At 28.9% G+C, this 144179-nt stretch overlaps 6 protein-coding genes and 2 long non-coding RNA genes across 12 annotated transcripts; 3 read left to right on the top strand and 5 right to left on the bottom strand.

The window, feature by feature from the left end:
• Positions 1-50266: 50266 nt before the first annotated feature.
• On the bottom strand, positions 50267-50708 carry LOC142236596 (uncharacterized). The gene is made up of 2 exons (XR_012722105.1): positions 50538-50708; positions 50267-50480 (listed from the first exon to the last, which is right to left on the bottom strand). It is a non-coding gene; the product is annotated as an uncharacterized LOC142236596 (long non-coding RNA).
• Positions 50709-51115: 407 nt separating this feature from the next.
• Positions 51116-67788, top strand: LOC142237132 (piRNA biogenesis protein EXD1). Of its 4 annotated transcripts, none has more exons than XM_075308483.1 (3): positions 51116-51221; positions 61090-61936; positions 62003-67788. In XM_075308483.1, exons 2-3 carry the CDS (start codon positions 61103-61105, stop codon positions 62306-62308), a joined length of 1140 nt encoding a protein of 379 aa, XP_075164598.1. In that variant the 5' UTR covers positions 51116-51221; positions 61090-61102; the 3' UTR covers positions 62309-67788. The 4 variants fall into 4 exon arrangements, with proteins under 4 accessions (XP_075164598.1, XP_075164600.1, XP_075164599.1 ...); XM_075308485.1 differs by lacking the exon at positions 51116-51221 and adding an exon at positions 57635-57731; XM_075308484.1 differs by lacking the exon at positions 51116-51221 and adding an exon at positions 57641-57741.
• A 3624-nt stretch (positions 67789-71412) lies between these two features.
• LOC142237131 (uncharacterized) lies at positions 71413-72928 on the bottom strand. The gene is made up of 3 exons (XM_075308482.1): positions 72724-72928; positions 72334-72644; positions 71413-72266 (listed from the first exon to the last, which is right to left on the bottom strand). The coding sequence occupies exons 1-3, from the start codon at positions 72847-72849 to the stop codon at positions 72149-72151; spliced, it is 555 nt and encodes a 184-aa protein (XP_075164597.1). The 5' UTR covers positions 72850-72928; the 3' UTR covers positions 71413-72148.
• Positions 72929-73403: 475 nt separating this feature from the next.
• LOC142237130 (uncharacterized) lies at positions 73404-74483 on the top strand. Its single transcript, XR_012722357.1, has 2 exons — positions 73404-73694; positions 73954-74483. It is a non-coding gene; the product is annotated as an uncharacterized LOC142237130 (long non-coding RNA).
• A 676-nt stretch (positions 74484-75159) lies between these two features.
• On the bottom strand, positions 75160-78575 carry Rpn1 (regulatory particle non-ATPase 1). The gene is made up of 4 exons (XM_075308481.1): positions 78422-78575; positions 77236-78350; positions 76352-77179; positions 75160-76284 (listed from the first exon to the last, which is right to left on the bottom strand). The coding sequence occupies exons 2-4, from the start codon at positions 78310-78312 to the stop codon at positions 75454-75456; spliced, it is 2736 nt and encodes a 911-aa protein (XP_075164596.1). The 5' UTR covers positions 78313-78350; positions 78422-78575; the 3' UTR covers positions 75160-75453.
• Positions 78576-80210: 1635 nt separating this feature from the next.
• gig (TSC complex subunit tuberin) lies at positions 80211-129771 on the top strand. 2 transcript variants are annotated; one of them, XM_075308478.1, is made up of 16 exons: positions 80211-80390; positions 80444-80826; positions 80888-81030; positions 81093-81267; positions 116929-117135; positions 117989-118139; positions 118298-119031; positions 120814-121090; positions 121163-121588; positions 121684-121883; positions 121967-122253; positions 124313-126419; positions 128839-128982; positions 129049-129219; positions 129295-129390; positions 129522-129771. In XM_075308478.1, the coding sequence occupies exons 1-16, from the start codon at positions 80318-80320 to the stop codon at positions 129636-129638; spliced, it is 5691 nt and encodes a 1896-aa protein (XP_075164593.1). In that variant the 5' UTR covers positions 80211-80317; the 3' UTR covers positions 129639-129771. The 2 variants fall into 2 exon arrangements, with proteins under 2 accessions (XP_075164593.1, XP_075164592.1); XM_075308477.1 differs by having other exon boundaries at positions 80441-80826.
• Positions 93270-99340, bottom strand: obst-J (obstructor-J). Its single transcript, XM_075308479.1, has 2 exons — positions 99072-99340; positions 93270-94325 (listed from the first exon to the last, which is right to left on the bottom strand). The coding sequence occupies exons 1-2, from the start codon at positions 99165-99167 to the stop codon at positions 93477-93479; spliced, it is 945 nt and encodes a 314-aa protein (XP_075164594.1). The 5' UTR covers positions 99168-99340; the 3' UTR covers positions 93270-93476.
• On the bottom strand, positions 114160-115917 carry LOC142237128 (ketohexokinase-like). The gene is made up of 2 exons (XM_075308480.1): positions 115633-115917; positions 114160-115550 (listed from the first exon to the last, which is right to left on the bottom strand). The coding sequence occupies exon 2, from the start codon at positions 115548-115550 to the stop codon at positions 114606-114608; it is 945 nt and encodes a 314-aa protein (XP_075164595.1). The 5' UTR covers positions 115633-115917; the 3' UTR covers positions 114160-114605.
• Positions 129772-144179: the final 14408 nt, after the last annotated feature.

Raw genomic sequence — 144179 nt, 5'->3', positions numbered from 1 at the left:
ATATATATATATATTATATATATATATATATATATATATATATATATATATATATATATATATATATATATATATGTATTATATATATATATATATATATATATATATATATATATATATATATATATATATATATATATATATATATATATATATATATATATATATATATATATATATATATATATATATATATATATATATATATATATATATATATATATATTATATATATACATATATATATATATATATATATATATATATATATATATATATATATATATATATATATATATATATATATATATATATAATATATATATATATATATATAATATATATATATATATATATATATATATATATATATATATATATATATATATATATATATATATATATATATATTATATATATATATTTTTATATATATTTATATATATATATATATATATATATATATAAATTATATTATTATATATATATATATATATATATATATATATATATATATATATATATATATATATATATATATATATATATATATATATATTATATATATATATATATATATATATATATATATATATATATATATATATATATATATATATATATATATATATGTATATATATATTTCGCCCGATATGCACTAATATGGACCCAGCAGCCAGAGTTTTATACCGATTTGCTTAAAATTTTTTACAAACATAACACTTAGTCCTATAGTAAAGTGTGCAAAATTTGATTGAAATCGGTTCAGATTTAGATATAGCTCCCATATATATCTTTTCGCCCGATATGGACATATACGGCCCCAGAAGCCAGATTTTTGGCCGAATTTGGTTGAAATTTTGCACTAGGAGTACAGTTAGTAGTATAGTCAAGTGTGCAAAATTTGATTGAAATCGGTTCAGATTTGGATATAGCTCCCATATATATCTTTCGCCCGATATGGAGTAATATGGTCCTAAAAACCAGAGTTTTGGCCCAATTTGGTTGAAATTTTGCACATGGAGTAGATTTACCATTGTAACTATGCGTGCCAATTTGATTGAAATCGATTCAGATTTAGATATAGCTCCCATATATATCTTTCGCCCGATATGCACTTATATGAACCCAGAAGCCAGAGTTTTATCCCGATTAGCTTGAAATTTTGCACAAGGAGTACAATTGGTAGTATAGTCATGTATGTCAAATTTGATTGAAATCGGTTCAGATTTTGATATAGCTTCCATATATATTTTTCGCCCGATATGGACTTATATGGCCCCAGAGGCCAGAGTTTTGGCCCAATTTGGTTGAAATTTTGCACTAGGAGTACAATTAGTAATATAGTCATGTGTGCCAAATTTGATTGAAATCGGTTCAGATTTAGATATAGCTCCCATATATATGTTTTTCTGATTTCAACAAAAATGGTCAAAATACCAACATTTCCCTTGATAAATCGCCACTGCTTAGTCGAAAAGTTGTAAAAATGACTGTAATTTTCCTAAACTTCTAATACGCATATATCGAGCGATAAATCATAAATAAACTTTTGCCAAGTTTCCTTAAAATTGCTTCAAATTTAAATGTTTCCCATATTTTTTTACTAAAATTGTGTTCCAACCTAGTGCATTAGCCAACTTAAATTTTGAATCTATAGATTTTGTAAAAGTCTATCAAATTCTGTCCAAATCGAGTGATATTTAAATGTATGTATTTGGGACAAACCTTTATATATAGCACCCAACACGTTTGACGGATGTGATATGGTATCGAAAATTTAGATCTACAAAGTGGTGCAGGGTATAATATAGTCGGCCCCGCCCGACTTTAGACTTTCCTTACTTGTTTTTTTATAGAAAATTTTGTCAAGATTTTTTTCTATAGAAATAAAATTTTGACAAAATTTTCCATAAAAATAAAATTTTGACAACATTTTTTGTAGAAATAAAACGTTTACAATTTTTTTATAGAAATCAATTTTGACAAAATTTTCGGTAGAAATAAAATTTTGACAAAAATTTAAAAATCAAATTAAGGTATGTCCTAAAATTTTCACTACCATTGCAAATGCTGATCAGGCAAATGACTATGGTCAATGTAATAAAATTCACCGAAAGTAAAATATTTCAAATAACCTTCAACTTCTTTGAATAGCTCTAAAGGGACGAAGCAGCATCATAACCATGCAATCAATATCGATTATTTTTAATTTTATTCCATACGAATTGCAATGTATATGTACTCTGGAGGACATATCTCCATAAAAATTCCAACTTTTAATTGGCCTATATTGGTACCAGGTTCCTCAAGGTATTGGTCAAATAAACGAAATCCATATGCATTGAGTTTGAACAATGAATATACATAACATAAATTCAATCGCCATTAAGAATTTCATAGCCGTTACTGAAAATTGAAACTGGCATATGTATGCAGCAATGAAACAGCATCATATCCTTGTGTTATCTTTCGTTTACCATGAATATCAGGAGTTAGAATGATGTTGCTCTGGAAACTTTAGATTCACTATGGATTTGGAGAAGGTAAACCTAAATGAATATCATTGTATTGTTCCTAAGAGAAACGAAGCAGCGTAGGAAGAAATCTAAATCAAGTATATACGGCTGAAAGATCGCCCAAGCCGAATTTTGTAAACCCTCCATTATGGATATCGTGCAAAGTTTTACTAAAGTCTGTCCACCATCTCAAAATATTATTCATTCGTTAGACCCATCACTACCATGTATTTTTTCCAGAGTATTGTGTCCTCTTATGATTCCTATTACTGGCTCCCTCTCTTCCCCCTCCTGTCTTTGCACTGTCACTAGAATTCCAGAGTTTCTACATGTCTTACACTTGTCATATTGCTCAATACTCCTCCATCCTCTACTGAAGTTTCAATAGATGAACTTTTTATCTTTTTAACCATTTTCGATAAATGTGAAAATATGTATCCATTTGTTATGTGCTCCCATCTCGATTACTTTTCATTTTATTCATCCTACTTAACACTACTACATTTCACTAACAATCGTTTGTATTACGGATATTTTATTTCAAGTGCATTTTATCTCTACGAGAACATGAAAGAGATCTGGATGGGAAAGAGCAAAAAAAAACAAACCCATCAAATTGATTTAACGGAAAAATTTTTCTACATTTTCGTTGAAACAGAACCTCTAAAATATGTATGAATCAATATAAGGCGGGTACTTACTTAATACAAACGCACGAATACACTCACACACACGCAGAAGTATGGTGCATAGGTACAACAAAGATAAATTTAATACAAGTGCTTCCCACACTTATTTTATTCCAGTTTCATAAATTTGCGGTAATATTTTTTGATGATAGGATATTTGAAAAGAGAAATTGCTATGTAATAAAGGTATTTTCTTAGCTTAAAATATAATACATTTATTTATGACGGTAAAAGTAAGGAAAAAAGTAAAAAAGGAATAAAGAACCGGGCTTTCTATAGAATTTTGACAAAATTTCCTATAGAAATAAAATTTTGTGAAAAAATTCTACGACTAAAATTGTGATAAAATCTTCTCTAGGAATAAAATTTTGGCAACATTTTCTCTTGGAAAAAAATATTGACAAATTTTTTTCTAAGAATAAAATTTTGAATCCATTTTCTCTAGGACTACAAGTTGACAAAATTTTCTCTAGGACTAAATTTTTTTCCAAGTATAAAATTTTGGCTAAATTTTCTGTAAGAGTTAAATTTAGACAAAATTTTCTGTAATAGTTACATTTTGACAAAATTTTCTAAAGCAATAAAATTTTGACAAAATTTTCTATAGAAATAAAATTTTGAAAAAATATTCTATAGAAATAAAATTTGATTATTAATTTTGTTCGGCTTGAGGTCATAGAAACAATCGATTATTGGTTTGTTTTAATATTTATTTCCAATATTTCGGTTAGTGCCACTAACCATCTTCTGGGATTTAGTATCTACATAAAATACAAAAATTAAATTACATTTAATGTTCACAAAAAACACAATTGTTATTGAAAATATATTTTATCGAAAAATAACTAACTTGAGTTCTTGTGCTGCTGTTTGTTTCGCAATTCACCGTACACTAAACTTCGTTTGTGTCGATGCTTGTTTATAATATGTCGATACATTCTGGCGCATTCTTCCGTGTCTTTTTTGAAATTCATTCTTTTGTCAGGAGAGAGATCTATTATATTGAGCATCTCAAGAGTGTATCTTCGTCTATGATTATTCTCTTGAGCAAGTATCTCGACGTCTGTAAAGTTGGGCTTGTGTCCTGTTGTTGTATAGGGAGCTGCCAGTGCTGTTTTTTGTTCTACCGACTTGTCTGTAGCTTTATGGTCTGATTTATGCGACGAAAGTCTTGTCTTACGTTTAGTCATTGTAGTGCCAACATATGCCATTGGACATATGTTGGACTTGTCCCCATTACATTTAATTTTGTATACTATATTACTCTTGTCCTCACTCTTTATTTTTGACTTTGTATTGCTGAATAATTCTTTTACTGTTCTTGACGTCCGTGATGCAATTTGAATTTTATCCTTGTTATATATGTCCGATTTTAAAAAACGTTCTGAGAAACCCTCTATGTATGTCATGGGCTTATAGGAGGAAATATTTGAAAGACAACAAAGATATTTTAATACTAAGTGCGGATAAAGGTGGAAAAACTATTGCTATGGACAGCAATGAATACAACTCAAAAATGCGTGCGATAATACATGACATGTGTAGTTACAAACGGTTAAAGATAGATCCAACATCGAAATTTCAAACAAAGAATAATAAATTAGCCGAACAAAATTAATAATCAGAATAATCATAAAATAGGTCAACATCACACAAAAATACGAAATAAAATTTTGACAAAATTTTCTTTAGGAATAAAATTTTGCAAAAATTTTCTATAGAAATGAAATTTTGAAACAAATCTCTAGGGGTAAAATTTTGACAAAATTTTCTCTAGGAGTAAAATTTTTTTCTAGATATAAAAATTTCACAAAAATTTTATGTAGAAATAAAAATTTGAAAAAAAAATTTTGTAGGAATAAAATTTTGACAAAAATTTCTATAGAAATAAAATTTTGACAAAATTTTCCATAGAAATACAATTTTCTATGGAAATAAAATTTTGACAAAATTTTCTCTAGAAATAAAATTTTGACAAAATTTTCTATAGGAATAAAATTTAAAAAAAAAATCTCTAGGAATAAAATTTTGACAAAAAATTTCTCTAGCGTAAAATTTGACAAACTTTTCTATAGAAATAAAGTTTTGACAACATTTTCTATAGAAATAAAATTTGCTATAGAAATAAGATTTTGACAAAATTTTCTCTCTAGGAATAAAATTTTGTTAAATTTTCTCCAAGAACAAAATTTTGACATAATTTTCTATAGAAATAAAATTTTGAAAAGAAAATTGACAAAATTTTTTTAGGGCTACAATTTTGACATTTTTTTTTCTAGGACTAAAATGTTAAAAAAATTTTCTCTAGAAATAAAATTTTGAAAACAAAAATCTCTAGGGCTAAATCTTTGACAAAATTTTCTAAAATATTGACAAAATTTCCTTAGAAATAAAATTTTGAAAAAAAACATTTTTGATAAAATCTTCGCTAGAACTAAAATTTTGACAAAATTTTCTCTAAGAATAAAATTTTGACACCATTTTCTCTAGGAATAAAATTTTAACAAGATCTTCTCAAGGACCAATATTTTGATAAAAATTTCTCTAGGACTAAAATGTTGACAAAATTTTCTCTAGGACTAAAATTTTTTCGAAGAATAAAATTTTGACAAAATTTCCTGTAAGAATTAAATTTACACAAAATTTTCTGTAATAGTTAAATTTTGACAAAAAAAAAAAGCAATAAAATTTTGACAAAATTTTCTATAAGTAATAAAATTATGAAAAAATATTCTATAGAAATAAAATTTTGACAAAATTTTCTTTAGGAATAAAATTTTGAAAAAATTTTCTATAGAAATGAAATTTTGAAACAAATCTCTAGGGGTAAAATTTTAACAAAATTTTCTCTAGGAGTAAAATTTTTTTCTATATATAAAAATTTCACAAAAAATTTATGTAGAAATAAAATTTTGAAAAAAATTTTATGTAGGAATAAAATTTTGACAAAATTTTCTCTAGGAGTAAAATTTTTTTCTATATATAAAAATTTCACAAAAATTTTATGTAGAAATAAAATTTTGAAAAAAATTTATGTAGGAATAAAATTTTGACAAAATTTTCCATAGAAATAAAATTTTCTATGGAAATAAAATTTTGACTTTTTCTATAGAAATAAAATGTTGACAAAATTTTCTCTAGAAATAAAATGTTGACAAATTTTTCTATAGAAATAAAATTTTGAAAAAAAAATCTCTAGGAATAAAATTTTGACAAAAAATTTCTCTAGCGTAAAATTTGACAAACTTTTCTATAGAAATAAAGTTTTGACAACATTTTCTATAGAAATAAAATTTGCTATAGAAATAAGATTTTGACAAAATTTTCTCTCTAGGAATAAAATTTTGTTAAATTTTCTCCAAGAACAAAATTTTGACATAATTTTCTATAGAAATAAAATTTTGGAAAAAAAATTGACTAAATTTTTTTAGGACTACAATTTTGACAATTTTTTTTCTAGGCCTAAAATATTAACAAAATTTTCTCTAGAAATAAAATTTTGACAAATTTTTCTATAGAAATAAAATTTTTAAAACAAATATCTCTAGGGCTAAATCTTTGACAAAATTTTCTAAAATATTGACAAAATTTCCTTAGAAATAAAATTAAAAAAAAAAAACATTTTTGATAAAATTTTCTCTAGGACTAAAATTTTGACAAAATTTTCTCTACGATTAATATTTTGCAAAAAATTATCTCTAGGAATAACATTTTGATAAAATTGCCTATAGAAATGAAATTTTGAAAAATTTGTCTTTAGAAGTAAAATTTTGATTAAAAATTTTCTTCAAATGTTGTTAGATTATTTTTGGCTCGGGTCGCAACCATGGCCATATTGCGCTTTGTTACTAATCGATTGTCTTCAAATTTAACACAAGATAATTTCTTATACTACCCTTTAAGTGCGCAGAATTTCATTGAATTCGGTTCAGATTTAGATATAACTCACATATATATGTGTCGGCCGATTTTCCCAAACTTGCCTATAGAATATATTATTTATTTCTATGGTACTACCAATAACTTTAAAAAAATCATCGAATTCGCTTCATATACATATGTATGTATATGGGTCACAAAATTATCAACATAATTTTTACAATACCCGCATGTATTTAAATTGAATATAGGCTAATACGTTTCAACACCTCATGGATTTTACAAATATCAGTCGTTTCTATTCAGATTTAGATAAATCTCTAATTAATACACTCCCCTAAATTTTTTTCACGATTTATCTCCCAAATTTATTTTTATCAATACCCCACAAATACTTATGGTTACTAATTCAGTAGAGTTGGTTAGAGGTATAATACTGACTTGTTTTTAAATTAATTTTATTTCATTTAATTTCGTTTCAAGTCCATTTCACTTATTTAATTTAATTCCATCGTTTACAGATGCTGTACTGTAGTGCGTATGATTGCCATGTTACCTCTTTCACTCCCAAAGAATTCATTATACGCCACCTAGAACCCAATCATTTGACTGCTTTTGCGTTTAACCAACAAATCATCGATATGGAAACGTTCTTAATGCGTTATTCAAATAAATGAAAGAGTAAATAACTCAGTGGGAAATTTATTTTTAAATATTCATTCGTCAATTGCTTAAGTCCTTTCGGCAATCCATGAGAATGTGCAATGCGTAGCAGGGAATAAATTGAAATCTTCTATTTCTGTTCATTTTCAATTATTTCATCTCTTTCTTAATGTTTATAAATATTTTAATTTGCCAGTATATTATTTTCATTTGAGTAAGAAAATTTTATATAATCTATTTGAGTACAAATGAGTACACAAATATCCAATTCAGAAGCCATTTAGCGATGTCCGTCTGTCTTGTCTTGTGCTCAAAGTACAACTCGTAATTTAAGCCCAATTGGCATATTTCTTGACGGATCGTCAAGAAACTTGGCAAACAATAATCATTGCTATGGAAGTGTTCTTCAACTAAAAGAAACAATGAATTACTTAGTGGGAATACAATGCGAAATAAGGAATTAAATTTTCCATTTCTGTTCATTTTCAAATATAAGTCTTCTTTGTCTTATTACTTATATATATTTTTTAATCTGGAGTTAAATTATTTCCATTTGAAAATAAAATTTATTGAATTTTGTTAGTCAAAAGAGTTTATAATAAAAGAGTTTACATGGTTTGAGCTATCAAGGACAAAAATTCAATGTGCAATAAAACTCAGAGCAGGCTCCTGAGCACGCTTGCCGCAGTTGGTAGAATTCTACCAAAAATTGTAGATTTCTTGAAGTTTTGGTAGATTTGGCAAAATATTCCTCTCCAACTTAGTACTTCCATTTTCTATAGAAATAAAATTTTGAGAAAATTTTCTATAGAAACAAAATTTTGAGAAAATTTTCTCATAAAATCAAATTTTTAAAAGAAATAAAATTTTGAGAAAATTTTCCTATAGAAATAAATTTTTGAAAACATTTTCTAAAGAAATAAAATTTTATGGAAAAATTCTATTGAAATTTTAAAATTTTGAGAAATTTTCTATAGAATAAAATTTTGACAAAATTTTCTATAGAAATAAAATTTTGACAATATAAAATTGGCAAAATATTCCTCTCCAAATAAGAGGTACGTCCATTTTCCATAGAAATAAAATTTTGAGGAAAAATTCAATTGAAATAAAATTTTGAAAAAATTTTATACAGAAATAAAATATATTTGTTTTTTTTTTTTTTCATTTCAGTTTAAAAACCATTGCGTAGACTAAACTACAAGAGTAGCTTTACCAACAGAGGAAAAGAATGTTTGTCAAATTTATTTGGGCAAAGCTCTATAGACTGCAAGATGGTTGGATGGACGCACGTTTCGGAATAACCACATTCTTCATCAGCATCCTCTACTTGCAGCAAAACTATCAACCAATTATCAGAACAAATTCTGGAAGTTCAAAGTGAACCACACTTGAACCTTGCGAAAAAAAGGTTTCTGATACTCAGATTTTGCTGAAATAAATCGTTGTACAAACATTTATCTTTTCCTTTGCCAATTTCAAATCATCGATTTGAGTGCAGTTGGCTGGGTTTATTTAATTCATTCGTTTTGTTTTGTTATTGTTGGTTTGTACTTCAATCATATTTGTTTTGACAAAATCTTCTATAAATATAAAATTTTAAGAAAATTTTCTATGGAAATAAATTTTGAGAAAAATTCCTATAGAAATACAATTTGGGAAAAATTTTTATAGAAATAAAACTTTTACGAAATTTTTCTATAGGATAAAAGTTTTACAAAATTTTCTATAGAAATAAAATTTTTACAAAATTTTCTATAGAAATAAAATTTTTACAAAATTTTCTATAGAAATAAAATTTTTACAAAATTTTCCATAGAAATAAAATTTTGATAAAATTTTCTGCAGAAATAAAATATTGACAAAATTTTCTATAGAAATAAAATTTTGACAAAATTTTTTATAGAAATAAAATGTTGACAAAATTTTCTATAGAAATAAAATTTTGACAAAATTTTCTATAGAAATAAAATTTTGGCAAAATTTTCTATAGAAATAAAATTTTGACAAAATTTTCTATAGAAATAAAATTTTGACAAAATTTTTTATAGAAATAAAATTTTGACAAAATTTTTTATAGAAATAAAATTTTGACAAAATTTTTTATAGAAATAAAATTTTGACAAAATTTTCTATGGAAATAAAATTTTGACAACATTTTTTATAGAAATAAAATTTTGACAAAATTTTCCATAGAAATAAAATTTAGACAAAATTTTCTATAGATATAAAATTGGCAAAACATTCCTCTCCAAATAAGAGGTACGTGCATTTTCTATAGAAATAAAATTTTGAGGAAAAATTCAATTGAAATAAAATTTTGAGAAAAAATTCTATAGAAATAAAATTTTGAGAAAATTTTCTATAGAAATAAAATTTTGAAAAAGTTTTCTATAAACATGAAATTGATAAAATATTCCTCTGCACCTAAGAGAAACTTCAATTTTTACAGAAATACAATTTTGAGAAAAATTTATATAGAATTAAAATTTTGAGAAACTATTCTATAAAATAAAATTTTCTATGAAATAAAATTTTGAGAACATTTTCCATAGAAATAAAATTTTGAGAAAATTTTCTATAGAAATTTCATTATTGACAACATTTTTCTATAGAAATAAAATGTTGAGGAAATTTTCTATAGAAATAAGCTGTTGACAAATTTTTGTATAGAAATAAAATTTTCGGAAAATTTTCTATACATATGAAATTTTGATAAAATTGTCTATAGATAAATAATAATTTAGACAAAATGTTTTATAGAAATAAAATTTTGAGAAAAAATTCTATAGAAATAAATTTTTGAGAAAATTTCATATATAAATAAAATTGTTAGAAGATATTTAAAAAAACAAGTAAGGAAAGTCTAAAGTCGGGCGTGGCCGGCTATATTATACCCTGCGCCACTAGATCTAAATTTTCGATACCATATCACATCCGTTAAATATGTTGGGGCCTATATAAAAAGGTTTGTCCCAAATACATACATTTAAATATCACTCGATCTGGACAGAATTTGATAGACTTCTACAAAATCTATAGACTCAAAATTTAGATCGCCTAATGCACTAGGGTTAGTAAAAAATAAATATGGGAAATATTTAAATCTGAAGAAATTTAAAGGAAACTTCGTAAAAGTTTATTTATGATTTATCGCTCGATATATATGTATTAGAAGTTTAGGAAAATTAGAGTAATTTTTACAACTTTTCGACAAAGCAGTGACGATTTGACAAGGAAAATGTTTGTATTTTGACCATTTTTGTCGAAATCGGAAAAACATATATATGGGAGCCCTATCTAAATCTGAACCGATTTCAACCAAATTTGGTACGCATAGCAACAATGCTAATTCTACTCCCTGTGCAAAATTTCAACTAAATCGGAGTTAAAAATTGGCCTCTGTTGTCATATGAGTGTAAATCGGGCGAAAGCTATATATGGGAGATATATCTAAATCTGAACTGATTTCAAACAAATTTGGCACACTTGACTATACTACTAATTTTACTCCTGCTGCAAAATTTCAATCAAATTGGGGTAAAACTCTGGCTTCTGGGACCGTATTAGTCCATATCGGGCGATAGATATATATGGGAGCTATATCTAAATCTGAACCGATTTCAATAAAATTTGGCACACATGACTATACTACTGAGTGTTATGTTTGTACAAAATTTCAAGCACATCGGTATAAAACTCTGGCTGCTGGGTTCATATTAGTCCATATCGGGCGAAAGACATATATGGGAGCTATATCTAAATCTGAACCGATTTTTTCCAAAATCAATAGGGTTCTAATCTGACCCAAATTAGGAATATGTGCCAAATTTTAAGGCGTTTGGACTTAAATTGCGACCTAGACTTTGATCACAAAAATGTGTTCACAGACAGATGGACGGACGGACGGACGGACATGGTTATATTGACTCAGGGACCCACCCTGAGCATTATTGCCAAAGACACCATGTGTCTATCTCGTCTCCTTCTGGGTGTTACAAACATATGCACTAACTTATAATACCCTGTTCCACAGTGTGGCGCAGGGTATAAAAATATTGTAAAAAATTTCTATAAATTCAATATCTTTTAAAAATTTTGATTTTCGTACTAGATCATACTATCAATATTAACTGTGAGTAAGTTCTCCCTTAAGGTGAGTATTAAGTTCGAGTTTAGCCGCTAATTTTCACTAAAGTGAAAACTAAATCAGTAAAAAAGTCATAAAATTATACATATTTGTTGCAGATTTCATTATAACTTGATGGGGAATATCCCAAAGTAAATTTGCACAAAGTTTGTATTCATTAAAATGGATTACTAAAGAAAAGTAATCGTGAAAAAATGAGGATTTTAGCGGCTAAACTCGAACTTAATACCCACCTTTATTGTAAAAGTAGTAACTATCCTTTGTTGGTGCAAGCTAAAATCGTTATAACATTTAAAATTCGACACATTCAATGGATTTTTATACACCCAAAAAATTATCGCTAATAGGAAAGATATAAATATGTTATATTGCAAATATGTACTGAAATAAACTTCTAAAATAAAATAGTAAGGCATTTTATTTTCTTTCGAAGAAAAAAATATTTTCATACTAACGACAAAAATTTTATCAAAAACTTAAAAATTAAAATTTTTTAAATTTGGTAGATTTTTCGTAAAATATTCTTCAAAATTTGGTAGACTAGTTTTGGCACGAGTGGTCCATTTGTCTATTTGTTTGTAAACACATTTTTATACCCACCACCATAGAATGGTGACGGGGTAAAATAAGTTTGTCATTCCGTTTGTAACGCATCGAAATATCGATTTCCGACTATATAAAGTATATATATTCTTGATCAGGGAGAATTTCTAAGACGATATAAGCATGTCCGTCTGTCCGTCTGTCTGTCTGTCTGGCTGTCTGTTGTAATCACGCTACATCATTCAATAATGGAGCTATCGTCCTGAAATTTGGCACAGAATCGTCTTTTGTCTGCGCGCAGGTCAAGTTCGAAGATGGGCTATATCGGGCCATGTTTTGGTATAGCCCCCATATAAACCGACCTCCCGATTTAGGGTCTTTCGCTTATAGAAACCGTAGTTTTCATCCAATTTGCGCGAAATTGAAAATCTAGAGATATTTTGGGACCTTGAAGAGGTGTGCCAAAAATGGTGAGTGTCGGTCCATGTTTTGGTATAGCCCCCATATAAACCGACCTCCCGATTTGGGGTCTTTCGCTTATAGAAACCGTAGTTTTCATCCAATTTGCGCGAAATTGAAAATCTAGAGGTATTTTGGGACCTTGAAGAGGTGTGCCAAAAATGGTGAGTGTCGGTCCATGGTTTGGTATAGCCCCCATATAAACCGACCTCCCGATTTGGGGTCTTTCGCTTATAGAAACCGTAGTTTTCATCCAATTTGCCCGAAATTCAAAATCTAGAGATATTTTGGGACCTTGAAGAGGTGTGCCAAAAATGGTGAGTGTCGGTCCATGTTTTGGTATAGCCCCCATATAAACCGACCTCCCGATTTGGGGTCTTTCGCTTATAGAAACCGTAGTTTTCATCCAATTTGCGCGAAATTGAAAATCTAGAGGTATTTTGGAACCTTGAAGAGGTGTGCCAAAAATGGTGAGTGTCAGTGCATGTTTTGGTATAGCCCCCATATAGACCGATCTCCCGACTTTACTTCTTGGGCTTATAGAATCCGTAGTTTTTATCCAATTTGCCTCAATTTCAAATTCTAGAGGTATTTTAGAACCATCACAATCACAATGGACTGAATAGTCTAAGTGAGCCTGATACATCGGGCTGCCACCTAACCTAGAACCATAAAGAGGTGTGCCAAAAATGGTGAGTAGCGGTCCATGTTTTGGTATAGTCCCCATATAAACCGATCTCCCGATTTTTCTTTTTGGGCTTATAGAATTCGTAGTTTTTATCCAATTTGCCTGAAATTTAGAACTAAATCCAGAATCTGATATAGTCCTCATAGGTGAAATCTTTAAATTTATCATCGGGAAGTGTCCTCAAGTCCTCAAGCCCTCCTGAAATTTCAAAGGAAACCCTAATAATTGGTTCATGGTGGTGGGTATTTAAGATTCGGCCCGGCCGAACTTACTGCTGTATATACTTGTTGTAATCTCAGTCTAGATCGCAGTTCAAGTCCGGCCGTCTTCAAACTTGGCACAAGTATGTATTTGGGTCAGAATTGAACCCTATTTATTTGGAATGAAATCGGTTTAGATTTATATTTATCATCCATATATATCATTCGCCAGATTTAGACTCATATGATGACAGTAGGTCAAAATTTCAAATAATTACAGTTTTCTTTTCTGTACCGCCCAACTTAAAATCCAGAATCCCTTGAACCTTGGGAACATAGTAAATATTTTCACATATATGTAAGTGTCTATGTGTATGCACGGATGCAACATATTTTCGGAGGTCATTACAAAGTCCATTTCTTCTATTCTTTCAACAAACTTAATAACTTTTTAATATTAATAGGCAATTAAGCAATGAAACAAAAATTTCCATTGTCCAACAAAAATGGACCAACAATATTGGGGATGTAAATTTGCAATGACAAAGACCAAGAGAAAATTCACACACCCACACATACGTTTAGTCCATGACCCATGAGAATGTCGAAAATAAAATACAATATTGTGAACTAGGTTACAATTTGTTGTGAAAACAGTTGTTGTTAATGATGTTATACCCACAAAAACACTCACACACACATGTAAATGCAAAATAAAGTGATACATTTGTAGCAAACCAAAAAAAAACAGACCTTCTTTGGTACTACACATACAAATACTGAATTGAATATCATGGGTGTATAGGTGTGGTCAACACAATTAAAATTAAAACTATTAATTTCACAGTATGCTAAGTCCATTTAATATGTTTCCGATGATTTTCCTTATCATTCTTTACCATCAGGTGTTACATTCCATGGCAACACGTATCAGGACAAAATAATTGAATTGAAAGTACAAGCACGCATTGTGCATATATAAAGTGATCAACAAGGGTGATCCCATAACGAACATGGTGCGATATTGATGAAAGAGTTTCAGAAAAGCAGCTAATGATCGTGTATAATATTAAGGACTATTGTAACAAAATTTTTTGTAGGAATAAAATTGTGAAGAAATTTTCTATAAAACTCTATAAAATTTTGACAAGAAAATTTCCTAGGAATATTTTTTTCTAGGAATAAAATTTTGACAAAATTTTCTCTCGAAATCAATCTTTAATAAAATATTCTCTGGGAATAAAATTGTGACAACATTTTCTAAAATAATAAAATTTTGACAAAATTTTCTCTAGGAATAAAAGTTTAACAAAAATTTTTCTAGAAATACATTTTTGAAAAAATTTTCTGTAGAAATAATATTTTGACAATTTTTTTTCTAGAAATAAAATTTTGACAAAATTTCCTCTAGGAATAAAATTTTGATAAAACTCTTTAAAAATAAAATTTTAACAAAAATTTCTGTAGGAATAAAATGTTGAAGAAATTTTCTCTAGAAATAAATTTTTGACAAAATTTTCTCTAGAAATAAAATTTTGACAAAATTTTCTTTAGGAATAAAATGTTGACAAAATTTTCTTTAGGAATAAAACTTTGACAACATTTTCTGTAATAATAAGATGCTGATAAAAATCTAGAAATAAAATTTTGACATAATTTTCTATAGAAATAAACTTAGGAATAAAATTTTGACAAAATTTTCTCTCAAAATCAATCTTTAATAAAATATTCTCTGAGTATAAAATTGTGACAACATTTTCTAAAATAATACAATTTTGACAAAATTTTCTCAAGAAGTAACATTTTTAAAAAATTTCTGTAGAAATAAAATTTTGACAATTTTTTCTCTAGAAATAAAATTTTGACAAAATTTCCTCTAGGAATAAAATTTTGATAAAACTCTTTAAAAATAAAATTTTAACAAAAATTTTTGTAGAAATAAAATGTTGAAGAAATTTTCTCTAGAAATAAAATTTTGACAAAATTTTCTCTATGAATAACATTTTGACAAAAAAATTTCTCCAAGAAAAACATTTCGACAAAATATTCTCGAGGAATAAAAAAATATTCTATAGAAATAAAATTTTGACACATTTTTCTCTAGAAAAAAATTTTAACAAAATTCTATAAAATTTGACAAAAGTTTCTCTAGCAATATTTTATCAAAATTTTCTCTAGGAATAAAACTTTGACAAAAATAAATTTTTTCTACAATTAAAATTTGGACAAAATTTTCTCTACGAATAAAATTTTGAACAAATTTTCTCTAGGAATGAAATTTTGACAAAACCAATTCTCCAAGAAAAACATTTCGACAAAATATTCACGAGGAATAAAAAAATCTTCTATAGAAATAAAATTTTGACAAATTTTTCTCTAGGAATAAATTTTTGACAAAATTTTCTCTAGAAATAAAATTTTGACAAAATTTTCTTTAGGAATAAAATTTTTTCTTTAGGAATAAAATTTTGACAAAATTTTCTTTAGGAATAAAACTTTGACAACATTTTCTGTAATAATAAGATTCTGATAAAACTTTCTCTAGAAATAAAATGTTGACATAATTTTCTATAGAAATAAACTTTTGGTAAAATATTCTCTCGGAAAAAAAATCTGACAAAATTTTTTATAGTAATTAAATTTTGACAAAAATTTTCTCTAGATATAAGATTTTTACAAAACTTTCTCGAAAAATAAAATTTTGTTAAAATTTTCTCTGGAAATAAAATTTTTACTAAATATTCTCTAGGAATAAAATGTTGACAAAATTTCTCTAGAAATACAATTTTGACAAAATTTTCTCTAGGAATAAAATTTTAACATAATTTTCTCTAGGAATAAAATTTTGACAAAATTTTCTATAGAAATAAAAATTTGACCAACTTTTCTATAGAAATAAAATTTCGACAAAAATTTTCTCTAAGAATAAAATTTTGACAAAAATTTTTCCAGGAATAAAATTTTGACAAAATTTTTTCCAGGAATAAAATTTTGACAAAAGTTTCTCTAGGAAAAACATTTTGAATATTCTCTAGAAATAAAATTTTGCCAAAATCTTTATAATTATACAAGTTTTACAAAATATTCTCTAGGATTAAAATTTTGACAAATTTTCTCTATGAATAAAATTTTGACAAAATTTTCTCTAGGAATAAAATGTTGACAAAATATTCTCTAGGATTAAAATTTTGACAAATTTTCTCTAGGAAACACGTTTTGATAAAATATTCTCTAGGAATAAAATTTTGAGGAAGTTTCTCTAAAAATAAACAAGTATATACGGCCGTAAGTTCGGCCAGGCCGAATCTTATGTACCCTCCACCATGGATTGCGTAGAAACTTAAAGACTGTCACCCACAATCGAATTTCCGATGGCAAAGTATCTTAAAACTTCTAAACATCGTCTTCTAAATTGTAAGCTAGTCCATACGGGTCGATTAAATACGTTTATAATTCAGTTAGACAAAATTTTCTATAGAAATAAAATTTTGACAAAATTTTCTATAAAAATAAAATTTTGACAAAATTTTTTTATAGAAATAAAATTTTGACAAAATTTTATTATAGAAATAAAATTTTGGTAGATTATTTTTGGCGATTTGGACCAATTTTTGTGTGATTGGTCATCGGCTATATATAACTATAAATCCATATGGACCAAATTTTGCATGGCAATAAGCGGCCCTAACTAGCGCACAGTACCAAATTTCAACCGGATCGGATGAAATTTATTCCTCCAAGAGGCTCCGGAGGTCAAATCTAGGGATCGGTTTATATGGGGGCTATATATAATTATGGACCGATATAGACCAATTTTTGCATGGTTGTTAGAGACAATATACTAACAACACGTACCAAATTTCAACCGGATCTAATGAATTTTGCACCTTCAAGAGGCTCCGGAGGTCAAATCTGGGGATCGGTTTATATGGGGGCTATATATAATTATGGACCGATATAAACCAATTTTTGCTTGGTTGTTAGAGACAATATACTAACACCACGTACCAAATTTCAACCGGATCGGATGAATTTTGATCCTCCAAGAGGCTCCAGAGGTCAAATCTGGGGATCGGTTTATATGGGGGCTATATATAATTATGAACCGATATAGACCAATTTTTGCATGGTTGTTGGAGATCATATACTAACACCACGTACCAAATTTCAACCGCATCGGATGAATTTTGCTCCTCCAAGAGGCTCTGCAAGCCAAATCTGGGGATCGGTTTATATGGGGGCTATACGTAAAAGTGGTCCGATATGGCCCATTTGCAATACCATCCGACCTACATCAATAACAACTACTTGTGCCAAATTTCAAGTCGATAGCTTGTTTCGTTCAGAAGTTAGCTTGATTGGAACAGACGGACGGACGGACATGCTTAGATCGACTCAGAATTTCACCACGACCCAGAATATATATACTTTATGGGGTCTTAGGGCAATATTTCGATGTCTTACAAACGGAATGACAAAGTTAATATACCCCCATCCTATGGTGGAGGGTATAAAAAAAAATTCTCTAGAAATAAAATTTTGACAACAGTTCCTATAACAATGAGATTTTGCTAAAACTTTATCTAGAAATAAAATTTTGACAAAATTTTCTATAGAAATATAATTTTGGCAAAATTTAAAGTTCTATAAAATGTTGACAAAATTTTTCTAGGAATATTTTAACTAAATTTTCTCTAGGAATAAAATTTTAACAAAATTTAAAATTTTGACAAAATATTCCTTAGGAATAAAATTTTGATAAAAAATTCTCTAGGAATAAAATTTTAATAAAATAGACTCTAGGAATAAAATGTTGACAAAATTTTCTATAGAGAAGAAAATCTTCTACAGAAAAGGAACCATATCGTTCGAAAGATATAGATGGTTGCAAAATCTAAATCTGAACCGATTTCTACCAAAATCAATAGGGTCCAAGTGGATTGGGCGTTGACTTTGATTACAAAAATTTATTCACAAAGAGGCGGGCAAACGATCAGTCGAAAATTGCTAAATTTACTCAGCGTGCGGCCCTGTGCATTATTGCTAAAGACACCATATGTCTATCTCGCCTACTTCTGGGTGTTGCAAACACATGCACTAACTTATAATACCCTATTCTACAGAAGGTTTAGTGTATAAAAAGTTTGAAATAAGTGCTAGGTCTAATTTTGAGGGTTTCATATCATGGGTTTAATTTATTTTAATTCAAGAAACCTTTTTTTACTTTGAAGAATCTTTCAAACTTCGAATTTATAACCTGACATATATAGAGCTTAAATTTAAATCTAAAAATGTGTTTATTTTAATCAAATTACCAAACTTAATTAAGGGAAGGTCAAAATGTCTGGATCGAAGTAAACTTTATTTTTTAGTGTAGAGTTTCAATTGATATCTTTTCAAGGTGCAATTAAAACTTATTTACGAACTGCAATGCAATTCACCAATACCTCCGTCCTCATATAATTGGCTTTTAGTTTATACACAAAATTCATGCAAGTGCTATGCTCCACTGGAGTGAGTAAGTTACCCATTTCTACACCAAAATGTTATGACCGTAAATGTTCTCTAAAGTTGTTATTGATGTAGTTTGTTTGTGTGAATGTGTGTGTATGTGTGAGTGTAGTTCAAAAGTGAACTAATTGCGAGATATTTCAATTCACACAACAGCAACCATACCGGGGCACACAGTTATGTAGTCACAATTCCATGTGTGTAGTGAGAAATCGAGGTACAAGGCAAGGTACAAATGTGTATTTCATTAAGTGGGCCACTTTTGATTAAAGTCCATACCACACAGAGTCCTATACGAACATTAAGAGAAATTCCAAAGTTGGTAAAAGCCAACTATAAAATAGGCTATAGCAATGTCTACTTGAGATATACACTTTACATGAGGATAGTCCAATAAGTACTTAGCCTCAGAAAAAAGACAATTTACTATGGTCTAATTTTAGAAAATTAAATTTGTATAATCTTAAACACGAATTTCTTTTTTAAAAAAATTAAGGAAAGTCTAAAGTCGGGCGGCGCCGACTATATTATACTCGCTCCACTTAGTAAATCTATATTTTCGATACCATCTCAAATCCTTAAACTTTTTTGGGTGCCATATAATAAAGGTTTATGTTTCCATAAATATATGTATATTTTTAAATCTGAGCTGAATTTTCTCAAAATTTTATTCTATAGAAAATTTTGTCAAAATTTTACTCCATAGAAAATTTTTTCAATTTTTTTTTCTAAAGAAAATGTTGTCAAAATTTTTTTCTATAGAAAATTTTGTCAAAATTTTTTTCTATAGAAAATTTTGTCAAATTTTTTTCTATGGAAAATTTTATTTCTATTTAAAATTTTGTCAAAATTTTATTTCTATAGAATATTTTGTCAATATTTTACTTCTATAAAATATTTTGTCAATATTTTATTTCTATCGAAAAATTTGCTAAAGTGTTATTTCTAAAGAATTTTTTTTCAAAATTTTATTTCTATAGAAAATTTTGTCAAAATTTTATTTCCATAGAAAAACTTCTCAAAATTTTGATTTCTTTAGAATTTTTTGTCAAAATTTTATACCTATAGAATTTTTTGTCAAAATTTTATATCTATAGAAAATTTTGTCAAAATTTTATTTCTATAGAAAATTTTGGCAAAATTTTATTTCTATAGCAAATTTTGGCAAAATTTAGTTTTTATAGAAAATTTTGTGAAAATTTTATTTCTATTGAAAATATTGTCGAAATTGTATCTATAGAAAATTTTGTCGAAGTTTTATTTCTATAGAAAAATTTTTCAAAATTTTGTTAAAATAGAAAATTTTTCAAAATTTTGTTAGTATAGAAAATATTTCAAAATTTTCTATAGAAAATTCTGTCAAAAATTTTATTGACAACATTTCATTTCTATAGAAAATTTTGTCAAATTTTTTTTTTCTATGGAAATTTTTTCAAAATTTTATTTCTATTTAAAATTTTGTCAAAATTTTATTTCTATAGAATATTTTGTCAATATTTTATTTCTATCGAAAAAATTGCTAAAGTGTTATTTCTAAAGATTTTTTTTTTCAAAATTTTGCCAAAATTTTATTTCCATAGAAAAACTTCTCAAAATTTTATTTCTATAGAAATTTTTGTCAAAATTTTATTTCTATAGAAAATTTTGTCAATCTTTTTTGGGTGCCATATAATAAAGGTTTATGTTTCCATAAATATATGTATATTTTTAAATCTGAGCTGAAATTTCTCAAAATTTTATTCTATAGAAAATTTTGTCAAAATTTTACTCCATAGAAAATTTTTTCAATTTTTTTTTTAAGAAAATTTTGTCAAAATTTTTTTCTATAGAAAATTTTGTCAACATTTTTTTCTATAGAAAATTTTGTCAAATTTTTTTTCTATGGAAAATTTTATTTCTATTTAAAATTTTGTCAAAATTTTATTTCTATAGAATATTTTGTCAATATTTTACTTCTATAAAATATTTTGTCAATATTTTATTTCTATCGAAAAATTTGCTAAAGTGTTATTTCTAAAGAATTTTTTTTCAAAATTTTATTTCTATAGAAAATTTTGTCAAAATTTTATTTCCATAGAAAAACTTCTCAAAATTTTGATTTCTTTAGAATTTTTTGTCAAAATTTTATACCTATAGAATTTTTTGTCAAAATTTAATATCTATAGAAAATTTTGTCAAAATTTTATTTCTATAGAAAATTTTGTTAAAATTTTATTTCTATAGCAAATTTTGGCAAAATTTAGTTTTTATAGAAAATTTTGTGAAAATTTTATTTCTATAGAAAATCTTGTCGAAATTGTATCTATAGAAAATTTTGTCGAAGTTTTATTTCTATAGAAAAATTTTTCAAAATTTTGTTAAAATAGAACATTTTTCAAAATTTTGTTAGTATAGAAAATATTTCAAAATTTTCTATAGAAAATTCTGTCAAAAATTTTATTGACAACATTTCATTTCTATAGAAAATTTTGTCAATTTTTTTTTCTATGGAAATTTTTTCAAAATTTTATTTCTATTTAAAATTTTGTCAAAATTTTATTTCTATAGAATATTTTGTCAATATTTTATTTCTATCGAAAAAATTGCTAAAGTGTTATTTCTAAAGATTTTTTTTTCAAAATTTTGTCAAAATTTTATTTCCATAGAAAAACTTCTCAAAATTTTATTTCTATAGAAATTTTTGTCAAAATTTTATTTCTATAGAAAATTTTGTCAATCTTTTTTGGGTGCCATATAATAAAGGTTTATGTTTCCATAAATATATGTATATTTTTAAATCTGAGCTGAATTTCTCAAAATTTTATTCTATAGAAAATTTTGTCAAAATTTTACTCTATAGAAAATTTTGTCAATTTTTTTTTCTAAAGAAAATTTTGTCAAATTTTTTCTATAGAAAATTTTGTCAAAATTTTTTTTCTATAAAAAAGTTTGTCAAATTTTTTTTTTATGGAAAATTTTATTTCTATTTAAAATTTTGTCAAAATTTTATTTCTATAGGATATTTTATCAATATTTTACCTCTATAGAATATTTTGTCAATATTTTATTTCTATCGAAAAATTTGCTAAAGTGTTATTTCTAAAGAATTTTTTTTTTCAAAATGTTATTTCTATAGAAAATTTTGTCAAAATTTTATTTCCATAGAAAAACTTCTCAAACTTTTATTTCTATAGAATTTTTTGTCAAAATTTTATATCTTTAGAAAATTTTGTCAAAATTTTATTTCTATAGAAAATTTTGGCAAAATTTAGTTTTTATAGAAAATTTTGTGAAAATTTTATGTCTATAGAAAATTTTGTCGAAGTTTTATTTCTATAGAAAAAATTTTCAAAATTTTGTTAGTATAGAAAATTTTCAAAATTTTCTATAGAAAATTCTGTCAAAAATTTTATTGACAACATTTCATTTCTATAGAAAATTTTGTCAATTTTTTTTCTATGAAAATTTTTTCAAAATTTTATTTCCATTTAAAATTTTGTCAAAATTTTATTTCTATAGAATATTTTTTCAATATTTTATTTCTATCGAAAAATTTGCTAAAGTGTTATTTCTAAAGATTTTTTTTTTCAAAATTTTGTCAAAATTTTATTTCTATAGAAAAACTTCTCAAAATTTTATTTCTATAGAAATTTTTGTCAAAATTTTATATCAATAGAAAATTTTATCAAAATTTTATTTCTATAGAAAATTTTTTCAAATTTTTATTTCTATAGAAAATTGTGGCAAAATCTAGTTTTTATAGAAAATTTTGTGAAAATTTTATTTCTATAGAAAATTTTGTCGAAGTTTTATTTCTATAGAAAAATTTTTCAAAATTTTGTTAGTATAGAAAATTTTGTCAAAATGTTATTTCTATAGAAAGTTTTGTCAAAAATTTATTTCTATAGAAAATTCTAACAATTTTTTTTTTAAAGAAAATTTTATTTCTATAGAAAATATTCTCACAATTTAATTTCTATAATTTTAATTCTATAGATAATTTTGTTAAAGTGCTACTTCTATAGATAATTTTGTCAAAATTTTATTTCTGTAGAAGATTTTGTCACAATTTTTAACAAATTCAAAATTTTATTTCTATAGAAAATTTTGTTAAAACTTTATTTCTATTGAAATTTTCTTTTATTTCTCTAGAAGATTTGATCAATATTTCATTTCTATAGAAAATTTTGTTAAAGTGTTATTTTTGTAGAAATTTTGTCAAAATTTTATTTCTATAGAAAATTTTGTCAAAATTTTGTTTCTATAGAAATTTTTGTCAAAATTTTATTCCTGTGGAAAATTTTCTCAAAAAAAATTTTGTCAAAATTTAATTTCTATAGAAAATTTTGTTAAAACTTTATTTCTATAGAAAATTCTAACAATTTTTTTTTATAGAAAATTTTATTTCTATAGAAAATTTTCTCACAATTTAATTTCTATAATTTTAATTCTATAGATAATTTTGTTAAAGTGCTACTTCTATAGAAAATTTTGTCAAAATTTTATTTCTGTAGAAAATTTTGTCACAATTTTTAACAAATACAAAATTTTATTTCTATAGAAATTTTTGTTAAAAGTGTATTCCTATTGAAAATTTTCTTTAATTTCTCTAGAAGATTTGATCAATATTTCATTTCTATAGAAAATATTGTTAAAGTGTTATTTCTGTAGAAATTTTGTCAAAATTTTATTTCTATAGAAAATTTTGTCAACATTTTGTTTCTATAGAAAATTTTGTCAACATTTTGTTTCTATAGAAATTTTTGTCAAAATTTTATTTCTATAGAAAATTTTGTCAAAATTTTATTTCTATAGAAAATTTTGTTAAAGTGTTATTGCTATAGAAATTTTGTCAAAATTTTATTTTTATAGAAAATTTTGTCAAAATTTTATTTCTATAGAAAATTTTTTCAAAATTTTGTTAGTATAGAAAATTTTGTCAAAATGTTATTTCTATAGAAAATTTTTTCAAAATTTTATTGACAAAATTTCATTTCTATAGAAAATATTGTCAAAATTTTATTTCTGTGGAAAATTTTCTCAAAAGTTTATTTCTATAGAAAATGTTGTCAAAATTTTATTTCTATAGAACATTTTGTTAAAACTTTATTTCTATAGAAAATCTTCTCACAATTTAATTTCTATAATTTTAATTCTATAGATAATTTTGTTAAAGTGCTACTTCTATAGAAAATGTTGTCAAAATTTTATTTCTGTAGAAAATTTTGTCACAATTTTTAACAAATTCAAAACTTTATTTCTATAGAAAATTTTGTCACAATTTTTATTTCTATTGAAAATTTTCTTTTATTTCTCTAGAAGATTTGATCAATAATTCATTTCTATAGAAAATTTTGTTAAAGTGTCATTGCTATAGAAATGTTTGTCAAAATTTTATTTCTATAGAAAATTTTGTCAAAATTTTATTTCTATAGAAAATTTTGTCAAAATTTTGTTTCTATAGAAATTTTTGTCAAAATTTTATTCCTGTGGAAAATTTTCTCAAAAAATTTTTTTTGTGTAGAAAATTTTGTCAAAAATTAATTTCTATAGAAAATTTTGTTAAAACTTTATTTCTATAGAAAATTCTAACAATTTTTTTTTATAGAAAATTTTATTTCTATAGAAAATTTTCTCACAATTTAATTTCTATAATATTAATTCTATAGATAATTTTGTTAAAGTGCTACTTCTATAGAAAATTTTGTCAAAATTTTATTTCTGTAGAAAATTTTGTCACAATTTTTAACAATTACAAAATTTTATTTAATTTCTCTAGAAGATTTGATCAATATTTCATTTCTATAGAAAATATTGTTAAAGTGTTATTTCTGTAGAAATTTTGTCAAAATTTTATTTCTATAGAAAATTTTGTCAAAATTTTATTTCTATAGAAATTTTTGTCAAAATTTTATTTCTATAGAAAATTTTGTCAAAATTTTATTTCTATAGAAAATTTTGTCAAAATTTTATTTCTATAGAAAAACTTCTCAAAATTTTATTTCTATAGAAAATTTTGTCAAATTTTTATTTCTATAGAAAATTTTGTTAAAGTGTTATTGCTATAGAAATTTTGTCAAAATTTTATTTTTATAGAAAATTTTGTCAAAATTTTATTTCTATAGAAAAATTTTTCAAAATTTTGTTAGTATAGAAAATTTTTTCAAAATGTTATTTCTATAGAAATTTTTTTCAAAATTTTATTGACAAAATTTCATTTCTATAGAAAATATTGTCAAAATTTTATTTCTGTGGAAAATTTTCTCAAAAGTTTATTTCTATAGAAAATGTTGTCAAAATTTTATTTCTATAGAACATTTTGTTAAAACTTTATTTCTATAGAAAATCTTCTCACAATTTAATCTCTATAATTTTAATTCTATAGATAATTTTGTTAAAGTGCTACTTCTATAGAAAATGTTGTCAAAATTTTATTTATGTAGAAAATTTTGTCACAATTTTTAACAAATTCAAAATTTTATTTCTATAGAAAATTTTCTCACAATTTTTATTTCTATTGAAAATTTTCTTTTATTTCTCTAGAAGATTTGATCAATAATTCATTTCTATAGAAAATTTTGTTAAAGTGTCATTGCTATAGAAATTTTTGTAAAAATTTTATTTCTATAGAAAATTTTGTCAAAATTTTATTTCTATAGAAAATTTTGTCAAAATTTTGTTTCTATAGAAATTCTTGTCAAAATTTTATTTCTATAGAAAATTTTGTCAAATTTTTATTTCTATAGAAAATTTTGTCAAAATTTTATTTCTATAGAAAATTTTGTCAAAATTTTGTTTCTATAGAAATTCTTGTCAAAATTTTATTTCTATAGAAAATTTTGTCAAATTTTTATTTCTATAGAAAATTTTGTCAAAATTTTATTTCTATAGAAAATTTTGTCAAAATTTTGTTTCTATAGAAATTCTTGTCAAAATTTTATTTCTATAGAAAATTTTGTCAAATTTTCATTTCTATAGAAAATTTTCTCAAAATTTTATTTGTATAGAAAATTATTACAAAATTTTATTTCTATCGAAAATTTTGTGAAAATTTTATTTCTATCGAAAATTTTGTCAAAATTTTGTTTCTGTAGAAAATGTATGCACCTAAATACCTCTAGATTGTAAATTTCAGGAAAATCGGATACAACATGCGCACGACCCCAAATCGGTGTGTCGATTTGTGTGGTGGCTATATCAAAATCTGGACCCATCTCCGAATTTTACCTGCCTGCAGACAAAAGATGACTTTGTTTTCAGCCCGATACTTCATTATTGAAAACTGTAGCGTTATTACAACAGACAAATGGACGTAGGCGTAGAATTTCTTCCTGATCAAGAATATATATACACTTTATGGAGTCGGAAATCGAGATTTCGATGTGTTACAAACGGAATGACAAACTTATTATGTACCCACATCACCATTCTATGATGGTGGGTATAAAAATTGTGCCCACCAATTTGGACCTAAGGTACCACAGCCTGCAACCTATGTAGGATATAACAAACATGTACAGACACACTTACCACACACTGACGAACTCAAGTCTTCAAACAAATCAACATTTACCTCATACACACATACGCCCATACAACTTTACTAACTCGCCACTGGAAATGTGTTTATAGCAAACATATACAACTGAGAAATCAAATGAACTAGGTGAGTGAGTATAGCATACATTTAGGAGCCCATATGAGAGAGAGTGTGAATGAAAAATCGTTTTAATAGCATTGTTAGTAATTTTTTTTTTTGCACTTTGGGGTGCAAACCAAAATTGACAGACCTGTTTTCAACTTTAACCAATAAAATTTAACAACCTCATTTTTTGAGGTACTTTTCTTTGCTTGTCCAAACCACAAGTATACCAGCTCTTGTATACGAATAATGATCCATTTTGTTATATGTAGTAGTGGCACGTAGCACATTTGGATGAGACTGGTAATGAGACTAAGTTTTAGAAGACCACCTCTTATGCTTAGGGAATTTAAATCATAAAGAAACTTTTACTTATCTTAAGATATAGTGAGTAGCAATGTAATTTGTAAACAGAATTTAAGCTCTGATGTTTATACTGCATTCTCAGTCCAGGTCCCAGGACCGGTATTGTAGAAACTTGGGATCAACCCAAGAATTATGAAAGCAAAAATCCTTCAATTAGATCAAAGTTTTATTTAAAAAAATAAGGGTAGCTTAACCAACAGAGAGAAAGTTTTGTCAAAATTTAATTTTACAGAAAATTTTGTAATTTTTTTTTCTATAGAAAATTATGTCAAAATTTTATTTCTATAGAAATTTTTCTCAAAAGGTTATTTCTATAGAAAGTTTTGTCAAAATTTTATTTATTTTATTTATTTGGATTGTTGACCTGTGTTTAACTATATTTTTGGTTTTAGTCCAGCTCAAGGTCATTAATGAAAAAACTCCAGATGTTTTTTATTCGAGTTTTACTTTATTGAAACCAATATTTCGATTTGACATCGTCAATCTTCATCAGGGCCAGGTACTAAACAAATATATAACAAAAATATCACATTTTTATTTTTACATTACAAACATTTAAGTGTGTAATAATTACATTAAATAAAACAAGAGTGAAATTGCACTTTACTGTTTTATGACACCTTACTGACAATTTTGTCAAAATTATTTCTATAGAAAATTGACCAACATTTTATTTCTATTCAGAAATTTTCCAAAATGTTTTTTCTATAAAAAACACTTGTAGTTTAGTCAATGCATGGTTTTAAGCTGAAATCAAAACAACAAAATATAAAAAATTTTCTCAAAATTTTATTTCTATAGAAAATTTTGTCAAAATTTTATTTACATAGAAATTGTTGTCAAAATGTTATTTCTGTACAAAAATTTTAACAAAATTTTGTTTTATAGAGAATTTTTGTCAAAAATTTATTTCTATAGAAAATTTTGTCAAAAGTTTTTTTAAATAAAAAATTTTGTCAAAATTTGAATTCTATAAAATTTTGTCACAAATTTATTTCTAAGGAAAATTTTGTCAAAAAAAAATTTATAGAAAATATTGTCAAAAGTTTTTTCCCTAGAAATTTTGTGAAAAAAAAATTTTGTGAAAAAAAAATTTTGTGAAAAAAAAATTTTGTGTAATGAAAATTTTGTCCAAAGTTTTTTTTACATACTCGTAGAAAATTTTGTAAAAATTTTATTTCTATAGAATATTTTGTCAAACTTTTACTTCTATAGAAAATTTTGTCAAAATTTCATTTCTACGAGAAAAGAAAATTTTGTGAAAGTTTTTTTTTTATTTTTCAAAATTGTATTTCTATAGGAATAAAATTTTGTCAAAATTTTATTCCTATAGAAAATTTTGTCAAAATTATTTCTATAGAAAATTGACCAACATTTTATTTTTATTCAAAAATTTTCCAAAATTTTATTTCTATTCAGAAATTTTCCAAATTTTTTTTCTATAAAAAATTTTGTCAAAATTTTATTTCTATAAAAAACACTTGTAGTTTAGTCAAGGCATGGTTTTAAGCTGAAATCAAAAACAACAAAATATAAAAAATTTTCTCAAAATTTTATTTCTATAGAATATTTTATTTCTAAGAAAATTATATTCCTATAGAAAATTTTGTCAAAATTTTATTTACATAGAAATTGTTGTCAAAATTTTATTTCTGTACAAAAATTTTAACAAAATTTTATTTTTATAGAGAATTTTTGTCAAAATTTTATTTCTATAGAAAATTTTGTCAAAAATTTTTTTAAATAGAAAATTTTGATTTATTTTGTTTCTTATTCGATCTTTTTCTGTTTTAATAAAAATGCTTTATTTTGTCAAGCTTGAGATCTATTTTGTTTTTATTCTTTTCAATTCATCCGTCCTAATATTTCGCAATTTTCTCTGATGAAGCAATTCAAAGAAAATTGCGAAATATTAGGACGGATGAATTGAAAAGAATAAAAACAAAATATATCTCAAGCTTGACAAAATAAAGCATTTTTATTATAGAAAATTTTGTCAAAATTTTATTTCTATAGAAAATTTTGTCAGTTTTTTTTTATAGAAAATATTGTCAATTTGTTTTCCCTAGAAAGTGTCAAAATTTTATTTCTATAGAAAATTTTGTCAAATTTTTTGTGTAAAATAAATTTTGTCCAAAGTTTTTTTACATACTCGTAGAAAATTTTGTAAAAATTTTATTTCTATAGAAAATTCTGTCCAAATATTACTTCTATAGAAAATTTTGTCAAAATTTTATTTCTACGAGTATAGGAAATTTTGTGAACTTTTTTTTTATAGAATATTTTGTCAAAAATGTATTCCTGTAGAAAACGTTGTCAAAAATTTATTACTCGTTTTTAATTGATTTTTGGTCGATTTACTACAGAACATTTTGTCAAAATTTTATTTCAATAGAAATTATTTTCAAAATTTTATTTCTATAGAAAATTTTGTCAAAATTTTATTCCTATAGAAAATTTTGTCAAAAAATTTATTTCTATAGAAAATTTTGTCAAAAAATTTATTTCTATAGAAAATTTTGTCAACTTTTTATTTCTATAGAACAATATACCTTACTCGGTAATTATTACCACAACTCAAGTAATTCGATTGTGGATGACAGTCTTTAGTACATAAGATTCAGCCTGTCCGAACTTTCGGCTTTATTTACTTGGTTTTTATTGTTCAAGACAAAGTAGTGAAGGGTATAATATAGTTGGCCAGCCCAATTTTAAATTTTCCTTTACTTTCTTCTTTTTTATTTTTCTTTTTTATTGTAAACATAAATAATCAGCCCTAATTGAACTTTTTTCTCGGCTTTGAAACCCCTAACTAAAGTCACTTTAACATTAATATTTCGTAAAATGTTACTGAAGTTATAAAACTAAATTTCCATTTACAAGTTAACATCAACTTTCAATTAAATTATTTTAATTTTCATTTTTTTTTTTTTTGGGAATATAGCAAAAGTTTTTCTTTTCTTTCAGCCAACTAGAAATTAGGTATAGTGAAGAGAAAAATTGAATTTACTTTGGTAGTTAGTTTCATCTAAAAAGTGTTACGCCATAGCATTGTAATTAAATGCAAACCTCACAAAACACAAAAAAACTCTAAATGCATTACGGTACGAGGGAGAGCTAAAAAGTACAACCGAAACAGTGAACTCACCAAGAAAGAAACCAGTAAGGAAAGTCTAAAGTCGGGCGGGGCCGACTATATTATACCCTGCACCACTTTGTAGATCTAAATTTTCGATACCATATCACATCCGTCAAATGTGTTGGGGGCTATATATAAAGGTTTGTCCCAAATACATACATTTAAATATCACTCGATCTGGACAGAATTTGATAGACTCTACAAAATCTATAGACTTAAAATTTAAGTCGGCTAATGCACTAGGGTGGAACACAATGTTAGTAAAAGCCAGTAAGGAAAGTCTAAAGTCGGGCGGGGCCGACTATATTATACCCTGCATCACTTTGTAGATCTAAATTTTCGATACCATATCACATCCGTCAAATGTGTTTGGGGCTATATATAAAGGTTTGTCCCAAATACATACATTTAAATATCACTCGATCTGGAAGAATTTGATAGACTTCTACAAAATCTATAGACTCAAAATTTAAGTCGGCTAATGCACTAGGGTGGAACACAATGTTAGTAAAAAAAAATATGGGAAACATTTAAATCTGAAGCAATTTTAAGGAAACTTTGCAAAAGTTTATTTATGATTTATCGCTCGATATATATGTATTAGAAGTTTAGGAAAATTAGAGTCATTTTTACAACTTTGCGACTAAGCAGTGGCGATTTTACAAGGAAATTGTTGGTATTTTGACCATTTTTGTCGAAATCAGAAAAACATATATATGGGAGCTATATCTAAATCTGAACCGATTTCAACCAAATTTGGCACGCATAGCTACAATGCTAATTCTACTCCCTGTGCAAAATTTCAACTAAATCGGAGCAAAAAATTGGCCTCTGTGGTCATATGAGTGTAAATCGGGCGAAAGCTATATATGGGAGATATATCCAAATCTGAACCGATTTCAACCAAATTTGGCACGCATAGTTTCAATGCTAATTCTACTCACTGTGCAAAATTTCAACTAAATCGGAGTTAAAAATTGGCCTCTGTGGTCATATGAGTGTAAATCGGGCGAAAGCTATATATGGGAGATATATCCAAATCTGAACCGATGTCAACCAAATTTGGCACGCATAGTTACAATGCTAATTCTACTCCCTGTGCAAAATTTCAACCAAATCGGAGTTAAAAATTGGCCTCTTTGGGCAAATGAGTGTAAATCGGGCGAAAGCTATATATGAGAGCTATATCTAAATCTGAACCGATTTGGCTGGTATTTTGCAAGTTTTTCGAGACCCATAAAATATTCGGATGTACGGAATTTGAGGAAGATCGGTTGCTATACACGCCAATTATGACCAGATCGGCGAAAAATATATATGGCAGCTATATCTAAATCTGAACCGATTTTTTCCAAAATCAATAGGGATCGTCCTTGAGCCGAAACAGGACCCTATACCAAATTTTAGGACAATCGGACTAAAACTGCGAGCTGTACTTTGCACACAAAAATACATCAACAGACAGACAGACAGACAGACAGACGGACAGACAGACAGACGGACATCGCTAAATCGACTCAGAATTTAATTCTAAGCCGATCCGTATACTAAAAGGTTGGTCTATGATTACTCCTTCTTGGCGTCACATACAAATGCACAAACTTATTATACCCTGTACCACAGTAGTGGTGAAGGGTATAAAAATATGGGAAACATTTAAATCTGATGCAATTTTAAGGAAACTTTGCAAAAGTTTATTTATGATTTATCGCTCGATATATATGTATTAGAAGTTTAGGAAAATTAGAGTCATTTTTACAACTTTGCGACTAAGCAGTGGCGATTTTACAAGGAAATTGTTGGTATTTTGACCATTTTTGTCGAAATCAGAAAAACATATATATGGGAGCTATATCTAAATCTGAACCGATTTCAACCAAATTTGGCACGCATAGCTACAATGCTAATTCTACTCCCTGTGCAAAATTTCAACTAAATCGGAGCAAAAAATTGGCCTCTGTGGTCATATGAGTGTAAATCGGGCGAAAGCTATATATGGGAGATATATCCAAATCTGAACCGATTTCAACCAAATTTGGCACGCATAGTTTCAATGCTAATTCTACTCACTGTGCAAAATTTCAACTAAATCGGAGTTAAAAATTGGCCTCTGTGGTCATATGAGTGTAAATCGGGCGAAAGCTATATATGGGAGATATATCCAAATCTGAACCGATGTCAACCAAATTTGGCACGCATAGTTACAATGCTAATTCTACTCCCTGTGCAAAATTTCAACCAAATCGGAGTTAAAAATTGGCCTCTTTGGGCAAATGAGTGTAAATCGGGCGAAAGCTATATATGAGAGCTATATCTAAATCTGAACCGATTTGGCTGGTATTTTGCAAGTTTTTCGAGACCCATAAAATATTCGGATGTACGGAATTTGAGGAAGATCGGTTGCTATACACGCCAATTATGACCAGATCGGCGAAAAATATATATGGCAGCTATATCTAAATCTGAACCGATTTTTTCCAAAATCAATAGGGATCGTCCTTGAGCCGAAACAGGACCCTATACCAAATTTTAGGACAATCGGACTAAAACTGCGAGCTGTACTTTGCACACAAAAATACATCAACAGACAGACAGACAGACAGACAGACGGACAGACAGACAGACGGACATCGCTAAATCGACTCAGAATTTAATTCTAAGCCGATCCGTATACTAAAAGGTTGGTCTATGATTACTCCTTCTTGGCGTCACATACAAATGCACAAACTTATTATACCCTGTACCACAGTAGTGGTGAAGGGTATAAAAATATGGGAAACATTTAAATCTGAAGCAATTTTAAGGAAACTTTGCAAAAGTTTATTTATGATTTATCGCTCGATATATATGTATTAGAAGTTTAGGAAAATTAGAGTCATTTTTACAACTTTGCGACTAAGCAGTGGCGATTTTACAAGGAAATTGTTGGTATTTTGACCATTTTTGTCGAAATCAGAAAAACATATATATGGGAGCTATATCTAAATCTGAACCGATTTCAACCAAATTTGGCACGCATAGCTACAATGCTAATTCTACTCCCTGTGCAAAATTTCAACTAAATCGGAGCAAAAAATTGGCCTCTGTGGTCATATGTGTGTAAATCGGGCGAAAGCTATATATGGGAGATATATCCAAATCTGAACCGATTTCAAACAAATTTGGCACGCATAGTTTCAATGCTAATTCTACTCCCTGTGCAAAATTTCAACTAAATCGGAGTTAAAAATTGGCCTCTGTGGTCATATGAGTGTAAATCGGGCGAAAGCTATATATGGGAGATATATCCAAATCTGAACCGATGTCAACCAAATTTGGCACGCATAGTTACAATGCTAATTCTACTCCCTGTGCAAAATTTCAACCAAATCGGAGTTAAAAATTGGCCTCTGTGGTCATATGAGTGTAAATCGGGCGAAAGCTATATATGAGAGCTATATCTTAATCTGAACCGATTTGGCTGGTATTTTGCAAGTTTTTCGAGACCCATAAAATATTCTGATGTAGGGAATTTGAAGAAGATCGGTTGATATACACGCCAATTATGACCAGATCGGCGAAAAATATATATGGCAGCTATATCTAAATCTGAACCGATTTTTTCCAAAATCAATAGGGATCGTCCTTGAGCCGAAACAGGACCCTATACCAAATTTTAGGACAATCGGACTAAAACTGCGAGCTGTACTTTGCACACAAAAATACATCAACAGACAGACAGACAGACAGACAGACAGACAGACAGACAGACGGACAGACAGACGGACAGACAGACGGACAGACAGACGGACAGACAGACGGACAGACAGACGGACAGACGGACATCGCTAAATCGACTCAGAATTTAATTCTAAGCCGATCCGTATACTAAAAGGTTGGTCTATGATTACTCCTTCTTGGCGTTACATACAAATGCACAAACTTATTATACCCTGTACCACAGTAGTGGTGAAGGGTATAAATATGGGAAACATATAAATCTGAAGCAATTTTAAGGAAATTTCGCAAAAGTTTATTTATGATTTATCGCTCGATATATATGTATAAGAAGTTTAAGAAAATTAGGGTCATTTTTTCAACTATTCGACTAAGCAGTGGCGATTTTACAAGGAAAATGTTGGTATTTTGACAATTTTTGTCGAAATCAGAAAAACATATATATGGGAGCTATATCTAAATCTGAACCGATTTCAACCAAATTTGGCACGCATAGCAACAATGCTAATTCTACTCCCTGTGCAAAATTTCAACTAAATCGGAGCAAAAAATTTGCCTCTGTGGTCATATGAGTGTAAATCGGGCGAAAGCTATATATGGGAGCTATATCTAAATCTGAACCGATTCCAATCAAATTTGGCACGCATAGCAACAATGCTAATTCTACTCCCTGTGCAAAATTTCAACTAAATCGGAACAAAAAATTAGCCTCTGTGGTCATATGAGTGTAAATCGGGCGAAAGCTATATATGGGAGCTTTATCCAAATCTGAACCGATTTCCACCAAATTTGACACGCATAGCTATAATGCTAATTCTACTCCCTGTGCAAAATTTCATCTAAATCGGAGCAAAAAATTGGCCTCTGTGGACAAAGGAGTGTAAATCGGGCGAAAGCTATATATGGGAGCTATATCTAAATCTGAACCGATTTGGATGATATTTTGCAAGTTTTTCGAGACTCATAAAATATTGAGATGTACGGAATTTGAGGAAGATCGGTTGATATACACGCCAATTATGACCAGATCGGTGAAAAATATATATGGCAGCTATATCTAAATCTGAACCGATTTTTTCCAAAATCAATAGGAATCGTCTTTGAGCCGAAACAGGACCCCATACCAAATTTTAGGACAATCGGACTAAAACTGCGAGCTGTACTTTGCACACAAAAATACATCAACAGACAGACAGACAGACGGACAGACAGACAGACAGACGGACATCGCTAAATCGACTCAGAATTTAATTCTAAGACGATCGGTATACTAAACGATGGGTCTCAGACTTTTCCTTCTTGGCGTTACATACAAATGCACAAACTTATTATACCCTGTACCACAGTAGTGGTGAAGGGTATAAAAATAAGTTTTACAATGAATTTAAGGTTAAAACAATTAAATATGGTCGATTGATCGGTCAGGCCGAATCTTGTCACAGTTAGTAGAATTCTACCAAAAATGGTAATTCTTCTACTGTTTGGTAGATTGGTAGAATACTTGATGTTTTTTTAGATTTAACAAAATGTTCTATATAAATAAAATTTTGAAAAAAAATTTCTATAGAATTAAAATGTTGACAAAAATTTCTCAAAAAAATAAAATATTGAAAAATTTTTCTAAGTTAAAAAAATTTCGACAAAATTTTCTAAAGAAATAAAATTTAGACAAAAGTTTCTATAGAAATACAATTTTTAGAAAATGTTCTTTGTAAATAAAATTTTGAATAATATTCAATAGAAATAAAATAATGACAAAATTTTCTGCAGAAAAAAAATTTTGACAAACTTCTTCCAAGGAAAACAAAATTCAACAAAATTTTTGAAGTCAATAAAATTTTGACAAATTTTTCTATAGAAATAAAATTTTGACAAAGTTTTTATAGAAATGACATTTTTCTAAGAAAATAAAATTTTGACAAAAATTTCTAAGGAAATAAAATTTTTCCAAATTTTTCTAAAAAAATAAAATTTTTCCAAAATTTTCTAAGGAAATAAAATTTTGTCACAATTTTTTACGGCAATAAAGTTTTGACAAACATGTTTTAAAAAAATAAACTTTTGACAAAATTTTCTATAGAAATAAAATTTTGCCAAAATTTTCCATAGAAATAAAATTGTGCCAAGATTTTCTATAGAAATAAAATTAAATATAAAATTTTGACAAAATTTTCGATAGAAATAAATTTTAGAAAAAATGTTATACAGAAATAAAATTTTGACAAATATTTCAATAGAAATAAAATTTTGACAACATTTTCAATAGAAATAAAATTTTCTATAGAAATAAAAAGTTGACAAAATTTTCTATAGGACTAAAATTTTGATAAAATTTTCTATAGGACTAACATTTTGACAAAATTTTCTGTAGAAATAAAAAGTTGACAAAATTTTCTAGAGAAATAAAATTTTGACAAAAATTTCTATAGAAATAAAATTTTGACAAATTTGTCTATAGAAATAAAATTTTTACAAAGTTTTTATAGAAATAACATTTTTCTAAAAAAATAAAATGTTGACAAAAATTTCTAAAGAAATAAAATTTTTCCAAATTTTTCTAAGGAAATAAAATTTTCCAAAATTTTCTATGGAAATAAAATTTTGATAAACATATATTAAAGAAATAGACTTTTGACAAAATTTTCTATAGAAATAAAATTTTGCCAAAATTTTCCATAGAAATAAAATTTTGCTAAGATTTTCTATATAAATAAAATTTTGACAAAATTTTCGATAGAAATAAAAAGTTGACAAAATTTTGTATAGGACTAAAATTTTGATAAAATTTTCTATAGGACTAAAATTTTGACAAAATTTTCGATAGAAATAAAATTTTCATAAATATTTCTATACAGAAATAAAATTTCGACAAAATGTTCTATAGAAATAAAATTTTGACAAAATTTTCTATAGAAATAAAATTTTGACAAAACTTTTTATAGAAATAAAATTTTGACGAAATTTTCTATGGAAATAAAAAATTGACAAATATTTTTATACAGAAATAAAATTTTGACAAAATTGTCTATAGAAATAAAATTTTGACAAAGTTTTTATAGAAATAACATTTTTCTAAGAAAATAAAATGTTGATAAAAATTTCTAAGGAAATAAAATTTTTCCAAATTTTTCTAAGGAAATGAAATTTTCCAAAATTTTCTACGGAAATAAAATTTTGACAAACATATATTAAAGAAATAGACTTTTCACAAAATTTTCTATAGAAATAAAATTTTGCCAAAATTTTCCATAGAAATAAACTTTTGACAAAATTTTCTATAGAAATAAAATTTTGCCAAAATTTCCCATAGAAATAAAATTTTGCCAAGATTTTCTATAGAAATAAAATTTTGACAAAATTTTCGATAGAAATAAAATTTTGATAAAATTTTCTATATAAATAAAATTTTGATAAAATTTGCTATAGGACTAAAATTTTGACAAAATTGTCGATAGAAATAGAGTTTTGACAAATATTTTTATAAAGAAATAAAATTTCGACAAAATTTTCTATAGAAATAAAATTTTGACAAAATTTTCTATAGAAATAAAATTTCGACAAAATTTTCTATAGAAATAAAATTTTGACAAAATTTTTTATAGAAATAAAATTTTGACGAAATTTTCTATGGAAATAAAATTTTGACAACAATTTTTATAGAAATAAAATTTTGACAAAGTTTTTATAGAAATATTTTTTTTACAAAGTTTTCAGTTGAATTAAAATTTTGACAAAATTTTCTATAGAAATAAAATTTTGACAACTTTTGTATGGAATAAAATTTTGACAACATATTCTATGGCAATAAAATATTGACAAAATTTTCTTTGATCTAAATATATAATATATAGATTGCAAACATTTAATATTAAAGCAACGTTGTTTTAGATTTTTATGTCAAAAGACGCGTTCTACTTGAAAAATTAAATTATTTGTACTTGAGGAATAATATGAATTTCAAATTTTATGTATTATTTTAAAAAGTACAAACCATGTATTCTCATACCGCCTTCGTATTTGATACTTTTTCCCAATTCCAATGTCCAAGTAGAACACATCCATGGTCTTTGTTATGAGTTGAGGAAACAAGAAAATGAAACGTGACTGGTAACAGACTGATGACCTATACAAATGGTAAGAGAAAACCCATTTGCTTGAATATGTCACCAGTATTCCTATTGTATGGGGTGCGTAACGATTGCATGAAAATTCACAAGCATCTGTATTCACCTTTTTGTTAAAAATTTACCAGAATTTAAGAGAGAAAAATTTTCATACTCACATCTTTTTCACAACTATGAAAATTGTCAAACTAGAGATCTTAATTAGAGATTATGTCAAACTTAACGGGTGTGTCATATGGACGATTTCGAATGATCAATGAAAACAAGAGAGAGACAGAGAGAGTCAGTTTAATCCAGATGTTGATGCTGTTCTTAATTACTTTAGTAATTATGTTTACGTTCAAAAACTTTCTCTTTATGAGTGAAAACCTTTTCCTAAAGTGATCCTTTGAAAAAAATTTTACCACAAAACTACCAAACAAAAAAAATTATTTTGTAAAATTTTATTTCTATAGAAAATTTTGTCAAAATATTATTTCTATAGAAAATATTATCACAATTGTATTTCTATAGAAAATTTTGTCAAAATTTTATTTCTATAGAAAATTTTGTCAAAACTTTATTTCTATAAAAAATTTTGTCAAAATTTTATTTCTATAGAACATTTTGCCGAAATTTTATTTCTACAGAAGAAACGAAGAAAAAATTTATTTCTATAGAAAATTTTATCAAAATTTTATTTCTTTAGAAAATTGTGTCAAGATTTTATTTCAATAGAAAAATTTTGTTAAAATTTTATTTCCATAGAAAATTTTGTCAACATTTTATTTCTATAGAAAAATTTGTCAAAATTTTATGTCTATAGAACATTTAGTCAACATTTTATTTCTATAGAAAATGTTGTCAAAATTGTATTTCTATAGAACATTTTGTCAAATTTTTTTATACCCTAAACCACATAGTGGTCAGGGTATAATAAGTTTGATCGGCCAAAAAATGTGCCTACCAGAAATATTGATTTTAGACCCCATAAAATATATACCGATCGACTCAGAATCACCTCCTGGGTCGATCTAGCGCTTGGTGTCCGTCCGTCCGTCCGTCCGTCCGTCCGTCCGTCTGTCCATTTATTTGTTGTTCACAGGATTCCGGTCGCAATTATTAGCCGATTTTGATGAAATTTGGTACAGGGAGTTTTTTGGGCACAAGGACGAACGCTATTGAATTTGGAAGAAATCGGATCAAATTTAGATATAGCTTCCATATATATATATCGCCGGATTTCGACAAATGGGGTCACGTTGCGCGTTTTTCCAAACGGATCGTCACTAAATTTGGCAAAAGGTAATCTTTTCCAACGCCCTTCAAGTCTGCAAAATTTCATCCAAATCGGTTCAGATTTAGATATAGCTCTCATATATATGTATCGCCCGATTTTCCCAAATTTGGCCACAAAACCTTTATTTATCAACCGATCTTACTCAAAGTTGGCTAAATATAATCTTCTATAGCACTAACTATATGTACAAAAAACATCGAAATCGGTTCAGATTTAGCTATAGCTCCCATATATATGTACCGCCCGATTTTTCTAAATTTGGCCATAAAACTCTTATTTATCAACCGATCTTACCCGATTTTCCCAAATTTGGCCATAGAACCCTTATTTATTAACCGATCTTACTAAAAGTTGGCTAGATCCAGTCCTCTATAGTACTTACTATATGTGCAAAATTTCATCGAAATCTGTTGATATGTATATATAGCTCCCATATATGTATCACCCGATTTTGAAAAATTCGCCCCTAATAACCTTATATTTGACAATACAGTCCTCATTTCTTAACCGATATTACTCAAATCTTGCACAAGGTAACCTTTTGTGGTATTAATCAAACCCGCAAAATATTATGCAAATTGGTTCAGATTTAGATATAGCTTCCATATATATGCATCGCTCCATTTTCCCAAATTTGGCCATAGTACTCTTATTTATTAACCTATGTTACTCAAATTTCAAATTTTTATGTACTAGCCGATCATACTAATACGTACTTGTAGCTCTTACATAAGAATATTGCTCGATTTTTACACATTTGTATTTATTACCCACACTAATTTAACGATTTTCTCTTTTTAATAATGGGCTCAATATTAGTGGCATACTAACTCCGTAGGTGCAAGATCAACACAGCCAGTGTTGCTAGAAGTAGGGGAAATTCCCTATATGTAGGGACGTAGGGCCACAATGTAGGACATTTTCACTCAACACAATTTTTGTCAAAATATTATTTCTATAAAAAATTTTCTCAAAATTTTATCTCTGTGGAATTTTTTCTCAAAATTTTATTTCTAAATTTGGCTAAATGTAGTCTTCTATAGCACTAACTATATGTGCAAAAAATCATCGAAATCGGTTCAGATTTAGATATAGCTCCCATATATATGTATAGCCCGATTTTCCCAAATTTGGCCATAGAACCCTTATTTATTAACCGATCTTACTAAAAGTTGGCTAGATCCAGTCCTCTATAGTACTTACTATATGTGCAAAATTTCATCGAAATCTGTTGAGATGTATATATAGCTCCCATATATGTATCACCCGATTTTGAAAAATTCGCCCCTAATAACCTTATGTTTGACCGTACAGGCCTCATTTCTTAACTGATCTTATTCAAATCTTGCACAAGGTAACCTTTTGTGGTATTAATCAAACCCGCAAAATATTATGCAAATTGGTTCAGATTTAGATATAGCTTCCATATATATGCATCGCTCCATTTTCCCAAATTTGGCCATAGTACTCTTATTTATTAACCAATGTTACTCAAATTTCAAATTTTTATGTACTATTTATTACCCACACTAATTTAACGATTTTCTCTTTTTTAATAATGGGCTCAATATTAGTGGCATACTAACTCCGTAGGCGCAATATCAACACAGCCAGTGTTGCTAGAAGTAGGGGAAATTCCCTATATGTAGGGTTTTTCTAATAATTCACGTCTTGTAGGGACGTAGGGCCACAATGTAGGACATTTTCACTCAACACAATTTTTGTCAAAATATTATTTCTATAAAAAATTTTCTCAAAATTTTATCTCTGTGGAATTTTTTCTCAAAATTTTATTTCTAAAGATTTTATTGTCAAAATTTTATTTCTATAGAAAAATTTCTTACAAAAATTTATTTATAGAAACTTTTTCCAAATTTTTATTTTTATAGAGATTTAACAAAAAAAATACTATTTTTGGTAGAATTCTACCAACTGTGGCAACCGTGGTGGTAATACAAATTTATATTCTAAGTTATATACGTTGCATATACATGGTTTAAGATAATAAAGTACTTAGAACCATTTTTGTTTTGTAACATTTTTTAAATTTAACGAAAAATATAGTAGGGAAAATTGTTTGGGAATGTATGGGAAAGTAGGGAACTTTTTTTGTCCTTGTAGCGTAAACCGAACATTTTCCGTGGCAACATTGACTATCAGCTATAGTCAGATTGACACATAGCACCCATAGACATGTACCCCTTAATTTTCTTAAATATGTAATTGCGGTTTATCTCCCAGACCTATATGTTACCCAAAAATGCTTATGTTTACTAATTCTGTAATGGTGGTTTAGGGTATGATATAGTCGGCCCCGCCCGACTTTCTACTTTACTTACTTGTTTTCTATAGAAAATTTTGTCAAAATAGAAAATTTTTTAAAAATTTTATTTCTATAGAAAATTTTGTTAAAATATTATTTCTATAGAAAATTTTTTTCAAGATTTTATTTCTATAGAAAAATTTGTCAAAAATTTTATTTCTATATAAACTTTCGCGAAATTTTTAGGTATATATAGAAAATTTTGTCCAAATTTTATTTCTATAGAAAATTTTGTCAAAAATTTTATTTCTATATAAACTTTCGCGAAATTTTTAGATATATATAGAAAATTTTGTCCAAATTTTATTTCTATAGAAAAATTTGTCAAAAATTTTATTTCTATATAAACTTTCGCGAAATTTTTAGATATATATAGAAAATTTTGTCCAAATTTTATTTCTATAGACAATTTTGTTACGATTTTATTTCTAAAGAAAATTTGCGAAGTTCCCCATAGTTGTTGTATATTGCATTTATAGCCCTTCGACAAAATTACTTTGCTAGCTATCTACACCACCTGGTAATTTTTAGGGGATATCACGGATGGCCTCTTCGAACTTAAAATCTCTCTTCTAGTTTTTAATTAAGCTTAACATTTCTTTATGGCTTCACCTTCGTCCATAGTTCTTTTTGACTTTCTTCAGATTCATTATGAATCCTGTTATGCCTGTGCTGCACATCAGGCTCTCCTTTCATGAGAGTGACACTAATGAAGCAAGAAGCTACGTTTTGTCCTTTCAGCATTTTAGGAAAAAATATTTGCTGCAATCAAATCTTTCTTCTTTTTTTGCATTTAACTATGAATTATTTCAATTCAAGTAATGAAGGTGTTTCTGGAAAAAAAAAACCGATTCACGATTATGTCTCCCCATCACATCTTCCCAATGGGTAGGACCAGAAAAAAGTTTGTCAGCTTAAAATTAATTGTATGCGGAGTATTTCTTTTTTCCGTGTCATCGATGGTAAAGATGCTGGGGAGCATGTAAAAGAACCCAAGAGACATCGACTCAGGAGAAGAGACTACAAAAAATGTGCCATGTAACAAAATGTCAATTAAATTTTGCCATGATAAGTAAGCTCGCTCAGCTCAGTTGAGCATGGCGACAATGGAAAATGTTGCAAAAAACTTTACGTTATTTTTTGAAAATTATTCGCCTAATTGAGAGAAAAGTGTCTTGGCAAAAGAAATAATTTGAATACAAGAGCAAAAACTAAGAGAAAATAAATTTAAATTGCACTATACAATATACAAATTTGACAACATTTTCTATAGAAATAAAGTTTTGACAACATTTTCTATAGAAATAAAATGTTGACATTTTATAATGAAAAAAAATTTTGACAAAATTCTATATACAAAAAAAAACTTGACAAAATAGAAATAAAATTTTGCGAAAATTTTCTATAGAAATTAAATGTTTTAGAAAACTTTCTATAGTACAAAAATCTTAAGAAAATTTTCTATAGAAATAAAATTTTGACAAAATCTTCTTTAGAAATTTAGTTTTGAGAACATTTTCTATAGACATACAATTGTGACAAAATTTTCTATAGAAATAAAATTTTGACAAAATTTTCTATAGAAATGAAATTTTGGCAAAATTTTCTATAGACGTACAATTTTGACAACAATTTTCTATAGAAATAAAATTTTGGGAAATTTTCTATAGCGCAAAAAATTTTGAGAAAATTTTCTATAGAAATAAAATTTTGAGAACATTTTCTATAGAAATAAAATTTTGAAAAAAAAATTTTGCACATATGAAATATAGAAATAAAATTTTCTATAGAAATAAAATTTTGACAAAATTTTCGATGGAAATAAAATTTCGACAAAATTTTCTATAGAAATAAAATTTTTATAGAAATAACATTTTGACAAATTTTTCTATAGAAATAAAATTTTGATAAAATTTTCTATAGAAATAAAATTTTGAAAAAAAATTTACACATATGAAATATAGAAATAAAATTTTCTATAGAAATAAAATTTTGAAAAATTTTCTATAGAAATTAAATTTTTATAGAAATAACATTTTGCCAAATTTTTCTATAGAAATTAAATTTTTATAGAAATAACATTTTGACAAATTTTTCTATAGAAATAAAATTTTGATAAAATTTTCTAAAGAAATAAAATTTTGAGAACATTTTCTATAGAAATAAAATTTTGAAAAAAAAATTTTACACATATGAAATATAGAAATAAAATTTTCTATAGAAATAAAATATTGACAAAATTTTCTATAGAAATAAAATTTTGACAAAACTTTCTATAGAAATAAATTTTTCCATAGAAATAAAATTTTGACAAAATTTTCTATAGAAATTAAATTTTTATAGATATAACATTGTGACAAATTTTTCTATAGAAATAAAATTTTGATAAAATTTTCTATAGAAATAAAATTTTGACAAAGAATTCTATAGAAATAAAATTTTGAGAAAATTATCTATAGACATACAATTGTGACAAAATTTTCTATAGAAATAAAATTTTGAGAAAATTTTCTATAGAAATGAAATTTTGACAAAATTTTCTATAGACGTACAATTTTGACAACAATTTTCTATAGAAATAAAATTTTGACAAAATTTTCTATAGAAATAAAATTTTGACAAAATTTTCGATGGAAATAAAATTTCGACAAAATTTCCTATAGAAATAAAATTTTTATAGAAATAACATTTTGACAAATTTTTCTATAGAAATAAAATTTTGATAAAATTTTCTATAGAAATAAAATTTTGAAAAAAATTTACACATATGAAATATAGAAATAAAATTTTCTATCGAAATAAAATTTTGAAAAATTTTCTATAGAAATTAAATTTTTATAGAAATAACATTTTGCCAAATTTTTCTATAGAAATTAAATTTTTATAGAAATAACATTTTGACAAATTTTTCTATAGAAATAAAATTTTGATAAAATTTTCTAAGGAAATAAAATTTTGAGAACATTTTCTATAGAAATAAAATTTTGAAAAACAAATTTTACACATATGAAATATAGAAATAAAATTTTCTATAGAAATAAAATATTTACAAAATTTTCTATAGAAATAAAATTTTGACAAAACTTTCTATAGAAATAAATTATTCCATAGAAATAAAATTTTGACAAAATTTTTATAGAAATAAAATTTTGACAAAATTTTCTTTAGAAATTAAATTTTTATAGAAATAAAATTTTGACCAAATTTTCTATAGAAATTAAATTTTTATAGATATAACATTTTGACAAATTTTTCTATAGAAATACAATTTTGATAAAATTTTCTATAGAAATAAAATGTTGACAAAATTTTCTATAGAAATAAAATTTTGACAAAATTTTATATAGAAATAAAAATTTGACGAACAATTCTATAGAAATAAAATTTTGAGAAAATTTTCTGTAGAAATAAAATTTTGAGAAAATTTTCTATAGAAATAAAATTTTGAGAAAATTTTCTATAGAAATGAAATTTTGACAAAATTTTCTATAGACGTACAATTTTGACAACAATTTTCTATAGAAATAAAATTTTGACAAAATTTTCTATAGAAATAAAATTTTGACAAAACTTTCGATAGAAATAAAATGTTGACAAAAGTTTCTATAGAAATTAAATTTTTATAGAAATAACATTTTGACAAATTTTTCTATAGAAATAAAATTTTGATAAAATTTTCTATAGAAATTAAATTTTGAAAAAAAAATTTACACATATGAAATATAGAAATAAAATTTTCTATAGAAATAATATTTTGACAAAATTTTCTATAGAAATTAAATTTTTATGGAAATAAAAGTTTGACAAAATTTTCTATAGAAATTAAATTTTTATAGAAATAACATTTTGACAAATGTTTCTTTTGAAATAAAATTTTGACAAAATTTTCTATAGAAATAAAATTTTGACAAACAATTCTATAGAATTAACATTTTGACAAACAATTCTATAGAAATAAAATTTTGAGAAAATTTTCTATAGATACAAATTTTTATTTCTAAGACATTTTTGTCAACATTTTATTTCTATAAACTTTTTTTAATTTTATTTCTTTAGAAAATTTTGTCCAAATTTTATTTCTACAAATCACAAATTTTATGAATACCTCCAAGACCTCTTATGTTAAATTATTTACTTCATTACTCCACTTGTCGGTATTTACGATACACTACCGTTTCGTGTGGGTTCGAGTCTTTGCAACTAACTTTGAACACTAACGCTTGAAAATGCTTAAAATCAACACTTTTACAAATCTATTCCAAGGGAGAGAAAAAGAAACCTACCCAAACAAAGGAATTCACCTCATTAACTAAAGCTTATAAATTAAATCAGAGCTTCCCAAATGGGGGCGCAGCGTCATTTTTGGTTGAGCAGATTTTGTATCATTAAATTTCTTAAAACAACACTAATTGGTAAGTTCAACAAAACATCAATAATATACTACCAAAGAGCATACCATTCGTACATTTCGAAATGTTCATTTATAACCACAGTGAGAAAAGAATAGAAGTTACATGCAATTCTATAATTTGTTGTAGGTTCTCCATTATTAAGGCCGGTACTATGTTCATTCTTGCGAAAAAAATTTTATAGAAACTATTATTTCGCACATAGAAAGTGGTGTTTATTTAGGTAAAAGGGAGCGATATTGAATTAAGCTGGTGCTTGGTGCTTGCTGCTTGCTATTACAAAATTAACATTTTATTTTTCTTTGGGCAATTAATCTGCTACTCCTTTGATCCTTTGTATATTTTAGGAACAAAAATATGATCCGTGTTTGCGTTCTAAACCCACACAAATAGTTTTTATAAATAAAATATTTCTTAATTCACATTGCAAATGGCGCCATGCTATAAACGTCAGTTTTTCAACTCGAAAATAAAAACAAAGTACCACAAATGGAAAAAATATCGCTAGTTTTTCGCATTTTTTAGGTTTTTAGGAGTTTCAACGCGAAAACCGAACAGAGTACCGGCCGTTAGTCGTTCACTTTATATGCAACGGCAAAATTTCTTGCTAAAATATCAGAACCAGTACCCACTTTTGTATTCACACATTTTAAAAATTTTGAAACCATTTTCGTCACTTTTAGACATAAAGTCAAAATATCTGTCTTGTCTTCATGTTGAAACTGATTTAAGGCGTACTTTATCAGTAATAGTACCAAATATTAAAAATCTGGCTAATGAATGGAACAATTGCCAAATTTTCCACTAATTGATAAACTCTTTTATGTTAATAATCATTAATATTTTTATTTTTAATTATTTAATTAATTATTGTTAATCTTTTTTTCAGCTTTTGTTAATATTTATTTCTTTTTGTTTGGGTAAACAAAATTTGTTTTTGGTTGGGGGGCGCAACGAAATTGATAAATTTTTTGGGGGCGCGAAGCAAATTGGATTAGGAAGCTCTGAATTAAATGCTTAAATCCAACTCAAAACTTTCCTAATTGAATTTTATTTGAGGAACATTTAAATTTGACTTTCGCCAAAGAATGGACGCAGAGAATGGATGTTATCGACTTAGTTCCATGATTCATGTCCGCTGGTATAAAAAGGTCCTTTACTAGTTTCCAACGAACGGTAAAATTGTTTTAGCTATTGACATTTGTTTTAGCTGTATTTTATTCTGGTGAAATTTTTGCTCTTGGTCCAACCAGTATAGCCTTTTTCTCGACAAACTCCAAAGCATCTTATTCCCAGACTTCATTGATTAGCATTAACGTGACTTTCAAACACTCCATTAATCTGTGACCCGCAATTGCATTTAGCTTAAATCTTAAAGCCAACCAAGAGTCGAGGGATTATGACAGGAATCTTTTGGAGTACCGGGTAATAGGCGCCAAATATTCCAATTTCACCCCCACCCACTCAACACAATAGGGCTGTTTTCTTTTAGCACTGGATACCCTAAGCCGTGAAGGACTAAAAGAAAACAGAGTACTCGTTTAAGGTGGGTATTAAGTTCGAGTTTAGCCGCTAAAATTGCTAAAGTGAAAACTAAATCAGTAAGAAAAATGCATGAAATTATACAAATTTGTTGCAAATTTTATTATAACTTGATGGGGAAAAGCCAAAAGCAAATTTTCACAAAGTTGTTATTCCTTAAAATGGATTATTAAAGAAAAGTAATCGTGGAAAAATAACTTTTTAGCGGCTAAAGGTGGGTACTATGTTCGGTTTTCGAGTTGAAAATCACTTTATTTTCGCGATTACTTTTCCTGAAATAATCAAAATTATAAATTAAAACCAAAATATTCCTGTAAAGTCTTGCCGAAATCTACACGCTCACAAAAAATCGCTTCTGTAACATATACTCCCAAACATATTTTGCTTCAAGCATATACATTTTTGGGTATTGCCCAAACATTTATATATTTGATCTCTTCCAATATATAATATGTTTGAAAGCATATTGGTCTAAACAATATATGTTTGGGTAGTCTAAGTTCCAAACATTTTGTATTTTTGCATCCAAATTCAATAATGTTGTCTTCCAAAAAACAATATGTTATTATGTGACCATATAATATGTTTGGAAGCATTTTGCACCCAAAAATATTATATGCTTAAAAAAAAATTCTCCCAAACAATATTGTGCTCAAAATTTTATTTATTTATTTATATATTTACAATCATAATGAATTATGAAAATAAACAGGTAATATAGGTGCTAACAACATAGGTTTTCGACCTGAATGCTCAAAATTTTGTTTCTGCCCAATTGTATATTCCCCAACATCTTTCTCACTTCCACGAGATTTTTTAGTTCTTAGCACCTTTTTCTGTAATACAAACATTGTAGAAGAAATTATTCAATTGTATGATTTTTTTTATTTTAATTTTACCTTTTGCCGGACGGGGATTCGAACAGCGGACCACACAGTTTGTAAGGATCAAAGAAGTAGCTGATCAATTGCCCAAGGAAAAATAAAATGTTAATTTTGTAATAACAAGCAACAACCACCAACTTAATTCAATATCGCTCCCTGTTAAATAACGCTCCAAGCTACTAAACACATATATGTTTATAGGCTATTTCTAAATTAATATATGTTTGCATCCAAGCATATTATATTTACAAACATTTTATGTCCCAAACATAATATGTTCTAACATATTAACATATATGTCCCAAACATGTTATGCTAGTTTATGAACATTATATGCTTGCACTCAAAAATATTGTGTTTAAAAATTTGTGTTCCAAACATATAATGTTTATAGCCAAACATATGAAAAACAGTCTTTTTCATCCGTGTAGGGGAACAAGAAACTGCGCATCAATTGAATTAATTTATCTGCTTCATATTGAACTGTTTTATTAAAGTAACCGCGAAAATTTCAACTCGAAAAGCGAACATAGTACTTACCTTAAACTCGAACTTAATACCCACCTTTAAGGCCGGTACTCTGTTCGGTTTTCGCGTTGAAACTCCATACAAAACCAAAAAATGCGAAAAATTTGCGAATTTTTTTCCATTTGTGATACTTTGTTTTTTCGTGTTGAAAAACTGACGTTTATAGCACGGCGCCATTTGCAATGTGAATTAAGAAATAATTTATTTATTAAAAACTATTTGTGCGGGTTTATAAATCAAACACGGACCATATTTTTGTTCCGAAACTATACAAAGGATCAAAGGAATAGCAGATCAATTGCCAAAGGAAAAATAAAATGTTATTTTGTAAAAACAAGCAACACCACCAACTTAATCCAATATCGCTCCCTGTAAAATAGCGCTCCAAGCTACCTAAAAAAACGCCGCTTTCTATGTGCGAAATAATGGTTTCCATAAAAATTTTTCGCAAGAATGAACATAGTACCGGCCTTTATCCAGGACATCTCCAAAAATATGCAACACTGTCATCAGCTGTTTAAAAACAATCACAGAAATGAAGTGAAATCTTGCTCCAATTAGTAATAAATATTTACTGCTGCGATTATTTATGACACTATACCACTTTGAATTATATGTTTTTCGATAAATTAGTAAATTAAAGTGCTATTGTGAACCGATGAAGCGTCACTTTATCAAAACACAATCTGGCAAGATCGGCGCGACTTGCACTGGTGAGAAGTTCTGGATAGAACTCCAGTGCAACGATGTTCTGAATAGCCCATACAAATGTTATATCCCTGCCAACATTTTTTGAATTTGGGGACTCTTTTGAGAATCCCCACTACGTCGAAAACAATCATATACGACATCAAAAACTCGTCGGAAAAGCGCCGTCACTATTGAGAAGTTGTACCACGCGAAGTTACTACAAAAATGTTTCGCATGAGTGCAATTATTAGGTGCCTTTATAGATCAATTTAGAACGACGCCAATAAGGGACCCTCCAAACAATCAGAAAAAGTGCATTTTAAGATAGTTGTAAAAGAATCATTGTGGTCGAGTAAAACACGTTTGTTTAGATATTTATTAATTTGATTAAACATTTACAAATTCTTAAAAATATAACATTTATACCACTATCACATTACATTTAACATAATTTTTGGCATTAATGATGATGTTGAGTTACAAGTAGCGAGTTACATGTTGCTGCGTCTATCAACCAGTGTTTTTATTCCATGGAGGCAGCGTGTCTGTAAAATATCTGAAAAACAATCACTTTATTCCATTTGGAAAATCACCAAATTGTTCACCAATATACCTTTCACAATTTTAAGCGTATAATCTATGTTTTCAGAACTTTATTTTCGTTTTTATTTAATTAAAATATAACAAGCTGGTTGCGCTTGGCGTTTCACAAAAAAAAATTGCTTTTTTAACAGTAGGGATGGCAAATTACTTGCATGTACTTTTTGATGTACCTTTTCATGATGGTTGAACTGACATTTACGAGTCTGTGGTAACGATGAGGTTGAAATGGAACTTTGAAATGCTGGCAGGGATCCAGTGCAATGATGATGTTTTTGGCAAATGAGGCAAACATCTTTGATTCACATATCACAATCGTTCCTTTTTGCCAACAACAACAATTCTTTATTATTAAAATTTCTTAATAATAAAGTGACATTTTTTGAGATCATTTTCCATGAGATACTGCCTCAATCAAAGATAAAATATCTGGCCATGACATTAAATTGCATATAATGTTTCAAATGGTACTACTGCAATAAAGTAGAATTCAAGTGTTATTCAAACGTAAGTTAAATGCCTGTAAGCAAGAACCCATTAAACAAATGAGTACCCACTATGCATCGAGTATTCATATTATGGACAACACTATTGAGGACCTTTGTTTACAGTTTGTTTACATCGAGCAACGCTATTTTCTGGAGAAAGCATTTTGGTTTACCCAAATTAGAATATCACCACCGGGAACTTAATCAAGGTCAGTATTCAAGTGGTGTTTGGTAATATAGAACGTTGACAAAAATGCGAGCGCTTTCCAAAATATGGTCGATGGAGAAAATTAGCTCTGATATTAGTAGTACCTTTTTTCCCCAAGATTAGAAAGCGGAATTTTTTTAATTTCCCGAGATCCCGCGCAAAGAAACATTTGCTTTAATATGACATATTAAACTTTTGAACAAATTAGAAGTAGCCTAAGATATCTACCGAATTTCTAAGAGATTAATGTATTTTATTTTAACCTAATGGTTAGAACATACGGACCATCTCATCCGAGAGTTTCAAAATAATGGGAAGTACCCGAAATCCCGCTCCCGGAAAAAAATTTTAAATGTAAACTCAAACTTCAATGTGTAGTCGTATATTATTGTCTCATCTAATGGACTGACAAGTCTGAATGTTGATCCAGATATACTTAAGCTGTTAGACGAACTTCTAATGAAGAGACGTATTTCAGCCACACTAAGACAAACAAACATACAAAGGTATGTGAACAGAGGTACTCTCCAAGGATGAGTTCTATCACCTCTTCTTTGGAATGTTGCTATAAACAACCTTCTGGTTCCCCAAGAAAAAGAAAGGACAAAAGTGGTGCCATACCCAGATGATGTGGCTCTAGCAGTCGGGGGAAATTCCCATCCACAATCAGAGATATTATACAAAGAGCCCTACAGATGACTGAGAAATGGCCGAAAGTGAATAGTCTTGGGGTAAATCCTGCAAAGACAGAACTACACACATTTTTTTATACCCTCCATCATAGGATGGGGGTATATTAACTTTGTCATTCCGTTTGTAACACATCGAAATATTGCTCTAAGACCCCATAAAGTATATATATTATGGGTCGTGGTGAAATTCTGAGTCGATCTAAGCATGTCCGTCCGTCCGTCCGTCCGTCCGTCCGTCCGTCCGTCTGTTGAAATCACGCTAACTTCCGAACGAAACAAGCTATCGACTTGAAACTTGGCACAAGTAGTTGTTATCGATGTAGGTCGGATGGTATTGAAAATGGGCCATATCGGTCCACTTTTACGTATAGCCCCCATATAAAGGGACCCTCAGATTTGGCTTGTGGAGCCTCTAACAGAAGCATATTTCATCCGATCCGGCTGAAATTTGGTACATGGTGTTGGTATATGGTCTCTAACAACCATGCAAAAATTGGTCCACATCGGTCCATAATTATATATAGCCCCCATATAAACCGATTCCCAGATTTGGCTTGCGGAGCCTAAAACAGAACCAAATTTCATCCGATCCGGCTGAAATTTGGTACATGGTGTTGGTATATGGTCTCTAACAACCATGCAAAAATTGGTCCACATCGGTCCATAATTATATATAGCCCCCATATAAACCGATTCCCAGATTTGGCTTGCGGAGCCTAAAACAGAACCAAATTTCATCCGATCCGGCTGAAATTTGGTACATGGTGTTGGTATATGGTCTCTAACAACCATGCAAAAATTGGTCCACATCGGTCCATAATTATATATAGCCCCCATATAAAACGATCCCCAGATTTGGCTTCCGGAGCCTCTAAGAGAAGCATATTTCATCCGATCCGGCTGAAATTTGGTACATGGTGTTGGTATATGGTCTCTAACAATCATGCAAAAATTGGTCCACGTCGGTCCATAATTATATATAACCCCCATATAAACCGATCCCCAGATTTGGCTTGCGGAGCCTCAAAAGAAGCAACTTTCATCCGATCCGGCTGAAATTTGGTAAATGATGTTGGTATATAGTCTCTAACAACCATGCAAAAATTGGTCCACATCGGTTCATAATTATATATAGCCCCCATATAAACCGATTTGGCTTGCGAAGTCTCCAAGAGAAGCAAATTTCATCCAAGCCGGTTATAATTTGGAACATTGTGTTAGTATATGATCTTTAACAATCGTGCCAGAATTGGTCCATATCGGTCCATAATTATATATAGCCCCCATCTAAAACGTTCTCCAGATTTGACCTCCGGAGCCTCTTGGAGGAGCAAAATTCATCCGATCCGGTTCAAATTAGGAACGTGGTGTTAGTATATGGTCGCTAACAACCATACCAAAATTGGTCCAATCACACAAAAATTGGTCCATATCGGTTCATGATCATGGTTGCCACTAGAGCCAAAAATAATCTACCAAAATTTTATTTCTATAGAAAATTTTTTCAAAATTTTATTTCTATAGAAAATTTTGTCAAAATTTTATTTCTATAGAAAATTTTGTCAAAATTTTATTTCTAGAGAAAATGTTGTTAAAATTTTATTCGTTTCATAATAAAATTTTCATCATTTTCAAAATTTTATTTCTATAGAAAATTTTGTCAACATTTTATTTCTATAGAAAATTTTGTTAAAATTTTATTTATGTAGAAAATTTTGTCAAACCTTTATGTCTACTACCTTGCTATTGGCAAGCGTTACCGCAACTTAAGTAATTCGATTGTGGATGGCAGTGTTTAGAAGAAGTTTCTACGCAATCCATGATGGAGGGTACATAAGCTTCGGCCTGGCCGAACTTACGGCCGTACATACTTGTTTTTATTTCAATCACGAACATTGCGGATTCAATCATTTTTTAATCGAAATTTCTTCAATCACGAAAATGATCGTATTAATCAACCATTTTGTTTGAAAACCATCACGATTTTCATTTAAAAATTTAATTGAATTTTGTTACGGAATCAATTAATTGTGTGATTGAATCAATTAAAAAATCGTTGGTTTTTGACATAGAATTCACTCACAGTTTTAATTGAATCAATTAAAATTTTAATTAATTTCGCGACAAAAATCAATCAACTATTTGTCTGATTCAATTAAATTATTAATTGATATTGGCAATAAATTTCAATCAAAAAATGTATGTATTGCGCCCCCAAAATCTTATTTCGTTTTATTTGAAATAAAGGAAAATATGCTTTTCTTATAAAAAGAAATCTTCAATATTTTATTTTCCTGAATTATGCTATAGACTAAAGAACGCTGAATTATGATATAAACAAAAACCCAACCGTTCGTTACTAGTTACTTCCACAGACTGATCTCTCCATCATACGTTGTTAAATAAATACCCATTCTATTGTTCTCTTTTCGCTCTTTTCATCGTTCAAAATTATTCAATTTCAATCACAAAGGTGATTGGATCAATCACATGTATAATTGGAAACGGAAAATTTTTCAATCACGTTTGTAATTGAAAATTATTTCCGAATTGATTAACAAATTGATTGAATCAATTAACATTTTAATTGGAAACGTAACAAATATCAATCATTTTTTAATTGTTTTTTATTCGGATTTGATTAAATAATTGAATCAAATAACATATTAATTGATTCCGTTTGCAAATTCAATTAAGTGTCTAATTGAAAAAATGTCGGTGATAATTCTTTGTGTGTAGTCATATACTGCAAAGATCGCAAAACTCCTTAGAGGTATTGAATCACCCTTTGTTGAGTGTGCTAAATACCTTGGCGTTATTTTGGACAGGAAGCTGAACCTTAAGCTTAATATTGAAGAAAGGGCGAGAAAAGCCACGGTGGCTTTGCACTCGTGCAAAAAGGCAATAGGAAAAAAGTGGGGACTAAAACCGAAAATTGTGCATTGGCTATACACGACAGTGGTTAGACCTATAATGCTATATGGTGTTGTAGTCTGGTGGCCGGAACTTCAGCAGCCAAGAAGTTTATCTAAAGTTCAGCGTATGGAGAGCATGTGTATCTCAAGCGCATTCAGTAAGACAGGAACAGATTCTCTTAATGTCATGCTGAATCTATTGCCTTTAGACATTTTGGCCAAAACAGTTAACTGCAACAACGGCTGTGCGGTTGCGCGAACTATCGCTGTGGTCGGAAAAAAGCTACGGTCACAGTTCGGTCGTCAAAATAATGCCAGATGTGTCTAACGCAGTCTGACGCGGAGGAAAATGAATCAATTAAACACCTCTTGTGTGAGTGTCCTGCATTTTGTGTAAGGCGTATGCGAATTTTAGGGGCATATAAGTTTAGATAATCGAGAAGGTTTAATGGTTAAAACTATAAGTGCCCATATGTAATAGGTACTTTTAGTAAATGTGGTATCACAATGAACTGAATGGTCTAAGTGAGCCTGAAACTTAATCGGGCTGGCACTTTAACCTAACCTAACGGAGCCAAAGCCAACTTTCCCGTTGCTTCCAACGTTGTGTGCCTCACCCGAGTAACGTAGAGATAGCGTACGTATCACGATGCAGGCGGAGGGATGTAACCAGTTACGAAGAAGGACTTAACATGTCTGAATGTTATTACATTACAAGACTAAATAAAGGGTGATACGGTCAAAATTTGGTCAAGGGAAAACGCGTGTAAATCGGTGAAATCGTTTATTTAAAAAATCAAATTAAATTTCTTTTTCAAGTTCAATTAGTATAAAATTCAGGAAAAATATTCAGTTAGGCTTTCGCTTTTCCAAATCCGAATTGCCGGGCCTCACACACCTGCCATCAGATTTTGTACAGCCACCTTGTCCACCTTCTTCGCCGCAGAAAGCCAGTTTGCCTTGAACTGCTGCTCGTCCTTAGCAGTTTTTTTGGTCTTCTTTAGGTTCCGCTTGACAATAGCCCAGTATTTCTCAATTGGGAGGGTTCTTGTCCTTGGGAACCACCTGCACGTTGTTGGCGGCGTACCACTCCATGGCCTTTTTACCGTAACGGCAAGATGCCAAATCCGGCCAAAACAGTACGGAACAACCGTGTTTCTTCAGGAAAGGCAGCAGACGTTTATTCAAACACTCTTTCAGGTAAATTTGTTGGTTGACAGTCCCGGAAGCTATGAAAATGCTGCTTTTCAAGCCACAGGTACAGATGGCTTGCCAAACCAGATATTTCTTTGCGAACTTTGACAGTTTTATGTGCTTGAAAATATCTGCTACCTTTCCCCTTCCTTTTGCCGTATAAAACTCCTGTCCCTGAAGCTGCTTGTAGTCGGCTTTGACGTAGGTTTCGTCGTCCATTACCACGCAGTCAAACTTCGTCAGCATCGTCGTGTACAGCCTCCGGGATCGCGCTTTGGCCGTCGTATTTTGTTTATCATCGCGATTTGGAGTCACTACCTTCTTGTAAGTCGATAGTCCGGCTCGTTTTTTGGCTCGATGCACGGTTGTAGACGATACACCCAGCTTATTTGCGGCATCTCGGAGAGAGAGGTTAGGGTTTCGCTTGAAACTACCGGCAACTCTCTTTGTCGTCTCAGCGGCTTCCGGTTTTCGATTTCCCCCCGATCCAGACTTCCTGGCTGTCGACAAACGTTCCCCAAACACTTTAATTACATTTGTAACGGTTGATTTGGCAACTTTTAGCGATTTTGCCAGCTTTGCGTGCGAGTAGCTCGGATTTTCGCGATGCGCGAGCAAAATTTTGATACGCTGCTCTTCTTGCTTGGACGGCATTTTGACAACTGAAGAGTGAATTCCAAAATCAAAATAGGAGCAACATTCTACACACACACCTTCAAAATGAGGGGTGTTCAGGTTTTTTAAATGCAAAATTGAAAGAAATACGTCAAGTTTATATTCACCAAATTTTGACCGTATCACCCTTTACTAGCATTATCGACAAGTAGAAATAGGCTAAAATTCTGGAATTTATCACATCAATACTTATGTAAATAAAAATCAATGCAAATTCTACAAATAGCCTCTACTGATACATAATTCGAACGCTTAAAATCAATGAATAGAAACTGGTAATTTCTAAAAAGCTTGAATTGGATATTTATCATAATGCAAGATAGTAATTCTGACCATGGATTTCATTCATTAAATTCACCCAACATCAGTCACCAAGCTATCCAAATCATCCTGTAATAAATGAACTCGATACAAATTATCGAACGAGGAGAATATCTTTAACATAACACTGTGATGCAAAATTCAACTTTTTGACTCCAAACAAAAAATCACTATCCCAGCCGAAAGTACTCGATGAAAGGAGACAAGTAATTTCTGGATTTTGCTAGATTGGTGAGCCTCTAAAGTTTTTTTCGCCAAATTCAATTTTGGGGCCTTTTTTGCAGTTTTCGCATGACCTTAGATCGAAAAATGCTGTGATTGTTTTGCTGTCTTCATCAGAATTTTAGCTTTTGACTCGGACAACAAAAGTGCTGAATATATAAAGTCGCCACTTTTATCACCGATTTTTTTCCAGCTCTTGAACTGTTGAAAATTTTACCAAACATTTACGGGATGAAATGTAGCCTATAACATTATGAACGACTTTTTAGTACATACCAATTTCATACTACCACTCTGGTCCAAAGCATAAATCAAGTTCTTGTAAATTATGCGGTAATCGATACTTGATTTTGTGCAACTCTAATTGTAACTGTAAAAATAACAAACATATAATTCCGTTTGAATTTTTAGTAGGGACGCTGTTTTGATATATGCCCGCATTAATCGTTAAGCACTCTATTATATCAAAACTGGGCTTTGCAATTTAGATTGGTATATACTAGTAAGAAATTGACGATTTTTTTTAGAAATTAACTTGTAAAGAGGTGAAACCAAACTAAGCACTAACCTCTTGATCCTAGAATCAAGGAACTGAATCTAAAATTTAGTAAGATAATCGATCAACACACAAGCGTATATGTGATTTAAATTCGTAAAGCACTGTAACTTTAATTCCCCAAAATAAACCTTGTTAACTACCTATAAAGCAATTGGCCGGTCAGTGGTAAACTATGCAGCGTCAATATGGACACCTCAGAAAATTGATACGCTGTAGAATAAAATACAGACCTGCTGAACGCTGCCCTTAGAAATGTGACAGTATGTCTCCTCAGCACATCCCTGGATCATTTTTATGAGGAGACAAAGATCATCACTGTGCGTAGACACAACTACATCTTGTCAAAGCAGTATCTCCTGGGTTGCTATCGCTGTATTCATTCAAATCACCATCTCATTGATAAACAACTACCACCCGGGAATGTAAGGGTTGATCTACATCATCTAGAGCGCGAGATCCTGCGCTACAAAAGACGGCCTCTATATCAGGCGGCATGCCAGGCTTCAAAACCTGGCACAAGACATGACATGACATCAATTACATGTTGGAGAAACAAAGTAAAAATTGATTGTTTGACTTGAAACGGTGTTTGAGACTTTCTTTTGGAGACAGTTTCCAATGGACCAACACGAATTTCTCCTTTGGAAAATATTTCCGTGTCATGCGATAACAGATAAGACGTTAGCTACGCAGCCATCAATCACTGATAAATGGACATCAATCACTACAGTATCCTCATGAATCCTGTTCAGACTTCTTGTTATGTTGCCTGATCGTGGGTGTTGTTTTTTTTTTTTATACACTGAAACCCCTCAGAAGTGGACACTCACTTTCGCCCTAACTTTGTTCATATTTGGGAAGTAATCAAGTAAAAGAGGGATTCTCTGCATATATTTTCTCTATACGATAACAAGCCAGGAGATTCATCTTCGACAATATATAATTAGGTCTACGCACGTGAAAGATGGCCCAACCTAACCTATATTTAGCAGCACCTAGGTCTTAGTTTCAGAGTTTCTCCATTGTACATGGTCCATATTGGGCTAACCAAACTGATAGACGTAGTACCACTTAAATAAAGCTAATTAGTAACCCCCATTTACATGAAGGAGCCATCGTGCTGTAATGGTTGCAATGCCCGCCTTGCATACAAAAGGTGGTGGGTTCAATCCCTTCTTCGGCCGAACACTAAATTAGCGCTGGATTATCCTCTCATTAATGCTGGTGACATTTCTGAGTGTTTAAAAGGCTTCTCTAAGTGGTTTCACTGCAATGTGGAACGCCGTTCGGACTCATCTTCAATCCTTGCTTCGACCGTAGACCGAAGAGTTTGGTGGATTATCCACTCTCAGTAATGCTGTTGACATTTCTAAGGTTTCAAAGCTTCTCTAAGTGCTTTCAATTCAATGTGGAACGCCGTTCGGACTCGGCTATAAAAAGGAAGTCCCTTGTCATTAAGATAAACATGGTATCGGGAAGCACTCAGTGATAAGAGAGAAGTTTACCACTGTAAAATCACAATGAACGGTCGAATGAGGTCTGCCACGGAGACCTGTTTTGTAAGACTTAAAGCAATCGCTCAGCCTAGGGTCTCGGGATATAACGAGTTTAGGTTAGAAAATAGCCACTTTTTTGGGCTGTTTCTTTGTTTTGTATCCATCGTAAGCCTTCAAAAACAGCTTATTTCCCGATTAGTTAAAATTATGTATGCGATCAACTTTTTTTATCGCTAAAAAAAAAAAAAAACAAGTATATACGGCCGTAAGTTCGGCCAGGCCGAATCTTATGTATCCTCCACCATGGATTGCGTAGAAACTTCTACGAAAGACTGTCATCCACAATAGAATTACTTGAGTTGTGGTATCTTAAAACTTCTTAACATCGTTTTCTAAATTGTGAGTTAGTCCATACATGGTATATATTAAACAAAAAAGTTATGTATAGGTAAGTCTACAATAAATTACGAATCGACATGGACATTGAAATATGGGGGTCGCTTATATGGGGGCTATATAGAATTATGAACTTGATATGGACCAATTTTGTGTGATTGGGGATCGATTTATATGAGGGCTATATATAACTATAGACCGATATGGACCTAGTTAGGCGTGGTTGTTAACGGCCATATACTAGCACAATATACCAAATTTCAACTGACTCGGATGAAATTTGCTCCTCCAAGAGGCTCCAAAACCAAATCTCGGGATCGGTTTATATGGGGGCTATATATGATTATGGAGTGATATGGACCACTTTTGGCATGGTTGTTAAATATCATATACTACCACCACGTACCAAATTTCAACCAGATCGGATGAATTTTGCTTCTCCAAAAGGCACAGGAGGTCAAATCTGGGGATCAGTTTATATGGGGGCAATATATAATTATGGACCGATGTGGACCAATTTTTGCATGGTTGTTAGAGACCATATACTTACACCATGCACCAAATTTCAGCCGGATCGGATGAAATTTGCTTCTCTTAGAGGCTCAGCAAGCCAAATCGGGGGATCGGTTTATATGGGGGCTATATCTAATACTGGACCGATGTGGACCAATTTTTGCATGGTTGTTAGAGACCATATACTTACACCATGCACCAAATTTCAGCCGGATCGGATGAAATATGCTTCTCTTAGAGCAATCGCAAGCCAAATTTGGGGGTCCGTTTATATGGGGGCTATACGTAAAAGTGGACCGATATAGCCCTTTTGCAATACCGTCCGACCTACATCAATAACAACTACTTGTGCCAAGTTTCAAGTCGATAGCTTGTTTCGTTCGGAAGTTAGAGTGATTTCAACAGACGGACGGACGGACATGCTCAGATCGACTCAGAATTTCACCACGACCCAGAATATATATACTTTATGGGGTCTTAGAGCAATATTTCGATGTGTTACCAACGGAATGACAAAGTTAATATACCCCCATCCTATGGTGGAGGGTAGAAAAAATGCCAAAAACGGCAGATAATCGTATATCGCTTAAACTGACATACATGGAAAGGTGGACGGATTAACGAATTTGGATTCTATATATAATTTCCCTGTACTTCTGAAAACAAGTGAAGAATTTTACACCGTGTTTGTGGCACTGACACCTTTGTAATTTGTTGCGGAATTTTAATATAAGAAATATTCCATATGCGAAAAAAAATTATAACTAAATCAGAGTATATATTGAAGAATAATAAAACTTAAAATCCATAATAAATAAATATATTGGAGTATATACATTGAATAAAAATTAAAATTACTAATTTCTAAATTCTCTGCTGTTTTTAGTAAATTCTCGAAAATGCCTTCACCGGAGCAAATAATAAATTCCCTATGTGTGGGACAACTTTTACTGGTAGAAACAAATCGAGAGCTTTTGATGGGTACCTTGAGTTATATAGACATGAAACGTATGATGTTGGAATTGGAAAATGTACGAGATGTAAAAACCAATTATTCCTACCAATCACCTCAAATGTTAGCCTATCAACAAATGAAAAGCATTAAAATAATAACAGAAACTAATCTAGAAAATCCCACCGATTCCTCTACAGAAACAGAAGAGCTATTAGTCGATATCGGAAGCACTTGTAATTCAAAGAAAACAAAAATTCGCGAACGAAAAAATTCGACAAGTAGTAAGGAACAATGTGAAGCGCTAAGTATACAATTATCAGCATTGGATTTTCAAATATTACAAACACAATATGATTCAATGGTTTATATAACACAAACTGATCATAAATATCATAAAGCTCTGGCCGATATTAGAACACAAAGTGTTATTGGCCTACTAATAGACCCTATACAGACAGCCAGACATCGTAAAACTTCATTGATAATCACAGCCACATCAAGGAACATTTATATATTTGATATGATAAGTTTGGGTCGAATTTTCAAAGAGTTTCGTCTCATTTTGGAGGCAGAAAGGCCTAAGAAAGCTGTTCATTTTAGTCATCGGATAGTGGATCATTTTAAACATCGTCATGATCTAGAATTGGCAGGAATATTTGATACATTTGTAGCCTATTGTATGATAACCGGTGACAAAAGCAACAAATCCTTGGAAGAAACTGTACAACATATGTTCAGTTTATCAGATATATATTTTCAACCGGAAAATGAAATAAGTGTAAGTATGGAATTATATATTATTTCGATAATTACATATATATATGATAATATATATATTTTGTAGATTTCTTCTGATCCCTATGGACGTCCTCTTTGTTCGGACTATCTTTTGATAATGGCCAAGAAAGTAGCTTTCCAACTTAAATTATACGACCATTTATTGCATGAACATATGCTTCAGAATTTCTACAAACAATGTCATAAATTTTCTCAAACACTTTCACAACAAGAGGATGGATTTGAAGTGGCACAACAATTACATCCAAATAGCAAAGCAGGTCACGAATACATACAACCAAATGGTAATTGGAAAGATATCCTAGAAACTGAATTTGAAATTGTCAATAATAGGAATACTACTCAGGTATAAGTAGAAGAAGAGCAATATTTGTGAAAACATACATAAGTTTTACTACTACAATTCTCTGGGTCCAATGTACATAGCATGCTAAATTAAAAACAAATTTTAAAACTTTTAGATTTATGAAAAAAAAAATGAATTTCATCATAATTTTGATTGATCGTTATATGCAACGATCTATCAATACTACATATTTATATATATATATATAGATTTTTTTATTTATTTAGATTTTGTATTCTAATAATAGCTTTGGTTATGCTTTGAATACTATGTTTTTGTCACAATTATATTTACAGCCATTTAATGTAGCTGCGTTAGGCCTTAACTACTGAGAAATTTTCAAGATGACAGATATCTCCATAGTACGGGTTCAAAGTTCATTAGCTAACATAATACTAACGGAGGGGATTAATGTTCTCTTAAATTAAAATAGTTTGTATAATTCTCAAGTACAATTAAGAGTGACCAGTTCAAATGTAGGGATATCAAAATGAGTGAAATATCCATAGAAATCTCTTAAAATTGGAAAGTCTTAAAATTGAATAATTTTTAATCAATGAAAAATTAAAATTAAATCATCAGTAGACCGTTCTCCACTGCTGAGATTCTCTATTGTTAGTCAGTTATTGTCAGTTTTATATATATCAGGAATTAAACCTATCTTGATATAATCGCATTTGGCCAGGGGCCAAATCACCGCATTCGTCATCGAGTTCTGTTTCGTATAGAGAATAATTTCGATGGCAGTAAATTTTTGGATCACCGCATTCGATCGTAATTTATTTTGTCTACTACTTTGTTTTTTACATTGCTGTAAACATATGATGTAAATAAGAAATTGGAAGCGAAAGAGAATTTTAAAATAAGTTTTTGTGATCAAAATACGTTATTTCTGAGAAATTTAATTGTTGTTGTGTGTTAAAATATATGTGTAAAAATATATTATGAATCGGATACAGAGGATGAGTACAGAGAATGAAACCGCCAAGTCGCGTCGCCGATTTTAGCCGTCGCCGACCCGTTTTTAGCAGTCGACGCCGCCGCCGAATATGTCGACTCATCTCGACTCAAATTTAGCCGCCAATTAATCTAAAATATTGATTTATATCAGAAAAATTTAATAATATTTGTTATAGTTTTTGCCAAAATTTTGAACTTTCCACCTTCAATCAATTAGTATCAAGTTGCTATAATAGTTTTACAAAAATTTAGCTCAAAAAATTTGAATGTAATGCAAATTTCATTGTAAGATTGGTTGTACAACTATTCTCATTACAATTCGGAAAACTTCAAATCAGAGAATGAAGCCGCCGAGTCGCGCCGCCGACTTTAGCCGCCGCCGGCCAGTTTCTTCCAGCCGAAGCCGCCGCCGAATATATCGACTCATCTCGACTCATAATTAGCCGCCAAGTAATCAAAAATATTGATTTAAATCAGAAAAATTTATTAATAATTGTTGTATTTTTTGTTAAAATGTTTAACTTTCAACCCAAAATCCATCAGTATCATGTTTCTATAATAGCTTTGCAACCATTTAGCTCAGAAAATGTAAATGAAATGAAAATTTGATTGTAAGTTTGGTTGTACAACTAATCTCATTACCATTCGGATTACCTCAAATCGATTTTATAATGGATAATTGTCCGCCGCCGAATAGACGAATTTATATCGGCTTAGCCATCAAGCCGCCGCCGCCGGAGGCAAAAAATTAGTGTCAGCCGCCGCCGGCAAAAATGGGTCGGCTTCATTCTCTGCTTCAAATTGATTTTATAATAAATAATTTAGCGCCGCCGAATAGACAATTTTTTATCGGCTTAGCCGGCAAGCCGCCGCCGGAGGCAAAAATTTAGTGTCAGCCGCCGCCGACAAAAATGGGTCGGCTTCATTCTCTGGATGAGTACAATCAGTGGCATTAATAAGGAAAAATATTCGTCCTTTAGCATTGCCTGAAGTAGAGTGATTCTATTTTGAAGTGAGTGCTTTTAATTAATTGTGTTTTAACATCCATAGATTTAAAAGACGTTTTCGTCTGCCAAAAGAAGCTTTAACATAAATATTTTCTTGAATAAAATAATTTTTTTAAACCGGCTACTGAACATTTCTTTCTTTTATCCGTTTTCCTAAACGCAACTAATATTATATTTTCTAAAATGTATTTTGCCAAAATAGAATAATACTTACATATTCACCCGATTCTTTTTTTTTTTTTTTTTGTTTACCTTTTTCCGCTCAAAAATCACTACATACTTCGTTTTCGATAGCATGCAACCTGTCGTGTTCAACGTCGAGTAGAAACAATTCGATAACAACTGCGGTGATCCGCGTAAACTATATTACGATGATGAAGTACTCGATTTCGACTGCGGTGATTTGGCCCCAGATTTAGCTATGTCGAAAAATCAATGGAATTTTCTCAAAAAGTTCTAATTTCAAATGCAGTCTGAAAATTCTGGCCAGTGTTACCAAGTAAATTTCATCATCAAAAATCGATTCTTTGTGATTAGATTCCAACAACCACACAAATTTGTCCCATGTCGGTCTATATTTAAGAAATGTCCCATTACACAGAAAAAAAATTTCATGAAAATTTTTCCAATTAAAATTTTAATTGAGTTTTAAAAAATACTCAAGTAAACATTTATTTGATTAAACAAATTTTTAAATTAAAATAAAAATCAATCACAAAAACTAATAGTACCAATTAATTTTTTAATTGGATCAATTAATTTTTTAATTGGGAGATTAGATTCCAACAACAATACAAATTAGGCCCATATCGGTCTATATTTAAGAAATGTCCCATTACACAGAAGAAAAAAAATCATGAAAATTTTTCCAATTAAAATTTTAATTGAGTTTTAAAAAATACTCAAGTAAACATTTATTTGATTAAACAAATTTTTAAATTAAAATAAAAATCAATCACAAAAACTAATAGTACCAATTAATTTTTTAATTGGATCAATTAATTTTTTTAATTTACTTTCAATTAAGTTTTTAATTAATGCTATCATTTCTGTGATTGAAGGCATTTCAATTAAAAAATTTATTGGATCAATTAATTTCGTGATTGAATTAAAAAAAAAATTGTGTGTACAAATTAGACATTATAATGAGAATCAAAAAATCAGCATTTTCCAAATTTCAAAACGTATCGGCTCATATATAGATAATAACGAGTTAAAAAAATCTACCAAAATGTTCAAAAATTTTAAAATTTCCAAAATTCTGCCAAATTTAAGATTAAAGAGTATTCAGATTAGATCTCCACCTTCGGAAATCGATAATCGGCCATGAATCGGCGTCAAGAGACCGATTAACCGACACCAAAAGCTTTTTGAATAATTTATTTCATATCGACTTGTCCCAGGGGGCTAATCACGGCATTCGATATTGAGTTTAATTGAGTTTTAAAAATACTCAAGTAAAAATTTATTTGATTCAACAAATTTTTAAATTAAAATAAAAATCAATCACAAAAACTAATAGTACCAATTAATTTTTTAATTGGATCAATTGTTTAATTTACTTTCAATTAATTTTTTAATTGATACTATCATTTCTGTGATTGAAGGCATTTCAATTAAAACATTTATTGGATCAATTAATTTCGTGATTGAATCAAAAAAAATTTTTTTTGTGTGTTTTGTTGACATTATAATGAGAATCAAAAAATCAGCATTTTTCAAATTTCAAAACGTATCGGCTTATATATAGATAATAACGAGTTAAAATAATCTAACAAAATGTTCAAAAATTTAAAAATTTCCAAAAATTTTGCCAAATTTAAGATTAAAGAGTATTCAGATTAGAGCTCCACCTTCGGAAATCGATAATCGGCCATGAATCGGCGTCAAGAGACCGATTAACCGACACCGAAAGCTTTTTGAATAATTTATTTCATATCGACTTGTCCCAGGGGGGCTAATCACGGCATTCGATATCGAACTCATATTCGTATCAAAAAAATTGTCGATACGATTAAAAGTTTGAATCACGGAATTCGGTCAAAATTTGATGCAACTTCTCTAGCATTGTCACCAGCAAAAAACGAACAGAACAAAATGAAATGGCAAAATTAAGTTAGCGGCACAAAATGGTATGTTAAAAAAAACATATGTTTTTGAAGATTTCATAGTAAAAAGTGAATTGTATTGCATTACATCTTATATATTTTTTTACATTCCTCCGAATTCCTTTCGAATTGGAGGATAAGATAAATATAAAATAAGTTTAAGGGTTTGATATGGTGTGCTCTGTTAGAGTCACCTTTTTGTAGGCTTAATGGGCGATTTCGGCTGACGAAGGAGGCGTTCAATTGTTACTTGGAATATAATTTTTGGTGGCATGGCAACGTCAATTTTATCGATATAATTGTAAATCTAACTAAACTAAAATCTTTTAGCCAGTGGAAGAATTCATCATTCACTACTCTTACATGTCCAGAAGCGTTAGTTTGTCATGGTATGGTACGTTAATTGATTGATCACAATCTCTTGGACTTCATTCTTACATATTTTATATGGTTCTTTGCCAAGCTAGGATGCTAGCACTCGACTATGACCAATTTTTGTTAAACTTTTACTCGAGTTGTATTACTCCTAAATATTTAAAATATATTCATTCTTACTCATGTTCGGATATTCACTTCAATTCTACTACCACTATTCACGTCAAATCCACGAACGTGCAAATTTGGTGTCCTTAATTCCACGTTCTTTTTTTAACTTTTCTGTAACCAGCTGGGTTGCACAAATCATCCAAAAATTCACTAAGGCGGAAATCAAAATAAGTGAAATCAATAGACTTATTATAATTCATTATTTTTTAATTGAAAATGACACTTATTTAATAAAACTCATGATGAAATATAAAACATTTCAAATTTTTTACGACCGTACTTTTTTAACCGGAAAAACATCCATCTTGGACATAATTGAACTTTCCAAGTGAATTGATTTCTCGAAAATTCCCGTGAAAGTGGATTGTAGGACACCAAAATCGTGGAATTAATTCACATTCATCTGGAAGTGGATTTGTGAACATCGCAAATTTACTACAAATTAGCAACAATTCAAGCTAAAACTTACATACATATTTACTACTCCCATTTGTCGAAAACGATGTAAAAAACAAGAGAAATATTTTTTACCATAGCAAATTACAAATGGAAAAGTTTTCGATCAATAAAACACGATATCGACTCCGGTGATCCGAAAAATTTAGATTTTGTTCAAAAATTCTCGATATCGAATGCCGTGATTAGCCCCCCATTTTTGAATTTGTCTCACTCAAAACACCCAGTACAAATAAGACGTAAAAAATTAAAAAAAAAAAAAAAAAATATCAAACTACTGAATTTTTAATAATAAAAAGTTTGTTATATCGAAATGAGTATTTTAAGTAATGGACTGAATTTCTTTTTATTGTTGTTTTTATGCCTTTGTTAAATAAAATATGCTAATATTGAACTACAACACACCAAATTTCTTTAATTACAAATTTCAAGAAAATAATCGCCTACAGCCGACTATTGCCATTTGTGCCGAACATCGTCTTCGGCCAAAAGAAAAACGTTTCGGTCGAGCTCTAGTACGCAATTCAAGGTGGAGGATACATAAGACAGGGATGATAAATGATGTTAACGAAAAAGTACTACAAATGTATTAAAAATGTACTTTTCGGAGGCAAAAGGTGCTAATATTACATAACATCAATTTTAAAGACTATTGTAAAAGTATACGTATATATAAATCTAGACCGGTTTGGACATTTTTTTAGATTTTCTAACAAATCTTAGTTTGCACATTTTTATTTCTATAGGAAATTTTGTCAACATTTTATTTATGCAGAAAATTTTGTAAAAATTTATTTTACAAAACTTTTTATTTTTCAAATTTTGTCAAAATTTTATTTCTATAAAAAATGTTGTCAAAATATTTCTATAGAAAATTTGTCAAAATTTTATTTCTATAGCAAATTTTGTCAAAATTTTATTTCTATAGAAAATTTTGTTAAAATTTTATTTCTATAGAAACATTTTGTCAAAATTTTATTTCTATTGAAAATTTTGTCAAAATTTTATTTCTATTAGAAAATGTTGCCAAAATTTTATTTCTATAGAAAATTATGTCAAAATTTTATTTCTATAGAAAATTGTGTCAAAACTTTATTTGTTTAGAAAATTTTGTCAAAATTTTATTTCTATAGAAAATTTTGTCAAAAGTTTATTTCTATAGAAAATTTTGTCAAAAGTTTATTTCTTTAGAAAATTTTGTCAAAATTTTGTCAAAATTATATTTCTATAGAAAATTTTGTCAAAATTTTATTCCTAAAGAAAATTTTGTCAAAACTTTATTTTTTATAGAAAGTTTTGTCAAAACTTTATTTGTATAGAAAATTTTGTCAAAATTTTATTTCTATAGAAAATTTTGTCAAAATTTTTTTTCTATAGAAAATTTTGTCCAAATTTTATTTCATTTCATTTCATTTGTCCAAATTTTATTTCTATAGAAAATTTTGTTAAAATTTTATTTCTATAGAAACATTTTGTCAAAATTTTATTTCTATTGAAAATTTTGTCAAAATTTAATTTCTATTAGAAAGTGTTGCCAAAATTTTATTTCTATAGAAAATTTTTGCAAAATTTTATATAATAAGTTTTGTAAAAATATTATTTTTATAGAAAATTTTTTTAAACATTTTTATTTCTATAGAAAATTTTGTCAAAATTTTATTTCTATAGAAAATTTTGTCAAAACTTTATTTCTATAGAAAATTTTGTCAAAATTTTATTTCTATAGAAAATTATGTCAAAACTTTATTTTTTATAGAAAATTTTGTCAAAATTTTATTTCTATAGAAAATTTTGTCAAAATTTTATTTCTATAAAAAATTTTGTCAAAATTTTATTTCTATTGAACAATTTTCTCAAAATTTTATTTATAAAGAAAATTTATTCAAAACTTTATTTTTTATAGAAAATTTTCTCAAAACTTTATTTGTATAGAAAATTTTGTCAAAATTTTATTTCTATAGAAAATTTTGTTAAACATTTTTATTTCCATAGAAAATTTTGTCAAAATTTTATTTCTGTAGAAAGTTTTGTCAAAATTTTATTTCTATGGAAAGTTTTGTCAAAATTTTATTTCTATAGAACATTTTGTCAAACATTTTTATTTCTATAGAAAATTTTGTCAAAACTTAATTTCTATAGAAAATTTTGTCAAACATTTTTATTTCTATAGACAATTTTGTCAAAACTTTATTTCTATAGAAAATTTTGTCAAAATTTTATTTCTATAGAAAATTTTGTCCAAATTTTATTTCTATAGAAAATTTTGTCAAAATTTTATTTCTATGGAACAATTTTCTCAAAATTTAATTTATAAAGAAAATTTTGTCAAAATTTTATTTCTATAGAAAATTTTGTCAAAATTTTATTTTTATAGAAAATTTTGTCACAATTTTATTTCTATAGAAAATTTTGTCAAAATTTTATTTCTATAGAAAATTTTGTCAAAATTTTATTTCTATAGAAAATTTTGTCAAAATTTTATTTCTATAGAAAATTTTGTCAAACATTTTTATTTCTATAGAAAATTTTGTCGAAACTTAATTTCTATAGAAAATTTTGTCAAAATTTTTTTTCTATAGAAAATTATGTCAAAATTTTATTTCTATAGAAAATTTTGTGAAAACTTTATTTCTATAGAAAATTTTGTCAAAAGTTTATTTCTATAGAAAATTTTGTCAAAATTTTATTTATATAGAAAAATTTGTCAAAATTTTATTTCTGTAGAAAATTTTCTCAAAATTTTATTTCTATAGAAAATTTTGTCAAAATTTTATTTCTATAGAAAATTTTGTCAAAATTTTATTTCTATAGAAAATTTTGTCAAAATTTTATTTTTATAGAAAATTTTGTCAAACATTTTTATTTCTATAGAAAATTTTGTCGAAACTTAATTTCTATAGAAAATTTTGTCAAAATTTTATTTCTATAGAAAATTTTGTCGAAACTTAATTTCTATAGAAAATTTTGTCAAAATTTTATTTCTATAGAAAATTATGTCAAAATTTTATTTCTATAGAAAATTTTGTGAAAACTTTATTTCTATAGAAAATTTTGTCAAAAGTTTATTTCTATAGAAAATTTTGTTAAAATTTTATTTCTATAGAAACATTTTGTCAAAATTTGATTTCTATAGAAAATTTTGTCAAAACTTTATTTCTATAGAAAATTATGTCAAAATTTTATTTCTATAGAAAATTTTTGTCAAAACTTTATTTGTATAGAAAATTTTGTCAAAATTTTATTTCTATAGCAAATTTTGTCAAAATGTTATTTCTATAGAAAATTTTTGTCAAAACTTTATTTGTATAGAAAATTTTGTCAAAATTTTATTTCTATAGAAAATTTTGTCAAAATTTTATTTCTATAGAAAATTTTGTCAAAACTTTATTTTTTATAGAAAATTTTCTCAAAACTTTATTTGTATAGAAAATTTTGTCAAATTTTTATTTCTATAGAAAATTTTGTCAAAATTTTATTTCTATAGCAAATTTTGTCAAAATTTTATTTCTATAGAAAATTTTTGTCAAAACTTTATTTGTATAGAAAATTTTGTCAAAATTTTATTTCTATAGAAAATTTTGTCAAAATTTTATTTCTATAGAAAATTTTGTCAAAATTTTATTTCTATAGAAAATTTTGTGAAAACTTTATTTCTATAGAAAATTTTGTCAAAATTTTATTTCTATAGAAAATTTTGTCAAAATTTTATTTCTATAGAAAAATTTTTCAAAATTTTGTTTCTGTAGAAAATTTTCTCAAAATTTTATTTCTATAGAAAATTTTTGCAAAGTTTTATTTCATTTCTATAGAAAATTTTGTCAACATTTTATTTCTATAGAAAATTTTGTCAAAATTTTATTTCTATAGAAAATTTTGTCAAAATTTTATTTCTTTGGTCATTTTCTGAAAATTGCGTATAGTCCCTATTAAATCTGGAACACTCATTCCCTATGCCGACAACTTAATCCCGAAATTTCATGACAACGTTGCTAACTCATCTGGAATATGTGCCACAGAAATTAAACAATATGGATTAGATGAAGATTTTAGTTTTGTTTCTTTAAAAAACAAAAAAAAACTCGGAGTATACAAACATGTAAGTACATAAAATCTGACAAAGCAATGGATTAAAAGGGATTCACAAAAGGCATCTAAATAAACTAAATATGAAATATTACGAATATATATTCTCATACAAAATTATGATCTATACTAAGGCATTAAGGGTTTACTTATGTATGTGTATATCAATCAATAGTTGGGAAAATGCAAATAGAAATGCTAATTGTGGCTTAGCATAAAGGCATGATTAAAATAACGAAAATGTCAATCACATCAAAAACAGTTATTCCCCCCATGCTCCAAAATTCGGAATCGCAAATAGCAAGAATTTATTTTTCTTGTAAAGAAAAAATAGAGATACTCTCGGTTTCAAATACAATTTTAATTTGAACTTCTCATTAAAGAAAAATATATTAACTACCAAGATTTAAATATAAAAGTTTCAGGGTTAAGAAATTATGGCCAAATGAAAATTTAGCGATTTGCGATTCCGAATATCGGAACATGGGGGATTATATAGGGGAATCTAAGGCCTTACAGCTAAGAATTTTTATACTTTAAATAAAGTCAACACTTATCTATGTAAATTTACACTATCAACATTTAATAATCTACAAGCTATAAAGGTGGTTCAAGTTTACGCAATCTTTGTATCGTATGGTTCGTTTAATAAAACCCCAATTTATAAATTCTTGTGCTAAGGAGGGTTAACGATATAGACTCAATTGAGCATTTAGCTCATTTTCTCCAATTTCCTGCATATTTAACTCGGCTTCTTGCTTCTTCAATAGCTCAAATATTGCAGCCAACTGCTCCCTTTCAACTCTGGAAGAGAAATGTGTTTTTAGCATAATATGGACCTATGTGAAACAATGTTTCGTTTTTTATATACCTCCTTTCCTCTTCAAGTTGTTCCCTGGTTAATTTAGCTTCAAGCTCTTTAACCCTTTGAGATTTCAATTTACCAACTAAGCCATCAATGGGCAATTCTTCATCATCGTCATCATCATAATCAGTATCACAGTCAGTTGTACTATCGAAATTGTGCATTACACCATCACTATCGCCTTGGTCCTTAGCCTTGTAATGACTTTCCATTTCAGAGCCAGCATCATCACTTTGCATGTAATCTTCATCCAGGTATTCATCTTCTGTCTCCCCTGGACTTTGTGAATGATTCTGTGTCTGGTCAATTTCTAGGCCCTTAATACGTTGGATGATAGAAGAAGAAATTTTATTTTCTGTGGTAGTTACAATCCCAATCCAATGGGGTATCTCTTACATTTTCCTCTTTTGGAAAATTGATGTAATAGTACGCAATAATAAATGACAAAAGTGCCGTAGCAATACTGACTAAATACACATCGGAGACTCCATCAAAGAGAATGGAATCTCCATAGCTATACATTTTTAAAACAGAAATAAACCAAATTGTTCAAAACAATTGCAAATAGTTTGTGTTTTATGGTCAGCTGTTTTTCAAAGATTTTGGTACTCACAACGAGTACCAGGTACTCATTAATAAGTAGCATTAGTGTGCAAATATAACCATAACGATAGGCGGTAGGCGTGTACATGTTTACGTGTATTTCTTATGGAAAGCTCAAAATCCGCGACGGAATATCGTGACGGCTAGCGGCGTGTCGTCAAATTAAGTGTGTAAATATAACCATTGCAATAGGCGGCAGGCGAACACGTATTTACGTATATTTCTTATTGGAAGCCTAAAATCGACGACGGAACAGAGTCTTGCGCCAGCCGACTTCAAGCCGGCTTCGGCTAGCGAGATTTTCATAAAAATGCGTTTTTTGCAGTTTTTAAATAAAAAGTGTAAACTCTAAATTATTTTATAAGTTCGCAGGAATGTTTTTAATTATTTACTGTTCAGTTTTAATGCACATTTCATATTCATTTACTGTGAAAACGTACCGTATTTGTAGGGTAATGATACTGTTTACGGAGATGACGCACTTACGTACTACTTTAAGTTCAATGTATGTATAGTAAAGTGAAAAGTGAACAATTGGTGACTCAAAAATTGGTAGATCAAAAATTGTACAGATATTCTAAAGCGTAAACAATCATTTTGAAACCGTGTGAAAAAGAAATGGCAGAAAAATCAAAAATTACACAAGTTTTTTAAACGCTCCAGGATACAAGATTCTGATGAATCTGAAGTCGACTAAAAGAACGAGCAACAAAAGGATATCGCAGATTACCAATTATTATTAAAAACAAAATTCGATTTTCTAAGTAAAGCAAAAATTAAATTGAACCAAGATATACGCAATTTTTTCGTAATATTTGTGTTACACCGAAAAAATATTTATTTATTTAATTTTCAGTTTTTCAGTGTTCTGAAAACACTGCAAAGGACGAAGTTCTCTCATTTATAGCATAAACTTCAAAAGACTAATATGTTAGCCTAGACGTAAAGATTAAAAGATATTTCGACGTGTAAGTCCTTTTTTCGAAGTTTTATAAATTTTCTTTTTCTCTTGCTTAAATTTAGAATTTCCCGAAATTGGCAAAATTAGCTCAAAAGGTGTTGAGCATAGTGCTCAAAAGGTGTTGAGCATAGTGCTTCATCCAAAGAAGCTTTTTCTAGTGCAGGAGCTATAATAACAACTAAAAGATCACGCTTAAATCCAAACACTGTAAAGAATGTGTTACTCATACATGACAACCATGATATATTCAAAAATATAACAAGATAACCAGAAAACATTTTTGTTTCATTGAAGCCGCCGATTTCGCCAAAACCTATCGGCTTTAAGCCGGCTTCGAGCCGTCGCCACGTATTTTTTTGTCAGCCGCCGCCACCAACCAAAAGTACTCTCTACGACGGAATACCGTGCCGCCATAATACTAAGGCGTTCGCACTAGGCACGAAATCCACATGAAAGAGGATTTTGGCCGAAATCCTCCTAGATTTAGTATATTTGCATCTTTTATATCCTAACCTAACCTACACAGTCTCACACATACTGTTAAAAATTTTATATTTTCTTTAAGTAATAAAATTTTAAAAAATATACATATATCATATCATTTAGTTTTAGTAAATTAGTTTGAAAAACAAAGTATTTGTTAATTTTCAAGAAGATTTTTTTGATGTGGGTTGTAAACAACAAGAAACAGGTTTAGTCAAGAGTAAAAAACTCAGGGGTATGAAACTTGTGTGAAACTGTGTAGTTCCACTTCATCTGTGAATGTGTGTCGTAACCACGTTTGTCAGTTAGTAGCATTCTACCACAAATTGTAGATTTTTGTTTGTTTGGTAGAATTCTTTATGGTTTAGTAGATTTTACAAAATATTCCTCTCCAACTATGAGGTACTTCACAAATTTTCGATAGAAATAAAATTTTGACAAAATTTTCTATAGAAATAAAATTTTAACAAAATTTTCTTTAGAAATAAAATGTTGACAAAATTTTCTGAAGAAATAACATTTTGACAAAATTTTCCATAGAAATACTATTTTGACATATATAGGAATAAAATTTTGACAAAATTTTCTATAGAAATAAAATTTTGACAAAATTTTCAATAGAAATAAAATGTTGACAAAATAGTTTTTGATACGACGATTTAGACCTAGATGTTACAGTATTTTCATATCTATTAGAAATTTTCAAAGTTAAAATACTAAGAAGTTGTGCCCCCATTGCTCCATGGTCTCTTACCCTCATGTATTTAAAAAGAAATACATTAGAATTTATTTCTCTATAAAAAAAAAAAATAATTTTTATTTTTATGTCCGCGAAGGTAAATGGGACATGATGGTATTAAATTAATCGTTAATATGAAATGATAACATCCACATATTTTTCTTATTTTCTCTTTGTTTTTTTTAGATGTGTAATGGATAAGGCTTTTAAAGTAACGTAAGCCTCACACATAAAGTTAATATTAGAAATCGATTAAAAGCAAAAATACATAATGGGTTGGTTGCTCGTACCACATTACATTATAATTTCTGTTTCTAGTGCAGCAGTAAATATGGGTCTCTTATTTTACGTAATTTGGATTTTTCTTAAGTATAACAAAACCTTCCATAATGGGCGTTAGAGCTATATACTCTTCTGTGGCCAATTCTGCTCGTTCACCCATTGCCAATAGGACGGGAGTTGTGTGAGTCTGGAAGCCTGTGATAGTTTTGGGTTTACCAGCTTGACCCACAACATCTATGGCCATACCGACACGTACGGGCACTTGCAATTGATTAAGATCTTCATCGAATGTAACCAACATGCGAGCTTGCATGGCAGGAACCAACGTGTATAGAAGATAATGTGAACGACCCAATATAAGATTTTTGACATCGAGCAATGACACCAAAGCAGCCATTAGACCAGCCACTGCCATTGGATTCATAAGTTGACGATCACTGTGGTAGGGACTGAGAGTAAGGGTACCTTTACCCAAATGTGTTAAACTCTGTGCAATGCGGACCATGAATAAATTGCTGGGATCCTTTGAATGGTATTGAGCCAATTGACGTAGCATAGCAGCCAAACGGGCATTATTAGTGCCAGCACCAACAAGACCCATAGCAAATATGGCATTATGGGCAACTTCAGCATCACTATCGTGGGAGAATTTACTTAATGTATCCAAAATATTAAGTTTAGGATTGGAGGCAGATATAAGACCCAAGGCTAGAGGTACAGCCCGGCGTATACAAGGCTCACAATAACGCAACAAATTTCCAAATGAACGATAAGCCATTTCGGCACCTATATCTTCACCCATAGCAATAAGGGCAATACCCAAAACAGCAATTGATTGAGTTGCGGAAAGATCTTTCTCTGATTTTTCCTTTTCTTTCTCAGCCTTTTCCTAAAACAAAAACAAGAGAATATATTTATAATCCATTGTCTTTCTATACACAAGAACTCCGATTTACCTTATCTTTGTTGTTCTTATCCTTTTTATTCTTATCATCGCCTTCGCTGCTAGCCGATGTCTCATAGTGGTCTGAACAAATATGTAGAAGATTTTGGATCTTCAAAACATTGCCGGTGCCAGCATAGGCGCAAATATCGACCATGGTTGTGGCCATGGATTTATAGGGTTCTTCTACAACCTCTAAGGTTAGCATAACGGCTTCAGTTGCCTTTTGACGACCCAGATAAAGAAGACCCAGACCCAGGAATAAAAAGCGGGCAAATGTGTCCTTCAAATCGGATTTTGTCAGGAACATTATGGTCTGTAACAAAATTTCTGTGATCTCTGCATTACAGGATCCAACGCCAATAAGACCTAGCGAAAGTGCAGTGATGCCCATAATCTCAATACTTGGAGGTGTAGTGAACACTGTCTTCAGGGTATCAATGACAATTGAACGATTTGAGCCAGCATAAGCTATTCCCAGACCCAAGATAGCACCTATGCGCATAGAGGTGTTTTGATTATGAATATAATCGGAAAGTAAAGCATGGGCAGGATCAACTTCATTGCGTATGCCACAATTTACAATGCCGCAGGCCAACAAGGCTCCAGATTTGATATAGTCTTCAGTGGAATACAAATATTTGTCAATCATTGTCAAACCTCCATCAACATCCCACAGAAGAATGAGACCCAATGAAGCCGTTGCCGATAACATGCCATGCTCCTTGTTCTTATAGAGCCATTTGTTGCCATCTTCGGATAGAAGTTTATCCACACCAAAACCAGCATTTACGAAGCCATTTACAAAACTGGCAGCTAGATTTTGTTTGGCAGAATCCACCTGTTAATCATAGGATGAATAAAGAGAAATTTAACAATCAGCATTATATGTCTCACCTGTATTGATGCAAATCTAGTTCTGGCATTATCCAAATGGGATTTGTATATGTCCTCTGGTGTCTTGGGTTCCATAATATCCAATTCTCGGGCCAAATTCAGGAAATGCTTATTCAAATTTGCATTTGACATAATTTCCATTAAATCATCATAATCGGGGAATGATTCATCCAATTCCAAGCAAACTTGCTGGCGTGCCAACATAAAGGCCAACTGTTTCTGGACAGCAGCGTCTTTGGTCTCCTTGAATATTTCTGTAATCTTATCCATATCGTTGAGCATCAATGCCAAACGCATGGCCTGAGTATATTGATTGAATTTACGCGATAGTTGTAAAGCTGTTTCCAAGATGATGGTATTATCTGGTTCAGCAACATAGGGATAACATGATTGCAAATACAAGCATACGCGTGGGTAGGCCGACTCATCAACATAGTCTTGCAACAAGTGCAAATGATCTATTTCAACAAGTAAATCACAAGCATCGGCCTCAGCATTATGTTCCATATTGTAAGGGATAATCTGTTTAACCAATTCAATCAACTGTGAACGGAATTCTCCCGATGTATCTAAATAGTGAGCTGCTATTTCACCCGAAAGATGACGTACATATTCATGACCCCATTCGCCTATCTTTTGCGACCTATCGCATAAAAATCTATAAGCCAGACAATCTTTGCCGCTTCCCATTGTCATGGACAGCACTGATATAATATCGGCGCATAGATATCTAGTCTTTTCATCGGGCATTTGCTTGTACAAATTCTTCATAGTTTCATAATGAGGTCTCATGAATTTCAATGGTTTTGGTACCGATGTCATCGAAGTGGTCGATGCTCTTATCAATTTAGCCATCATTTCTAGAGCTGCTAAATACAGCTTAGTGTCTGGCTCTTGAAGACGTTGTACCAACATATCCAATTCATCTTGGAGCTGCTGGTCTTCATCTGACAATTCTTGCTCTTTTTCATCTTTTGAGGGATCTTTCTTATCCTCTGCCGCCTTGGGATCTTGTTCCTTCTTTTCATTACTAGTGGTGGCGGCTGGCTTCTTTTCGGATTTTGCGGCTTCAGGCATTTTGTTGATCTATTTTATTTGGGAATTCCACAAAGTTTCTGCAAATTTTTGCAAGAATATTGAAATAGGTTTTCAATGCATTACTTTTATCGTAGAACTTGATAGTTACCTAAATATTTCTATTACAATTTAAAAAATCCGTGCCTGCAGCGAGTTTTTGTTAACAATTACAGTGCAAATTTCCATTAGCGTTGCCAAGTTCGACGAAACAAATATGCTGAGTCGAACACCAGAGTTGTATTCCGGGGAGAATAGTGATAAGTTTTAATTACTGAATAACGTGTCATTCTCAACGTGAAGCGATGAACAGATGGGGCGTTCACATGAGGAAATTTTGCAGAGGAAGGTAACGCAAAGAACTAGACAAGTGCAACTTTGGTTTTAGAACTAAGCATATGCATTTTGAAACCCTGCCCTAATTTTCATTTTAGATGGATGTGTGTGTGCGCTGTGTACAAGCTTTGCTTGTGTTTTGACAAATTTGAGAAGCTTTTATATCGACCATCAATAGATCAACGATCAACTCGACTACCAAACAAAAAAAATTATTTTGCAAAATTTGATTTCTATATAAAAATTTGGCTAAATTTTATTTCTATAGAAAATATTGCCAACATTTTATTTCTATAGATAATTTTATCACAGTTTTATTTATAGGGCTATTTTCTTTTTGCACTGGATGCAACATTTGTATGGACTATCCAGAACATCGTTGCACTGGTGTTCTATCCACAACATCTCATCAGTGCAAGTCGCGCCGATGTTGCCAGATTGCATTTTGATAAAGTGACGCTTCATCGATTCACAATAGCAGTTTATTGTGACTAATTTGTGGAAAAACATGAAATTCAAAGTGGTACAGTGCCAAAATAATCGCTGCAGTAAATATTTATTACTAATTGGAGCATTTCATACATTAAAAATTCAAGATTTCACTTCTATTCTGTGATTGTTTTTAAACAGCTGATGACAGTGTTACATATTTTTGGAGATGTCCTGGATAAACGAGTACTCTGTTTTCTTTTAGTCCTTCACGACTTAGGGTATCCAGTGCTAAAAGAAAACAGCAAATGTTGTCAAATTTTTATTTTTATTGAAAATTTTGTCAAATGGTGATGGCGTTTTGGTTCCCCATTTTTGAGGGAATCTGGCCAAGTAGTCTCACCTGAATAGGTGGCAACGTAAACATTAAAAAAAAATTTTGTCAAAATTTACTTTTTTTTCAAATCTATCAATGTATGGTCCAAGAGGGCCAATTGATTAAATAAACGTTTGAATTGAAAAAACAATTTATTTCTCTAGAAAATTTCTTCACAATTTTATTTATTTTTGTCAAAAGTTTATTTCTATCGAAAATTTTGTCAAAATTTTATTTCTATAGAAAATTTGGTCAAAATTTTATTTATATAGAAGTATTTGTCAAAAATTTTATTTCTATAGAAAATTTTGCCAACATTTTATTTCTTTGTAAAATTTTGTAAAAATTTTATTTCAATAGAAAATTTTCTCAAAATTTCTATAGAAAATTTTGCCCAAATTTTTTCTATAGAAATTTTTGTCTAAATTTTGTTATTTGCAAAGTCTACTAAAACATTAACAATTCTACCAATGTACCAAGCAGTAAAAAATCTACCATTTGTGGTAGAATTCTACCAACTTGGGCAACCGTGGTCCCAACGCTGCCAGGCGCTTTTCCAACGAGTTTTGTGTATCTTATGCGCAGTCCAGATTATAAGTTCATCGGGACGGAATGTCTGTGTTTGTAAACTATCTTATGCGTCTTACAGACTATAAGTTTTTCCGGATGGAATGTCTGGGAAAATGGGGAAAAACTGAACGATATCAAGTTTAATATGAACGACCCATAAGATGTCAGCTGACAATTGATAAACAAACATTTATTGCAAAAAACAGCTGTCAGCAGAAGAAAGAGTAGAAGACGGTCTGAAATAAAAAATAAATTTGTAATTATCGAAGTTATAATTTTGCCGAACAACAAAGAAATATGAGTTCCAAGGACAAGGAGTTATCTAAATCAAAATTCAAATCGTTTTTGAAAAATACAAAAAATCCAGCAGGTAGTTGACATTTAATCAGGAAATAAAATCCAATAACGAATTTTCCTAAGTAGGTACCAGCGTTGAAAGATCTCTAAGACCAGAAACCGAATATGAATTAAGACCTGAACAGCCTGTGGCACAACGTTGCAAAATTCTCAAAGATCTTAGTGACATCCATTTGCAGTCATTGAATCTGGAGGAGACAGCCATTGTTAAGTTATGGGATACAACGAAAGATCTACTAGTACCAACAAAATCGCCAGAATGTCGTCAGACTGCCTTAACATTCTACAAAAGACTTATCTATACCCAGTACAAAAATCTAACATATATGAGGGAGCAATTCTTTTTGGTCATACAAAATCATGAGGTCGATGAAGATCTAAGGCATCGCCTAGAATTGTTGGATACATTAACAGAAAATGGCAAAGATATTAAAAATTTGGAAGAAAAGGTAGTGTGTGTGCGGCGAATAGTCCAAGAGGTTTTCATGTCTTACTGTTCCCTTTTTCTAGATTGGCCGTTTCATGCTATTATGGCTGCCGGCTATACACCAAGCTAATTTCAATTTGTTGCGCCCCTATTTGGAAATGTTGGGTAATTTAATTAAATTTAATGCCGCCCATTTGGATAATGATATTATCATAGGCATTGTTCAGTGAGTTCAGATATGATTTTCATTTGTATATTTTGTATTTATTATTATAAAATTTTTGTTAGAAATGCCTGCAACCTCAGCTGTACCGTTTCGGATGAAGACATTGGTTTACAATGCCTAACTATTTTAGAAATGGTTATGGGCTATACCATATTTCCCAGCGATCCATTACCACAATTTGTTTTCACACTATGTCGAACGGTGAATGTTGCACCCTATTGTCGTGCCTCGTGGAAGGTAAGTAGTATACTCATAGTATCACAGCTCAATGTGTATAATAAAATTGTGTATATTTCGATTCGTCAGCAAAGCTGATAATCAGTGTCATTTTATTGTAAAAGAACCAAATTCATACTTCATATTTGGGTCAATGGGATTAGCTTGAATATGTCGCCTCTGCTTTATAGGAGTAAGATAATAACAAAAATGTTGGAGAAATGTGTATTCCAGACAAAAACGCTGGAATTGGAAGAAGTGAATGGGAGTATGTCAAAGAACTGAAGAATTTTCGTTCGAACTTTTGTGTAGAATCGGTTTAGAAGTAAATTGTGTTACCCCAAAAATCTCCGACTTTTAAACAACTTAAAAGTATACATGGAAAATGTTCTATGGTAGATAAACCGGATTAATATTTCCAAAGAATGATTTTCAAGTAAATGGTTAGCTAAGATCTAAATTGAAAAAATATTATTTCACAATGCTATATAAAACATTGAAATAAATGCGTTTAATTGTTGCTATTATGAACAATTTTCTATAGATATAAAATTTTGACAAAATTTTCTATAGAAATAAAATTTTATTTGTTGTTTTGATCTCAGCTTTAAAACCATTGTGTTGACTAAACTACAAGAGTAGCTTAACCAACAGAGGAAAAGAATGTTTGTCAGATTTATTTGGCAAAGCCCTATAGACTACAAGATGGTTGGATGGACGCACGTTTCGGAATTACCACATTCCTCATCAGCATCCTCTACTTGCTTGTAGAGTAGTGTAGTTCACTTTGGGTTGAGTGAATTACCCGAATTTATTCTGATAATTGGTTGATAGTTTTGCTGCAAGTAGAGGATGCTGATGAGGAATGTGGTAATTCCTCATCAGCATGCAGTCTATAGGGCTTTGCCCAAATAAATTTGACAAGCATACTTTTCCTCTATTGGTTAAGCTACACTTGTAGTTTAGTCAATGCATGGTTTTAAGCTGAGATCAAAAACAACAATAATGAAATAGAATTTTGACAAAATTTTCTATAGGAATAGAGTTTTGACAAAATTTTCTGTAGAAATAGAATTTTGACAAAATTTTCTATAGAATAGAATTTTGACAAAATTTTCTGTAGAAATAAAATTTTGACAAAATATTCCATAGAAATAAAATTTTGACAAAATTTTCTATAGAAATAAAATTTTGACAAAATTTTCTATAGAAATAAAATTTTGATAAAATTTTCTTTAGAAATAAAATTTTGAGAAAATTTTCTATAGAAGTAAAATTTGACAAAATTTTCTATAGAAAACAAATTTTGACAAAATTTGTGTAGTAATAAAATTTTAACAAAATTTTCTATAGAAATAAAATTATTGACAAAATTTTCTATAGAAATAAAATTTTGACAAAATTTTCTATAGAAATAAAATTTTGATAAAATTTTCTTTAGAAATAAAATTTTGACAATATTTTCTATAGAAATAAAATTTTGTATAGAAATAAAATTTTGACAAAATTTTCTATTGAAATAAAATTTTGACAAAATTTTCTAAGAAATAAAATGTTGACAAAATTTTCTATAGAAATAAAATGTTGAAAAAATTTTCTATAGAAATAAAATTTTGACAAACTTTTTCTATAGAAATAAAATTTTGATAAAATTTTCTATTGAAATAAAATTTTGACAAAATTTTCTATAGAAATACAATTTTGACAAAATTTTCTATAGAAATAAAATGTTGACAAAATTTTCTATAGAATTAAAATTTTGACAAAATTTTGAGAAAGTTTTTTAAGTTTATTACTTACCTAAATTGAGATTCAGTCTATTTTGACCAAGACCTTACTTTGATCTAAAAGTTAAATGTTTAGTGAACTGCCTGAATTTATGCTGATAATTGGTTGATAGTTTTGCTGCAAGTAGAGGATGCTGATGAGGAATGTGGTAATTCCGAAACGTGCGTCCATCCAACCATCTTGCAGTCTATAGGGCTTTGCCCAAATAAATTTGACAAACATTATTTTCCTCTGTTGGTTAAGCTATTCTTGTAGTTTAGTCAACACAATGGTTTTAAAGCTGAGATCAAAAACAACAATAATGAAATAGAAATTTTGGCAAAATTTTCTATAGAAATAAAATTTTGACAAACATTTTCTATAGAAGTAAAATTTTGATAAAATTTTCTATTGAAATAAAATTTTGACAAAATTTTCTATAGAAATACAATTTTGACAAAATTTTCTAAGAAATAAAATGTTCACAAAATTTTCTATAGAAATAAAATGTTGACAAAATTTTCTATAGAAATAAAATTTTGGCAAAATTTTCTATAGAAATAAAATTTTGACAAACATTTTCTATAGAAATAAAATTTTGACAAAATTTTCTATAGAAATAAAATTTTGACAAAATTTTCCATAGAAATAAAATTTTGACAAAATTTTCTAGAGAAATAAAATTTTGACAAAATTTTCTGTAGAAATAAAATTTTGACAAAATTTTCTGTAGATCTAAAATTTTGACAAAATTTTCTGTAGAAATAAAATTTTGATAAAATTTTCTATAGAAATAAAATTTAAACAAAATTTTCTATAGAAATAAAATTTTGACAAAATGTTCTATAGAAATAAAACTTTGACAAAATTTTCTATAAAAATAAATAATAAATAATAATATTTTATTTTGGTCAAATATGCTTAGAATTACATGCTCTGAATGAATAAATAAATAAATAAAATAAAATTTTGACAAAATTTTCTATAGTAATAAAATTTTGACAAAATTTTCTATAGAAATAAAGTGTTGGCAAAATTTTCCATAGAAATAAAATTTTGACAAAATTGTCTATAGAAATAGAATTTTGACAAAATTTTCTGTAGAAATAAAATTTTGACAAAATTTTCTATAGAAATAAAATTTGATAAATTTTCTATAGAAATAAAATTTTGACAAACATTTTCTATAGAAATAAAATTTTGATAAAATTTTCTATAGAAATAAAATTTTGAGAAAATTTTCTATAGAAATACAATTTTGACAAAATTTTCTATAGAAATATAATGTTGACAAAATTTTCTATAGAAATAAAATTTTGACAAAATTTGTATAGTAATAAAATTTTAACAAAATTTTCTATAGAAATAAAATTGTTGACAAAAATTTCTATAAAAATAAAATGTTGACAAAATTTTCTGTACAAATAAAATTTTGACAAAATTTTCTATATAAATAAAATTTTGACAAAATTTTCTATAGAAATAAGATGTTGACAAAATTTTCTATAGAAGTAAAATTTTGACAAAATTTTCTATAGAAATAAAATTTTGACAAAAATTGTATAGTAATAAAATTTTAACAAAAATTTCTATAGAAATAAAATTGTTGACAAAATTTTCTATAGAAATAAAATGTTGACAAAATTTTCTATAAAATAAAATTTTGGCAAAATTTTCTTTAGATATAAAATTTTGACAAAATTTTCTATAGAAATAGAATTTTGAAAAAAATTTCTGTAGAAATAGAATTTTGACAAAATTTTCTATAGAAATAAAATTTTGATAAAATTTTCTATAGAAATAAAATTTTGACAAAATTTTTTATAGAAATAAAATTTTGACAAAATTTTCTATAGAAATAAAATTTTGATAAAATTTTCTATAGAAATAAAATTTTGACAAAATTTTCTATAGAAATAAAATTTTGACAAAATTTTCTATAGAAATAAAATTTTGACAAAATTTTCTATAGAAATAGAATTTTGACAAAATTTTCTGTAGAAATAGAATTTTGACAAAATTTTCTGTAGAAATAAAATTTTGACAAAATTTTCTATAGAAATAAAATTTTGACAAAATTTTCTATAGAAATAAAATGTTGACAAAATTTTCTATAGAAGTAAAATTTTGACAAAATTTTCTATAGAAGTAAAATTTTGACAAAATTGTCTATAGAAATAAAATTTTGACAAAAATTGTATAGTGATAAAATTTTAACAAAATTTTCTATAGAAATATAATTGTTGACAAAATTTTCTATAAAAATAAAATTTTGACAAAATTTTCTATAGAAATAAAATTTTGACAAAATTTTCTATAGAAATAAAATTTTGATAAAATTTTCTTTAGAAATAAAATTTTGACAATATTTTCCATAGAAATAAAATTTTGTATAGAAATAAAATTTTGACAAAATTTTCTATAGAAATAAAATTTTGACAAAATGTTCTATAGAAATAAAATGTTGACAACATTTTCTATAGAAATAAAATGTTGACAAAATTTTCTATAGAAATAAAATTTTGACAAAATTTTCTATAGAAATACAATTTTGACAAAATTTTCTATAGAAATAAAATTTTGACAAAATTTTGAGAAAGTTTTTTAAGTTTATTACTTACCTAAATTGAGATTCAGTCTGTTTTGACCAAGACCTTACTTTGATCTAAAAGTTCGATATCGAAGTTAATTAATCGAATTTGACAATAACTTAAAAGCGTCCAAAAGTCCCTTTTTGCACGTCTATTTCATCTTTTCTCTAAGATTTTTATTCAGTATTGTCTCAGCACGTTTACATCCAGAAAAGTTGGTATTGCCTGGATCCTAAATCTATTTGGTAAAAATTTTGTAAACTTTAGGTAATAAATACAACAACAGAAATGTCTTCCTCCAATCTCTTATTGACATTTTCTGATCGTATGGAATCCTATCAATATAACTAGGGTTTATGGCAAAATTGATAATGAAAGCAACAAGGTCAAAAATAAAGTAAAGGCTGACGACCAATTTCACCTCGAGAAAGTTTAATATAATCCAAAGATCTATTAGATTAGATTAGAAGGAATTTCCATACTTAGAGAAGAAACGTGGGAGTGTGCTATCATTGCGAAGAGCTTTAGAGATTTGCATTGTTATTATGTTTTTGTTTAAATTCGTCTGTTGTATTACCTGATTGATCGAAAACCCTTAAAAGTTGGGTCATTCTTTTTCTCTCTAAATTATTTTCTATACTGATAGACACCCAATATGGTATGAGTATTTTGCCTGATGAAAAAGTATCACAAAAGAAATTTTCTATCGTTTAGTATGTTCTCGTAAATGGATATTGTCTACATTTCAGCGAGTACTGACTCATATTTTTTATAGTGTTTGAAAATAGTGGCTTCTGCGGATCTTTTAAAAGTAAAATATCTTTCAATATCGATCTATTGTTTCATATAAGTAGTGTGCTTAGGTGCTTAAAAAATCGTTTAATCGCTAGTCGTGACAACAAATAATCGCTAAAATAAACTGATTTTGAACCGAACATAGTACCGGCTTAATAATATTTTAGAAGTGTTCGACTTTCTTTAAGAGCAATCCGTGGGAGATGATTTGACTGTAAAAGTGCTTCGAAAAAGGCGAATACAGCTTGGGAACGAGTTCTTCCACCACGGTTTATGCATTTCCTTCGCCACTGCATAACGTATCGGATTGCGCTAATTGATGTTTTCTCCAAACAAGCATATTCCTTCTAAATCTTAACAAAATCTAGTGGCAAAATTGAGTAAAATTATGTGATTTAAAATCATTTATATTTCAAAAAGTCAACAGCGATGATTTCATTGCAATCTAAAGTAAATTCATTCTTAATTGACTTGGTTTTTGTTTCAACATTAAAATTATGGACTTCTTAACTGTTTGGAAGTCTTATCGAATACTGTATACAAATTATGTTATAGTTATGGTAGCAACAATAATAATCATATTCCTTTATAATAGTTTCATTTAATAAAATAAAAAAAAATAAATTTTAGTCTCCTATCAATAAATTTTGTTTTGTGCTCGTATCGTTCAGTCGGGGATCCCTGATTTGCGATTATTCCCTGCAACAATCACTAGAGAGCAATCTTATCTAAATACTGTAAATATGTTTCGAGTATTGAAGTTGCTAAGCAACTTCGCTTTCATAAATATCTAAATACATTTCGCAAAATGACAGATAAGATTACAACAATTTCTACTCTGTTGTTTGCTATAACTCAATAGCATATAAATATAAAAAAAATCGGAGTAGAACCTTAGCCTCTGTGGTCATAAGAGTGTAAATCGCGCAAAAGATATACAGTGAGCGTCAATTAAGTGTACAAAGGGTTTGCTTTAATAAAGAGTTTTGCAATGTTGAGTTTCTCATTTTTTTTTTAATTTTTAAGTTTATGTTGAGACTCTATAGGTGAAGCAAATAGTGTCTACTAATATCGTAGATATAGAGGCAAACAAATTCGTATGTACACTTTATTCGGACGCTCACTGGGAGCTATATCTAAATCTGAACCGACCAAATTTGCACACTTAACGATACTAACAATAGCGTTCCTTGTTCAACATTTGATGAAAATCAAAAGGAAACTCTGACCTCCGAGGCCATATGTATAAATATGAACCAATTAAACCAAAATCAATAGAAATCAATTCTGACCCAAAACACATACTTGTGGCAAATTTGTAATCGATTGAACTAAAACTGTAACCTAATTTCGATCACAAAAATTTGCTCACAGACAAACGGACATGGCTAAATTGCTTCAGTATATTTGCCAAAGATACCATATCTCTATCATCTCGCCTTCTGCGTGTTGCAAACACATGTATTAACTTATAAGGTCCTCTACCATATAGTAGTGTAGGGTCCTCATGTAATTAATATATAGCGAGACACTCTGAAAAGCGGATACCACTCAAAAATGGACAACTTTCGAGAGGTATCCGCTCCCAAATGCGAACAAAATTTAGGCGCACGAGGATATTCACTACCGAGAGGTGTCACTGTACAACTGAATACACTCATACAGTTACGAAAATTCTCCACAAAATATGTCTCTTGAGGAGAGCAAATCCGAATTGCACTTATTTGACTCAGACACTGTGTCATGTTCCGTGTTTTCTGTATTGGGATTCCCCCCAAATTGGGGCTATTTTTTCGTGGATTGGGACGAAATTTTCGAATTGGGGATTATTTGGGGGTTGTGTGGTGAATTTCCATGAATTTGGCAATTTTTGTGGGAATTTTTTTCGAAATCGGTTCGTTATAATAAATCAGGTTTACTTGAAATTCTTTTTATTTCTACATTATTATTTTGATCTAGCAGCTCGTAAGCTGGTGCGACAAAAATGTTATACTATTTTAATTTTTAAATTATTATTGATTTTCTACAGCAGAAATTATTTCTTTACTTTTTATACCCTCCACCATACGATGGGGGTATATTAACTTTGTCATTCCGTTTGTAACACATCGAAATAGTGCTCTAAGACCCCATAAAGTATATATATTCTAGTGCGTGGTGAAATTCTGAGTCCATCTGAGCATGTCCGTCCGTCCGTCTGTTGAAATCACGCTAACTTCCGAACGAAACAAGCTATCGACTTGAAACTTGGCACAAGTAGTTGTTATTGAAGTAGGTCGGATGGTATTGCAAATGGGCCATATCGGTCCACTTTTACGTATAGCCCCCAAATAAACGGACCCCCAAATTTGGCTTGCGGGGACTCTAAGAGAAGCAAATTTCATCCGATCATTGTATATGGTGTAACAACTATGCAAAAATTGGTCCATATCGGTCCATAATTATATATAGCCCCCACTCACAAAAAAAATAAAATATGTATTTGTACATAAATTTGTAAATTTTTATAAATTTATGGACTTTTTCATAAAAAAATGTGTACAGCTACATAATATGTTGTTTTCGTAAAAACTGGTTATGAAATTATGTATTTTTTAATAATATATAGGGACGGTTTCATAAAATTGATGAAACATTACATAATATATCAAAAATACTGGTTTTATCTTAGCGTGAGAGAGCCACAACATAGAGTTACTCTCATGTGTATACAATACAAGCATATAATACGAGACAAAAAAAAAAACGAAACATAACGTTTTGAAGGCAACACGTGTATTTGAGTTTTTCAGTACAGTTTGGGTCTCCGTCACGATTCAAAGATTATTTATTGCTGTAAAAAAAATGATGAAAAAACAATATTAACTGGAAGCGTTGGTGCTTATGTTTATAAATAATATAAAATATTGTAATTATTAATTATATAATTATGTTCTTTGCTGGCTGGACTTTAATGCGGGTTTTAATAAATGAGTTCATACATTTTGACCAATTATGCAGCCATTAAGAATCAGAAATCTAAATGCAAAGTTACATGTAATGCATGAAGTTTTTATTATGTATTATGTAAAAGTTCATATTTTTCAATGACAAGAATATGTATACTTCATTTATAATATTAAAAATTCCATTCATATTATGTATACATTCGTAGTCAATGAAAACCTGTATTTTTATTTTATGAATTGTTTTCATATAATTTATGAATCCCGTGTTTGGAAACATTTTTTGAACACTATTCATAAAATAAATGTATTATTTTTTTGTGTGCATATAAACCGATTCCCAGATTTGGTTTGCGGACCCTCTAGGAGAGGCAAATTTCATCCGATCCGGCTGAAATTCAAAGATTATATCCGTCACGATTCAAAGATTATTTATTCCTGTAAAAAAATGATGAAAAAACAATATTAACTGGAAGCGTTGGTGCTTATGTTTATAAATAATATAAAATATTGTAATTATTAATTATATAATTATGTTCTTTGCTGGCTGGACTTTAATGCGGGTTTTAATAAATGAGTTCATACATTTTGACCAATTATGCAGCCATTAAGAATCAGAAATCTAAATGCAAAGTTACATGTAATGCATGAAGTTTTTATTATGTATTATGTAAAAGTTCATATTTTTCAATGACAAGAATATGTATACTTCATTTATAATATTAAAAATTCCATTCATATTATGTATACATTCGTAGTCAATGAAAACCTGTATTTTTATTTTATGAATTGTTTTCATATAATTTATGAATCCCGTGTTTGGAAACATTTTTTGAACACTATTCATAAAATAAATGTATTATTTTTTTGTGTGCATATAAACCGATTCCCAGATTTGGTTTGCGGACCCTCTAGGAGAGGCAAATTTCATCCGATCCGGCTGAAATTTGGTACATGGTGTTAATATATGGCATCAAACACCCATGCAAAACTTGGTCGAAATCGGTCCATAATTATATATAGCCCCCATATAAACCGATTCCCAGATTTGACCTCCGGAGCCCCTTGGAAGAGCAAAATTCATCCGATTCGGTTGAAATTTGGTACATGATGTTAGTATGTGGTCTCTAACAAACACGATATGGACACGAATTGGTCCATATCGGTCCATAATTATATATAGCCCACATATAAACCGTTCTCCAGATTTGATGTCTTTGAGTCTCTTGAAGAAGCAAAATTCATTCGATCCGGTTGAAATTTGCAACGTGGTGTTAGTATGTGGCCGCTAATAATCATCCCAAATTTGGTCCATATCGGTCTATAGTTACATATAGCCGATCCCCAATCACACAAAAATTGGTCCATATCGGTTCATAATCATGGTTGCCACTCGAGCCAAAAATAATCTACCAAAGTTTTATTTCTATAGAAAATTTTGTCAAAATTTTATTTCTATGGGAATTTTTTCAAAATGTTATTCCTAAATATAGAAAATTTTGTCAAACTTTATTTCTATAGAAAATTTTGGCAAAATTTTATTTCTATAGAAAATGTTGTCAAAATTTTAATTCTATAGAGAATGTTGTCAAAATTTTAATTCTATTGAAAATTTTGTCAAAATTTTATTTCTATAGAAAATTTTGTCAAAATGTTATTTCTATAGAAAATTTTGTCAAAATTTTATTTCTATAGAAAATTTTGTCAAAATTTTATTTCTATAGAATTTTTTGTCAAAATTTTATTTCTATAGAAAATTTTGTCCAATTTTTACTTCGATAGAAAATGTTGTCAAAATTTTATTTCTATAGAAAATTTTGTCCAATTTTTACTTCGATAGAAAATGTTGTCAAAATTTTATTTTGTCAAAATTTTATTTCTATAGAAACTTTTATCAAAATTTTATTTCTATAAAAATTTTTGTCAAACTTAATTATGTACGTATTTAATCGGCCTTTTTTAGTTTAATATACACTGCGTATGAACTACCTTGCAATTTAGAAGACGGTGTTAGGAAGTTTTAAGATACCTTGCCATCGGCAAGAGTTACCGCAACCCAAGTAATTCAATTGTGGATGACAGTCTCAGTAGAAATTGCTACGCAATCCATGGTGGAGGGTACATAAGTTTCGGCCTGGCCGAAATTACGGCCCTATATACTTGTTTTATATAAAAACTTCTCAAAAATTTAATGTGGATTTTTGTGATGTATTTTAATTTAAATTAAAATTTAATTTAATTTTTGGGGACGAAAGAGTCCCAATTTGGGGACAAGAGCCAGAAAAATTCTGGCAACACTGGTCATGTGTCATGGTGTCTTTGATAAACTCTCTTCATCTCCATCTACCATCATAGGTTGGGTCGTGGTGAAATTCTGAGTCCGTCCGTCTTTTCTAATTTGGCTTGCGGTGCCTCTGGCATCTTGGTGTCTTTATTATACCTATAGGATGGGTCGTGGTGAATTCCAACGAATCAATCTAGCGATGTCCGTCCGTCCGTCTGTAGATATCACGCTAAAATCCGAAAGAAAGAAGTTATGAACCTGAAACATGTCACAAGTAGTTGTTATTGATTTAGGCCTCATTGCATTGCAAATGGGCCATAAGGGACAATTTTTAGGTATAGTCCCCATATAAACTGAAACCCAGATTTGCGAAGCCTTGGTCTGGAGGAGCAAATTTGTTCGGTAACGGTTGTAGTTTGGTACGTCTATGGTCTCTAGTAGAGGTGTGCACGTGACACGAAATTGTCGTGACTCACGAAAATTGTCGTGACTCACGCGTGAGTCGTGAGTCACGCTCATGGCAACGGCGTGAGTGTGCGTGAGCGTGACTAACAAACCAAAATGTCGTGCGTGAGCGTGAGTCACGAAAATATTATCTTCGTGAGTGTGCATGAGTAAAGATTTACGCTCACGAAAATAATCCCGCTCACAAACATAAAACGCTTAAGAGTTAAATTCATTTACAATTTTAGTGACACCTGGGATGTTAAGAGTGTAATAACGCTCTCGATTTTAATAATGCTCATGTTTTCAGAGACGTCGCTAAGGTAAATTACTCAAAAAATTGTTCCCGAGTCATGACATTTTTCGTGAGTCACGGTATTTTTCGTGAGTTATGACATTTTCGTGCGTGAGTACAAATTTCCTTTTCGTGAGTGTGCATGAACGTGAGTCCTACCAAACAATATCGTGCGTGAGTGTGCGTGAGTAAGATTTTTCCGTCGTGAGTGTGCGTGAGCGTGAGTAAAATATTACTCACATGCACACCTCTAGTCTCTAGCAACCCCATATAACCCGATCCCCAGATTTGATTTCCCGAGTGTGCATGAGTAAAGATTTACGCTCACGAAAATAATCCCGCTCACAAACATAAAACGCTTAAGAGTTAAATTCATTTACAATTTTAGTGACACCTGGGATGTTAAGAGTGTAATAACGCTGTCGATTTTAATAATGCTCATGTTTTCAGACACGTCGCTAAGGTAAATTACTCAAAAAATTGTTCCCGAGTCAAGACATTTTTCGTGAGTCACGATATTTTTCGTGAGTCACGGTATTTTTCGTGAGTCATGACATTTTCGTGCGTGAGTACAAATTTCCTTTCCGTGAGTGTGCATGAACGTGAGTCCTACCAAACAATATCGTGCGTGAGTGTGCGTGAGTAAGATTTTTCCGTCGTGAGTGTGCGTGAGTAAAATATTACTCACATGCACACCTCTAGTCTCTAGCAACCCCATATAACCCGATCCCCACATTTGATTCCCCGAGCTTCCTGGAGGTGAAAATTTCATCCGATCCGGTTGAAATTTGGTACAAGGTGTTAGTCTATGGAAGGAATATGAACATCCCAAACATGTTTCAAGAGCACTATGTTACTTTTTCACAGGCTGTTTTCAAAACGGCCAAACTAAAACAATGTGATTTATATATAACAAAAATAAATATTATTTTGTTTTATTTATAGTGAAAACTTATTTTCTATTTTCTCTAAGGAATACAATAAATATTATATGACTATAAACTATCAGTAGTGGAACCAACTGTACAACAGACAGGTACATGGTGACAAAGAGTCTTTTTATTCGTTCATCTTTTGGTATAATTGATTGTTAAATTTGAAATCGCGTATTAATTTATAAATCTGGTATTTGTTTTATGATAGGCGAAATGTTTAGGGGAATTATTCAAACATCTTTTCTCAGTATCTAAAATACAATATTCTTTTTCGATATCGAAAAAGTGATCCTGAGGACATTGTTGAACATGAAGAATACCATTGACACATACTAGGAATTTCGAGCAATCAGTATCATGGTGTTGTAACATCATTTCATTCTTGCCCATCAAAGCTCGATGGGCACACAAAGCACTCAATTTCATATCACCATCAATTTTCAATTGTCTTGCATTGGCGATGGGACTTTGTAAATCTGGAGTTTTTGTAGGTTCCATTAAACAGATATGATAGACATCGACCATACAGGAATTCATTGTCGAATTATAGTATTGACCCAAAGGGCATTGTATTAGCTTGGCCTTCTTGGCCTCACACGAATAGTAGGTTTCACAATTATCATGATTTGTCATAATGGTACGTTCGGGTACCACACAACTGCATTTATAATCGGCATTATATTTAATGGGTTTACAGGACGAACTGGGAGCAAAGAAATATAGGCCAGGCCCACATTGTAATTTCTGATATTGACCATTGATACAAATTTCAAAGATGTAGCAATCGCCATCGACGGCCCGTTTATTGCCCTCCGAGCATGTCGAGGGTGTTGTCAATTCATCATCATTGCAATCGCTTCCGGTTATGCAGGACAAGGTTTGCTTATCGAAATGATAATCCTTATCGCAATTATAGATTTCAGCTTCATTATTATTGCAAACATAGAATTTGTGGCAATCTTCGGTGTGGGCAAATTTTGTACCATTGTAACGGCCTTTACAAAGGGTATGGGTGTTTTGAATCTAAAAGAAAGAAGAAGAAAATTATTTGGGAATTAGTAAATTGGTTACATATTTTTTTCCCCGAAAACATATATCCAAAAAAGGTGAATCCATCATGAAAGAAAATTTAGGTTTATTTTAGAAAGTTTTAATTAGAACATTTTAATTTTTTTAATTGCCACATGCAACATAGTTAATACTTTAAAAATAAAAAAAAAAAAAAAAATATATATATATATATATATATATATATATATATATATATATATATATATATATATATATATATATATATATATATATATATATATATATATATATAAAGAAATTTTTAAAAACAATAATTGTTTTTCTGTTGTTTAAGAACATTTTGTATTTTGAATTAAAAAATTGGCGCAAAAAAATTTTTTTTTGTGTGTAAGACTACACACAAAGAAAATTTCATTAAAATTGAGGCAACGACAATTTTTCAGTAGGACAGTAAAAGTGTTCGTTTATAATATGACATGTTTCGTTATTTAATAGAAAAATCATAACAAAAACGAAAAGTAGGAATTAGTAAATTGGTTAAAAATTTTTTCCCCGAAAACACACACCCAAAAACGGGAATCCATCATGAAAGAACATTTGGGTATATTTTAAAAAATTTTGTTACTAAAATATTTTAGTTTGTTTAATTGCCAAATGCAACAAATATAATAATACTTTTTGTCAAATTGATAAAAATTTATTTAAAACAATAATTTTATTTTATGAAATAATGTTTATGAAAATTTCATATTTTTAATTAAAAAATTGGTGCAAAAAATTTTTAAAATATTTTTAGCCCTACACACAAAGAAAATTTCATTAAAATTGAGGCAACGACAATTTTTCATTGTCATAACGAAAGTTTTTCATTAGGACAGTGAAAGTGTTCGTTTCGTTATTAAATAGAAAAATCATAGCAAAAACGAAAAGTTTCATTATATTTATGAAATTATTTCGTTATCTCCATATTAATGACAAATTTCGTTAATATAAAGAAGTTTTTTCTACCAGTATGTATGAAGTTCAAGACAGACCCAATTTATGTGAAATCTACTCATTTTAGAACATTATGATACCAATTTAAGTAAAATTTACTAATTTTTTTTGAAAATGTTGAACTAATTTATTCAAATTTCGAATTTAGTAAAAACGGGCATTTAATTTGTATAAAACTTTTTCTCATTTCTAGTTCATGTCATTCATGTAAGCTAAACAGAAAATAGGGAACATTTTCTCGCGTTTGTTAAGTTTAAGTTTTAAGTAAAAGAAAGTTTAAATCGGTTAATGAAATTTTCGTTGACTGTTTTTCCAAGGGTAAGACTGTACAAAATTTTTTTATCAAAAGGAAATTTTCAAATTTCGAAAAAAATAAAATTAAATTAAAAAAAAAAATATTTTTTTGCAATATAGCAGGTTGGCTGATAAGTCCCCGGTCTGGCACATAGATGGCGTCGCTAGTATTAAATGCATATTATTTTATACGTCTGTAAGTCAATTAGTTTGTGAGATAAAGCGTCTTTTGTGAAGCAACTTTTGTTATTGTGAAAAAAATGGAAAAAAGGAATTTCGTGTTTTGATAAAATACTGTTTTCTGAAGGGAAAAAATACGGTGGAAGCAAAAACTTGGCTTGATAATAAGTTTCCGGACTCTGCCCCAAGGAAATCAACAATAATTGATTGGTATGTAAAATTCAAGCGTGGTGAAATGAGCACGGAGGACGACGGTGAACGCAGTGCACGCCCGAAAGAGAAGGTTACCGACGAAAACATCAAAAATATCCACAAAATGATTTTGAATGACCGTAAAATGAAGTTGATCGAGATAGCACAGGCCTTAAAGATATCAAAGGAACGTGTTGGTCATATCATTCATCAATATTTGGATATGCGGAAGCTCTGTGCAAAATGGGTGTCGCGCGAGCTCACATTTGACCAAAAAGAACAACGTGTTGATGATTCGGAGCGGTGTTTGCAGCTGTTAACTCGTAATACACCCGAGTTTTTCTGTCGATATGTGACAATATATGAAACATGGCTCCATCACTACACTCCTGAGTCCAATCGACAGTCGGCTGAGTGGACAGCGACCGGTGAACCGTCTCCGAAGCGTGGAAAGACTCAAAAGTCCGCTGGCAAAGTAATGGCCTCTGTTTTTTTGGGATGCGCATGGAATAATTTTTATCGATTATCTTGAGAAGGGAAAAACCATCAACAGTGACTATTATATGGCGTTATTGGAGTGTTTGAAAGTCGAAATCGCGGCAAAACGGCCCCATATGAAGAAGAAACAAGTATATACGGCCGCAAGTTCGGCCAGGCCGAATCTTATGTACCCACCACCATGGATTGCGTAGAAACTTCTACGAAAGACTGTCATCCACAATCGAATTACTTGGGTTGTGGTATCTTAAAACTTCTTAACATCGTTTTCTAAATTGTGATTTAGTCCATACATGGTATATATTAGACAAAAAAGTTATGTATAGCTAAGTCTACAAATAATTACGAATCGATATGGACTTTTTGTACGTAGAGAGCCAGAACTGAAATATGGGGGTCGCTTATATGGGGGCTATATACAATTATGAACTTGATATGGACCAATTTTTGTGTGATTGGGGATCGATTTATCTGAGTGCCATATATAACTATAGACCGATATGGACCTAGTTAGGCATGGTTGTTAACGACCATATACTAGCACAATGTACCAAATTTCAACTCACTCGGATGAAATTTGCTCCTCCAAGAGGTTCCAAAACCAAATCTCGGGATCGGTTTATATGGGGCTATGTACGATTATGGACTGATATGGACCACTTTTGGCATGGTTGTTAAATATCATATACTACCACCACGTACCAAATTTCAAGCAGATCGGATGAATTTTGCTTCTCCAAAAGGCACCGGAGGTCAAATCTGGGGATCGGTTTAAATGGGAGCTATATATAATTATGGACCGATGTGGACCAATTTTTGCATGGTTGTTGGATACCATATACTAACATCACGTACCAAATTTCAGCCGGATCGGATGAAATTTGGTTCTCTTAGAGGCCTCGCAAGCCAAATCGGGGGATCGGTTTATATGGGGGCTATATATAATTATGGACCGATGTGGACCAATTTTTGCATGGTTGTTAGAGACCATATACTAACATCATGTACCAAATTTCAGCCGGATCGGATGAAATTTGCTTCTCTTAGAGGCCTGGCAAGCCAAATCGGGGGATCGGTTTATATGGGGGCTATATATAATTATGGACCGATGTGGACCAATTTTTGCATGGTTGTTAGAGACCATATGCTAACACCATGTACCAAATTTCAGCCGGATCGGATGAAATTTGCTTCTCTTAGGGGCCTCGCAAGCTAAGTCGAGGGATCGGTTTATATGGGGGCTATATATAATTATGGACCGATGTGGACTAATTTTTGCATGGTTGTTAGAGACCATATACTAACACCATGTACCAAATTTCAGCCGGATCGGATGAAATTTGCTTCTCTTAGAGGCCTCGCAAGCTTAATTTTGGGGTCCGTTTATATGGGGGCTATACGTAAAAGTGGACCGATATTGCCCATTTGCAATACCATCCGACCTACATCAATAACAACTACTTGTGCCAAGTTTCAAGTCGATAGCTTGTTTCGTTCGGAAGTTAGCGTGATTTCAACAGACGGAGGGACGGACGGACATGCTCAGATCGACTCAGAATTTCACCACGACCCAGAATATATATACTTTATGGGGTCTTAGAGCAATATTTCGATGTGTTACAAACGGAATGACAAAGTTAATATACCCCCCATCCTATGGTGGTGGGTATAAAAAGTGTTGTTCCACCAAGACAACGCACCGTGCCACAAGTCATTGAGAACGATGGCAAAAATTCATGAATTGGGCTTCGAATTGCTTCCCCACCCACCGTATTTTCCAGATCTGGCCTCCAGCGACGTTTTCTTGTTCTCACTGAGGCCTATTTTGAGGCAAAACCGAAGGAGTACTACCAAAATGGTATCAATAAATTGGAAGGTCGTTACAATCGTTTGTATCGCTCTTGAAGGGAACGTGTTGAATAATAAAAACGAATTTTGACAAAAAAATGTGTTTTTCTTTGTTAGACCGGGGACTTATCAGCCAACCTGTTATATATAATTTAAATATACCTGTTATATATAAATTAAATATATTTAAACTAATGTTTAACTACGCAGTTTTTTCAGTGTTCTGGATTTAATTTGTACTTTTTATCATTTCTAGTTTATGTCATTCATGTAAGCTAAACAAAAAATAGGGAACTTATTCTCACGTTTGTTAACTTTTCATAAAATGAAATAAAGTTTAGATCGGTTATTGAAATTTTGGTTGTCTTTTTTCCAAGGGTAAGACTGTAAAAATTGTTTCTTGTTAACAAGAAGAAATTTTCAAATTTCGAAAAAATAATAAAATTTAACTACAAAAAAATGTTTTTTTTTTGCAATAAATATAATTTTAATTTAGCGTAAGTTTAACTATGGATTTTGTTTTCAGTGTTCTTTTAAGAAAACCTCTGAATTATTTTTTTTTAAGAAGTAGCATGAACTTCAAATAAAAAAAATGTGTTGGTTTTTTTTTCTGGAAGATTGAAGTAAATGGTTGTGTTGAACTGAATTTCAGTTAAATAATTCTTATAAACTACAAATCATATTTTTTCTAAAATACCCATAGACATTTTCCACAATTTAAGAACTTACATATTCTGTCTCCGGCTCTGGGATACGGGGAACCACCATACATTGACTTAAAGCCATTAGGCTGAGAGTAACACACAATTGCACTTTAGTTTTCATTTTGTTTTAAATTAAAACTGAATTTTTAAAATTTGATTTTTTTTGTAAATTATAATTATTATTTATACGTTTTATTTTTCAAAAATTATTTTAGAAAAATTTTTGTTATTAAAATTTGTTTCTTTTTTTCAAGATTTTAACTTGTTGAGTGTTTGAGTTAAACTGTGCCTCTTTAGAAAACATTCTGCATTTTTAAATGAAATTTCCTCCGATAATAAGGCCAATAAAATTGGAGAGCGAAATCATTTGTTCAATATCAAAAAAATTTAATCACACAGGAACCGAACTGATAACTTCCGTTAGCACTAAATGTTAATTATTAGAGGTGTGCACGAGAGTAATATTTTTCTCACGCTCACGCACACTCACGACGGAAAAATCTTACTCACGCACACTCACGCACGATATTGTTTGGTAGGACTCACGCTCACGCACACTCACGAAAAGAAAATTTGTATTCACGAACACTCACGCACGAAAATGTCGTGACTCACGAAAAATACCGTGACTCACGAAAAATATCGTGACTCACGAAAAATGTCGTGACTCACGAACAATTTTTTGAGTAATTTACCTTAGCGACGCGTCTGAAAACATGAACATTATTAAAATCGAGAGCGTTATTACACTCTTAACATCCCAGGTGTCACTAAAATTGTAAATGAATTTAACTCTTAAGCGTTTTATGTTGGTGAGCAGGATTATTTTCGTGAGCGTAAATCTTTACTCACGCACACTCACGAAGATAATATTTTCGTGACTCACGCTCACGCACGACATTTTGGTTTGTTAATCACGCTCACGCACACTCACGCCGTTGCCATGAGCGTGACTCACGACTCACGCGTGAGTCACGAAAATTTTCGTGAGTCACGACAATTTCGTGTCACGTGCACACCTCTATTAATTATATTGTTTTCAAATTTGTTTACAAATTCAAAACGCAAAAAATGTGCGGACTAATAGCCAAATAGCTGGTAAAATATTTTATCTCTATGAATAACAGTTTTTTTTATTGTTTTTCATTCACAAAAATTCAAATTCTATCAAAACAAATCAATGCTTTTCCAAATGGAAAAAACAAAATGTCTTAGATTGCCAAAGGTATTGGCCTGAAGTAAATCCAAGTGCTAATTGCTTATCGTCCTTAGAATTTGCTTATCAAAAACAAGTGGTGAAATATTATTATAACAATTTTATTATAATTATTAATAATGATATGTTTTTAACTCTTAAAGTCAAACACATGGAGTCTAATGGGAACACTTAGAAAAAAAAAAACAACAAGTAAGAAAAGTCTAAAGTCTACCCTTCACCACTATGTATACCAACAATTTTGATACACCTTCAAGTTTGTTATGTTAGGTTTATTTTCCCACATACAAATATTTATGAACCGATTTTTTAAACTTTCACAAAATGTCTAGATTCAAAATTTAAATTGGTTAATGACCGGGACGGACCACAATGTTAGTAAAAAACAAGTATATACGGCCGTAAGTTCGGCCAGGCCGAATCTTATGTACCCTCCACCATGGATTGCGTAGAAACTTCTACGAAAGACTGTCATCCACAATCGAATTACTTGGGTTGTGGTATCTTAAAACTTCTTAACATCGTTTTCTAAATTGTGGGTTAGTCCATACGTGGTAGAGAGCCAGAATTGAAATATAGGGGTCGCTTATATGGGGGTTATATAAAGGGTGATTCTTTTGAGGTTAGGATTTTCATGCATTAGTATTTGACAGATCACGTGGGATTTCAGACATGGTGTCAAAGAGAAAGATGCTCAGTATGCTTTGACATTTCATCATGAATAGACTTACTAACGAGCCACAACGTCGAATTTTCAGTGAATGGGCCCTAGAAAAGTTGGCAGAAAATCCGCTTTTTTATCGACAAATTTTGTTCAGCGATGAGGCTCATTTCTGGTTGAATGGCTACGTAAATAAGCAAAATTGCCGCATTTGGAGTGAAGAGCAACCAGAAGCCGTTCAAGAACTGCCCATGCATCCCGAAAAATGCACTGTTTGGTGTGGTTTGTACGCTGGTGGAATCATTGGACCGTATTTTTTCAAAGATGCTGTTGGACGCAACGTTACGGTGAATGGCGATCGCTATCGTTCGATGCTAACAAACTTTTTGTTGCCAAAAATGGAAGAACTGAACTTGGTTGACATGTGGTTTCAACAAGATGGCGCTACATGCCACACAGCTCGCGATTCTATGGCCATTTTGAGGGAAAACTTCGGAGAACAATTCATCTCAAGAAATGGACCGGTAAGTTGGCCATCAAGATCATGCGATTTGACGCCTTTAGACTATTTTTTGTGGGGCTACGTCAAGTCTAAAGTCTACAGAAATAAGCCAGCAACTATTCCAGCTTTGGAAGACAACATTTCCGAAGAAATTCGGGCTATTCCGGCCGAAATGCTCGAAAAAGTTGCCCAAAATTGGACTTTCCGAATGGACCACCTAAGACGCAGCCGCGGTCAACATTTAAATGAAATTATCTTCAAAAAGTAAATGTCATGGACCAATCTAACGTTTCAAAAAAAAGAACCGATGAGATTTTGCAAATTTTATGCGTTTTTTTAAAAAAAAAAGTTATCAAGCTCTTAACAAATCACCCTTTACAATTATGAACTTGATATGGACCAATTTTTGTGTGATTGGGGATCGATTTATCTAAGGGCTATATATAACGGCATGGTTGTTAACGGCCATATACTAGCACTATGTACCAAATTTCAACTGACTCGGATAAAATTTGCTCCTCCAAGAGGCTCCAAAACCAAATCTAGGGATCGGTTTATATGGGGGCTATATATGATTATGGACTGATATGGACCAATTATGGCATGGTTGTTAAATATCACATACCAGCATCACATACCAAATTTCTACCAGATCGGATGAATTTTGCTTCTCCAAAAGGCACCGGAGGTCAAATCTGGGGATCGGTTTATATGGGGGCTATATATAATTATGGACCGATTTCGACCAATATTTGCATGGGTGTTTGAGGTCATATATTAACACCACGTAACAAATTTCAACTGAATCAGAAGAATTTTGGTCTTCCAAGAGGCTCCGGAGGTCAAACCTGGTGATCGGTTTATATGGGGGCTATATATAATTATGCACTGATTTCGACCAATTTTTGCATGGATGTTTGAAGCCATATATTAACACCATGTACCAAATTTCAACCGGATCGGATGAAATTTGATTCTCTCAGAGACTCCGCAATCCAAATCGGGGGATCGGTTTATATGGGGGCTATATATAATTATTGACCGATGTGGACCAATTTTTGCATAGTTGTTAGAGACCATATACTTACACCATGTACCAAATTTCAGCCGGATCGGATGAAATTTGCTTCTCTTAGAGTCCCCGAAAGCCAAATCGGGGGATCGGTTTATATGGGGGCTATATATAATTATTGACCGATGTGGACCAATTTTTGCATAGTTGTTAGAGACCATATACTTACACCATGTACCAAATTTCAGCCGGATCGGATGAAATTTGCTTCTCTTAGAGTCCCCGCAAGCCAAATCCGGGGATCGGTTTATATGGGGGCTATATATAATTATGGATCGATATGGACCAATTTTTGCATGGTTGTTAGAGATCATATATGCTGACACCATGTACCAAATTTCAGCTGGATCGGATGAAATTTACTTCTCTAAGAGTCCCCACAAGCCAAATTTGGGGGTTCGTTTATATGGGGGCTATACGTAAAAGTGGACCGATATGGCCCATTTGCAATACCATCCGACCTACATCAATAACAACTACTTGTGCCAAGTTTCAAGTCGATAGCTTGTTTCGTTCGGAAATTAGCGTGATTTCAACAGACGGACGGACGGTCATGCTCAGATCGACTCAGAACACACACAATTTTTTTTCTGGTTCAATCACGAAATTAATTGATCCAATTAATTTTTTAATTGAAACGCCCTCAATCACAGAAATGATAGTATCAATTAAAAAATTAATTGATCCAATTAAAAAATTAAATTAAAATTCAATTAAAAACTTTGTTGAATCAATTAAAATTTTAATTGAATATTTTTTAAAACTCAATTAAAATTTTAATTGGAAAAATTTTCGTGAAATTTTTTTTCTGTGCAAGCGGACATCGCTAAATCGACTCAGAATTTAATTCTAAGACAATCGATATACTAAACGATGGGTCTCAGACTTTTCCTTCTTGGCGTTACATACAAATGCACAAACAAAAGGGTATAAACAACGATAACAAAAGATTTAATTACGAAAAAAATAACAAAAAAACAAAAAATTGAGTAACATACTTTTCCTCTATTCGTTAAGCTATTCTTGTAGTTTAGTCAACGCATGGTTTTTCCAAAATTTTGGTCAAAATTTTATTTCTATTGAAAATTTTGTCAAAATTTTATTTCTATAGAAAATTTTTCGAAAATTTTATTTCTATAGAAAATTTTGTGAAAATTTTATTTCTATAGAAAATTTTGTGAAAATTTTATTTCTATAAAAAATTTTTCGAAAATTTTATTTCTATAGAAACTTTTGTCGAAATTTTATTTCTATAGAAAATTTTGTCAAAATTTTATTTCTATAGAGAATTTTGTTAAAATTTTATTTCTATAGCAAATGCTGTCAAAATTTTATTTCCAAAGAAAATACTGTCAAAATTTTATATAAAAATTTCTGTCAAAATTTTATTTCTATAGAAAATTTTCTCAAAATATTATTTCTAGAGAAAATTTTTCGAAAATTTTACATCTATAGAAAATTTTTCGAAAATTTTATTTCTATAGAAAATTTTGTCGAAATTTTATTTCTATAGAAAATTTTGTCAAAATTTTATTTCGATAGAGAATTTTGTTAAAATTTTATTTCTATAGAAAATTTTGTCAAAATTTTATTTCTATAGCAAATGCTGTCAAAATTTTATTTCCAAAGAAAATATTCTCAAAATTTTATATAAAAATTTCTGTCAAAATTTTATTTCTATAGAAATTTTTCTCAAAATATTATTTCTATAGAAAATTCTCTCAAAATATTATTTCTAGAGAAAACTTTTCGAAAATTTTATTTCTATAGAAAATTTTTCGAAAATTTTACATCTATAGAAAAATTTTCGAAAATTTTATTTCTGTAGAAATTTTTCTCAAAATTTTATTTCTATAGACAATTTTCTCAAAATTTTATTTGTAGAAAATTTTGTCAGAAAATAATAGTAATTTTTACCCAATTTTTGCCTTATCATCTTGGTCTCATTTGTAGACACATTTTTTCTCCATGTAAAAACTTCTTGATTATTATCATGGACATTTTTTATCAATAGACGATAGAGTCGTAGCATGATTTATTTATTGCTCTCCCGTAAATATGTCTCGCAAATATTACTCATAGGCAAATTATACTTGAATAATGCAAATTGTTTTTTCCTCAGGAATTTCTTTTAAACTTATTCTGAATTTATTATGTTTCTGTTGTTCCATATTTTGTTAAAGCTTATTGTAAATACATTTCTTAGAGATAATAAAACAATTTTTTAAATTTCAAAGAACTTATGTATATTCAAGTAGCAATGGAATTTCTATTGAATGTGCTTGAATATCAGTAAGACATGATAAACTCAAATTTTTTGCGATGCATTTATTTTATGTGTCAAGATTATATTTGTCAGTAAAACAAAAAATATTCGTTTTAAAGGGTTTTCCTAGAAATTTCATTGCTTTAAATGTATGCCTGTGTGATTTTTATTTATAATACGTTTCAAAAATGGTTGCTTAAATGCATACTGCACTAATTCAAAATGAAAAATTCTCCACTTTAGGGGATACGAACAAAACAAGTTTTTCATATAAAAATTTCAACTTTTTTCAGGATTTGGATGGAATTTTCGATTTTGTGGGGGTGGTCATGAATTAAGCACCTTTTTGCTCTAGGAGATATGAATGAGCAAAACAAGTTTTTCATATAAAAATTTAAATTTTTTCAGGATTTGGATGGAATTTTTAATTTTTGGGGGGTGGTCCTGAAATAAGTTCCTTTTCGCTCTAGGACACATAGTTTAGGAGCTATGAGCAAAACAAGTTCTTCATATAAAAAATTTCAATTTTTTCAGGATGGAATTGTCGGATTTTTGGGGGTGGTCATAAATTAAGCTCCTTCCCCTAAACCTAATTATTGGGAAATTTTTCATTTTTTTTAACTGAGGAACCTTTCATATGAAAAATGGCACAATGCAAAATTTCCCCAAAAAATGTTATAACCCCAAACATTTTCGGTTGTTTTTCATAATGAAAAATCTCGCAATTTTGTATGATGTTTTTTTTTGTGATAATTTTTCATTTTTGTTTTTGGGGCATTTTTCAGGGAGCCGTTATATACACATTGTAAGTATTGCCTGAAGTAGAAGGTTTTTTTTCTAATATTTAGTCTTGTAGGGACAACTCGTAGGGGCACAATGTAGGGACTTTTTCACTCCACCATAGGATGGGGGGTATATTAACTTTGTCATTCCGTTTGTAACACATCGAAATATTGCTGTAAGACCCCATAAAGTATATATATTCTGGGTCGTGGTGAAATTCTGAGTCGATCTAAGCATGTCCGTCCGTCCGTCCGTCTGTTGAAATCACGCTAACTTCCGAACGAAACAAGCTATCGACTTGAAACTTGGCATAAGTAGTTGCTATCGATGTAGGTCGGATGGTATTGAAAATGGGCCATATCGGTCCACTTTTACGTATAGCCCCCATATAAAGGGGCCCTCAGATTTGGCTTGTGGAGCCTCTAACAGAAGCATATTTCATCCGATCCGGCTGAAATTTGGTACATGGTGCTGGTATATGGTCTCTAACAACCATGCAAAAATTGGTTCACATCGGTCCATAATTATATATAGCCCCCATATAAACCGATCCCCAGATTTGGCTTGCGGAGCCTAAAAGAGGAGCAAATTTCATCCGATCCGGCTGAAATTTGGTACATGGTGTTGGTATATGGTCTCTAACAACCATGCAAAAATTGGTCCACATCGGTCCATAATTATATACAGCCCCCATATAAACCGATCCCCAGATTTGGCTTGCGGAGCCTAAAAGAGAAGCAAATTTCATCCGATCCGGCTGAAATTTGGTACATGGTGTTGGTATATGGTCTCTAACAACCATGCAAAAATTGGTCCATAATTATATATAGCCCCCATATAAACCGATCCCCAGATTTGGCTTGCGGAGCCTCAAAGAGAAGAAAATTTCATCCGATCCGGCTGAAATTTGGTACATGATGTTGGTATATGGTCTCTAACAACCATGCAAAAATTGGTCCATATCGGTCCTTAATTATATATAGCCCCCATATAAACCGATCCCCAGATTTGGCTTGTGGAGCCTCTAAGAGAAGCATATTACATTCGATCCGGCTGAAATTTGGTACATGATGTTGGTATATGGTCTCTAACAACCATGCAAAAATTGGTCCACATCGCTTCATAATTATATATAGCCCCCATATAAACCGATCCCCAGATTTGGCTTGCGAAGTCTCCAAGAGAAGCAAATTTCATCCAAGCCGGTTGTAATTTGGAACATGGTGTTAGTATATGATCTTTAACAACCGTGCCAGAATTGGTCCATATCGGTCCATAATTATATATAGCCCCCGTATAAAACGTTCTCCAGATTTGACCTCCGGAGCCTCTTGGAGGAGCAAAATTCATCCGATCCGGTTCAAATTAGGAACGTGGTGTTAGTATATGGTCGCTAACAACCATACCAAAATTGGTCCAATCACACAAAAATTGGTCCATATCGGTTCATAATCATGGTTGCTACTAGAGCCAAAAATAATCTACCAAAATTTTATTTCTGTAGAAAATTTTGTCAAAATTTTATGTCTACTTTGTCAAACTGAATTATATACGTATTGGATCGATCTTTTTTGATTTAATATATACCACGTATGGACTTACATACAATTTAGAAGATGGTGTTAGGAGGTTTTAAGATACCTTGCCATCGACAAGCGTTACCGCAACTTAAGTAATTCGATTGTGGATGGCAGTGTTTAGAAGAAGTTTCTACGCAATCCATGATGGAGGGTACATAAGCTTCGGCCTGGCCGAACTTACGGCCGTATATACTTGTTATTTATAATACGTTTCAAAAATGGTTGCTTAAATGCATACTGCACTAATTCAAAATGAAAAATTCTCCACTTTAGGGGATACGAACAAAACAAGTTTTTCATATAAAAATTTCAACTTTTTTCAGGATTTGGATGGAATTTTCGATTTTGTGGGGGTGGTCATGAATTAAGCACCTTTTTGCTCTAGGAGATATGAATGAGCAAAACAAGTTTTTCATATAAAAATTTAAATTTTTTCAGGATTTGGATGGAATTTTTAATTTTTGGGGGGTGGTCCTGAAATAAGTTCCTTTTCGCTCTAGGACACATAGTTTAGGAGCTATGAGCAAAACAAGTTCTTCATATAAAAAATTTCAATTGTTTCAGGATGGAATTGTCGGATTTTTGGGGGTGGTCATGAATTAAGCTCCTTCCCCTAAACCTAATTATTGGGAAATTTTTCATTTTTTTTAACTGAGGAACCTTTCATATGAAAAATGGCACAATGCAAAATTTCCCCAAAAAATGTTATAACCCCAAACATTTTCGGTTGTTTTTCATAATGAAAAATCTCGCAATTTTGTATGATGTTTTTTTTTGTGATAATTTTTCATTTTTGTTTTTGGGGCATTTTTCAGGGAGCCGTTATATACACATTGTAAGTATTGCCTGAAGTAGTAGGTTTTTTTTCTAATATTTAGTCTTGTAGGGACAACTCGTAGGGGCACAATGTAGGGACTTTTTCACTCAATACAATTTTTATACCCTCCACCATAGGATGGGGGGTATATTAACTTTGTCATTCCGTTTGTAACACATCCAAATATTGCTCTAAGACCCCATAAAGTATATATATTCTGGGTCGTGGTGAAATTCTGAGTCTATCTGAGCATGTCCGTCCGTCCGTCCGTCCGTCTGTTGAAATCACGCTAACTTCCGAACGAAACAAGCTATCGACTTGAAACTTGGTACAAATAGTTGTTATTGATGTAGGTCGGATGGTATTGCAAATGGGCCATATCGGTCCACTTTTACGTATAGCCCCCATATAAACGGACCCCCAAATTTGGCTTGCGAGGCCTCTAAGAGAAGCAAATTTCATCCGATCCGGCTGAAATTTGGTACATGGTGTTAGTATATGGTCTCTAACAACCATTCAAAAATTGGTCCACATCGGTCCATAATTATATATAGCCCCCATATAAACCGATCCCCAGATTTGGCTTGCGGAGCCTCTAAGAGAAGAAAGTTTCATCCGATCCGGCTGGAATTTGGTACATGGTGTTAGTATATGGTCTCTAACAACTATGCAAAAATTGGTCTACATCGGTCAATAATTATATATAGCCCCCATATAAACCGATCCCCCGATTTTACTTGCGGAGCCTCTAAGAGAAGCAAATTTCATCCGATCCGGCTGAAATTTGGTACATGGTGTTACTATATGGCCTCAAACTCCCATGCAAAAATTGGTCGAAATCGGCCCATAATTATATATATAGCCCCCATATACACCGATCCCCATATTTGACCTCCGGAGCCCCTTGGAAGACCAAAATTCATCCGATTCGGTTGAAATTTGGTACGTGATGTTAGTATATGGTGTCCAACAACCATGCAGGAATTGGTTCATAGCAGTCCATAATTATATATAGCACCGATATAAACCGATCCCCAGATTTGACCTCCGGTGCCTTTTGGAGAAGCAAAATTCATCCGATCTGGTTGAAATTTTGTACGTGGTGGTAGTATATGATATTTAACAACCATGCCAAAAGTGGTCCATATCAGTCCATAATCATATATAGCCCCCATATAAACCGATCCCGAGGTTTGGTTTTGGAGCCTCTTGGTGGAGCAAATTTCATCCGAGTCAGTTGAAATTTGGTACATTGTGCTAGTATATGGCCGTTAACAACCATGCCTAACTAGGTCAATATCGGTCTATAGTTATATATAGCCCTCAGATAAATCGATCCCCAATTCTGGCTCCCTACGTACCGTGCAAAAGTCCATATCGATTCGTAATTATTTGTAGACTTACATACCTTTTTGTCTAATATATACCACGTCTGGACTAATTCACAATTTAGAAAACGATTTAAGATACCACAACCCAAGTAATTCGATTGTGTATAACAGTCTTTCGTAGAAGTTTCTACGCAATCCATGGTGGAGGGTACATAAGATTCGGCCTGGCCGAACTTACGGGCGTTTATACTTGTTTTTGTTTAAAATATTGGAGTGATCAATATAGACCTAGCTGTTAAGAACTATTGCTAGGATTCTACGAAATTAATATGAAAACCACTAAATTAAGGACAAAATCTTAGGATTTTGCTAATTTTTAATAATTCCAGAATATGATAAATGAAAGTGGAGTGAATTTTCTCGCAAATACGATTTCTTTGAGTGCAACTATGTTCTCGATAATGTCTTGGAGAAAACAAAAAAAAACGCAACAAGATAATTTTTAATATCGAAAAAATATAGATTTCATAGCTTTTTTTATTGCTAATATATTTCTCAATTGCTTTGTGTATATCGCTTGTTTAAAATATGCAATTCTGCAGACGGAAATTATTTACCACCTCATTATTGATAATGAATATTCAGACAAATTATGATTGAGAGAGGAAACAAATAATAAACGATAACAAGGAGGTTTATGACCAAATAATTGATTATACCTTTAATTTTTCCTTTCTTTCTGAGATATGAGTAATATACATAAATTTATAGCAATGTCTAATTGTGGTTATGTCTACTTTCCAATAATTAAACGCATTTTTGTATTTGACAAACAAGTTTAAACCAGTTTCTAGAGCATTTGCCATCTTGATATACATGAAATGGTATATCCTTGATTAGATTTGAGATCTTCAAAATAGATTTGCTTTACTCATTGGATTGTTTTTAATCGCATTTATATTTGTTTTTTAATTATTTAGGTTAAATTCTTGAAGAATCATGCGGTAATAATGTACCAACCAGTGTAATATTTTGTGCCTATTTTTCATCGAAAAATGAAATTTCGAAAAATCGTCTTTTTCCAAAATAGTTAATCTCGCCTATTTGTAATATTGTAATCTGCATCTCGACAACAAATTTTCGAGTACACTGAAAATTTGTACCATTTATTTGACTCAATTAGTTTTTTTAATTGAAATTGCTTCAATCAAGAAAATGATCGAGAGGTCTAGGTATTCAAAAGGCGCGTTTTTGTTCAAAAAAGGGCAAAATGTTATTTTTGTATGGTGACCATGAAACATGTTTATCACTAAAATGTTATTTTCTGGTCAAAAATAACCTGCTTGTCGAAATCAGATAAATGCTTTCCGAGAAAATAACATGGTTGCGAAAACCATGTTACATGGTCATCGCCCAAAAATAACATTTTGCTCTTAAAACATGTTTGAGGTGATCATATTCCTTCTCTGGGTGCACCGTGATGCAATGGTTAGCATGCCCGCCTTGCATACACAAGGTCGTGGGTTCGATTGCTGCTTCGACCGAACACCAAAAAGTTTTTCAGCGGTGGATTATCCCACCTCAGTAATGCTGGTGACATTTCTGAGGGTTTCAAAGGTTCTCTAAGTGCACGCAGAGAAGAAACATGATTGTCACAATCATATTCGAAGAGCAAAATAATATGATAGGAGCTATTTTTGCGGCGACCATGTAACATTTTAACCTGCAACCATGTTGGCTCAGTGAACATGGTTCTAAGAAAAATGTAATTGTCCTCATCTAAAATGTTATTATATTGATAAAAAGAATTTTGTTTGAATGAAAAGACAATGGTCACGATTTAAAATGTTATGGTATTCATTAAAAATGTTTTTCTTCTAGTTAAAAGAACATGGTCACAACCTAAAATGTTTTGATCTTTATGAAAAAACTTTTTTCATCGTCGAAAAAAGTACGCCACTTGAGAAAAGAAAACACAAAATTAACTTTATTTGTTTGTTTTTATTTATTTATAAACTAATTCATTGTTTATTTGTATTTATAATGCCGTTCAAGCAAACATCATATATTTTTACACACTCTATTTTATTTCAATTTCAACAATAAGTAATTATTCCATATTTACATCGTGCGCATCAAATGTACAAACGCAGACATCATGTAACTGCAAATAAAAATAAATGATACCATATAGCAAAATGCAGAACAAAAAACAGGTAAATTTTTTCAATTACACTTTCCTTTTTTGTGTTCACATAAAACCACGTGCCACTTCTGAATAAATAAATTAACACAAAACACAGTAAATCCGTATTCTCCGTCCATTCCAAGAAACAATCAACACACGACTGACGCGCAAAATGAAAATCGTGTGTACCTGCTCAATGTTTTTATAAAATTCTGTTCGCTGCAAACAAGTTAAAAAATTAAATGGTCACGAAAAAAATGTAAATGGTCTTTATGGCCATGTAATGGTTCTAGACATGTCTATACTTAACCTATAAAAATACTTTTTTCCCTGTAAAAAAGTAAAAAAAATTGAATGGTCAGGTACATGATTTTCCCGACCATTTAATGGCCTCAAATTCTATCATTTAAATGATAGAACATGTTTGCGGTATTTGAGAACCATTCAAATGCTTATTGCCACCATAAATTTTTCTCCGCTCGAAAACTATTTTTACAAAGACAAAATACATGGTTTTCGCGGCAATTACATGCTCTAGGTAAGCATTAAATGGATGCGGCAACCATGTCCAAACATGGTTTTTCTGTGCGTGTGGTTTCACTGCAATGTAGAACGCCGTTCGGACTCGGCTATAAAAATGAGGTCCCTTGTCATTGAGCTTAACATGGAATCGGGCAGCACTCAGTGATAAGAGAGAAGTTCACCAATGTGGTATCACAATGGACTGAATAGTCTAAGTGAGCCTGATACATCGGGCTGCCACCTAACCTAATCTAACCTAACCAACTTCCTTCTATGTTACTGGATCGACCGAACCACTCCAACATTTTCAAAGAATCGAATTGCCTTCCTTTGTTTCTCAATAAAACAGAAGTTCGTAATAGGTACCTAGTAACATTAGCTCCCAAGTAATTCGATTGTGGATGACAGTCTTTAGTAGAAGTTTCTACGCAAACCATGGTGGAGGGTACATAAGATTCGACCTGGCCGAGCTTACGGCCGTATATACTTGTTTTTGTTATTATTTATTTAGATTAAATTCTTGAATAACTACAATCTTAGTAAAAAGAAACTTGTGGTAAAACTTAAATAATTTGGATTTTTTATATAAAGTGCAAATCGCATAGTTTGCATGGAAAAATAAAGTTTCGAAAAATTGACATTTTATCAAAAAAATTCAAACTCGTCTTAACAACATTTTTGATTTAATCATGAAATTAAACACGAAAATTATATTATAATCTTGGAATACAAAAGTCGACTTTTTGTCTAAAATTTACTATTTTGGAAAATCTGGTAAAATCGACTAATTGATTTTATGGACTTTGGCCATTATCGACTTTTGTTTCTACCACTATAGTTTGTGGTGATGGAGGCATATAATATATTTGCCATTCCGTTCGTAACACATCGAAATATCGATTTATGATTATACTGTGAAGACTTGGACACTCTAAAAACAGCCTCAAGTAGAGTAGACAATGAATGGACTAATTTTTTGTTTTATTTGTACCTATATTCCCACATACTTCCACCGAAACTGAACCAAATTTCATCAAAATCGGCTAATAATAGTGACCTGAATACTGCGAACAAAAAATACATGGACGAAAACCAAGGGCTAAACCGACTCAGGAGGTGATTTTGAGTCGATCGGTATATATTTTATGGACAGTTTTTCGCATATACCCAGACCGTTATGTGGTTAAGGGTGCTGTGCTAATACTTATGTGTGGCACTGTATGTGTGAAATTTATCTCATAATGATACTAGAAGACTATAAAATCTCCTATATGTGCGAAAACTACTCAATCACTCAAAGTTGTTTATTTCTCGCAAACCATTTTGTTTGCTTACATCTCGTTCAAAATTTTATTTCTAGAGAAAATTTTGTCAAATTTTTTTTTCTATAGAAAATTTTGTCAAAATTTTATTTCTATAGAAAATTTTGTCAAAATTTTATTTCTATAGAAAATTTTGTCAAAATTTTATTTCTATAGAAAATTTTGTCAAAATTTTATTTCTATAGAAAATTTTGTCAAAATTTTATTTCTATAGAAAATTTTGTCAAAATTTTATTTCTATAGAAAATTTTGTCAAAATTTTATTTCTATAGAAAATTTTGTCAAAATTTTATTTCTATAGAAAATGTTGTCAAAACTTTTATTTCTATAGAAAATGTTGTCAAAACTTTTATTTCTATAGGAAAATGTTGTCAAAATTTTATTTCTATAGAAAATGTCAAATTTGTGAAGTAACTCTAATTTGGAACAAAATTTTGCAAGATATACCAAAACATCAAGAGTTCTACCAATCTACCAAATAGTAAAATATCTACCATTTTTGGTAGAATTATACCAACTGTGGCAACCGTGCTTGCAGAGCCTCTAGGAAGAGCAAATTTCATTCGACCCGTATATAAACCGATCTCCAGATTTGACCTCCACAGTCTCTTGAAGGAGTAAAGTTCACCCGATTGGGGTAAAAATTGGTACGCAATGTTGGTATATGTATGTCTTCTAACCACCAAACTGGTCCATATCGGCTCATAATAATATTACGCCACCAATTGATTTGATCCCCAGATTTGATCCTCAGATTTAACTTCCAATGGGTTTGGGGCATATATACTTGTTTCAGATTTAGATGTATCTACCACATATATATTCTTAAATGAGGTATTATCACAAAATATCATTCATTTATCAAAAAGTATTTATTTATTTATCAATAACTATCTTGTTCCCTTCAAAGCAATCCCCTTCAGATATAATACACTCCTCAATCGGAGCAAAAGGCTTTCTTTTCATCGGTGTTTTTAGTTTTGATATGCAGAAAGTCAGCGGGGACCAAGTTCAGGCCTTTTGAGGTAATCTGGATCATCGTTGATTATGTTCAACAGCTCCTCAACGATATCCATGTTAAGAATTTGGAAAAAAATCTTCGCTGCCAAATGATTTGTTATATTAAAATATTTAACATTTTTAAAATTGGTAATTGCTATGTAAACGATAAATATTTCTTGTATATTAGTTTCCTTACAATATATTTTCTAGTATAGGAATGTCTATATTTATTGCTTAGTATACATATAAAATTTTAAATGCTGTCTACAACAGAAAAACTATAACTTCCTTGTCTAATCATTCAAATTTGTCCAAATCATCATAACCCCTTCGTTCGACTTTAAAAGCTGCAACTTGATTGGCATATTTAACAGCATCCGCTAAAGGTTTTTCCAAGTAATGGAGAGCATAAATACAGGCTGCCACAAATGTATCGCCAGCACCTAAAGAATCTACCACTTCATCAACATCATATGCTGGAACACTTGTATATTCATTGTTGGCATCTAAACAGTCGGAGCATTTCGAACCCCAAGGGCATATAAGACAGGGTGTAGGCCATCCTAAAGAATCTTGAGGAGTTTCCATATTTTGCATATTCTTGATGATTTCTCGGGACCTATGTATCGCTTCATGAGCTGTGGACCAACCCATATGATTAGCCATATCTTTGGAAATAAATACAACATCAGATCTACATGCCAATTGAAAGAGATCTTTATTGAGTTTTTCCATTTCCATAGATATTTTAATGGGATTATCTTGATTTCTATTATAAAGGCGAATCATATCAATCATTTGTTGAGTTTCTTCTATATTGCGACCTTCGAAATGTATCCAAGCATAGTTGGATAGATCCAATTTCCTAAAGTCTTTATAAGTTAATATGGGAAATCCGGGATTGGAATGTATTATAGTGCGAGAACCGTTCGATTGGACCAGTATAATACTCGAAAATGGTGGATCCATATCAGTATGAGGACAATTTTCGATAGAAATTTCTCGCTTTCTACAATCCTCATAGAGAAATCTGAAGGCTGGTGATGTACTGATCATACCTAGAAATTCACATGGGGCTCCAAGTTTTCTCAAGACAGTGCAATTGTTTGAGGCATTGCCACCACGTTGCCAATAACCATTTTGACAACGTTTATCGGTATCTTCTTGGGGATATTCAACACATACATGAATTATATCCAAAACACACATACCCACGCTTAAGATGCGCTTCTCCTCAGTCATCTGTCAAAGGGCGAGAGTGAGAGAGAGAGGGTGAAGGCACAAATTAAAAAGTTCATTAATGTTAAGTTTTGTTTAATCTTACCTTGTTTCTAGTTTTTTATATAAAGGGATAAGCATCTACACTCCCCAATGTATTGTGGTATTACTCTTTTTTCTTTTTCTTTTTTGTTTTTTTTTTTTTTTTTTTTTGATAGTTTAATAATCTCTGCTGATCTTTTTGCTGTTTATTTCTATATTCTTGTTTAAGTGCTGCCTTACTCGATTGTTTATCAATGTTGTTTTTTTCGTATAATTCCTCTAAACTCTTATGGCGAGTTGTGTATGAAGAAAGCACATCTCCACCCAGACAAAGTTCAGTAGTGAGTGGAGACTATAGCAAAAACCCCCGAACAGCTGTTAGACGTAATGATGCTCTCACCCAATTGTATTACGCTCGCGCTCTATTTCTCTCTGTTTTTTCTCCCCACACAAATTAACTTTGAATTCAAGCCAAAGTAGCTGTTATTCTAACTTGAAGTTGTCGCTGAGCTTTATTTTGTGTGAAAAAAGCTTATTTTCGTTGATCGAAAAACGTTAATTTTGTAAATATGAAACTTTTTTTTATATAGAAAAATCATTATAAAATCTATATGGGTCCTAAATTGAAATAGGAACGAGTCCAAAATAGTAGTAGATTTTAAATTTCAGGCAAATCGATAAATATGTCGTCTCCAAAAACATGACGAAGTCAAATCGGGTGAAAAGCCTATATGGTCCACAGATAATAATTTTTTCAGACTCAATTACCAAATTAATTGATATTATTTTTTTAATGCAATATACTAAATGATGTAGGTAACACTAGAAGCGATTCATAGTTATCTTGTGTGTTTTTCCATTATAATATTTTGTTGGTAATTTTTCTGTCGCTATCACGGTTGCCACAGTTGGTAGAATTCTACCAAAAATGGCAGATTGTTATTATAGAATTTTTGATATTTTGGTAGATTTTGTAAAATATTCCTCACCAACTATATTTGGATAATTTTTCTATAGAAATAAAATGTTGACAAAATTTACTATAGAAATAAAATGTTGACAAAATTTTCTATAGAAATAAAATTTTAACAAAATTTTCTATAGAAATAAAATTTTGATAAAAATGTCTATAGAAATAAAATTTTGACAAAATTTTCTATAGAAATAAAATGTTGACAAAATTTTTACACTTTTTACATAATTATACGCAGAGAAGGAACGTATCAATAAAACACTTCCTTTTCCCTGTTCTTCTAGACCTAATGCAATTAGTATTCATTTTTTATTGTCTCACTGTGTTTTTGTAATTTTTACTTCTTATTTAATTGTTTAACGTTTTTTTCTATTCTTCTCTTTCCAGATAATGAAAAATCTTTTGGGAACCGAACTGGGTTATCATTCCATGAAAATGATGTGCAACATTTTAAATGATCGTTCACTATACGAAGATGAATATTTGCTAAGGGGTGCTGTATTCCATTTGACCATGAATATATTTGGAGTTCGTATGGTATTTCAAGTATCACCATTGTTCTATGCCTCAATGGTGTTAAATAGCTTTCTTCGGGTAAGTAGAACAGTCACAATTTGTTGTGAGATACGAACTAAGAGGTACTTTAAAAATTTTCTGTAGAAAAAAATTTTTCAAAATTTTCTATAGAAATAAAATTTTGACAAAATTTTCTATAGAAATAAAATTTTGACAAAAATTTCTATAAAAACAAAATTTTGACAACATTTTCTATAGAAATAAAATTTTGACAAAATTTCTATAGAAATAAAATTTTGACAAAATTTTCTATAGAAATAAAATTTTGACAAAAATTTCTATAAAAATAAAATTTTGACAAAATTTTCTATAGAAATAAAATTTTGACAAAATTTTCTATAAAATAAAATTTTGACAAAATTTACTATAGAAATAACATTTTGACAAAATATTCTATAGAAATAAAATTTTGACAAAATTTTCTATAGAAATAAAATTTTTACAAAATTTTTTATAGAAATAAAATTTGAAAATATTTTCTATAGAAATAAAATTTTGACAAAATTTTCTATAGAAATACATTTTTTTGACAAAATTTACTATAGAAATAACATTTTGACAGTATTTTCTATAGAAATAAAGAAATAAAATTTGAAAATATTTTCTATAGAAATAAAATTTTAACAAAATTTTCTATAGAAATAAAATTTTGACAAAATTTTCTATAGAAATAAAATTTTTTGACAATATTTTCTACAGAAATAACATTTCTCAGAAAAATATCAAAATGTTCTATAAAAGCTCATTAGGATCGTAATCTTAGATGGCTTCCAATATGCATTCATTCCTTCATTTCGTTGTTCCGACTCTGGCGAATTTTTGTCTCTTCTTGTTCATACATCTGATTGTTTTTTATGTTTTTCCTTTCCAGGCCCTGGATAGTCGCCATGTTTGTGTCACCTATGAAGTTATAGTGGGAATTCACATATTGATCACCAAATATAAATCAGAGCTTCCCGAAATTATTTGGGATCGTATATGTGACATTATGTCTGCTATAGTTAGCAATATGGAATGTTATGGTAAGTGTCGCTTAGCCGAAAATCGACTACAAAATGTGCCTTTCTCAATTCTTAGAAGTAACTTTAACTACCGTACTTTTCCTTAACTAGCACATTTTTCCTGTGTATCTTTATATTTTCAATAAAAATTAACATATTTTTCTTATTTTTGTTTTCAGAAAAAGTTTCCGCCGATACAGAAGGATTAAAGCATCTCAACAATCATTTCCATGAAAATATCAATTGCATTGAAAAGCTATTACAGGATGAAAAGACAAAAATTTTAGCGAATTATGATCGCATCTATGATCTCATCGAACGGGTTGCCGAAAGTCGACCTGAATCGTCGGTCTTAATGCTTATCGATTATCGTTCGTCAAAGATTACCGCTACTAGACCAGAATGGTTGCAATTGCTTAATTCATTTGTTCAACGTTTCTATAGAATGCCCAGTACACCTATACGTATAAAAGTCATTCAAAGTTTGGTGAATATAATGGATTTGAATCGTTCATGCTATGAGGAAGAGATATTGGAACGAGTTGTAGTGCCATTGTTTGCTCAAGTTTGCAATGAAACCGATGTTCAGTTAAGATGTACTGTGGCAAATGCTTTAATTGATTTTGCCCGGCATTGTGATACCAAACGATGTGGAGAACTTTTAGATCTATTGGAGAAAATCATTAATCGACCCTATGAACAATACAAATTGAATGGAGAGGAGATTAAAAGTGAACAGGATATTCAAGATGTAGTGGTTGCTGTTGATGGTTTAATTGAGGTGTTTCTGGTGAAGCTATATCGTTTGCCCTCATGTCATGCTATAAAAATTTTCAATATTTTGGTAGCCCATTTGGAGCAAAACTATAATACACCCAAAGTTTTTGAACAGGCTAATATAGTGAGATATAAGGTAATGATGAATTTACTTAATTAAGTGAAATTAACTTTTAAACTATTTTAAAGTTTTGAAATATCGATTTTTTTTTTAATTTGGAAAAGTCTAGAAAAATGGTTTGAAACGAATAAATATTTGAATATTAGAAAAAAATTATATCTTACAAAATTTTGCAAAATTTATTTCTATAGAAAATTTTATCTCTATAGAAATTTTTTCAAAATTTTATTTCTATAGAAAATTTTGTCAAAATTTTATTTCTAAAGAAAATTTTGTCAAAATTTTATTTCAATAGAAAATTTTGTTAAAATTGTATTTCTATAGAAAATTTTCTCAAAATTTTATTTCAATAGAAAATTTTGTCAAAATTTTATTTATATAGAAAATTTTGTCAAAATTTTATTTCTATAGAAAATTTTGTCAAAATTTTATTTCTATAGAAAATGTTGTCAAAATTTTGTTTCTATAGAAAATTTTGTCAAAATTTTATTTCTATAGACAATTTTCCCAAAATTTTATTTCTATAGAAAATTTTGTCAAAATTTTATTTATATAGAAAATTTTCTGAAAATTTTATTTCTATAGAAAATTTTGTCAACTTTTTTTTTATATAGAAAATTTTCTGAAAATTTTATTTCTATAAAAATTTTTGTCTAAATTTTATTTATATAGAAAATTTTATCAAAATTTTATTTATATAGAAAATTTTGTCAAAATTTTATTTCTATAGAAAATTTTGTCAAAATTTTATTTATATAGAAAATTTTGTCAAAATTTTATTTATATAGAAAATTTTGTCAAAATTTTATTTCTATAGAAAATTTTCTCAAAATTTTATTTCTATAGAAAATTTTTTCAAAATTTTATTTTCGTAGATAATTTTATCAAAATTTTATTTATATAGAAAATTTTCTGAACATTTTATATCTATAGAAAATTTTGACAACATTTTATTTCCATAGAAAATTTTGACAGCATTTTATTTCTATAGAAAATTTTGTCAACATTTTATTTCTATGCTCTTGTCCCCAAATCGATAACCTTTCGTTTCAAAAAAAAAATCCCCAAAAATAAATTAAAATTTCCGACAAAAATAAATTTTTGACAAGATTTTATGAAAAATTAAAAATAATAAAATATTTGAACATTTGGATAAACATATATAAAAATAAAAGCTGCTATAGCTTTGAAACTGCAATAAGATCAAGATTTCGAAACAAAAACCCGAAAACCGGAGACTTGTGATTGTCTTCCAAATCCTCGAAAAAACCTCCTCAGTCACCATGTATTTGAAAATTTACTGTGTGGTAGATAATATGGAGGTAAACCAACTTCATCATTTTTATGTTTATGGGATATATTGTGCAAATCAATGAACACTGAGGAGCGATCAACATTTACGCCTGAGTCCTCACGAAATGATTTCACAATTGTAGAAAATTTTCTGTGTCCCTTTCTAGTTCAAATACTTCATTTCCACCCTTGATATATTTTTTAATAATGTAAAAATCAACAGAATTCCATGTAAATCTTTTTAAATGAACCGCATTAATTATACCAAACTGATTTCGAAAAAATTACCAAATGTTTGAAAATTTAACACCAAATCTCCAAGTAACCAACTAAAAATTTTCGTCAAAAAATATATATATATCCCCAATTTGGGAAATATCCCCAATACTGCCAACATTACTCCAGGTTTTGAAATGAAATTAAGATGTGTAGTATAGATGTAACCCTTCTTATACTGAATATATGGAAATAAAATATTTTCTTCTTGTTTTTATTTTTATTTAGATTTTTTCATGGATGCTAAAAGCTCGAGCAAATGCTTTATATCACATTGGCTATCCGGACCCCTCAAATAACGATTGCATAAAATATAGCTATTATTTGGGTATTGATTCCAGTCTACCGGCTGTTCATGAGACATCAACTCAGCATCACCATCAACGTCATCAACTGATGACTCAACTATCGGCCCATGATGCCAGTGTACCAAATCCTCATTTCACCACCATATCCATAAAAAAGGCATGTGAAATGATTGTAAAATGCTTGGAAAAAGATAGAGGTAAATTGTATTAGTCTTCAGCGTATCATATAAAACAATTCAATTGTCTTTTGTTATTTTCTATATTTAAAGATTTTCAAATTTTCCAATTGGTTATCAAAGAGCTTCCGAAAATAATGCAAAATAAAGCCTTAATACAGGGTAATGATATTGAATCATTGGCAGCCGCCTTATTCAAGATTATTTTCGAGAGTAATAAAACCCTTCATGTAACCTATAAATCAAGTATAGATGAATTGAATTCGCTAGTATTGCCGGCCATAGCTTCACTGGTGATATATCATAAATTCATACAACCCTCCAATCAATATAAGATAATCGATGTATTAAAGATGGGTATACTATCGGGTATAGCCAATATATGTATTAATACAATGACCACAATTATATTGGAAATGCCAGAGGCTTTAATGCGTAAATTGCCAGATATTTTATTGCAAATGTCCAAAATGTCCGATACACCCACTGTGGCTATCTCTGTACTGGAATTTCTATCAAGTAAGTGAAGATTTTTAACTTCCCCAAAAACTATTTTAATTTGAACAAATAGATCATGGAATCGAGCTTGAAATATATTTTTTCTATTTTTATAGTTTTAAGCCGTTTGCCAAACGACTTATTCACCAATTTTACACCCCGACAATATATGTATGTCTTTGCCATTTCTTTGGCCTATACCAAACCTCATCGTTATGATCATTATACTGTGTCATTGGCCCATCATGTCATAGCCGGCTGGTTTTTGAAATGTAAATTGGAATTACGTAAAAATTGTGTTACCTATATAATATCGGTAGGTTATGGTAGATAATTTTCTTGGCCAATACTTGTGAACTTTATTGTCATTGTTTGATTTTCTTTTTTGTTTTTGTTTAGAGCATTCAATCAAATGCCAGTATGTTGTATGAGGATATTAATAAATTGTCACGTAATATACAACGACAAGACTTAAATAGTCTTAATGAAGATTCCTCGAATCGTAAGCGCAGCACAAGTTTAACAGAACGTGGTAGCCGCAATACCTCAGCTGTGGGACGTAATGATTCGGAAATGCGACCCTTAATGAATGCCAGTTTGAAATCATTTCATGCTGAATTGGCAGAAACATGTATCGATTTTTTGGCTAGACACACATTTTCACCATGTTCAGCATTGCCTAAGCGGTAAGTACATGAAGCGATAAAAAAACATTCCATTACAGATCTGGGGTGCAAGTCCTTTACAAAAATAACCAAAATATTTTGTTAAATGAAAATAGGTAGGAGAAAATGAAACCGACCCATGAAGCCTTGAAATAAAATTTTGACATTTTCTATAGAAATAAAATATTGAAACATTTTCTATAGAAATAAAATATTGACAAAATTTTCTATAGAAATAAAATTTTGAGAAAATTTTCTATATAAATAAAATTTTGAGAAAATTTTCTACAGAAATAAAATTTTGAGAAAATTATATATATAGAAATAAAATTTTGAGAAAATTTTATATATAGAAATAAAATTTTGAGAAAATTTTCTGTAGAAATAAAAGTTGAGAAAATTTTCTATAGAAATCAAATTTTGTCAAAATTTACTATAGAAATAAATTTCTGACAAAATTTTCTATAGAAATAAAATTTTGAAAAAATTTTTTATAGAAATAAAATTTTGAGAAAATTTTCTATAGAAATAAAATTTTGAGAAAATTTTCTGTAGAAATAAAATTTGAGAAAATTTTCTATAGAAATCAATTTTTTTCAAAATTTTCTATAGAAATAAAATTTTGACAAAATTTTCTATATAAATAAAATTTTAACAAAAATTTCTATAGAAATAAAATTTTGACAAAATTTTCTATAGAGATAAAATTTTGACAAAATTTTCTATAGAAATAAATTTTGACAAAATTTTCTATAGAAATAAAATTTTGACAAAATTTTCTATAGAAATAAAATTTTGACAAAATTTTCTATAGAAATAACATTTTGACAAAATTTTCTATAGAAATTAAATTTTTTTGTTATTGTTGGATTATCTTCAATTATTATTGTTTTTTTTTAGCAAAACTATCAACCAATTATCAGAATAAATTCGGGTAATTCACTCAACCCAAAGTGAACTACACTTGAACCCTCCGAAAAAAGGTTTGATAGTCGGCTACTGCCTAAACAAATTTGTAGCCGACTATCAAACCTTTTTGCGGAAGGTTCAAGTGTAGTTCACTTTGGGTTGAGTGAATTACCCGAATTTATTCTGATAATTGGTTGATAGTTTTGCTGCAAGTACGGGATGCTGATGAGGAATGTGGTAATTCCGGAACAGCTGTACATCCATCTTGCAGTCTTTAGGGCTTTGCCCAAATAAATTTGACAAGCATACTTTTCCTCTGTTGGTTAACCTACACTTGTAGTTTAGTCAATGCATGGTTTTAAGCTGAGATCAAAAACAACAATAATGAAATTAAATTTTTACAAAATTTTCTATAGAAATAAAATTTTGACAATTTATTTTATTTATTTATTTATTTATTTCATAAAGAGTCAAGTCGCTAGACCATATATGACCCAAAAACTACACAATTCTTTGAATAATTGACTTAAATTATAACATTAATTAGAATAAAAAATATAATAAAAAAGAATCACCGGCTACTCTACATTTTTTTCTATAGAAATTAATTTTTGACACAATTTTCTATAGAAATGAAATTTTGACAAAATTTTCTATAGAAACAAAATTTTGAGAAAATTTTCTATAGAAATAAAATTTTGACAAAATTTCCTGTAGAAATAAAATTTTGACAAAATTTCCGGTTGAAATTAAATTTTGTCAAAATTTTCTATAAAAATAAAAATTTTTTATACAAATAAAATTTTCACAAAATTTTTTAATAGAAATAAAATTTTGACAAAATTTTCTATAGAAATAAAATTTTGACAAAATTTTCTATAGAAATAAAATTTTGAGAAAATTTTCGATAGAGATAAAATTTTGAGAAAATTTTTTATAGAAATAAACTTTTAACAACATTTTCTATAAAAATAAAATTTTGACAAAATTTACCAAAGAAATAAAATTTTGACAAAATTTTTAGGAGCTTGAAAACATTGTGGCATGCGAAGAAGATCTGATACAGTTTTTTATTGAGATGTTCAATATAGATTTACCAGAACACTTTATGTTTTTATTAATCCCAATGCCAATAGATACAATAAAATCTTATAAATATTATTGGTTTCAGTCTACCCGCTGTGGAATATCTTCTAAAGGATGGTCACTCTCAAACATGGTTGGTTGGTCACAATCTTGTCACCATTACCACTTCCGGTTGTCCATCGGGACCAACACGCAGCGGACTTTGTGATAGATGTTCACAATTGGGAAAAGCTTATACGCTCAGTCCAAAGGCTAGTACCGATACGAATCCAGGCACAAGTCCCATCTCACCAGAAATCAGTCAACAAAGTCAAACTGCAGCACCAACCTATGAACATCGTTATACAAAAGTTTCCCTACAACATAGCAGTGGAAATGAATCGGCTGGTAGTACTGATTTGACCTCGTCGTCTTCTTCAACTTCTCACACTACGCAAAGGCAAACATCGAATAGTTCGACGGCCTCCTTGGAAGCCTTATCACGAAGAGGTTCAAATCCTGAAGCTGGTAGCACCGATTTAGGTGTTGGAGGTAGTTGTGCTTCTCTGCTGGGCAATTCATTGTCATCATCCAGTGTTTGCGCCGCCCCAGTCTGTGTGCGTTCCTGTACAGCTTGGGCAGAGATCTTTATACGTCGTCCTACTGGCAATATATCTTGGATAACACGCATACAAAATCCCATATCGAATGAATGTTTTGGTTATGATGTGCCGTTCAGTAGTATGGTTTCCTTGTTTCTTCCAACTGCGCAAGGTGGAGTTTTTGGTCCAGATTTTTTCCAAACTGAAAATGTAATTGATTTGAATATAAGCACTGAAATAAAGGAAACCCCCTCACCTATGTCAATTGAAATTTCGAAGCAAGAAGTTATGGATACCAAACCCATAGAGGAGCAACGAGTGAGGTCGACTTCGAAGACCAGGCCATTGCAGAGACAAGAAGAAATATCTTCGTCAGCCGTAACAGTGGCTGCTGCTGCAGGCACCGCTGCTATAGATATACCCAAAAAGACATCGGGAAGTCGAGGCAAAGATGACCCATGCCGCATTGTAAGTGATGGTGAAGCTGATGAAGATTACATCGATATAGAGGGAGAGCAAATGAGACCTCGTAAACCAGTGCGTAGAGTCAATTCAAGCCCTGAAATGAGTTCCAGTTGGCGCAATACACTGATGGAAAATAAACCGGCCCCTTTGTCCCAAGAATGTCCAATGCCAGTGGAGCAAGCGAGCGATTCAAATGCTCCCCAACAACAACAAATTCAACAGAAAAAGAAAACAGTGCAGTACAGTAAGGTGAGCTGTGAAGCTATACCAGAAGAGATAGCAGGCTCTACACCACCACAGAATCTAGGATCTAGTGCTAGCACCCTCAAAGCTCCAGAATCGGGAACTTTGCCACCAAAACAGTTATCAGCCGATGATGTTAGTCAAAAATCATCCAGTGTTCAAATACCAGTACAGCAATCGGCTTCATCAACATCACTGAGGTCAACTGGAGCCGGAGGGCAGGATGATAAATTGGTTAATAAACCTCCCCTATCGCCAGCTCCTCAACATTCACCACGTATGGAGAAATCGCATGCGCCTGCTGTTAAATCCACTTCCTTCGGTTCCCACCAAGGTCTGGCCAAATCCAGTAGTGGTGGAAATAGTGTGAATATGACATCGCTGACATCTGGGGGAGGCAATTCGAACAACGATTATAACAACGGAGAAATGCGGGGACGCTCAAAGACCATTTCTGTAGTAAGAGAAGTCAATAATGGCAAATCCCGACCAACAACCAATACATTCTCTCGGTTTGGAAACAACAAACCCCAATTGAATACGAAGCTCTGTATGCATCCCAGTTTCGTTTTCATGCAATTATACCATACTGGTCAAATCCAGGTTACTGATGCTCCCATAAAGGTACCACCCGAGCAGATGAGTGCTGTAAGCTTATTGGATTTGGCGCCACCATTTGAGACGCATAAAATCGGAGTTCTATATGTAGGCCAAGGACAATGTAATAATGTTGTAGAGATACTCCGTAACTCCCATGGCAGTACACGTTACGTAGAATTTCTGAGGGGTATTGGTACCCTGGTCAGTTTGAAAGAAGCTGCACAAAATAATTTATTCATTACATTGGATACATGTGGTGCCGATGGAAAATTCACCTACGTGTGGAAGGATGATATAGTTCAGGTATGTGAATTTTATTGGTATATTGTATTGATTAAAGTCTTAAATTTTGTCAATTTTCTATAGAAATAAAATTTTGATAAAATTTCCTATTGAAAAGAAAACGTTGACAAAATTTTCTATAGAAACAAAATTTGTAAAAAAATTTCTATAGAAATAAAATTTGGACAAAATTTTCTATAGAAATAAAATCTTGAAAACAATTTCTGTAGAAATAAAATTTCGGCAAAATTTTCTTTAGAAATAAAATAAAATTTTGAGAAAATTTTCTATAGAAATAAAATTTTGAAAAAATTTTCTATAGAAATAAAATTTTGAAAAAATTTTCTTAGAAATAAAATATTGAGAAAATTTTCTATAGAAATAAAATTTTGAGGAAATTTTCTTAGAAATAAAATTTTGACAAAATATAAATTTTCTCAAAAATAGAAATAAAATTTTGAGAAAATTTTCTACAGAAATATAATTTTGAGAATATTTTCTATAGAAGTAAAATTTTGAAAAAAATTTTCTTAGAAATAAAATTTTGATAAAATTTTCTATAGAAATAAAATTTTGAAAAAAAAATTCTTAGAAATAAAATTTTGACAAAATATTCTATAGAAGAAATAAAATTTTAAGAAAATTTTCTATAGAAATAAAATTTTCACAAACTTTTTATAGAAATAAAATTTTGAGAAAACTTTATATAGAAATACAATTTTGACAAAATTTTCTATAGAAATAAAATGTTGAGAAAACTTCATATAGAAATAAAATTTTGACAAAATTTTCTATAGAAATAAAATGTTGCCAACCCACCTCAGTAATGCTGGAGACTTTTCTGAGTGTTTCACTGCAATGTGAAATGCCGTTCGGACTCGGCTATAAAAGGAAGTCCCTTGTCATTGAGCTTAACGTGAAATCGGGCAGGACAAAGTGATAAGAGAGAAGTTCATCACTGTGGTATCACAATGGACTGAATAGTCTAAGTGAGCCTGATACATCGGGCTGCCACTAACCTAACCTAAGTTGTTCACACAATTTTCTATAGGAATAAAATTTTGACAAAATTTTCTATAGAAATAAAATTTTGAGAAAATTTTCTATGGAAATAAAATTTTGAAAACATTTTCTGTTGGAAAGAAAATTTTAAGAAAATTTTCTATAGAAATAAAATTTTGAGAATATTTTCTATAGAAGTAAAATTTTGAGAAATAAAATTGCGACAAAATTTTCTATAGAAATAAAATTTTGAGAAAATTTTCTATAGAAATAAAATTTTGAGGAAATTTTCTTAGAAATAAAATATAAATTTTCTCAAAAATAGAAATAAAATTTTGAGAAAATTTTCTATAGAAATAAAATTTTGAGAATATTTTCTTTAGAAATCAAATTTTGAAAAAAAATTTCTTAGAAATAAAATTTTGATAAAATTTTCTATAGAAATAAAATTTTGAAAAAATTTTCTTAGAAATAAAATTTTGACAAAATATTCTAAGGAGAAATAAAATTTTAAGAAAATTTTCTATAGAAATAAAATTTTCACAAACTTTTTATAGAAATAACATTTTGAGAAAACTTTATATAGAAATAAAATTTTGACAAAATTTTCTATAGAAATAAAATTTTGAGAAAACTTCATATAGAAATAAAATTTTGACAAAATACTCTATAGAAATAAAATTTTGACAACATTTTCTATAGAAATAAAATTTTGACAAATTTTTCTATAGAAATAAAATTTTGAGAAAATTGTCTATAGAAATAAAATTTTGAGAAAATTTTCTATAGAAATAAAATTTTAAGAAAATTTTCTATAGAAATAAAATTTTGAGAAAACTTCATATAGAAATAAAATTTTGACAAAATCTTCTAGAGAAATAAAATTTTGACAAAATTTTCTATAGAAATAAAATTTTGACAAAATTTTCTATAGAAATAAAATTTTGACTAAATTTTCTATAGAAATAAAATTTTGACTAAATTTTTAATTGAAATAAAATTTTGACAAAATTTCCTATGGAAATAAAATGTTGCCAACCCACCTCAGTAATGCTGGAGTCATTTCTGAGAGTTTCACTGCAATGTGGAATGCCGTTCGGACTCGGCTATAAAAGGAAGTCCCTTGTCATTGAGCTTAACGTGAAATCGTGCAGGACAAAGTGATAAGAGAGAAGTTCATCACTGTGCTATCACAATGGACTGAATGGTCTAAGTGAGTCTGATACATCGGGCTGCCACTAACCTAACCTAAGTTGTTCACACAATTTTCTATAGGAATAAAATTTTGACAAAATTTTCTAAAAATAATTCTATCAATTAATTGTTTTAAATGGATCAACGAATTTGTGACGCTTGTATCAAATAATGTCTAGATATAAAACAGAAACATATATTTTCCTTTGAATGTTTGGACTACCTCTAATGTTTCGATTTTCAGGTTACTTTCCATGTTGCCACTTTGATGCCTACCAAATTGACAAGCGATCCGAATTGCAATGAGAAAAAGAAACACATTGGTAATGATTATGTAAATATCATTTACAATGAAAGTGGAGAGGAATATAATTTAAATACCATATCGGTAAGATGTACCAGTATCAAGGGAACATCAATTTTTCTAATTCTGTTTTTGATTTTTTCTATAAAGGGTCAATTCAACTATGCCTGTGTAATTGTGGAACCATTGGAGTTAAATACCAATCGGATCTACGTTAAAGTTCGACCCGAGATAGCCACATTTGTTTATCATCCAGGACCAAAAATTGTTTCCGATAAAAGTGCACCGTTGTTGGCCAGACAATTGGCTTTACATGCGAATGTATGTATTTCAGTAAATCACTTAAATGAAAGTTTTAGTTTTTATTGATTTCATAAATTTTGATATTATTTTCAGTTGGCCTCCAATGTCTATCAGAGCTTGCAAAAGAAAAATCCTTATGCTTCAAATTGGTTGGAAAGATTGCGTAGCATTAAACGTTTGAGAACAAAGGTAATATCTATGACTAAGGATGGAAGTTGTTTTAGTTCAGACACAAACCACCACGATTTTTTTGTGGTTTTTGTGTTCAGTTTAGTAAAATTTTGTGTCATGTCTTTAATTATATTTTTTTTCTCTCCCAGCTTATTGAAAATCAAACACAAGGAGGCGCTACTGCCGCCCATGCCGATATTGATGATCGTTCGGCCGAGGCTTTAAATAAACAGAATACCAATCGTGATTTTACAAAATACACCTAAATATTAATCACACTAAGTGAAAACGAAGCAACAGAACGACAAACGATTCTCTAAAAATAAGACAATTTTATGTTATTCGTTATTTTAATGAAAAAAGAGAAACTAAAAAAGAATTGAATTCTTTAAAAAAATATTTTTCATGTTTTTTAGTAGCTGTACTCGTTCTTTTTCCTCAATCATATGCGATTTATCTGTGTAGCTTTTAGTGAAAAAAACCAAATGTCAAGACATAAAAAAATCACAAAAATTAACAAAAAAAAAAATTATATGCAAAAAATATGCAAAATAAATGCTTTGTAGCTTTTTAAAAAAATATTAATTTATTGCGTATGGAAATATAACGTAAATAATATCTACGTTTTCTATTTATGCATTGGAAAGTTCTTTTAGATATTTGAAGGAGGATAGAACAAAGGCGAATACCATGACCACATACTACGAGAACTTGGAAATTACGTCCCTACCGGCATCAGCCAAACGTTGGGTTCTAAATTATCTGAACGGGTGCCAGTCATATGTGGAATTTAGGGACCAGAAGTCAAGACCCCGTAGAGTGGAACAGGGAGTGGGGTAATATATCCGGCACTGTTTAATCTCTACCTGTCCTCTATCCCACCCCCTCCTGACGGCGTCAAAATTTTATCATATGCAGCCATTTCGTACAATCATGACAATTTGTACAATCATCGTCTACGTTGCTGATCTTAGCAGTTATTTCATTGCTAGAAATTAGAGGATATCTGCCACCAAATTTTCAGCCACACTGTTCACTATATGTATGGCGGAAGAACGCAGGCACTTGAATGCCAGAGTCAATGGTGAGATAATTGCAACTATAAATTAACCCAAGATTCACGGTGTCACATTCGACAGCCTCATTTCATTTTCAAGAAATAAAATTTTTACAAAATTTTCTATAAAAATAAAATTTTCTATAGAAATAAAATTTTGACAAAATCTTCTATAGTAATACAATTTTGACAAAATCTTCTATGGTAATAAAGTTTTGACAAAATTTTCTATAGAAATAAAATTTTGACAAAAATTTTCTATAGAAATGAAATTTTGACAAAAATTTTCTATAGAAATGAAATTTTGAAAAAATTTTCTATAGAAATAAAATTAAAAAAATCTATAGAAATAAAATTAAAAAAATCTATAGAAATAAAATTAAAAAAAATTGTAAAAAAATCTATAGAAAAAAATTTGCCAACAATTTTCTATAGAAATAAAATTTTATTTGTTGTTTTGATCTCAGCTTTAAAACCATTGTGTTGACTAAACTACAAGAGTAGCTTAACCAACAGAGGAAAAGAATGTTTGTCAAATTTATTTGGGCAAAGCCCTATAGACTGCAAGATGGTTGGATGGAGGAAGCACGCTCAAAATAAAACCAGCCAACTGCACTCAAATCGATGATTTGATGGTGGCAAAGGAAAAGAGAAATATTTATTTGAATCGATTTCGGCATAAGCCGGCTATCATAAACCTTTTTTCAGAAGGTTCAAGTGTAGTTCCCTTGGGTTTAGTGAACTGCCTGAATTTATTCTGATAATTGGTTGATAGTTTTGCTGCAAGTAGAGGATGCTGATGAGGAGTGTGGTAATTCCGAAACGTGCATCAATCCAACCATCTTGCAGTCTATAGGGCTTTGCCCAAATAAATTTGACAAACATTCTTTTCCTCTGTTGGTTAAGCTACTCTTGTAGTTTAGTCAACACAATGGTTTTAAAGCTGAGATCAAAACAACAAATATGATTGAAGTACAAACCAACAATAAAAAACAAAACACGAATGAAATAAAATTTTGCCAAAAATTTTCTATAGAAATAAAATTTTGCCAAAAATTTTCTATAGAAATAAAATTTTGCCAAAAATTTTCTATAGAAGTAAAATTTTGCCAAAAAAATTTCTATAGAAATAAAATTTTAACAAAATTTTTTAACGAAAAAAAAAATTTGCCAAAAATTTTCTATGGAAATGCAATTTTGACAAAATTTTCTATAAAAATAAAATTATGACAAAATTTTCTATTGAAATGAAATTGTGACAAAATTTTCTATTGAAATGAAATTGTGACAAAATTTTCTATAGAAATTAAATTTTGACAACATTTTATATATAAAAACAAAATTTGACAACATTTTATATAGAAAAAAATTTTTACAAAATTTATAGAAATAAAATTTTGAGAAAATTTTCTATGAAAATAAAATTTTGCCAAAAATTTTCTATGGAAATACAGTTTTGCCAAAAATTTTCTATAGAAATAAAATTTTAACATAAATTTTCTATAGAAATAAAATTTTCAGAAAATTTTTTAAAATTTTCTACAGAAAAAAAGAAAGAAGTAGAATTTTGACAAAATTTTCTATAGAAATAAAATTTAATTTTAAAAAATAAAATTTTGACAAAATTTTCTATAGAAATAAAATTGGGACAAAATTTTCTATAGCAATAAAATTTTGACAAAATTTTCCAAAGAAAAAAATTTGACAAAATATATAGAAATAAAATTTTGAGAAAATTTTCTATGGAAATAAATAGAATTTTGATAAAATTTTCTATCGAAATAAAATTTTGACAAAATTTTCTATAGAAACGAAATATAGGAACATTTTTTTGTTCATATTAACCACAAAATTTTGATCAAACAAAACAAAAATAAGATTTTTGATTTGGTAAAAATTCTGTTAGGTTATTTTTGGCTCGAGTAGCAACCGTGCCTGCATCCCAATGTTTCCCACTAAAATATTAAAGGTCACATTAACTATATTCTTTTTAACTATATTCTTTTATTGGTATGTATATGTAAATATAATATTTAAGTATATATGTATATATTTTATTTTTTGGATTTGGTTAAAAATACATATTTTTTTATATAATATAGTTGATTTTTTTTTAAATTATTTTCTAGTTTTGTGTCAAAAGCAATACTTGTTAATTATTTTTTTGGTTTTTGCATTTACAATGATTTTTTCAAAATCTTCGTTATTCGTATTGAGTTAACTTATGTGTTCCTAATATGCTTGTGAATCTAAAAGTATTTCACTTACTTAAATCATTAAATAATAAAAACATTGCTTATGTTCTTCATTTTCTGTAACTAATATTTGCCATAATATTTGTATATGTTTCTTATATTTGTATTTTTATTATACATTAAAATATTATGGGTTTTTATATTCAAGTATTATACCAATTTACAATAAAATATGTGATTGGTCAGTAAATATGCATAGTTATGTATATGTATTTTTTTTCTTCATGTATATATGTATAATACGTTAATGTAATATATTTATTATTATTTTTTTCTCATTGATTTTGAAATATTTAAAATGTAATTTAGAACTTGAGTTACGCTTTAATTTGAAAAATACATAATTTTTTTTATTCAGGACTTTTTTGACTAACTTTTCTTTTTTATTTGCAATCTTGTTTTGTTTTTCATTAGAAACTTGTTTTCCATTTAAATAAAATTATTTAAAATGAATATTATTAAATTAATTAATCTAAAATATGCTAATATCATTCTCCTTTCTATGGCCAATTAGAAATAAAGGATATACAGTAAAATGAATTAATTTAATATAACATAGCACAGTAGGGAATTTTGGGAATATTTAAGGGAAGATGCATTAGGGTACACAATTTACAGTTTTCTGTATGAATTATTTCTATAGAAAATTGTGTTAAAATTTTATTTCTATAGAAAATTTTGTCCAAATTTTATTTCTATAGAAAATTTTGTCAAAATTGTATTTCTATAGAAAATTTTGTCAAAATTTTATTTCTATAGAACATTTTCTCAAAATTTTATTTCTATAGAAAATTTCTGGCAAAATTTTATTTCTATAGATAATTTTGACAAAATTTTATTTCTATAGAAAATTTTGTCAAAATTTTATTTCTATAGAAAATTTGGTCAAAATTATATTTCTATAGAAAATTTTGTCAAAATTTTATTTCTATAGAAAATTTTGTCAAAATTTTATTTCTATAGAAAATTTTGTCAAAATTGTATTTCTATAGAAAATTTTATCAAAATTTTATTTCTATAGAAAATTTTCTCCAAATTTTATTTCTATAGAAAATTTTGTCAAAATTTTATTTCTATAGAAAATTTTGTCAAAATTTTATTTCTATAGAAAATTTGGTCAAAATTATATTTCTATAGAAAATTTTGTCAAAATTATATTACTATAGAGAATTTTGTCCAAAACTTTTATTTCTATAGAAAATTTTGTCAAAATTGTATTTCTATAGAAAATTTTATCAAAATTTTATTTCTATAGAAAATTTTGTCAAAATTTTATTTCTATAGAAAATTTTCTCAAAATTTAATTTTTATAGAAAATTTTCTCAAAATTTTATTTCAATAGAAAATTTTGTCAAAATTTTATTTCTATAGAAAATTTTGTTAAAATTTTATTTCTATAGAAAATTTCTGGCAAAATTTTATTTCTATAGATAATTTTGACAAAATTTTATTTCTATAGAAAATTTTGTCAAAATTTTATTTCTATAGAAAATTTTGTCAAAATTTTATTTCTATAGAAAATTTTGTCAAAATTGTATTTCTATAGAAAATTTTGTCAAAATTGTATTTCTATAGAAAATTTTGTCAAAATTGTATTTCTATAGACAATTTTATCAAAATTTTATTTCTATAGAAAATTTTATCAAAATCTTATGTCTATAGAAAATTTGGTCAAAATTGTATTTCTATAGAAAATTTTATCAAAATTTTATTTCTATAGAAAATTATGTCAAAATGTTATTTCTATAGAAAAGTTTGTCAAAAATTTATTTCTATAGAAAAGTTGGTCAAAATTTTATTTCTATAAAAAATTTTGTCAAAATTGTATTTCTATAGAAAATTTTCTCAAAATTTAATTTTTATAGAAAATTTTCTCAATATTTTATTTCAATAGAAAATTTTGTCAAAATTTTATTTCTATAGAAAATTTTGTTAAAATTTTATTTCTATAGAAAATTTCTGGCAAAATTTTATTTCTATAGATAATTTTGACAAAATTTTATTTCTATAGAAAATTTTGTCAAAATTTAATTTCTATAGAAAATTTTGTCAAAATTTTATTTCTATAGAAAATTTTGTCAAAATTGTATTTCTATAGAAAATTTTGTCAAAATTGTATTTCTATAGAAAATTTTGTCTAAATTGTATTTCTATAGAAAATTTTATCAAAATTTTATTTCTATAGAAAATTTTATCAAAATCTTATGTCTATAGAAAATTTTGTCAAAATTGTATTTCTATAGAAAATTTTATCAAAATTTTGTTTCTATAGAAAATTATGTCAAAATGTTATTTCTATAGAAAAGTTTGTCAAAAATTTATTTCTATAGAAAAGTTGGTCAAAATTTTATTTCTATAAAAAATTTTGTCAAAATTGTATTTCTATAGAAAATTTTGTCAAAATTTTATTTCTACAGAACATTTTCTCAAAATTTTATTTCTATAGAAAATTTCTGGCAAAATTTTATTTCTATAGATAATTTTGACAAAATTTTATTTCTATAGAAAATTTTGTCAAAATTTTATTTCTATAGAAAATTTGGTCAAAATTATATTTCTATAGAAAATTTTGTCAAAATTTTATTTCTATAGAAAATTTTGTCAAAATTTTATTTCTATAGAAAATTTTGTCAAAATTGTATTTCTATAGAAAATTTTATCAAAATTTTATTTCTATAGAAAATTTTCTCAAAATTTTATTTCTATAGAAAATTTTGTCAAAATTTTATTTCTATAGAAAATTTTGTCAAAATTTTATTTCTATAGAAAATTTGGTCAAAATTATATTTCTATAGAAAATTTTGTCAAAATTATATTACTATAGAGAATTTTGTCCAAAACTTTTATTTCTATAGAAAATTTTGTCAAAATTGTATTTCTATAGAAAATTTTATCAAAATTTTATTTCTATAGATAATTTTGTCAAAATTTTATTTCTATAGAAAATTTTCTCAAAATTTAATTTTTATAGAAAATTTTCTCAAAATTTTATTTCAATAGAAAATTTTGTCAAAATTTTATTTCTATAGAAAATTTTCTCAAAATTTTATTTCTATAGAAAATTTTGTCAAAATTTTATTTCTATAGAAAATTTTGTCAAAATTTTATTTCTATAGAAAATTTGGTCAAAATTATATTTCTATAGAAAATTTTGTCAAAATTATATTACTATAGAGAATTTTGTCCAAAACTTTTATTTCTATAGAAAATTTTGTCAAAATTGTATTTCTATAGAAAATTTTATCAAAATTTTATTTCTATAGATAATTTTGTCAAAATTTTATTTCTATAGAAAATTTTATCAAAATTTTATTTCTATAGAAAATTTTGTCAAAATTTTATTTCTATAGAAAATTTTGTCAAAATTTTATTTCTATAGAAAATTTTGTCAAAATTTTATTTCTATAGAAAATTTTGTCAAAATTTTATTTTTATAGAAAATTTTGTCAAAATTGTATTTCTATAGAAAATTTTGTCAAAATTGTATTTCTATAGAAAATTTTGTCAAAATTGTATTTCTATAGAAAATTTTGTCAAAATTTTATTTCTATAGAAAATTTTGTCAAAATTTTATTTCTATAGAAAATTTTGTCAAAATTTTATTTCTATAGAAAATTTTGTCAACATTTTATTTCTATAGAGAATTTTGTCAAAATTTTTTTTCTATAGAAAATTTTGTCCAAAACTTTTATTTGTGTAGAAAATTTTGTCAAAATTGTATTTCTATAGAAAATTTTGTCAAAATTATATTTCTATAGAAAAATTTGTCAAAATTGTATTTCTATAGAAAATTTTGTCAAAATTATATTTCTATAGAGAATTTTGTTCAAAATTATATTTCTATAGAAAATTTTGTCAAAATTTTATTTCTATAGAAATTTTGTCAAAATTGGAATTTCTATGGATTTTTTTTTTAAATTTCATTTCTATAGAAAATTTCCTATTTCCTTTAATATTTCCAAAACTTTTTCCACTGTGTTTAGTAAGAGTTGATGTTTTGCGTATTTTGATTTTATTTTATATATTTGGTTTTTTTTTTTTTTGTGAAATTCATATTTAGGTTATTAAATACCTAGAACCTTGTCATTTTACATTTCAATTTGTATTTTGTCAACTAGGTATTTTTAATTGATGTTAATCTCTTACAGTGTTTTTTATTATTTTGTTTTTGTTTTTTCAAAAACCTTTGAAAAATAGTACAGTATTAATTAGTCATATATATTTTCTATATATGAAGTTAAAATTATTGCTATTCTATAAACTACGATAAAATGTGTATAAGTTAATCGAAATGCTTATCTAATTTATTTGTAGAAAGGAAGATCTTTAGTTTTGTTTTTATGTTTAAGGTTCTTGATGACATTTAAAATTTAAGTAATCCATTGCCATATTTGTTTTTCATGGATCATTTAGAGTTTCAGCTAATATAGAAGGCCAAATATTGGTTACGGATATTACGTGGTTGAAGATATAAGATTGTGTATATTAGGGTAGGCTAGGGGAGGAGACATTGGATTATTTGATTCGTTTTCACTACATTTTTGATGCACACAGACACAGGCGCAAGAAGTCATTGCTACAAAATGAAATTTTAAATTTATTGAAAAAACATTTTTTTTTTAAGCTAAGATTATAAACTTTCTTTTAATTAAAATTTAATAATTTTAAAGAAATTTGTTCTAAAAATGTATGACAAATGTTATGCCATTTTGGAATCAAGTTAGCCCACTATGAACTCTGACCATAGTAGAAAGTCGAAGGTCCCCTTGGAATATCCACTTGGAACTCTGTCCGTAAGACCTTAAATCCCGATCGATGGCGGTACACCAGCGCTTTGAACCCATGAACGTCGTGTATCTAAAATTTCATTTCCGACTAAGAAATTAATACAAATAAATGGTTGCTAGATAGTGTCGAATATTTAATTAATATTTAATTTTACTTTTGTAATTTGTCTATATTTAAACTATATCTTGGATATTTAAATATTTACTGTGGTTGATTTTCTGTTCGACATTTTTGTTTTTGGTTTTCTTTTTTTTTCTAAATTGTAGTTTAAAGCTTTTTTCTATTTTGAGAATAATTTTTATTATATGTATTTAAATTTAAGCGTATATTATTCTCTATTTCTAATTCTAATTCTAATATTAAATTTTAGTATTATAGTTTTGATATGCCATGTTCTATATGTTTCCAACGCAATAAAATTCAAATTGGACAAATTGTAATTTTATTTTCCTTATGAAAATTCAAAACGAGAAAAATTTTTATAGAAATAAAATTTTGAGAAAATTTTCTATAAAAATAAACTATTAATAAAATTTTCTAAAAAATAAAATTTTTACGAAATTTTATACAGACATAAAATTTTGAGAAAATTTTCCATTATAAATAAAATTTTGAAAGAATTTTCTTTAGAAATCAAATTTTGAAAAAAAAATTCTATAGAATAAAATTTTGAAAACTTTTCTATAGAAATACAATTTTTCAAACATTTTCTATAGAAATAAAACTAAAAAAAAACTTTCTATTGAAATAAGGTGTTGTGAATATTTTCTATTTCTAATAAATACAAATAGAAAAAAAAATTTTGAAAAAAATTTCTTTAGAAATCAAATCTTGAAACAAATGTCTATAGAAATAAATTTTTTAAAAATTTTCTATTGAAATACAATTTTTCAAACATTTTCTATAGAAATAAAATTAAAAAAAAAAAAAACTTTCTATTGAAATAAGATGTTGTGAATATTTTCTATTTCTAATAAAATTTTGACAATATTTTTTTTTTAGAAATAAAATTTTCCATAGAAATTAACAATTTGGAAATTTTTACAAAATTTGCTAGAGGAATAAAGTTTTGACAAAATTTTCGATTAAAGTTTGTCAACATTTTCTAGGGGAACTAAAATTTTCTATAGAAATAAAATTTTGAAAAACAATTACTATAGAAATAAAATTTTGAAAAAAAATTTATATAGAAATACAATTTTCCGAAAATTTTATATAGAAATAAAATTAAAAAAAAAATTCCATAAAAACATAATTTTGTGAATATTTTCTATAGAAATAATATTTGGACAAAATTTCCCATAGAATTAAAATTTTGAAAAAAAAAATTATAGAACTAAAATTTTTAGAAAATTTTCTATAAAAATAAAATTTTGAGAAAATTTTCAAAGCAATAAAATTTTGACAAAATTTTCTATAGACATACAATTTTGAGAAAATTTTCTATAAAAATAAAATTTTGAAGAAATTTTCTAGGAAAAAATTTTAACGAAATTTTCTATAGAAATAAAATTTTGACAATTTTTTCTATAGAAATTGACAACATTTTTTATAGAAATAAAATTTTGAAAAAGTTTTCTAAAGAAATAAAATTTTGAAAAAATTTTCTTTAGAAATACAAGTTTGCGAAAATTTTCTATAGAAATAAAATTAAACAAAAAAACTTTCTATTGAAATAAAACTTTGTGTATATTTTCTATAGAAATAAAATTTAGAGAAAATTTTCCATTATAAATAAAATTTTGAAAAAAATTTCTTTAGAAATCTAATTTTGAAAAAAAAAAATTGAAAAATTTTCTATAGATATACAATTTTTCAAAAATTTTCTATAGAAATAAAATTAAAAAGCAAACTTTCTATTGAAATAAGATGTTGTGAATATTTTGAAAAAATTTTCTTTAGAAATCAAATTTTGAAAAAAATGTCTATAGAAATAAATTTTTTAAAAATTTTCTATAGAAATGCAATTTTTCAAACATTTTCTATAGAAATAAAATTAAAAAAAAAAACTTTCTATTGAAATAAAATTTTGTGTATATTTTCTATAGAAATAAAATTTAGAGAAAATTTTCCATAGAAATAAAATTTTAACAATTTGGAAATTTTTCTAGTCTCCTAGAGAAATTAAATTTTTACAAAATTTCCTAGAGAAATAAAATGTTGACAAAATTTTCTATTGAAATAAAAGTTAGTCAATATTTTCTAGGAATAAAATTTTGACAAAATTTTCGATTAAAGTTTGTCAATATTTTCTAGAGGAACTAACATTTTCTATAGAATTAACATTTGGAAAAAAAATCTGTTCTGGTTTACGAATTCGTAAAACGCAAAATTTTTTCCAATCTTTATTTTCCGAACAATTACAATATATAATACGAAATTTTCCCAAATTGTTCCTAGCGATAAGGAATTTAATTTCTAAAAATTTCAAGTCTAAAGACGTATCGGTTGACGAGTTATTGGCAATTCAAAATTTTGCGTTTTGCCAATTCCTACACCAGAACAGGGGGAAAATTTTGAAAAAAAAAGTATATAGAAATAACATTTTCCGAAAATTTTCTATAGAAATAAAATTAAAAAAAATCTATAGAAATAAAATTTTTAGAATATTTTCTATAGAAATAATATTTGGACAAAATTTTCTATATAAATAAAATTTTGAAAAAAAATCTATAGAAATAAAATTTTGAAAAAATTTTTTATACAAATACATTTTAAAAAAAACTTTCTACAGAAATAAAATTTTCGATAGAAATAAAATTATGACAAAGTCTTCTATAGAAATAAATTGTTCACAAAATCTTCTATAGAAATAAAATATTGAAAAATTTCCGAAAATTTTCTATAGAAATAAAATTTTGTGAATATTTTCTATAGAAATAATATGTGGACAAAATTTTCTATATAAATAAAATTTTGACAAAATTTTCTATAGGAATAAATTTTTCTCTAGAAATAAAATTTTTCTGATTATTAATTTTATTCGACTTGATGTCACAGAAATATATTTAGAAATAAAATTTTGAAAAACGAGTTATTGGCAATTCAAAATTTTGCGTTTTGCCAATTCGTACAGCAGAACAGGGGGAAAACTTTGAAAAAAAAATATATAGAAAAAAAAATTGACGAAAATTTTCTATAGAAATAAAATTAAAAAAAAAAATCTATAGAAATAAAATTTTGTGAATATTTTCTATAGAAATAATATTTGGACAAAATTTTCCATAGAAATAAAATTTTGAAAAAAAATCTATAGAAATAACATTTTGTAGAAAGTATTTTAAAAATACTTTCTACAGAACTAAAATTTTGACGAAATTTTCTACAGTAGTAAAATTTTGACAAAATTTTCTATAAAAATAAAATTTTGACAAAATGTTCGATAGAAATAAAATTTTGACAAAGTCTTCTATAGAAATAAATTGTTCACAAAGTCTTCTATAGAAATAAAATGTTGACACATTTCCGAAAATTTTCTATAGAAATAAAATTTAAAAAAAAAATGTTCTATAGAAATAAAATTTTGTAAATATTTTTTATAGAAATAATATGTGGACGAAATTTTCTTTAGAAATAAAATTTTCTCTAGAAATACAATTTTTCTGATTATCAATTTTATTCGACTTGATGTCACAGAAATATATTTAGGAATAAAATTTTGACAAAATTTTCTATAGAAATAAAATTTTGTCAACATTTTCTATAGAAATAAAATTTTGTGAACATTTTCTATAGAAATAAAATTTTGAGAATATTGTCTATAGAAATAAAATTTTGAGAAAATTTTCTATAGAAATAAAATTTGGACAAAATTTTCCATCGAAATAAAATTCAGTAAATGTTCTATATGAAAAAAAAATTGAAAAAATCTGCGAAAATGTTGTATAGAAATAAATACAATTTTGCGAACATTTTCTATAGAAATAAAATTCTGCGAAGTTTTTCTTTAGAAAGTTTGCGAAATTTTGCTACAGAAAGATCATTTTGAGAAAATCTCTACAGAAATAAATTTTCTATATATTTTTTATTTATTGTTTTTGGTGTTTTTCCGATCTTTATTTAATAAATTAAATTATTAGCATAAATTATGTGATAATAATCTGATTATAACGTTAAATTCATTTTTACAACATAACTGATAAACATCTCAATATAACACATTGTACTAGGCGAACATAACAAGTAGGTGGACACAGCTATCTTTCACTTACATCTGTTACAACAACTAAACCAGGGTAGAGAGAAATTGTGTTTGTCAATTGGATACGCACACAAACACAATTTCGCTCTGCCCATCCCTGATTTACAACATAACTGATAAACATCTCAATATAACACATTGTACTAGGCGAACATAACAAGTAGGTGAACACAGCTATCTTTCATTTACATCTGTTACAACAACTAAACCAGAGTAGAGAGAAATTGTGTTTGTCAATTGGATACGCACACAAACACAATTTCGCTCTGCCCATCCCTGATTTACAATATAAATAATAAACATCTCATTATAACACATAGTACTAGGCGAACATAACAAGTAGGTGGATACAGCTATCTTTCACTTACATCTGTTACAACAACTAAACCGGGGGTGGGAAAAGGGATATTGTGTTCCTATCCAATTGATCCCTATCTTTATGCCAGGGATGGGCAAAGAGACTACGCGGCGTTTTGCTGTGTCCACCAGAGATGGAAAATAAAATTTTTAAAAAATAAGGTATTTTTTTGAGTGAAAAAGTACTTTTCACTAAAATTCAACAAAAATCCCATTGGAAGATTATTGGCAAGAGCTCCTTCAGACTGAATTTTAAAGAAAATAAAATGTTGTTTGTCAACTCCTCAATTTGAAATATTTTATTTTTAGTTTTATATCCTCTCACAAAGACTACCGTAGTATTGTAGTCACGTTTGCCACAGTTGTACATCATGGTACTTCATAAATTTTCTGTAGATAAATAAACATAAATTTTTGACAAAATTTTCTAAAAAAATAACATTTTTACAAAATTTACCATAGAAATAAAACTTTGACAAAATTTTCTATAGAAATAAAACTTTGACAAAATTTTCTATAGAAATAAAATTTTGAAAAAATTTACTATAGAAATAAAATTTTGACAAAATTTTCTATAGAAATTAAATTTTAACAAAATTTTCTATAGAAATTAAATTTTGACAAAATTTTCTATAGAAATCAAATTTTGACAAAATTTTCTATAGAAATAAAGTTTTGGCAAAATTTTCTACAGAAATAAAATTTTGACAAAATTTTCTATAGTAATAAAATGTTGACAAAATTTTCAATAGAAATTAAATTTTGACAACATTTTCTATAGAAATAAAATTTCCTATAAAAATAAAACTTTGACAAAATTTTCTATAAAAATAAAATTTTGACAAAATTTTCAATAGAAATTCAATTTTGACAACATTTTCTATAGAAATAAAATTTTGACAAAATTTTCTATAGAAATAAAATTTTGGCAAAATTTTCTATAGAAATAAAACTTTGACAAAATTTCCTATAAAAATAAAACTTTGACAAAATTTCCTATAAAAATAAAACTTTGAAAAAATTTTCTATAGAAATAAAATTTTGACAAAATTTTCTATAGAAATAAAATTTTGACAAAACTTTCTATAGAAATAAAGTTTTGGCAAAATTTTCTATAGAAATAAAATTTTGACAAAATTTTCTATAGAAATAAAATTTTTACAAAATTTTCTATAGAAATTAAATTTTGACAAAATTTTCTAAAATAATAAAATTTTTACAAAATTTACTATAGAAATTAAATTTTGACAAAACTTTCTATAGAAATAAAGTTTTGGCAAAATTTTCTATAGAAATAAAATTTTGACAAAATTTTCTATAGAAATAAAATTTTGACAAAATTTTCTATAGAAATAAAATTTTGACAAAATATTCTATAAAAATAAAATTTTGACAAAATTTTCTATAGAAGTAAAGATTTTTTTCCCACATGAACTTGTGTGTTTTTTCGAATTTGTAAAAGACTATTAGCAAATAAGTTTCTTAAAGAGTTTCTCAAAATATTAAACTATTTGGTCAAAACTATTGTACCATAAGTGTGATATCAGCTCAAAAATGCCAAACACAAAAGGTACTAAATCATTCGAGGGGGTACTACGGTACTGACCAGGGTGAAAAAGTATTGAAAAAAGTAAATACTATAGTACTGAATTTTCCATCCCTGGTGTCCACCTACTTGTTATGTTTGCCTAGTGCAATGTGTTATATTGTGATGTTGTAAATGTATTTACTATTACAATCGGATTGACACACTTTCAGATTAAAAACAAAATTCTGAAAAACAAAAAACTATGTAATCGCGAAACAACATGCGACAACACACCCAGCTCGATCCGTTGCTCAAGCGAGACTGAATAGGGTTTTCAAAATAAAAATTCATTTCGTCTTGTGTAAAAAAACCTGTTTTGAGCCTTAACTGAGCGAGAGAACATTTTGGAGAGTAAGAGCAAAACGTCGCGTACTCTCTTTGCCCATCCCTGCAATAATGAAACCAAACGAGAGCAGTGATGTTTCGCTAACTCTTATATAGTACTGCCAGGTTAGGGGTTTTCCCCCACAAATTTAGGGTTTTTTCACGTTTATGTGTATTTTTAGGGGTAATATTTATTTGGGGGAGACTTATGGCAGTAAACAAATATCTTCGACCTTA

The sequence above is a fragment of the Haematobia irritans genome, chromosome 4, assembly GCF_050003625.1.
Source record: "Haematobia irritans isolate KBUSLIRL chromosome 4, ASM5000362v1, whole genome shotgun sequence".
NCBI classification, from domain to species: Eukaryota; Metazoa; Arthropoda; class Insecta; order Diptera; family Muscidae; genus Haematobia; species Haematobia irritans.
This window is presented reverse-complemented; position numbering and strand designations above follow the sequence as displayed.

Bases quoted from the DNA above. Each gene is read 5' to 3' on its own strand.
- LOC142237132 (XM_075308483.1), top strand. From the start codon at position 61,103: ATGCCTTCACCGGAGCAAATAATAAATTCCCTATGTGTGGGACAACTT. The intron at 61,937-62,002 runs GTAAGTATGGAA...TATATTTTGTAG, and splicing joins AACCGGAAAATGAAATAAGT to ATTTCTTCTGATCCCTATGG.
- LOC142237131 (XM_075308482.1), bottom strand. From the start codon at position 72,849: ATGTATAGCTATGGAGATTCCATTCTCTTTGATGGAGTCTCCGATGTG. The intron at 72,645-72,723 runs GTAAGAGATACC...CAACGTATTAAG, and splicing joins ATTTTCCAAAAGAGGAAAAT to GGCCTAGAAATTGACCAGAC. The intron at 72,267-72,333 runs GTATATAAAAAA...TTTCTCTTCCAG, and splicing joins CAACTTGAAGAGGAAAGGAG to AGTTGAAAGGGAGCAGTTGG.
- Rpn1 (XM_075308481.1), bottom strand. From the start codon at position 78,312: ATGCCTGAAGCCGCAAAATCCGAAAAGAAGCCAGCCGCCACCACTAGT. The intron at 77,180-77,235 runs GTGAGACATATA...TATGATTAACAG, and splicing joins CTAGATTTGCATCAATACAG to GTGGATTCTGCCAAACAAAA. The intron at 76,285-76,351 runs GTAAATCGGAGT...TTTTTGTTTTAG, and splicing joins ATAAGAACAACAAAGATAAG to GAAAAGGCTGAGAAAGAAAA.
- gig (XM_075308477.1), top strand. From the start codon at position 80,318: ATGAGTTCCAAGGACAAGGAGTTATCTAAATCAAAATTCAAATCGTTT. The intron at 122,254-124,312 runs GTAAGTACATGA...TATTGGTTTCAG, and splicing joins TGTTCAGCATTGCCTAAGCG to TCTACCCGCTGTGGAATATC. The intron at 126,420-128,838 runs GTATGTGAATTT...TTCGATTTTCAG, and splicing joins GGAAGGATGATATAGTTCAG to GTTACTTTCCATGTTGCCAC.
- obst-J (XM_075308479.1), bottom strand. From the start codon at position 99,167: ATGAAAACTAAAGTGCAATTGTGTGTTACTCTCAGCCTAATGGCTTTA. The intron at 94,326-99,071 runs GTAAGTTCTTAA...TCTTTCTTTTAG, and splicing joins CAGAGCCGGAGACAGAATAT to ATTCAAAACACCCATACCCT.
- LOC142237128 (XM_075308480.1), bottom strand. From the start codon at position 115,550: ATGACTGAGGAGAAGCGCATCTTAAGCGTGGGTATGTGTGTTTTGGAT.